Genomic DNA, 134,012 nt, shown 5'->3' on the forward strand with positions numbered 1-134,012 from the left:
ACGTTACCGCCAAGGTCTAGTTTGCATCTCGTTTCGTTTTCTTCGTTTTTGACAAGGTCCTCTGTAGTGTTTCTGTTATATCTCGATGCCATTTTATATATAATATTATATATCGTAAGTATCATTCATCAACGGTATGCGTCTTCTCTCTAGCAGTGTCGCTGAGCGAATGGCAAGCGTCCTGAATCTGTGTTTTTTTTTTATAGGCCCCACGGTAGCGTCCCCACGCTATCTCGAGGTCAAGACGTGTCTGAACACGTTCTAGGATGACTCATGGTGTTCCCACGCCATGACCATATATGGACACGTTTCAAACGCCGTAGAATTTTCCACTCCCCGTTGACTCACATCTGGTTGACACACACACACACACGTCATCCGGTAGTCATTAACGACTTCCGCCCCATCTGTTTCCTGTACATCAAAGGAACAGCTGTCACAGTCAGATACCACCCCCCCCCCCCCCCCCCCCGTCATTCGACACCACTCTGTGGGTCATTAACGACTTCCGCATCATCTGTTTCCTGTACATCAAAGGACCCCCGACGGTTAACACACCCCTAAATCTGGTCGATATCTGGTGTTTCCTGACACAAAGGTCATGTTCCCACTCCCACAGCTGTCCAAGCCATTAACCCAGAGGTACTCTAAGTAGGTCAAGGTTAGCGTCCCCGTGACATCACACCCTACGCTTAGAGGTCAGCCAATTAGAAGAGGCCACGCCCAGGTCACGTGACCTCAGGGTCAACGAGTACACATGGGGCTCAAGTGACCCATGTACTACTGATAGATAGATAGATAGGTAGGTAGGTAGGTAGGTAGGTAGGTAGGTAGAGAGAGAGATAACGATAGACAGACAGATAGAAACATAAAACTCCTATAAATGTGAAATGCGATGGACATTAATAGATATATTTAATCACCAAAATATAAAAAAATTTACACACATACCCCACACACAGATATATAATACAGTGTAAATTAACCTGTACTAAGCAGCCCCTGCCTTAATATGCCGTATTTAACTGATAATTCGTTAATTTTACAGTTTGACACTACAAATGTACGTTACTTGGTGTTGACAAATTTGTCCTGTTTACTATTATTATTTCTATTTGCAGTTGGTTGAAACCAAGCAACAATCATTTATAATCGTGGCGCTAACTGTGATACAGACATTGAGGAACCTTTCACGGACTACGTTACCCTGTATTTGACTTGGAGAGGGTTGCAGATTCTCCGTGTTCAAACATTTATAAAACTATCCGTCCACTCGCACCGACAATGTAAAGAAATATCTCGCTTGTATTATTGCTGTATATTACTATCAGTATTTCTGTGTATGTATAGACTGTCAAACTTTGCCATCACTGCCCTGAATAACTCGAATAATATTGCTTGACCCGTTCCCTTTGAAATAAAATATTTTATACTCCGCTCCGCTCTCACTCTCTCTCTCTCTAGATAATAGATCTGTCACAAGCCAACATACTCCTTGACCTGATGACCTTTCATTCACCCAGTCATAGCATCGCAGACATATAAATTTAGCTCTCAAAATGACGTCACACGTCGCCATTCATGGCCGCCTAAATGTGGCGCATGTTGTAGACCTACAAAACTGCGGATCAGTCATAAAACCGCTGGCATAAACCTACCAACATTCGAAACAAGTTTGTACAGAAAACAAATGTCACTCAAATATAAAAAAGTTGCCTAATATTAAATGTTTTTAAAATGCAATAGGAAGTGTTAGCTCTAACTATAGGCCTATTCAAATTGCTGCACAGCCGACATTTGTGTTTGTTGGTACTCTTCTGTATTAATCAACTGTTACCTCCAATTTTATATTGTGGAATCTCTTACATAAATATCTGAGTAAGCGAAATTGTCATGGAATAAAATGCTGATTTCTCCAATACAAATTTATTTACAATTGTACATAGGCTATATAATTAGTGAAAACAATACATTTTCACATAATTAGTGAAAACAATAATCCATTTTTTTTATAACATTATTTAATATACACTGTTAATTTCGTTTGACTGGTTTAGATTAAGAATAACTGTTGTAATATAACATTATGTTTAATCAGTTGGTTGTTCTGCTCCAAAATAAAGTAAAATAATACATTTTTCATAATTTAAAACTCGTCAGAACCAAAATAGAAGAAAATAGGTAAAACAACATGTCAGTGACTGCGATTCCTTTAACCACAAGATAACCCTGTTTGACTGAGTGTTTTTACATTTACTATGTGTCATGTAAAAATAAATGTCCTTACACAGAATTCTCTTTTGTTGTTTAAATATACATGTGGGTGTCATATGCTTATATATTTGTAACCTTCAAGAGAAACTGAAAAGTGTTGCATATATTTGTGGTATAGTTAAAGAAAGTTGGTAATCGTACACTCTCACCATTGTTTTCTGCCTAATATATTTTGTTCGCTAGTGCTAAAACAGATAAGCTACGGGTGATACTGTCGAATAACGTTAAAAAAAAATAAAAAACCCAACTTGCGTATAAGCTCAAAATTAAAATATGGACACCATTCCGACACTTCCCACAGACAGGACATTACATACCAAGACCTGTGATACCAACCGAGTTCAACGATGAATAAAAAAATAACTACACGGCAAAAATTATAGACTGGTTTTGAAAAAAAAAAAATGTTTTATTTAACGACGCACTCAACACATTTTATTTACGGTTATATGGCGTCAGACATATGGTTAATAACCACACAGATTTTGAGAGGAAACCCGCTGTCGCCACTACATGGGCTACTCTTTCCGATTAGCAGCAAGGGATCTTTTATTTGCGCTTCCCACAGGCAGGATAGCACAAACCATGGCCTTTATTGAACCAGTTATGGATCACTTTGTCGGTGCAAGTGGTTTACACCTACCCATTGAGCCTTGCGGAGCACTCACTCAGGGTTTGGAAGACAAATCAACATCCTGCTGGCAATAGCTAAGAGAATGCGAAGAGTGCTCTTTACGAAAAGTTGCAAACTCTCTCTAAATCAAGTATCACAATGACCGTGTGTCAGACACCATGTAGTCAGCCGTTGTTCATATCTTTTATATTTATTTCCGTGCTTATTTCCAAGTAAAGTTCAAGCACGCTGTTATGGGCACATAGCTCAGCTATCTGGACTGTCTGTCCAGGACCGTTGGTTAGTGGTTAGTGAGAGAGAAGTCGGTGTAGTGGCTTTACCCTACCCATTGAGTCGTTAAACTCGCTCTGGGCGGCAGCCAGTACCGGGAGGCGAACTCAGTACCTACTGACTTAACCACTACACCACCGAAGCTGTTATTAAACATCCGTTTCTTTTATCTATTTACTCCGACCCTTTTACACGAAAGAAAATATGCACATTAAACATTCATACCTTTTAGCTATTTGTTTGAGACTTTTTACATATTCAAAGTTCTATCTTTACACAAGACAAGGTCGCGACAGCTAGTATGCTTTCATGGATCACTGTAAGTGTTTCGTGTATAGAACAGCCGGTCTGCAAGACGATACATCCTTCTCAGTTACTTTGTCTTTTAGTGGGGCAGCTAACACCCAGTACTTGACTGAATTGTGAACTTTTTGTTAAAAACATGAAACTTTGCACATAGAAGGAAATGTTTTATTTAACGACGCACTCAACACATTTTATTTACGGTTATATGGCGTCTGACCACACAGATATTCAGACAGGAAACCCGCTGTCGCTACTCTTTTCGAATAGCAGCAAGGGATCTTTTATATGCACCATCTCACAGACAGAATAACACATACTACAGCCTTTGATATACCAGTCGTGGTGCACTGGCTGCAGCGAGAAATAGTCCAATGGGCCCACCGACGGGGATCGATCCCAAAATTGGTTTGACAAAACTCAACCGCATAGTATTTCTGCACAAGGTGTTTAATGGCATTTTTTTTTACAATTATGATAACATGCACATGATGGGGCCAGAACGTGCTTGTTCCGGTATCCGCCCCCCACCCCCGTCTTGGACATATCCACCGGGAAAATCGGAAAATGTACCCACGGCAGACGTGCTTGAACCTTCAGCGGAATGTAAGCACGTGTCAAATGGTTGATTGATTGACTGAACATCTCACTATAATACGTACAGCACTAGCCAAAGCTTATGTTAGGGCTAGTTAGTGACTTTCTCAAACATTTGTCGAACACTGATGCCTATAACTATATATTGTTGATATATCTGCCAAGTAAATTGTTAATAAAGGTTCAAGCACACATCTCAGCCAACTGGGTTATCTGTCCGGAACGGTGGGTTAATGGTTAGTCGTTAGCTGTTGGTTAGAGAGAGATGTCAATATAGTGGTCTTACACCTCACTAACGAGCTGTTAAAACTGGTACCGGGATGTGAACACAGTGTCTTCATAGGCGTTAGGGATGACAGATACGAGAGGCCTTAAGACTCATATAGACTGGATGCGGCGCGTGCGTGCGGTCCGGCTAAAAACAAAAATCGAAATACATTAGTTTCAATGAAAGCGTCTAGACTGGATGCGTGCCTCTGCAAAACGCATGCGATCAGCCGCAATAAAATCATCTTATATGGTGTATATTCCCTAAACGCAAGCCGCGAACGAATCAGACGCAGCAGTCTATATGAGCCTTTATGGGGTAGCAGAAGGATTGTGCCTACAATATTTAAGGGTGGCCTGACTTTAGCATAAGAACTGTGTAGATGTATATATGACACAAAATAACAAAGAAGTTAGTGAAGCCAGTTATCACGTATTGCCTACGCTCGATACTTGGTCGGGGACACCTCGGACACCAGCTCACTGCCGGGAGGCATTCTTGAGGGCAACTTTAAGAAGTTTCCTGACGGAGTTGAGTGTGCCATCCACGCCATGGAACTACGAGACGGGAAGTTTGGACTTGTGGTGACGTCGCGCCGAGATGATCTCTACAGACAGGGAATACTCTTCGAAGACATGGACAACTACACCATCCACAGTACTGAAGATCATCGCCGGCGCCCATTACGTCGAACTAGCTAAGACCTTGCTAGCTCACCGTTGGAGGAAACTGGTGCCACAGTTCAACGCCAAGCACTTCATCTCGTCCCCGTAGTCGCCAACCGTTCCAAGGGCTTAGTTGGACTTTATTTTATTTTTTTTAATTATTATTATTATTTTTTTTGTAAACAGTCCGACGCACTTTATTTTGGCAGCCCGTCTAAATTGCTCAAATCACCTTAAAACCCTTTCGGTCGAGCAGTCTAATTTTGTTCTTTGGTCTTAAATTTTTGTCCAGACATGAGTTGTATGAATGAGCTCATTTTGGCTTTAGATCTTTGACCTAACTACTAAATTCGTATTCCAAATTCCGCCCACCTTAAACTCACACGCCCCCCCCCCCCCCCCCCCCCCGCCCGGACCATTTAGATTGGACTTTAAACTTTTAGACCTCCGTTCAAAATTATATGTCGAAATTATTCTCTTTTTTAAAATATTATTAAATAGTCCGATCCTCTCTTCTTTCTCTTATTTATTTTTGGACAGTCCATCTAAAATGCTCCAAATTATATAAATATTCGGCCGAGCAGTCAGTTCTTTTTATTTTTGGCTTGTAACTTTCTTTTTTTTCTTTTTTTTTAATTCTATTAACTTTTTTACTAATAGCTATCTTCAAAATTCTGCCTATTTTCAACTCTATCCTCCTCTCATCCCGAGTCAGGCCACCGATCTTATCGGAGGTCGGACTCTGGATGGGCGTGTTCGAAACCCTAGTGGTATATGGACACGTTAAATTGTTATCTATCTCTATCTATCCTACGCCTATCCCAGTTATCAGATTATAAATAAATAATTAACGTGATGTGGTATCGTTAAATAATAAAGCTCTCTCCCTTTTTTCAGTTCATGTTCCAATTGCTGTGGTCATACCATCCTAACTTCCCTCAGTAAATATATTTATGCATATACATTTCGGTAATCTTATTTATCAATAGACATAATCACGAAAACTGATAAAACATCACCTGTGTTTATTCGTTACTCCGGTAACACCAACCAAAACATACAGCAAGAACATGTTCCGAGTTATTGGTTTTCGGTTATCTCATTAATATTACGCATGCATAGAAACGACATAGTTGGATTGACATGAGTAAATAATGACATAGAGAGGGGGGGGGGGGGGGGGGGGGGGGGATATCGAAGAGATCGCCCAAAAAAAATCGTAATGTTAAAAAGGGGTTTGTTTTGCATCACCCTTTCCTCTTATATAAGCTTTTGTAAATCTGAAGAAAAAACAACCGTTACCATAATCAATATTTGTATATTTACACAAAACGGAGTCAAAGAAACGTTTTATAAAACGCGTGACATGATAATTACGTATGCATCCTCTAAAAGTACTTAAGGGTCACGTAACCCTTAATGTCATTACAATCAAATCTTACTGTTAATTTTGCCTTGGAAGTAGTCTGCATTGGTAGATCTCACTCAATAAGTGAAAATATCGTTGATAGGCGCTGTTTATTTTCCTGAAGTTAAACAATTTTAATGCTTTTAGAATTACTGTCTCATTGGCGTAGGAAGCGGGGGACGGGGGGGGGGGTATGCAACCCCCCCCCCCCCCCCCCCCCCCCCCCCGTACACACTTTTCTTCAACCAGTAGCACGCAGCACATAAACCAGTCTAGTGAACGTTTTTCTGCTCGACCTGTTGAATACTGGCTTTTATACTGGAAGGACAATCACATTGCGGGTAGGACAAATATGCATGAAGTTTTTTTTATAAAACCCCATTTTTTTTGTAACCATTACATAATACAGAACGACCCCTTAGTAAAAACAATATACCAGGAAGGGAATACCTCAATGTTGGCCCTCATATTGAGACTGATCCTTAATTTAAAATAAGCCAAAACTGATTTCATTCAGTATTTTATAACACTCAGTCAATTAATAAAGTTAGTTTGTTTTGTTTAACGACACCGCTAAAGCACATTGATTTATTAATCATCGACTGTTGGATGTCAAACATTTGGTAATTTTGACATGTAGTCTTAGAGAGAGGAAACCCGTTACATTTCCCCATTAGTAGCAAGGCATCTTTTATATGCACCACCCACAGACAGGATAGCACATACCACGGCCTTTGATATACCAGGCGTGGTGCACTGGCTGGCACGAGAAATAGCCCAATGGGCCCACCGACGGGGGTCGATCCCAAACCGACAGCGCATCAAGTGAGCGCTTTACCACTGGGCCACGTCGGTATATTAATAAAGACTTGAAGATGGAAAGGTGTATTCTCAGGCTGAAATTACACTTATGGTTTATTTTACAAGATTATCCTTCTCTGTTATTCATTTTACAAATAGCACGTCAACACAGTAACGCCGGTCAGCAAACACAGCCTACATAATGTATAATGATAAATCAAGACATTATACATGATTCCTTTCTAGTAGAGAATACCCCGATCTTTTCAAATGCTATAAACAAAAAGTGCCGTCAGTTTCAGTTTTCTACAAATGATCAGGTAAAAAAAAAACCGGATGGGTCACTGCGTATGTTTATTTATTCTGTCAACACCGTAACGGGCACAATTAATAAATTGATGTATTTAAAGAATACGATTCATTCAGAGATCACCATAAATGGATTATTCGAAGATAGCTTGGCAATTCACCATAGCTAACAAACAATGAGATGAAAATTTGTTTTTATTAAAAAAAATTAAAACTGTAACAGTCAACACCGTAACATTATGACGTTACGATTTTAATCAAGTGTCTAAATAACCACATGTTCATAGCTTTAAAATGTATTGAGGTGTCTCTAAACATATATTCCTTTGCACTCATAATGTTTTAGCCATTTAATTGTGTGAACATGCAATTGGGTCCAACATTATATTTTCGTGGCAACTGGAAGCTTTCTCAGTGTTCCTTGTTAAAACAAATGAAATATGTTCATGCTATTTCGCTCTTTGGTGGACTACTCAAAACTATGAATCAGCAAATGTTCATCATATATAAAATATTTCGATTTTTTATTAAGAAAAACAAAGCATGTCAACACCGTAACATGTTGCCATTGCGGAGTTGATAAAATATCTAAATAACCATATGCTAGATGTGAAGTAGCTTTAAATGATATGAAATAATTTTAAAATGTGCAAAGTTATCGTTAAACAAGCATTCATTTCTTATCTCAATGCCTTTGCCGTTTTAATTAGATGAACGTGTAATTATATTCAACTTCAAAGATCGCTGCTTGAATTTGAAATACATTCACCTGACCCCAGAGATAAGACATGACTATAAAACATCATATTTCAAAAACATTATTTTTACAAGGTACTACTATGCAAACTGACACGGGAGAATGACCCGTATTTACTAGTATATATATCAGGATACAAAAAAAAGTAAAAAGACTTACTTAATAAAACACAGTAGGGAACAAAAATGTTTTTTACAAGTCTACAGTATCAACTGTAGGCCTAATGTTTAAGGGGCCACTTATTTCAATATTTTATAATTTGATTCTGATCCTTGCTTAACAGACAGTTACCTATTTGATGGACTATGTGTTGATATATATATATCAAATATAGACAACTGTGAAGGCTTACATTCAGAAATCATTGTAAAAACAATAATCATACGAGGTGTTCACGAAAGGTGAAAAAATTTCTGCACCATCGGTGACACCTTGCATGAACTTTCTAAACGATGAAAAATAAAAACAAGATTTCTTTTCTTTTAAAAACCCGAAAAGATCATGTACAAGTTCAAACAGGGTACCTATAATATCAGACATCATTTTATTCAGTATTGCGTCACATCGGGAAAATATGAAACTTTTTCATTTCTGGATTAGTAAATGATGCTATTATATGCCAAGGCGAGATTGAAGTTAATACTGGAACTAAGAACGGCCATGTACCTATCGCGTTGTCATAGCTTGGACGCTGTGTGCAAGAAACTACATCTACACAGTTTAAAAAAGTAATGAGTAGCTAATGAAAACAAATGACAAACAAGTTTAAAAAGCAATGAATAGCTAATGAAAACAAATGACAAACAAGTTTAAAAAGCAATGAATAGCTAATGAAAACAAATGACAAACAAGTTTAAAAAGCAATGAATAGCTAATGAAAACAAATGGCAAACAAGTTTAAAAAGCAATGAATAGCTAATGAAAACAAATGACAAACAAGTTTAAAAAGCAATGATTAGCTAATGAAAACAAATGACAAACAAGTTTAAAAAGCAATGAGTAGCTAATGAAAACAAATGGCAAACAAGTTTAAAAAGCAATGAGTAGCTAATGAAAACAAATGACAAACAAGTTTAAAAAGCAATGAATAGCTAATGAAAACAAATGACAAACAGAAGAGTGAATCTGCGTCACCAACCAGTATGTGAAAGGCATGAAGACCTAAATACCGGAACGCAATCAATGGATCGTATCTCGTTGTCATAACATGGGATATTGTGGATAAATCAAAACAAGATCTACAAACCCAGTTTAAAAAACACATCAACACACAATAAACACATTGTGTCACTTATCACTATGACCTATGGACCAAGTTGCCGTGACGAACATTATTTTCGAAGGATTCCGGATGCAATGGTTGTTATGTCGCCCGGGACGATCCAATAGGCATTGGAAGCGAGTGCGTGTGTGTGTGTGTGTGGGGGGGGGGGGGGGGCGGCACTGTCTCCCCCACCCGATCCTCAATCCAGCAGCTGAAGTGCAAATTAATATGTACCCGTCAGGTCTGTAGAAACGATATCTGGAGTGAGAGGGAGAGGCACACAGCCTCTATAGTGGCGGGCAGCACAAACCATATTTTCACTTTTATTTATATAGTGTAGAACAAAAAAGACGTACATTTTTTGTCATCTAGTGGACTGGCTGCCCTCTCCCCTCACCTCCCCACGTTGCTTGCAGTTTCAAATGACTGAATATTGAAACTGGAGCCGGGGTCCTGTGCCTTCCCACACTAGACCCAAAACTTTAGTTTAAGTCTTTACTTTATGTATATAAACCAAAACCAAAATGTGCTTCTGCTCACCCACCACCCACCCTACAGATCACTTCACATTGCGTTCCTACATTTTTGTTTGGAACGACTTTAGAAGTTTTTACACATGATCGTCGTATAGTCCAGTCATTCTACCGTTTAGGGTTAAACAAATTGCAATAAAAGCAATTTTAAATTTAATGTGTGTAGTTCATGTTCCTATATAACATATATAATAGTAGTCATGACTCACAAACAGACTATTTATAAAGGAAGATATATTTTGTTACTATATAACGGCATCGGTGGTGTAGCGTTTAAGTCATCAGGCATAAGGCTGGTAAGTACTGGGTTCGCCTCCCAGTACCAGCCCCCGCCCTGGGCGAGTTTAACGACTCAACGGGTAGGTGTATAGCCACTTCACCGACTTTTATTTTCAAAAACCAATAACAACTAACATACCGCCGGTAGTAGGGATGTATAGTAGATGGGTTGCATGTGCCTCTTAACAATGCCAGCAGTAACTACCGAACACTCCCCGAAGTGGTTAAACTAAGCCCACAGCTAAAAGCTGATGGGGAATGGCAGGTGTGTGGCACAAGAGACAAGCACATGTCGCGGTTGGAGAGACAAGGACTGGGATGTGGAGGTGGACAGCGAAAGAAGTTGAAAGGTAAGAGGAGTTGCCAGATCGGAAGAAATGAGACGGAATTCAAAGGAGAGAAAGGAAAGGGGGCAGTGGGATAAAAAAAGAAAAAAAAAAGAAAAACCACACAACAAAACAATACCAACCAACCAACCAACTAGGGTCTCCACGAGTACTCGAGTACTCGGGCACGGGCCGAGTCTAGCAAGACTCGAGTCCGTCCACATGACTCGAGTACCCGTGCAAGAAAGAGCAATTTCATTTTAAAATTATATATATATATTTTTTTAATGTAATTTTATCATTATGTTTGCCGCCTGTTACATTATAGGGCTATGAGACATGAAGGGAAACAAAGCTGAATGTGTGGAATACAGTATTATCAATGGCATGATTTGGCATCCATGTTTAGCGCTGGAATTAAGATGCATAATGCTATTTTACTTTATTCCTTAGTCACATTATCATCTCGTGGCGGGTACTCGGGTCCGGGTCGAGTTTGACCCTCGAGTACTCGAGTTCAATATGTTGAACTCGTGGAGGCCTTACAATACTAACCCACTGTCCTGAACAGTCCAGATAGCTGAGGTATGTGTGCCCAGGACAGCGTGCTTGAACCTTAATTGGATATAGGGCCTAAGCACGAAAATAACTATACATCAACATGAACATATTACCATCCCAAAGTTCAACCAGCGAACGTTTCGCGAACTATTTGATTGGTACCAGACGTGGCCATATGGTTCAGTGCATAAACCAGTCTAGCGGACGTTAGCGACAAGCGGTTGACTAAACTTACCCCATATGATATAGGGCCTACTAAAGTTAAAAGTTATCTTTTTATTTAACGGCACCACTAGACTACATTGATTTATTAATTGGATGTTAAACATTTAGTAAATTTTACATATAGTCGTAGAGAGGAAACCCGCTACATTTTCCCATTAGTAGCAAGGGATCTTTTATATGCACCATCCCACAGACAGGATAACACATACCACGGCCTTTGATATACCAGTCGTGGTACACTGGCTGGAACGAGAAATATCCCAATGGGCCCACCAATGAGGATCGATCCCAAACCGACTGTGCCCAGATGTCCATCAGTCAGCTTCACTGGTATTTCACCATAGTAGAGCTGATATAATCACTATACTGTAAACCGGTGTAGCATTTAATTTGCACTCCCAAACAATATGTACTCGGGAAGGGGTGAGGAGTGCGTAAAAAATTTGCCTTGTGCAGATACCGCAAAATGTACTCATCGCGGACACGTTATACTTATATAGGCTTACAATATTAATCCGGCTTACAGTATAGGCACTATAATATGTACATAGAGAATAATACATGAGTGGCCGTTAGATACCGTTTATCTCACAACGGGTTGTTTTAACATGTATCTTACGAGCGAAAGCGAGTTTGATACGTTTGTAAACAACGAGTTGTGAGATAAATGGTATCTAACGGACACGAATGTATTATTCTATTTCTTACATGTCCTAAAAAAATCTCAAGGTTTTAAGCTTTTAAGATCTTAATTGACTAAAATATATTTACAACCCTTTGCACTCGTAGCTGCCTTACGCGTCACAGACACATGATTACCAGGTTAACTGTGCGTCACAGTGTAATCGATTTCCACCGTGCTGGGTTTTTTCATTGGACATATGGCATTGGTGACCTGGTCATACCTAGGAGCAGTCAGTCGTCTTGAAGTTGTTAACAGACGTACGTGTGAAAACAACTATGTATTATCAAACACAACGCACGGTGTTCTCACCAACGGGTGTGTAAGAAAAGAAAATAACACAAGTTAGTGAAGCCAGTCACACACATTAGGCCTACAGTAATTATAAGCAGGTAATTAGGCTATAAGCACTCAAATCACATCAGTGGCGGGATTTAGCTCAGTCGGCAGAGCACCCGCCTGAGGTGCTTAGGTCAACGGATCGAATCCCATAGGTGGACCTATTCTTTGATTGGGTTTTCCTCCCTCCAAACCAGTGCACCATGACTGATATATCAAATATGGTGGTATATGCTATTATGTCTGTGGGGAAGTGTATATATAAAAGATCCCTTGCTGATAATGGGGAAAACAATGTAGCGGGTTACCTCCAAGTGCCACAACTGGCATCCAGTAGCCGATGATTAATTAATAAATGTGCTCTAGTGGTGTCGTTGAACAAAACAAACTTTAACCCACTTCAAGCAATATTAATAATTTAAAAAGAAAATAAAAAAATTTAAAATATAAAAATAATTATATATAGTACATATGATTTCTTTTATATTTTAAAAATATCTACTCCCACATTCAACTCCATTTGACCTCTAATGATCTTATTAAAATTACGTAGCGATCACTTCATTGCACAGAGGACTCTAATATAAACAATTGCAGAAGTATGTTCTGTTTTATGTCTGTTTGTTCTCACAAATTTAGACGGGATGTCTTTCAACGTCATTTTCTCCGTTATTACAGAAAGTCTACCAAAACTTTGTGGTCATTTTTTAAACATTTTGATACCAATTAAACTATCCAAATCACAGTAATAGGCGTCTTTGAGGCAGCCTTCTAAATTTCATATAATACTAAAAGTAGTCTAGCTAGGTCAAGCGTTCACTGTGACCTACGTGGCACACTGGATTTTTATTCGGGGTGGTCCGTTCAGTATTGAAAACAATCACAGAAAGTGATCTGGTCGACTCCTCCTGTGCTTCCCAACAATATAACAAAAATGTTTTGCTTTACTATTTTCCATTTGTCGTATCATTCATGATTATCGGTGTCAGAACTTTTCTTCTTGGAACAGGGAACAGGGACCAGCATTCAGGGCAGAAGCTAGCGAGGGGGTTGGGGCCCCCAAAACAAAATTACTGGTTATTGATATTGACGTTTTAAGTAGGCTATGTAACTTCCCTGAAAGGGCTGCAAAATGGTATTTCATAGACTCTATATTTCAAAGTTTCCCGGGGGGGGGGGGGGGGAGACATATCCCCAGACCCCCAGTATCTTGCGCCTTCCATGCTCGCTCGTAGGTACTGGGTTCGGATCCCAGCCGAGGCATGGAATTTTTTATCCAGATACCGACTCCAAACCCTGAGTGAGTTCTCCGCAAGGCTCAATGGGTAGGTGTAAACCACTTGCACCGACCAGTGATCCATAACTGGTTCAACAAAAGCCATGGTTTGTGCTATCCTACCTGTGGGAAGCGCACATAAAAGATCCCTTGCTGCTAATCGGAAAGAGTAGCCCATGTAGTGGCGACAGCGAGGTTCCTCTCAAAATCTGTGTGGTCCTTAACCATATGTCTGACGCCATATAACCGTAAATAAAATGTGTTGATTAAATAAAACATTTCTTTCTTTCTTTCATTTGCCCTCCCCCCCCAAAAAAAAAAAAATCAAAAATTCAATAAAAAAAATCAAATAAATAAAAAATCATACCTACGGCCCTGACATTTGTAATATTATTTAAGTTTTTAATAATTGGGTTTATGATTATTTACTAATTACTCGTAATTAGGGCAGTGTTACAGATTACGCTGTGTGCGGGGCTATTTTTTAATTAACTTTTTTTTTAGCATCGCCATTCTTTGATGTGATAGCGTTTGTTCAGCAACTAATTAATAACATTTCAATAGAGGTCTGTAAAACGAAAGAAGGAAATTACAATAAAGAAGAAGGAAAAAAAATGGCGACGCGAAAAAACACGTTGGCTTCTCCTGTTCAATATGTTCAAATTGATGGCTTGGTTTGTGTCTATTTGCAAATATTTGTTTTGGTTTATACATAACTCTGACAGTATTATTGATATACCTCTAATATGCTTACAATTATTATGTTAAAACTTAAATAGAGAAATCTGAAATGAGGCACACGTATACTATCGACGTCCCAAACTGCGTTCACCTAACGACAAAAACACAAATACGATATTTACGGAAATATTATTCTACATTTTTCAGCTACGATATGTGAAACAAAACAGATTGCAATCAAATAACGTAAAAAAATCAACAATGTGGATGTAAAATAAATCCATTCTAGTAAACAAAAGTGAAACGCCCTCCAGTAAACAGGAAAGAGTGCGACGTTTCTAACTGCGTTCAGGCGCATGCATTTGCAAAAAGTATCATAACACACATTCGTCATTTTTAATTTTTAAGGCCACTACCTGAAAAAATATATGTTTCTTAACTATGTACAGTTGACAAACTCTTAGTTTAATATTTTTTTAAAAGGAAAAATTATATTTGTCAAGTGTTCTGGTCCGGTCTGTGTATTATCAACACACATCGCTAAAACTTGATGTCGATACTGATAGGCATTACGTTTATACCAGTGAATAGTTTGTAAAATATAATTTTTTAAATGAATTGATTCATAATTAACACAATTTATACACTAGAAATTATTTACAATTATTATGAATGGATTATGAATACTATTCACTACAATAGAGGCACAAAAATGTAGCATACCATTTGCAGATCGAATGTAATAATTGAAAACAAATTCTAACAACCTGGGTCTTAAAAATCGTAAAAATTAAATGCTTTGGCCGTGTTGATCTGGCACATGTGAGGTCATGTGACATGCACCGAATATTAATTCATCGTTCTCCATTTTAAGTCAATTTCTACGAGTCATGTGGACCTGATATCGGTAATTTTAAGGAATAAACAAAAACGACTTAGTAAAATTAATGGTTTTAGGGGTTTGTAAAGTTTTGTATTTAGATACTTACTTTTCGGAACTTTATTGTTTATGAAAATGTTCCTGAACTGTGAAGAAAAACCTCATAAATGAACGACATGCCGATGACAACAAATCAGATGTTGATTGCGTGAGCCGTGCACAAGAAAACAAAGTGAACGGAATTTGAAGCATAACGCAGTTAGGGACGTTGACGATACATCTTCATTATGTCAATTTATATCACAAATTTGCATGCTGATTAAGTCATTTTGAAGTGAACTACATTTACAAGTGGGTAGTTTAAATGTGAAAAATTTGGATCAGTATGCCTGCCATGAAAAACATATTTGTTTTCTTAAAAATGAAATCTGCTGGGTTACTACTATTCGCTTTAAAGGGAGGGTAAACTCAAATAAGGGCGTATATTCACTGGGATGGTACAGCAGAAATCTACATTAAACATTTTAAAGCTTATCATAGGCAGGCCAGTAGGAACCATTGGGGTGGGGGGGGGGGGGCAGGATGTAGCTCAGTGATTCAGCAATCGATCTAGGATCGATTCCCGTCAGTGGGCCCTTTGGGCTATTTCTTGTTCCAGCCAGTGCTCCACAACTGGTGTACCAAAGGCTGTGGTATGTACTATCATGTCTGTTGTATGGTGCATATAAAAGATCCTTTGCTGCTCATTAAAAAGAGTAGTCCATGAAGTGGCAACAGCAGGGTTTTTCTCTCTATATCTGTGTGTTCCGACGCCATATAACCATAAATAAAATGTGTTGATTGCGTCGTTAAATAAAACATTTCATTCCTTCCGGCCATTAAGGGGCTGGACTTGAGGACAAAAACAAATGTTTCTTTTTGTCCAAAGTGCTCCATAATGGATTGGAAGGATACTGCACCTTAACAGTAGCTTGAACTTTCCACTCATCCCTTCTTTAGTATCATGTAATGGCCAACTCTTACATGGTCAGGGCAAATAAATGTACTGAAAACAACTCAGCTGTTTGCAATGTAATCTTTTAAAGTTGCATTTACTTTTAGTGTTTATTTGTCTCACATCAATAATATGACTTATTAGTTTTCTGATTTACTGTATTGTTTTAGATGGATGGAGTACAGGTTGATCTCTTGCTGTTTTAATAAACCCATTAAAAAAAATTGTAGATCACTGATGATCTTGAGATTTCACTGTTTTTCATTGTGGGATGGTTAGCCTCTAGCGGTACTATTTTGTTATTTTTCATTCTAATGAGTCAATGGTTACTACTACTACTACTAGTTTTTAAAAAAGATGTAAGATTAAAAAATATATTTACAGTTTAAAATTTTTAATTCACATTAGTTCCATAAACATTAACACTTTACTGATTAAAAAAAAGACCTATTAATTTATTTTATGTAGGTGGTGTTGAAAATGATCAAACACTGTCAAGAAGAAGGTGCCGGAGGCACGGATCTCGTCCAGGGTGTTCTACTTGGTCTTGTTGTAGACAACAGGTTGGAGATCACAAACTGTTTTCCATTCCCTAAGCATACAGAAGAGGAAGAATTTGATGAACGTAAGTATTCGTACATAAACATTTATACATATTTTTATTTTGAAATGCAGGGCACACCCGGTCCATTGCCAAATTAGCCAATTGCTAATTTCTATAAATTAATAAATTTTTATTTAAATTGGCCACGTTTGAATAATTTTCAAGGAAATACTATACATACCTGGAATGTGGCTTAGAAAACAAAACATTTTCCAGAGTGAGCCTTGTACAGCAAGTGAAATGGAAAAACGGACAAGATTTTACCAATAATTTTCAGAGCTATTTTGTACTGGCAATTTTTTTAAAATGCGCTCTCTCTCTCTCTTTCTCTCTCTCTATTTCTTTTTCTTTTTTGAGAAATCAAATTTCTTATTATAAAAGAAAATCCTGTTTTTACACTGCTATAAACTATGAAAACCTCTGTTCTAGATTTGTTATCCATCTACATGTATATGTAAGATCTAATAAAACTATAATTTTATAAATACAACATGTAATCAAAATTTAGTATTTAATATTAGGAGTCTAAAATAAATATGGATTAATGAATTTCTCTTTGTAATGGAAAAGTTATGTATTTGACCATTTGTGAACATTTGTTATTACTGGTCTTACTATATTGAATATCAATTTCACCATCACTGCTTTATTAAAAAATGAATTTGCAATAAAATTAGCATGGATATCCACAGATGATCTAATACAATATAGAACTTTATCCACTAAGTAATTCACTGAGAATTTGGCTTCAGTTTCTCCCAATTTCAATAGTTGAGTCCTCACAACATCAGTGCAATTTTCTAAGTTTTTGTTGATGCGTCGAGGCATTTGATTTGCATTATTGTTAAGTTTATTAGTTTGAGACGAAGTGTGACTATCATCATATTTATCTTGTTTGCAGTTCAGTACCAGATGGAAATGATGCGTAATCTGCGACACATGAACATTGACCACCTTCACGTGGGTTGGTATCAGAGCACCTACTTTGGCTCGTTCATCAACAGGCCACTGCTAGACTCGCAGTTCAACTACCAGCACTCCATAGAAGAATCGGTCGTGCTCATATATGGTACGTCACAACAGAAGATCATGATAGTTGGGCAGTGGCTTTGATTTACGATTTCCCTTTGGGAATTTCTCTCATCATCAAAGTTTACCCAAGTGTCACAATTATCACATGATGGATACTGACTAGCTTCTGATAAAAACAATATCTTGGGTGTCACAAATACAAATATATTGTTATTATTTTTGGTTACTTTTATTTCTATTGACTTATCAGTAATGGTCAGACCAGGATTTCTTTAATGGGAGTTGGTGGAGGTGCAAAAATGCCGACATGAAGGGATTTCTGTGATGAAAAAAGTGGTCAAACTAAGCCCGCTTCAGATGCTTGTGAGAGGTGGTACTGGTAAGTGTGTGTCATGGATGGCCACACGAGACTGGCATCTGTCACAGTAGGAGAAACTAGGACTGGGATATGGTGGACAGCAAATTAAGTTGAAAGATAAGTAGCTGCCTGATGGAAGACAGGAGATGGCATTCAATAGCGGGAAAGGATCACTAGCATTCCTTTCTTTGTTGTTACATATATTTTTTTACTATATTGATATTGGTTAGACTAGTGTTTCATAAACTGGGGTAGGTGGAAGTATGCAAAATGCTTCCTTGAAGGAAATTCTACATATTGAAAAAGGACAATGGGCCAGATTAAAAATCACCATCTTAGACTTATATGTTATTAGTTCCCTACTGATTCGTCTGTCCCATATATTGTTATATGGACTTATTTTGTAATGCATATATATATATATATTGAGCAGGGATTTTGTATGTAGTTTTACAGATCCATTTCGATTTTCATTGTGATGTACCCATTTTTGAAAGAGTTATGGCCCTTGAATTTAGGAGCAAAGAAAATTTCAGGACATTTCTTTCACAATGCCTCAAGATATTTAGATGAAATTTTGTATATAGCTTTACCATGTACTGTTACAGATCAATTTTAATGGTGAATTACCCATTTTTTTCAGAATTATGGCCCTTGAATTTAGGAGATATGACAAATTGTTGGTTCCGGTAGAGGACATGATATTGTTTTAGCAGTACTCTCAGAATGCTTGTTAATACTGTTTTGCTTTTGTTATTAGATCCCCTGAAATCAACTCAAGGTTTCCTCTGTCTGAAAGCATACCGCCTGACCCCGGAGATGATGGAGTTCTATGCCCAGGGTGACTTTTCCCCAGAGAGCATCAGCAAGAATGGCATCAGCTTTGAGAAAATGTTTGATGAAATTCCGGTGGTTTTGAAAAATTCACATCTCGTCAACGCACTTTTGTGTGAAGTCGAAGAAAAGATGTCGTCTGTTCCACAGTTCAATTTTTTTGACTTGGCTACCAGGTAAAAGTTAAACGAATGCTAGACTGTTCTTAATTCTGTGTTTAATGGAGCAAGCTGCAAATGACAATCATGTCTTCTGCCCGTCTTAATACGACCCCTGCAATTGTTCGCGGCAATCGGTAATACTGTGGAGATTGCCGTGAAGTGTTTAATTCTCCACAGCACTTTTTTGCCTGGGACTATATTCAGGGTTTTTTCAGTGGCAAGTTTTTTTTGTCGTAGACATTTTCTTAATTACAGGGGTTGTTAATATTAATATGAAGTTCTAAACTTGACTCGTTGTTTTACCTTCATGGAGTCCACTATTATAGGCTTATGTTCTCTGCATTTGTTTACACATATCACAAGTGATAATACTTCGGGATTTTTTGTCAGATTTTAATATTTTTATTTTGCCATGTTTAATTAGAAATGCTGAAAATTAGTTTTATTGATATCTAGTGTAAGAGTACGTTTTCAGATTAAAAATTATTTTTAAGATCATTGTAAATTTTATGTTAAAAGAGTATTACACCCTGAATGTTTTAAGTCACTAAACTTATGTTATTGTCTTTCACTGTCATCTGTGCCAAATGCAGTGTAACTAGCCATAATAATTTTAACTTTGTCCAGTTTGATATGGGAAAGGGGAAATAACTCCAATCCACTAGTTTGTTTTATTTATTTCAAAATGTACATTAATTTTATTATATTATTTTCAGTGCCATGCTTGAAAAGTATCTCCGTCAGTTGATGGAATCTGTAGATGATGTCGCCATGGATACAAATAAATACCTCAATTTCCAGAGACAACACTACAGACAGCAACAAGCCAAGCAACAGCACATTATGAAGAGGGTGTGTGGTGTCACTTGTCTTAGTTTTATACTCTAGTTACTGGACAAAATTAAATTCAAATTACCCTGAACTCGTCCATTAATGCCAGATGGGGTAGGGAATTAAATTGGTATCAAAACAAAAAAGAGAAGAGTTTTCAGCCTTTCATTCATGTTCAACCTTTCAGGCTTAAAAATTATTTTCACAAAATTGATTTGATCTGAAATACTAAAAATTACATTAATATAAGTATGGTATAGATATTTCAGCTTTTAATTTAAATTGATCCGAGGACAGGTGTAATTGATATATGTTTTTTGTTTTTTTCATCCGATCCATCTTAATTACCATGTGTTTGATAGTAATCCCTGTACTTGTAACTGATTACAACACATGTGGCCATGGTGCCATGACACTGACGTTGTAGCTTATGATGACTACAATATCGTAGCTCTAAGATAGCTTCAGAAATATAAGCCCTAGCCACCAACCAAATTTAAAAAAAATTTGTTTATCAAGATAATAAATAAAATAATAAAGAAAGAACATCCAACTGACCTGCTATAAGGGTTGGCGATGTTATATCATCATGACCGTATTACCAATAATTGCCCTAAAATAATTTGTCTTCCTTTTTATTTTCTCCAGCAACAAGAGAATCAGCAGCGTCAAGCTAGAGGTGATCCACCACTACCAGAAGAAGATCTGAATAAACTATTCAAACCACTGCAGCCCCCACCGAGACTTGATGCCCTGCTGGTGTCTGGACAGATTGACAATTACGCCGACCAGATCTCAGAGTTCGCAGCTCAGAGTCTTGGAAAACTCTTTATAGCAGAGAGTTTACAAGATTCAAATAAAACAACATAGAGACACTCTGAAAAACTTAGAACATCGTAAATTAAAAATTTAAATTAAAAAGTGTAAAATTTAGTGGATTTTTATATAAAGACTTCGTCTGCAGACATTGTATGGATTTAATTGCAGTTGGTGAACTATTGTAATACTAAAGATTTTGTTTAAGTGGTTATATCCATGGAAATCTTAACAGATTTTTTAGCATATCTCCATCATCTTCATATTTGCGATGACATTGAAAAGAATATTTTAAAGCTTATTTTAATGGCAAACTAACTGATAATGGATTTACAACCACAAGTCAATTTATAGTCAAAGTTGACGGTATCAAAATGGACAAAACATCAAAACTTTGCAGGGTCATGAAAAGTAGGGCAGGATATAGTCCTGTATAATTTTTTGGGTTGGCGCTAAAATCTGAAATTAAAAAAAAATCCAAATCACTGTATAATTATGTGGTAACAAAAACCTGATTAGAACACTTTTGGATTGTGTTTATTGGTGTCCAACGTAAAATAAAATTAATAAGAAGATAACCATTCACATTTGATAAAATACTCGTGTTTGCTAATTCTAAGTTATAACAATTTCCTATTGATTTATCCACTTTTTTTTCTTTCTTTTTTATAAGCTGGCAGTATTTTTTTTTGTAATGCTTCAAAAGTATTTAGGAAAATCAGAAGGTTGAACTAGTTTTACGGGGGTTTACTCCCAATATTTAAAACATTTTTTTTACTACATAATTGTGTTCTTTGGTCTGAGAAAAAAAAGATGGCTGAACCAAATATCTTTCCTTCTGTAAATAATAAAGTGCCAACAAATACACTTGCCTTGTTTTGTTTTATTTTCAGCATTACCTTTCTAGACAATAAATTACTGTTACACCTGGGTAATATTTAAATTTGTTGAGTTCCAGTGTACAACTGCATGCAGTCGTCTGAATACAACTGGATAAGTATAGGAAATAAATAAATCCACTAACATTTTGATAAGCACACATACTACCGGTACATCATTTTTATTTTAATAAAACTATTTGCTTTTTACAACATTGTTTTACTTCCAAATATTCTTTGAGGTAAATGCCTCCAAAGTGGAGTTGTTTGGTTTATAGCTTAGTCCAAACAATACTCCACATCGGGTGGGCATTTTATATTCTACCGAGTGAACATACAAAGTATATATATTGCTCAAATTGGAACTTAATGTACCATTTCACACACCATTAAAGGCATTAATTCATAGTTGCAAGTGCCACATTTTGCCAATTTTACAAATTTATTGATATCGCACACAATTTTTGCTGCATGTAACTGGAATATTGAAGTAGAATGGTAATATGCTTGCACACTATGAGAACAGTAGATTCCTGCCTCGTTACGTCATGAAATCCACGAATACCCCACAATCTGACAATTGACTTTTGGCAACTAGAAAGGGCTGTCCGAGAGCTATGTTGCAAAAAGACTGCAAACTTGTACATTTGAGTATGCTCTAGTCCTATTCTCTAAGACACTATGTAACAGGTCGTCTAGTTTCGACAATGGAATGAATGCCAAGTAATGTCTTAAATGCCCAAATTTTCTGATAACCAAAGTTACTAGTAGTTTGATATTAGATATCAAACATTTGGAAATATTGACATATATTATAAGTAAGAGGCAAACCTTTTCCCATTAGCAGCAAGGGATCTTTTATATGCACTTTCCTATGGACAGACAGCACAGCACATACAGCCTTTGATATACCAGTCATGGGGTAGCTCTATGTTCCTTTAGAGAGAAGGTTCCTCAGAGCTATGTTCCGTTAGGGTTAGCTGAGAGAACACAAGACATGATTCCGTGTTGAAACAATAACAAAAAAGCACTCCAACATACACATTTATTTAGCAAGATGTCCATACTAATTTTACACTTAACCACAGTCATATTTTAAAGGTTTATTAGAAAACAACATATGGAACTCTTTGAAAATAAATATAGCCAGTACTGAGAAACAATTATGTACAGCAAAAGTTTACATACAAAACTAATATCATGACTGGACAAAATTTCATGGATGTAGCAAAGTTATTTCGGAGGGTGGGGTGATGGTGGTCTAAACTAAGAAACAACAGCGTACTTGATTCCTTTTAAATGAAAAGATTGGTCATTCATATTAAATGGTACGGCAATTTGATTTATACAGTACAAAAAACATGGACAAAATAATTGTACAAAATGTTCGGTAGCGGTATTATCTTCTTTTTGCTATAACCATACTGGCTGGTATTTTTTAATTGGAAAATGAGAGAGGTATAAAAACGGAGCTGGGGTGAAATTGTTTTACCAGTGAACCGTATTATTTTAAAGGTTAGCTCAAGGTAGGATTAAGCCGGATACAGGATCATCACAATTTTGTTATTACTAGAGACAGCAAAATAACTAGAAAACAGTATAAAATGTTACGTACAGTAACTAGCTAACAACTTATCATAGTTTACTGTACTGTACAATTTATGACTACAACAAATTGTTACCTGAACGACAACAATGAACGGTTTCAAAATTTATAATACAAAATGACAACATTCTTGCTATAGTTTTAGCTTTCAATGCATAAAAACTGGATGTATTCCTACTTTTTCTACATATACTCCAATGAATCTTTTAAATTAAAGCTGATGAAAATACTTTATTCATCTACCAATGACTTGCTACAAAAAGCTCAGGTCTTATATAATAATTACTTATGCATACTTTAGGTATCGGTCTTCTAATGAATCGATTAAATTTTGATCTCTTAATAATCCTCAAATGCTCATAATACCACATCTTTGAAGCCCCTTGATAACCTTAATACAGGTTTTTCTAGCTCCATGTGACTTATGTTTATCTTTGTTTACCGTACATTTATGTTGATTAATGATAGTTCTCTCTATGATGTGGTGATATAGGTTTGGAGTTGTAATGTCCTATATAATTAATGGAATCAACAAAATTCGCCTGTGATGGCAAAGGAATAGTACAATATGGTTACAGAATGGACTTGTCTAATACAATCACATACTAGTATACGTGATTCTCCACATCTAACCACATACATCTATTAAATCTGACTTAGCAAAATGACTGGAATTCAGAATAGCCAGTCATATTTTAAACCATTTTCAAATGTTTTGTAGTGTAAAAATTGATTCATGAGTTTCTTTTTTTCAAATTTACAGAATAAAAATGGGTAAAAACAATGCTTAAATTGAGGACCATGGTAAATTTGTTTATTATAAGAACTCCAATAAAAAGCCCATAAAATCAACTTTTCACATATCATGTATACATTTTCATACATGTATATAACAATAAGTACAAGGAATATTTCGAAGAATTGAAACTTGCTACTTGATACCCAGTTTGCTGTGTCTACACATATAAGCTTTAATATGTTAAAAATGTTAAATGTTGGAATAAATCTCACGAAAATGTTGCTACACCAGTGATTCTTCAGTGGTAATATGGCTAAAGGATAACAATCATATTATTTGACAAAGCTATGAAATACAGAACCAAGTTACAAGTATGTGAAAATCACTTTCTCTAAATAAATTATTAACTGAAGGAATCATTAACAAAGTTGAATTTTTTTTTTTTCAAGTTTGTTATAGCCACATCACTATTTTAGCAGTGTGTTACCAGTATGTCCTTTTTCAGCCAGTTTTTTTTAAAACCACTCACACTTGCCCACAAAAAGGTTCAGCTGTCATTACAGCTAGTAATTTACTTGTGACCTGAATTAACAAGCCATATGGGTACCACTTAAGATAAAGCAAGCTGGATATTTTGAATTCCATTGTTTTCAAATTCCTTTAACTAGATCTAAATCTGCAATTTATGACAGGATACATGTATATTAATTTAAAAAGAAGATAAGCCAGGAATCTTTGACAGTGGTTTGTTCTTGTATGGAATTTATAAATTATATGGCTAATATTTAATTTATTCAAAGTTAAGAACAGCGAAAATAGAAAGAAAAAAACAATTACCAAAAAGTGATTTGTTTGCACCCCTCTAAGACACCTGTTTTGATTATGTTTTGATTAGTTGCAGGAGTACACATGACCATTTCAATTTCTGTCAATACACTCTCATATACCTGGAAATGTTTTATACATTCCAGGCAATGCTCCACATATTTAGTATTAAAGACCATGCTGTGCCCACTTAAAACAAGGATAAAAGATTCATGTTTTTTTTTCTTCTAAACTTTAGCTTTAAAATAATAATAATAATGATTGTTCTTCTGGATACATTACTTGTTATAAAAATAATACTTATAGTTTGAGATTGGAAGGCCAGGGGTTCCAGAATATGGTCGCCCAAGGCCAGCGATTTTTAGATTTGAGCCACCAGATAATTACTTTGTGCTAGCCCGATGACAAGTAATAAAAATTAATTTAAAAAAGAAAAACAAATCCTTAGGTCTTATCATGTACTACTGTCTGCCTCGTGGAAGCCAATGATACAATACTGAACTAAAAAATTTAAATGTCGGACTAAATCTCATGAAAATGTTGCTAGACCAGTGATTCTTCAGTGGTAAATGCTGCCATGAAGGGCTTACTATGCAAAAAAAAAAAGAGGCTATAGGCAAGGGTTATAAAGTAACCTTTTAGAGAGGATGATGGGTAAAAAGAATTAAAAAAAAACTTTGGTCTAAAATTAACACCATACAGCAGTGTCGGAATCCAGACTTAATTCAAATTTTTAATCTCACCTCACAATACACATCACTGGCTACTGAAAAATACAAGCACCATCAGTTTTCATAAACTTGTATGTTAATAGTTATCAGTGTTTATTGCCATCTGCAACATACCATTTGCAAGCTATTACCATGTTTCTAATACTATGAAACCAAAAAACTGGTATAGTAGCCTGCTGCCAAGTTAAAATGGAGATAATACATTTACACAGGACACAATCTTCATGCAAATTATTGTTCTGTTAAACTGCCTGTTAGTTACATAGTGAACCATTACATTCTAAAATTAAAAGTTAAAAACTTCAGGAGTATGTGAACTTTATTTGCTACAGAAGTATAATCTGTCTAACAAAACAATTGGTTACTTATAGTCAGTCCCATCCTTCAACAAGTGTTTTTTGTGTGAATAATTTCAATTTAGTTTGACGTAAGAGGAAAAGTAAAAGTGTTTGTGAAATAACCAAAAAAATTACTACTTGTGTGTGCAAGTTACAAAACAATTGGCTTAGAAATAAATAATTTGGAGCAAATTCCATAGTACATGTATCAAAAAAGGCGTTCCCTGTGGGACTGACAATAGATAAAAACTTTATGTACAGAGTTCCAGTTACTTTAGAATTTGAAATATTGACCCATTTTATGTGACCTAAATTAGTGAGTAATAGCTAACGGGTTCCGAAAATTGACATGTGACTGTAAGAAAATTAATATGGATGGCCTGTTCTAATTGTTAAATAATAAAAAATATACCAGAGACTATAGTTTTAAGTTTTCTCAGCACAGCACCTTGGTAAGTTAACAAGTCTTACCTCAGTATGACTAGTACATGGTATAAAAGGTAAAAAAAAATGATGGACACATAGTAAATGGGTTTGTCAATTATTAAAGGCAGACAACATAAATAACAAAAAACATTATTTTTGATGAGTTACTAAAAAAATAACTGAAATTCCGTGACAAAATAGTCAAACCTGTGTTACGGAATTTCTTATAGGAAAATTAACGTTGGGGTACATTGTACGTGATGATGTCATGTTATATTGGTAATTTGTCTTATTGAGCATTATTGTTTAAATAATTAAAAATAAAACATTAATTTTTAGTGTTATTACCTGTAGATTTGTTTTAAATTTAATTATAAGGATTGTTTATTTCTGTTCAGTTCATCTGGGTATGAATTTTTTTTAAAATAATCTGCAAACTTATGTGTGAACTGCTTTGCCGATTCACAGTTTGCAAATGATTTTGTTTTGTTCATACCCTGATGAATGTAAAAGAAATAACAGACAATCCTTAATTGTTAACTTTAAGGGTACAAAGTTTATCAACTTTTATGATGCAGCAAATAGCACTAAATAACCTATAAAATGGAATATTCCACAAAGTAAGCAACTGCATCAAGTGTGATGACATAATATCATATGTATAAACACCACTGAATAAATTTGATCAAATGTCGAGATACAACAAACTTCTTCCATTTACAACAGGTCATTTTACTGGTCTTGAGTTTAAGCAATATGTAATAATAACAGCAGAAGACAAAATCCATTATTTTAACAAAATCTTATGCATTATACATCCAGTAAGGGAAATAAATATGTCAGCCTTTGTACTGATTCCAACACCTGATAAAACAATTTAATAAATTATTCGCCAGTGCAAGCAGTTAATACCGCTGACAACAGAAATAATATTCCTGAAATGTCAGTTCACTGATACAGCAAAAAATAAAGACGCACAACATAGTAAAACATTTTTATTCCACTAGCGGAAAACACCCTTCACCCTCGTACTGTCACCCAAGGGTTTCGGATTTAATGACTACTGTTGGTAACAAACAAGGTGTCATAATAACAATTAAGTCAATGAAACAAAGTCACTGAATGTAATAAAACATTTCTGCTTCCACTTATGGCAAATACCCATCCTCTTTATCCGTCAACAATTTAGAAAACAACCCAGTCTTGGTGAGTGAAAACACTTGCTAGAACAGTCTGAGAGCATTCTATATAAAGGCCTTTACCTATCTTGATAAGCTTAGATCTCAAATAGAGATAAGATGGTGACAAAATATAATGAATACATTAGTTTTACCATCACCAATCCATTGGTTTGGTCAAATTGAGAAAAACATCTGGAGCCTCTACACTACACCTAAATAAAAGTCAGTTTTCAGCATTTTAAATCTAATCAAATTTACTTTGTGAAAATCAGTTTACACACAAAAAAAAGGGAGCTGAAATCTGATAAAAAAATCCGAAAGATCACATGCCTGCCAATGAGATCAGTTACCAGTGTTTCTGGTTTTGAAACTTTTAAGTAGAGTGCTCTTGACTCATTCTGTAAAGTGCAAGCTGACCAAGACTAACAACAACACACATGTGAAATGATGTGATGGAGATGATACATGCAATGAGGTCTGTCCGATGACGACTTGAGATGACAACTTGATTTCATCCCGGGATGGTGTGATAGCGAAAGACGTCTGGGATTACAGCACAACATCATTGATTGCTTTCAGAATCTGAAAAAACAAAGAAACATCCAGGAAATAATGTCAGTATTCTAGTTCTCATCAGTGATGGTAACAGGAATAAAGTTTGTTTTGTTTAAAGCACATTGATTTATTAATCATCGGTTATTGGACGTCAAACATTTGCTAATTCTGATATACAGTCTAAGAAAGGAAACCTGCTACATTTTTCCATTAGTAGCAAGGGATCTTTTATATGCACCATAGCATAAACAGGACAGCACACACCTCGGCCGTTGACATACCAGTCATGGTGCACTGGTTGGAGTGAAAATAGCTCAATGGGCCCACCGTCGGGAATTGATCCCAGACCAACTGCACCTCAAGTGAGCAAGTTTACCACTGGGCTACGTTCTGTCCCAGTGACCGAAGTTACTAAATTAAAAAGTGGCCCCATTGACATATTTCTCGTTCCAGCAGGTACTCAACAATAAGTATAACTAAGGCTGTGGTATGTGTTATGCTGTCTGTGGGATGGTGAATATAAAAAAATCCCTTGATACTAATGAAAAAAATGTAGCGTAGACTATATATCTAAATTACAAAATGTTTAGACATCCAATAGCCGATGATAAATGAGCTCTAGTGGTGTCGTAAAAACAAAACAAACTTTAACGTTAGATTAAAAAGTTTAGGAAGACATAATAATTAAGCTATACTTGGCTATTAACTGTACGGTTCAAAATAAAATGGGTTCTAAATAGGAGAGCTCAAAGAATAAGACAAAGGGTGAATGTGAAAATGTGCACACGTTTTTGCTGTTTAATACGTAAAAGTTTATGAGAATCTTAATTAAACAACATACACCTTAGAGTTTATTGTAGAAAGATTATTTTGTTTAGTGACACCACTAGAGCACATTGATTTATTAATCATCGGCTACTGGATGCCAAACATTTGGTCATTTTGACACAGTCATAGAGATGAAACCTGCTACATTTTTCCATTAGTAGCAAGGGATCTTTTATATGTACCATCCCACAGACAGGATAGCACATACCACGACCTTTGATATACCAGTCGTAGTGTACTGGCTAGAGCGAGAAATAGCCCAATAGGCCCACCAGTGGGGATCAACCCTATACTGACCGCGCATCAAGCGAATGTTTTTCCACTGGGCTACGTCCCGCCCTGCCTTTATTGCTTTGTGACTCACCTTTTGGTGGTTCTTGTGGTTCCTGTCCAGTGGGTTGGCCCTGGAACTGACTCCTGATCTGGGCTACAAGGTCTGGGTTCTGCTGCTGCATCTGTGATGCCAACTGCTGTCCTCTGAAAACAAGTGGCACAGTTTACTACCACATTCAGTGGTTCGGTTGCATTGAACTTTTCACATCCAATGGCTTAGTTTCACTTATATGATATTTTCACACCCAATGGCTAAACAGCAGACCAGTGCAAATTAGGAAGTGAAATATTCAGCTGGTTTGCATTTATTTGGGATATAATCTATTCTGGGATTATAGCAGCACATTAATGATACATAAAAGTGAATACAATCAACAGTGACATGACCTTGCAGACAATACAAGATAATAACTGTAATCCTTAATAACAGTTCAGGAATAATTTTGTTCAGTATCGTGTCAGTACACAATTTTACAACATTAAACAATAGTTGCTAATCAATTTTCAACTCACTAGAAATATCGCTGATCATGATTTTGAAAACAAAATGTTCCCTGCAGTAATCTGAGGGTTAACACCCTATAGTTAATGAAATACAAGATGTTTTTGTAAAATTCAAAATACAATTAGTGTTAATACATTCTACAAGCCTACATGCAACTAACACTAATTAAAAAGATTTTAAGCACCATTAAATCTTCAGTGCTAACTTGTCATCCAGCCAATTTTGACCGGACACAAATATGTAGAAATGTTCGTGCTACAGGTATCTGCAATGAAGATTACTTACGCTTGTAGTAGTGATGTTAAACCCTGTTCACTGGGCACACCTTCTCCCTGCCCTTGTGTCGTCCCAGACAAAATATTTGCCATCCTACGAGATAAATTACACCTATTTTATGTGAAGAATATTTCCGACAGTGAAATATTCATTATTATATCATAAATTTAATAAAAGGACATCAAACCCTCAAATTCATAACTTCTGCATGTTTTGAAATCAAGGGAAAGCACCGAATATTTCAAAATGTCCATAATGGAGAAATATGTTTTATAAATAATGTTAAATATGTCAGAGGTAATTATGTTTAACATATTCATCAACAGCTGTCACAGCAAACTCAATAGTAAAATACATCAATGCTCTACTGTCTATAAACAAACTTGAGAAAAGACAAGCTTCATTGGCCCACTGGTTAGGCTACTTAACTTTAAGGCTGGCATGTACAGAGTTATTTAACACTGGCACCAACTTGGAGCAAGCACACAGCTCAATCACGATGTGCAATGCCGCTGTACCACCTCATCTCTCACTTTAAACCTACATCCATTTCATATCTCACATGGCTGTGTTGATAAAAGGAAATCTGCTGCTGCTACACAGGCCAATCCTTCCAAAAACCAACAAGGAGTGAACAAAAAGGAAAAGTGCAATGGAAGATAAAAGACAACACATTTCTGTAATTTTTGTAATGTCTGGTCTTCTCGATGGATGGGCAGATGATATTAATTTCAATGTTTACTTACATCCGCTGCATTTCTGGATTTGCCATCATGGTTGATGCCTGAAATTATATCCACCATCATCAGCAATTCATAACATTTGAAATAAACACTAATATATAGTACTTCAAATTAAATAAAACAAAGGTGGTGATATCACTGTTTATTACTTTAATAATTTGTTTCATTTTAAAGCAAAACAAAAAATAATAATATTACAACATATTTGTCAATACATTTGCTTGAATAAATCTATAAGTAACAGTCATTAGCAAAAACACAAATTTAATATGATTTATAATTGGCACATTTCAACCATGTTTAATAGTATTTATAAAATGTAAAATAAAACAATACTGTAAATGATAAAATTTTAGCAACCTTAAAATTTGGTGAAATCCAAATAAGTGACATATTAGTGACCTAAAACTTTAGCGAGGTCGGCATGTCAGAAACTAAATAGTAGGATAGCTGAAATAATACTACTGATCAATTGTAACCGTATGCAGCTCAGAGTAAACTTAAAGTTAGTAAAACATTTAAGTAATGTGCATGCTAACTATTGTTTGCTATCCTTTGGTTTAATCATCAGCATGTAGCCATTGTTTTGTGTTCAGTTATTCACCGACAAACCATCACAATTCTGGAACAAATCTGTTGTAAGTCTCTTTAAATTTAGCGTCAAAAACATTAGCGTCTTGTATTATATAGCCTCGCCAAATTCAGAAACGTTTTATGCTCTCCAACATTTACAACATTACAGTTACAGTAATTATTGAATTATCTAAAAGAATCGGTGCTGTCAATCAGTAATAAAAATAACACTTGAAAGTTGTATTTTCCACACTATTATTTCACTTTAAGTAATGTCCCTTATGAAAATGACAAACTTTGTCAATTAAATGGGTTACAGCAGATTTATGGAAAAAATTATTACTTTACATAATAAATAGGCTCATCCTATGAAATATGCAAGCATGACTCTTGTATCATGATTGCAAACTCCAATCATTGAAATATAAATCACATGTATTAAAAAACCCCACATGAAATATCCTCTATAATTTCTATTTTTCAGAACTGTGCAATCATTTCCTGCATCAATGTACATTATCTACCATTTACCTACCATGTTCATCATTGCAGGGTTACTCAACAATCCTCCCATGTCAAAACCACCTGCCGGTCCTCCCGCGAACCCAGCCTGAAGACAAAAATCAATGCAACGTTTAATTATTATACATAAAAAATTAGCAGACTTATCAAAATAAGCTAGCAACCTCCATATTTCATCAGCTTTTGTGGAAACAGAAGATTTTTATAAAAATAAAACAGATTTACAATGAAAGAGTGTTAGGACTGGATGCCGTATTACAATATTTTCATAACATAAAAAAAAAAAAATTCACAAGCATTTCATAATATTCTGAGTATCATCAGAGATTGCATCACTTACCCCAAATGCAAATTCTCTAGCTTTCTGCTCAGCGATTTCTAAATTGTTCTGGTAACTCTGATTGTCAGGATCTAGTTCCAATGCTTTCCGATAGCACTCTCGTGCCGATTCATGGTCATTTATGGCTGTGTAGGCAATTCTGTAATTTAAACATTGGCTAATCGGTTAAACACTCATAGTCATTGGCTAATCTGTTAAACACTCATTTGTGGAGTGAGATAAATTGACTTTTTCTAGTTATGACATTTGACATTAAAAACCAGCTTCTGAGGCACAGTACCAACTTCGAAACTGTGGTTCAGACCACTGCACACATTTCTCTAATGAACAAGTAATCTCTGTCTTAGGCAGAATAGGACCAGCTAGCTGCTGTGTATTGCTGGCACAATATGTCTGTCCCTTAATTAGATATAAAAATTAAGATAAATCCAAATACAAAGAAACCTCTCAAAACCAGACCGTCTGTAAACCGGAATTCCCTCAAAACTGGATGTTTTTCAGGGTCCCTTTTTAAAGGGAGGGTAAACTCAAATAAAAGCCTTATATGTTGGAAAGATGCATACCCGAACCACCAACACATACTGACACTTTAATAAACGAAAAACGTGTAATTTTAGAATTAATAAAAACCATGATTATTCCTTCTAACTGGGGGCAGCCATTTTGTTTCGTTTTTGTGACGTCCGGTGGTATAGCTTGGGGCGAAGTCACGTCTGCTCCGTCCAACCCCTCTTAAGCACAGTGTAAACAAACGCTCTAATTTATGACAAGGCGCTTCGCTTTCATCAACCTGACTTGTAAAACAACATAAATGACTTGATAGTATAACATTATTTAACTAAATATATTTCAATTTGCATCAATAGAATAAAATGGAGTTATGGTATTTTTCTCTTTAAAAAAAAATCCAAAGAAAAAATGCTTATTATTAGGCCTATTGGTAGGGTATGTTCAAGCAAAAACGATCACTCACGATACCCAAGTGATAATTTTCTTTTCTTTGGGACTATGTAATTGGTCAGTTTTGTGATTTTAGATGGGAAAGTCTACTTAATCAAGGGTTTTACAGAATTACTTACAGTAATAAAGTGATAATGTCCATTACGATTTGAGGGGCATCCGCGCGGCTAACAGACAATACCTTGTGATCTTAATAATAGAGGCACGTCTTTTTAGTGTGTCTAGACACAGGAACCACAGGTACAGGCCACCGAAAGAAAAGACCAATTAACCAAGAACACACTCCGATTATTATTTCAGTATGTGGGTTAATTTATGTACAAAACAAGTATATATTATTTTTCAATACAAAATAAGCCACCATTGTCAAAGTGTTGAAATAATTGTATTATGTTGCCTGCTTACTGGGATGGATATTATTACAGAACATTGCGATGCATCTGCAAAAAATCAGGTATGTTTTGTTTCTTCAGTTCGAAGACTAATTCCTAATTATGTAACCACCAGCTCGCCAGAGGGCGTATTCACTGGGATGGTACAATATGGCTGCGCCCGTTATATATAATAGCTGTCACATTTAAGCGTTTTATTAATTAACTATACAATTATACTTGTTGATATTAAACAATAATGTGCGTTATATATTGTTGAATATGCATACCAGGCCAAATGCCTTAATTGTCCCTTCCTTTAATTACTAGTATCTAACTAAACCTCTCTACTCTGAATACTGTTGATTTGAGAGGTTTTTCTGTATTAAGGAGTATTATCCAACCATAACAATAACTGATTCACAAATGTATGTTTCCCTAGTTTCACAGTAACTCAGATCAATGTTGAGAGCTAGGTGACAATCGTTTCTGGGGCTTGTTTAACTTGCTGTAAGATCTACTACAACATATGCTGAATTTATAACATCTACTAAAATGTATCTTACCCTAGTCGTCCATACGCTTTACTGTAACTCGGATCAATGGTGAGAGCTAGGTTACAGTCGTCTATAGCTAACTGGGGCTTGTTTAACTTACTGTAACATCTATTATAACATATGCTGAATTCATAACATCTATTAAAACGTATCTTACCCTAGTCGTCCATAAGCTTTACTGTAACTCGGATCAATGGTGAGAGCTAGGTTACAGTCGTCTATAGCTAACTGGGGCTTGTTTAACTTACTGTAACATCTATTATAACATATGCTGAATTCATAACATCTACTAAAATGTATCTTACCCTAGTCGTCCATGCACTTTACTGTAACTCGGATCAATGGTGAGAGCTAGGTTACAGTCGTCTATAGCTAACTGGGGCTTGTTTAACTTACTGTAACATCTATTATAACATATGCTGAATTCATAACATCTACTAAAACGTATCTTACCCTAGTCGTCCATAAGCTTTACTGTAACTCGGATCAATGGTGAGAGCTAGGTTACAGTCGTCTATAGCTAACTGGGGCTTGTTTAACTTACTGTAACATCTATTATAACATATGCTGAATTCATAACATCTACTAAAATGTATCTTACCCTAGTCGTCCATGCGCTTTACTGTAACTCGGATCAATGGTGAGAGTTAGGTTACAGTCGTCTATAGCTAACTGGGGCTTGTTTAACTTACTGTAACATCTATTATAACATATGCTGAATTCATAACATCTACTAAAACGTATCTTACCCTAGTCGTCCATAAGCTTTACTGTAACTCGGATCAATGGTGAGAGCTAGGTTACAGTCGTCTATAGCTAACTGGGGCTTGTTTAACTTACTGTAACATCTATTATAACATATGCTGAATTCATAACATCTACTAAAATGTATCTTACCCTAGTCGTCCATGCACTTTACTGTAACTCGGATCAATGGTGAGAGCTAGGTTACAGTCGTCTATAGCTAACTGGGGCTTGTTTAACTTACTGTAACATCTATTATAACATATGCTGAATTCATAACATCTACTAAAATGTATCTTACCCTAGTCGTCCATGCACTTTACTGTAACTCGGATCAATGGTGAGAGTTAGGTTACAGTCGTCTATAGCTAACTGGGGCTTGTTTAACTTACTGTAACATCTATTATAACATATACTGAATTCATAACATCTACTAAAATGTATCTTACCCTAGTCGTCCATGCGCTTTACTGTAACTCGGATCAATGGTGAGAGCTAGGTTACAGTCGTCTATAGCTAACTGGGGCTTGTTTAACTTACTGTAACATCTATTATAACATATACTGAATTCATAACATCTACTAAAATGTATCTTACCCTAGTCGTCCATGCGCTTTACTGTAACTCGGATCAATGGTGAGAGCTTAGGTTACAGTCGTCTATAGCATAACTGGGGCTTGTTTAACTTACTGTAACATCTATTATAACATATACTGAATTCATAACATCTACTAAAACGTATCTTACTCTAGTCGTCCATAAGCTTTACTGTAACTCGGATCAATGGTGAGAGCTAGGTTACAGTCGTCTAGAGCTAACTGGGGCTTGTTTAACTTACTGTAACATCTATTATAACATATGCTGAATTCATAACATCTACTAAAATGTATCTTACCCTAGTCGTCCATACGCTTTACTGTAACTCGGATCAATGGTGAGAGCTAGGTTACAGTCGTCTATAGCTAACTGGGGCTTGTTTAACTTACTGTAACATCTATTATAACATATACTGAATTCATAACATCTACTAAAACGTATCTTACTCTAGTCGTCCATAAGCTTTACTGTAACTCGGATCAATGGTGAGAGCTAGGTTACAGTCGTCTAGAGCTAACTGGGGCTTGTTTAACTTACTGTAACATCTATTATAACATATGCTGAATTCATAACATCTACTAAAATGTATCTTACCCTAGTCGTCCATACGCTTTACTGTAACTCGGATCAATGGTGAGAGTTAGGTTACAGTCGTCTATAGATAACTGGGGCTTGTTTAACTTACTGTAACATCTATTATAACATATACTGAATTCATAACATCTACTAAAACGTATCTTACTCTAGTCGTCCATGCGCTTTACTGTAACTCGGATCAATGGTGAGAGCTAGGTTACAGTCGTCTATAGCTAACTGGGGCTTGTTTAACTTACTGTAACATCTATTATAACATATGCTGAATTCATAACATCTACTAAAATGTATCTTACCCTAGTCGTCCATACGCTTTACTGTAACTCGGATCAATGGTGAGAGCTAGGTTACAGTCGTCTATAGCTAACTGGGGCTTGTTTAACTTACTGTAACATCTATTATAACATATACTGAATTCATAACATGTACTAAAACGTATCTTACTCTAGTCGTCCATAAGCTTTACTGTAATTCGGATCAATGGTGAGAGCTAGGTTACAGTCGTCTATAGCTAACTGGGGCTTGTTTAACTTACTGTAACATCTATTATAACATATGCTGAATTCATAACATCTACGAAAACATATCTTACCCTAGTCGTCCATACGCTTTACTGTAACTCGGATCAATGGTGAGAGCTAGGTTACAGTCGTCTATAGCGAACTGGGGCTTGTTTAACTTACTGTAACATCTATTATAACATATACTGAATTCATAACATCTACTAAAATGTATCTTACCCTAGTCGTCCATACGCTTTACTGTAACTCGGATCAATGGTGAGAGCTAGGTTACAGTCGTCTATAGCTAACTGGGGCTTGTTTAACTTACACTAACATCTATTATAACATATGCTGAATTCATAACATCTACTAAAATGTATCTTACCCTAGTCATCCATACGCTTTACTGTAACTCGGATCAATGGTGAGAGCTAGGTTACAGTCGTCTATAGCTAACTGGGGCTTGTTTAACTTACTGTAACATCTATTATAACATATGCTGAATTCATAACATCTACTAAAATGTATCTTACCCTAGTCGTCCATACGCTTTACTGTAACTCGGATCAATGGTGAGAGCTAGGTTACAGTCGTCTATAGCTAACTGGGGCTTGTTTAACTTGCTGTAAGCAGCAGCTCTGAAATGTCAAAATATGTGTATCACATAAATGTTTTATACCATTTCATCATGCTCTGAGAATAGTCAGGTGGCAGGATATGGCCCAGTGGTAAAGCACTCGCGTGATGAGCTGTCCATCTAAGACTGATTCCTGCCAGTGGGCCTATAACTTGTTCCAGCCAGTGCTCCACAAATGGTACAACAGAGGCTGTGGTATGTACTATCCTGTTTGTGGGATATAAAAGATCCCTTGCTGCTAATCGGAAAGAGTAGCCCCCTGTATGGCAGCAGCGGGTTTCCTCTTTCATTATCTGTGTGGTCCTTAACCATATGTCAGATGCCATATAACTGTAATTATAATGTGTTGGGTGTGTCATTAAATAAAACATTCCTTTATTTCTTCTGAGAATATTCATGGAATTTGATTTAAAGAACACTTTGACAGTTAAAAATATTTATTTGCTACTTGATCTATCCTGCAATGTGATAAGGAATACATGCAGTAATTTGTGATTTTCACAATTATTACAATTCTTAAAATCCTCACACCAAAAACATTTGCAAAACAATAATAAATTCCAATAAGTAATTTAAAACGAAACTTGTGGCAAAATTCACATGAAACACCCTAAATATAAAACATTTGATATTCAAAACCATCAAAAAATTTACTTGAAATTAAAAAAAAAACCAATGCCTTTTTAATGTCATACAATATCGGTGCAAATATATTGTTTATATATTGGTTCAACTAAAAATTTGCTGATGACAAACACTTTTTCAATCTGGCTAAAACCACACATGTACCTATTACAGTAGTAGACTGCTGTTTTCCCATCCAGATTGATAGCTTTAGCGTAACACTCCAATGCATCAGAAAATTTATTATTCTTCATGAAATCATTCCCTGCAAAATAAAAAAAATAAAAAATAATAATAATAATGTACTGTAAACCAGGAATTAATATATTTGTTATATTATTGCATTGAAATAGGTACATACAAAAACAAACAAACAAAAAGTTTGTTTTATTTAACACATTGATTTTTTATCTTATCATCGGCTATTGGACGTCAAACATATGGTCATTCTGACACTGTTTTTTAGAGGAAACCCGCTGTCGCCACATAGGCTACTTAATTACGACAGGCAGCAAGGGATCTTTTATTTGCGCTTCCCACAGGCAGGATAGCACAAACCATGACCTTTGTTGAACCAGTTATGGATCACTGGTCAGTGCAAGTGGTTTACACCTACCCATTGAGCCTTGCGGAGCACTCACTCAGGGTTTGGAGTCGGTATCTCGATTAAAAATCCCATGCTTCGACTGGGATCCGAACCCAGTACCTACCAGCCTGTAGACCGATGGCCTAACCACGACGCCGGTTATATACAAAAACAAATGCATATTTTTATAAAATTATCTGATAACTGCTACTGTTAAAGATTACAGGTATAAATAAATTTAAAAAAAATAAAATTTAAAAAAGTTCTAATTAATTCTGGTTAAAACATTTGCATTAAGATTCATAAAAAAAATATAAGAAGGCTTAGTTTAAGGGCTATAGCTATTTTTGATCCTGTATAACCTAAATGTTAAACTTTATATTACTACAACACCATAATAATAATAATTGACAAACCTTTATTCTTCCAATCTTCTGCCTCCTGTTTTTCCTCCAGTGAGGCTTCGTGCAAAGATAAACTTGCAAAATCTGTACTGGGCTACAAATGTAAAAGTAGTCCAACAGAAGATATAAAATAATTATCTACAACTGCAGTATTTGTGTCAATACTCATTGACCTAAAATAGGTAAAAATAAACAGCTGATTTCGTTGACCTCAACAGACTTTCAAGTATTAATAAAATTTATATTTTTCTTAAGTCCTGTTTCATGCAAAAATACTTTTTAAATATATTTACATATTATATATACGAAAATATGTTACTCAAAGCTTACCAGCATGGACTTGTAAACAAATTAATTCTCACCATTTGTGAATTGAAGATATCGAGCAAATTTCTCTGAACCTGGTACTTGGCTTGCATGTCAGGATCATGGACATTTATTTTATAGGCAGACTCCAAACACTGATAAGCAACTGAAAAGAAAAATGTTTCTTACACACCTGTTCAGATTTTGCTATTAAAAAAAAATGTGGAGAGTCAATAATTGCTTCCTTAACTTAGATTACTAGAAGTCATTTAAGATATAACCATATTGATATCACATAAATACAAGTGCTAAGGGGAGATGAAAATTACTCTCCTTGAACTAATCTCTGGGGAATGATAGCTCCTGTGAAACGCCGATGTCTACCGGTTGGTAAAAAAAAGCATTCATTATTGATGATAATACACACCAATAATACACATGTGATATCAATATAAAGACATATAATTGGGCGCTCGTAGGTGGTGACCTCGTCACCACACCTATACCATCCAATAAAAAAATAAAAAAATAAAAAATAACTGCTCTGTGTTGACTTGAAACTAACTGCTCTGTGTCACGTAAGTTAACAGCAAGCTCAAGGGCCGTAAAAAAAAGTTTTAGTTGCAAATAATTTATTTCAAAACTGGTTTTTAATATGTGAAAAATAAAATATTACATTTGTGTCTGTTTAATACCATTTATCTTACAACTCGTTTAAAAATGCATCCAACTCTCTTTCATATATTGAAACAATTCGTGACAAACTGTATTTAGCATCACTCGTCGACATAAAAATCATATTCAAAAACAAAACAAAAACAATGAAATAGCCTCTACCAGGTATATCTTATGTCCATAATCTGAGTTAGGGAGAAAATTCATGTAAAGGTGGCGAGTGATTTTAACTACATTTGATGTAACAGATGTCCACTGAAATTTGTTTTGGAAGGATTCATATTTAAAATGCAGTTTGTTTAAAGTTTTCACAAAAAATACTATATATCACAAACTCAATTGCTTATAATTTTTAAAATCAATATTAAGGTGGTGCAACTGGAAAAATATGTGGGTCAACTACATTTGTGACTGGTACTTTCTCAGTGGCAAGTAAAAATTCCGAACTCAATATAGGTATTGTAATTGCAACAACTGGTTTAGATATTACAGAAAATTCATCCTGCGATTTATAACAACCAATATTGGTGTAACAACATGTGTGACATTTAACAAAGAAACACTTTTCTAGTTTAAACATATTTTCACATACCTTCAATACTCTCTACTTGGTCATCTGAAAGATTTCCATGCTTTTTCTGATCATCCAGAAATGACAAAATTGAAAAAACCAGCTTGTTTACATCAGCCATGATGATAAAACCTGCAACTGAACAGGCACACAAAGTGTAAAAATAAAAGTAAATGTAAACAAGAAAAATCAAAATCACAATGACTACATACAATATTGTAGTAATAGTAGTAATAGTAATATTGACCTACAGCTTATTTTAATTTTTAAAACCCTTATTTGAACTACAGTATAGAACAATTACTGACGTGTGACCTCACACTTTTACTGACACAATTCAGTAGTATGTAAATATATACATGTATAAACATGCATATACATACAGACAACACTTTACCATATATTTTGGGTTGATCACCATAAATTAAGAAAACTACAAATTTGTGTTTTAATAAAGTACCTAAAGGTCATGTGTTTTTGCCCTATTTTGGTTCATGTGTCAACAAATTAAAAGGAAAACTAACACAAAATTGTATCGTCCATTGCTCTGTTTCGGTGGTTGCATTGTTTGTGCACACTGGAAGATTTTTGACATTGGTGACTTTTGCATCCATGGGAAAGTAAACAAACCTGTCACATTCACAGAAATGTTCGTAAAAAATAAGGTTAAAATGATCAAAGAAAGGAAGATTAAACTTAATACACTCATAAACACTGCACACTTTAAAAAAAAAAAAAATTGTCTTTTATCAGCTGTACTTCTATTTAGTTGTTTAAGTCACATGATTGTCATGTTGTCTGCTGTGAAAACTTGCTTTATAAATACTTGCCAAAACTATGGTCCGTATATATTTTAACATAAATGTCTTTATGAATGTCTGTTTATATATTTATTAAAACTCAGAATGCACCTAATTTTGTAACCAAACACTTTTACCAAATGTTATAACCATTAATTTGCTCAACTTATAACACGATTCAGGCCATAGGATTTAAAATTTCATGGGAAACACTTTTTTGGTTCCGTGCCTTGTGATCATGAGAACCCATCGGAAACTGTTTTATTATATATATATATATATATATATATATATATATATCTAAATAAATAATTTCGTTGAATAGTAATACTCTATATAATAATTATGGGAAAAGAAATTTTGCTTCTGTGATTTTACCGACACAGTACCACTGCCAGTAACAATTGTTTTCATGAAATATGAAATCCTGACGACTGCAAGACATTACAATTGTTATATTTGTCTTCCAAAAATATATTCTGTTGACACTGATTTAGCGAAGACTCCATTTTGTAATTTGCCTTAAAATATCTAAAATAATTTTTATAAATTATAAGTACATGTTTTGTTGAACAACATACGTTTTAATAAAACACAGAAATATATATATATATATATATATATTTTTTTTTTTTTTTAATAGTTTATTGCCCCAGAAATATACTACTCAAAAGAATTTAAGGGTCAAAAATTTATAACCAAATAAGTTTCAGTGTATTAGATTGATGATGTAAACTACACCAAATTTTTTATTTATTGTTCCATATTTACAAAAAAACACAAATAAACGTCACTGTATACAAGAAAGTCACATGACATGCTGTCAAAGTTGAAGGTTGTCAAACATGGATTTTACACATTAGAACATTCGTTGCCTCATGCTGTTGATCAGACGTCTGAAGAACTCTTGGGGAATGGCCTGCTACTCTGCCATAAGAAGTTGACCCAGATCATGAAGGTTGGCCGGAGGGGCATGGTTATTCCGAACTCTCCTGCCTAATTCGTCCCAGGCGTCTCTATTGGGGCCAAGTCAGGCGAATATGCTGGCCAATCCATCCTGGCGATACCTTGTTGTCTGAGAAAGTCCGTTACCACCCTGGCGCGGTGGCGTCTGGCATTGTCATCCTGCAGAACTGCCCCGCCGCCAATCTGCTGAAGGCCTGGGAGAACCAACGGTCGGATAATCTCATTCAGATTGCCATCCACCACATAAAGGGGGGTCATGTGGTGGATAGAGATGCCGCCCCACACCATGACGCTGCCACCACCGAACCGGTGACGTTGTCTAACGTTAACGTCAGCGAAGCGCTCCCCAGGACGTCTGTAGACACGAACCCGACCGTCGTTGAACTGGAGACTAAACCTGGACTCATCAGTGAACATCACTCGACCCCACTGAACACATTGCCACCGCAGATGAAGTGTGCACCAGTGACGTCTGGCCGTTCTGTGACGTGGTATGAGTGGTGGTCGAACAGCCTCGCGACGGCAGCGTAGATTATTGGCTCTCAGACGATTGCGTATGGTTTGATCAGACACTTGAGTTCCAGTCGCAGTCCGCAGATTGTCACGTAATTGGCGTGCAGTGGTTGTGCGTTGACGTAGAGCCATATTGGTGATGTAGCGGTCCTCTCTATTTGTAGTGCTTCGGGGTCTTCCCGAACGTGGACGATTTCGAACAGAATTCGTTGCTTGGTACCGTTGCCACAGTCGGCCAACGACACTCTGACTGACACCAAGTCTCAGAGCAACATTTCTTTGCGTATTGCCATCCTGAAGCCAAGCAATAGCCCTTCTCGATCTTCGATAGTCAGTTGACGTCGTACCATTGTCGAATTTGGAGTGTGCAATGTACACGAACGCAAGCTCCAATTATACGGAAATTCAGCATTGGGAACATGGAATACACGTGCAAAGCGTGCAAATGAAGCGCTTTGTGACAAAGCAAGTTATGGGCACTTAGCAGACCTTTTGCTTTCGCCCTAATTTACGTGCAAATGTAAGCATGTTTTCGCCATTAGAACTAGTCGACAGTGTCAATGACAGTGGATTTTAATTCATTTATGGGTTGCTTAGACCCACTTTCGTCAAAATGGAACAATACCATGCGTGACATTATGGTCTAGCTAATATAATTGACATTCAGAAAATAATGTCGAAAATATCGTCTGACCCTTAAATTCTTTTGAGTAGTATATGTTATGATAGTGTCAGGGTTGGGGCCCTAAATTCACTACCTAACAAAGTACATAGCAAATAACATACTAATATATAAAAAAGGAACAGTGACAAAAGTGGAAATAAAAAGAAGATTTAAAAGAGAAAACTTAAAATGAAGTTATAGATATACTTCCAAACTGGCGTCATACTTAAAATGATAGACATAACAAAAGTACTAAGTGTCTCGGTTGTGGCCTTCTAGAACTTTTAACCATGGTTCCCAATTGTTGTCGAATTCTGTATGTCAACAGTTTTTGTAATATATGCATTTATCTATTTGTATCTTATCTTAATAAAATTGTTAATACCAGTTTCATTTAGTGTACTCTTTTGTAATTTTGATTTATATATAATATTTTACATGAACAATTAACCAGTTTACAAATATATGTTTACTATTTATAATTCCAAATAAGACTGTGTTCCTATTCAACTGGGTTTAATCACCTTTTTGTAATAACAATTTTTCTATAATACCTTAGAACAGTCAAAAATAGATGTTGCAGTGTGTCTGGTTCATGTGAACAAAAGTTACATATACTAGAATCAATCAGTTTTATTTTATGTAAAAAGGTATTTGTTGGTATAATTCTATGTAAAATCTGGTACTGAAACCATAACAGCATTGGGTCTTTTATTAAAGAACAAAATGGTAAACTATAATATTTCGCCCATAATGAAGAGGTAAAATCACACCCTTCCGCTGAATATTTCATTTGTGATGTAGGAACTATAGATGATTTATTTAGCAGTTTGTAAAAGGTTTTACTTCCCCAACTGGTCTTTTAGAAAGAATTTAATTTTCAATGGAAATATTGGATTTTTGCCTAAATAGAATGTTTGGTTATTTGTATTTATTATATCACGCATAAAGGATTTGACAGCCGTTAATAACGAGGTATATTCTAAAAAAACCTGACCGTATGTTATATTTTGCTTTTAAGGTATCAAAGTTCATGTATCGTCCTTCATCATCTAATAAATCTTGTATAAATAATATACCTTTTTCAATATAGTGTTTATAAAATATAGTTTTTTTTTGTCTATTAATATGTTATTATTATACCAAATATTAGAAATTAACAAATCATCATTATTAAAGCCAGGTTTTTGTTGAAGTATTAGCCAGCTATTTAATACATCTTTCCAAAACAAATTAAGTATGTTCCTTTTCTTAATTTGAATAAAATTATCCCCATATATTATTAATTGTTTAGTTGTTAAGCCTGTTACAGATTGAAAGAGAATTGTCCAATTGGATCGTGATAGAAATAATCTCCTTATCCAAGTCAATTTCAGTGCTGTTGTACAATTTACAACGTCTAACATTTTAATACCTCCAAACTGGTAATCTTGCATTAAAAATTCACGTTTAGTTTTATCTGGTTTATTTTGCCATATAAAATAAACATGATTTTGTTTATATCTTTTAACAATTTTATTGATGGATTTGGTAATGAAATTAATAAATGTGTTATTTTGGAAATAATTAAAAGTTTTTACAACAACAATTCTGCCCATAACTGTAAGTTTTCTCGTGAACCACTGTTTTATCATGTTTTTCATTTTAAGTATTTTTGGTTCAATATTTTGCAAAATAGTTTCGTCCAAGTTAAGCGAACATTTTACACCTAATAAACTGAAGTGTTCTTCTCCCCACTGTAGCTTCCACTTTGCTGTCTTCCAAAAATATATTCTGTTAACACCGATTTAGCGAAGACTCCATTTTGTAATTTGCCTTAAAATATCTGTTAACTTTGCCTTAAAATTCTATTAACTTTTTTACTAATTGCTATTTTCAAAATTCTGCCCATTTTCAACTCTAACCCCCCCCCAAATCCAGAGTCAGGCCACCGAACTTATCTAATTTATTTTTGACCACCCGATCTAATCTAGCGACCAAATTTAATGAGTAGAATTGTCTTTATTAATTATATTAATTAGAGATGCGCATCAAAATTTTAAAGGCCCACTTTTTCATTTTTGGATGTAAATTTCAAAATTGTCCGCTTAATTTTTTTTTCTGTCCTGGGACAAGCCACTGGCTATCCAGAGACAGGCCCTGGGACGGACATGCTCGAAACTCTAGTGGTATATGAGCATGTAAACATTATTCGCACTTGCACTTAAAATATCTAAAATAATTTTCATAAATTATAAGTACATGTTTTGTTGAACAACATACATGTTTTAATAAAACACAGAAATATTTTGCGTTGAAAAGTTTGGACTGTAAGCTATACACTAAACATTTGACTAACCAAAACAGGTAGGTCTAACATAGTTAACAATATTTACAGCTGATGTATGCTAGTTTTTGATGCACGTGCAGTAAACTTTGCTACATAGCAGCCAGTTTAGTGCTTATTTGAAGCATAGAAATACTAATAAAAAGGTAGCTATTTGGATATTTATAAATATTGATATATGCTCAGTGTTCGAGATTAATGGTATCCCGATATCCCAGGGATACCAGACTTCAATAACCCAGTATCCCACCGGGATACCATAAAATGTTGTTCAGTTTTTTAATCCTGCGTTGTTAGTTTTCACTGAAACAATGAAAGTCGTTATTTACTGGTGAAGTTAAGTAACAGTATTTTCGAGCACGTATCCAGTCTAATGCTATGCCGTAACAATATCTCACCCAACTCGTACCCAGTCTAATGCTACACTGGAGCAATAGCAGCATAGCAAGGAACCGCTAAGTCGCTATTGTTTTTGTTGGATGTTTCCTCCCTTCAAACTTTATTTGAGATATTGATTCCCCATCTGCAGAAAATTGATACAGGTAGATTTATCATTAGTAATGTCAGAAACACTTAAAGATTACTGCTAAATATTAATTTATGTCAGTATTACTCAAAAATAGATGCAGCGATTTCGATTATGGCGTAGCAATAGACTGGGAACGAGAACAGTGTCATCCAAGTTTGTCACGATGTTATTTATGAATTTCATTTATGTTGGATACTAAATTCTCAGGTGGGATACCAGATTTTGAAATGTTAGTATCCAACTGGGATACTGCCCAAAATGTTTAATCTCGAATACTGATGCTTTAGAACTGAATGCTTATGTTCACCAAAAATGTTCTCTCTATGATATAGGTTTAAAATTTCTCGGCTGCACATCTAAATGTTACACTAAAAAAATAAACGAACAGTAGGTGGTCTAAATCTTTGATAATGTGGTAATCCTAAATTAGTACACGGGTCACATTAAGGCACAGGTGTGCACAAATGTAAAATTGTGATGGGTTGCCTGGTGGGCAACCAGTAGCTGAAGTTTGGTTGCCCAACATCATCTCTTGGTTGCCCATATGTTTCATAAAAGTTTTATGAATATAAATTTGAACTATTAATCATTAAAATGAAACTGAAATTTAAAATATTTTTATTATTATCATTACTTATCAGTTTTATTCCTTTTTTAACATTATTTATCTACAACTCATCTTCACTTGGGCTGTCACATTCATAATACTTTGATGAACTGGATAGTTGTTGGTGTAGTTTGTGGCCTTTCACATGTCTTGTGTTAGCCAACATTATTCTAGTGTTTTCCCTAGCTTGTTTCAGCATGATGCAGCACCATGCCTCAATAGTCTAGTGCCATCTTGCCTTAATCGGCTCCAAGTTGTCCTGAGATTAAACAAGCCCTTTTCAATAATTAATTCTAAAATTGCCTTTATAAAACACTAGAAATATATATGATTAATTAATAAAATGTTCCTGTTATATATTTTGCAATTCCTTTATTAAAGCAAGCACATTAATTACATTTATTTGTATTTCGATTATTATTATTTTTTATTAATAAAAAATATGCCCTGAAAATAGTAAAAATGCCTCAAAAGTGTGTAGTCTACCATACCTTGCCAAATTTCTAGGGAAAACACTATATTCAGCGCAAATTTTTAACGACTGCTTAACCTCTGTGTAGGAGATCAAACAAATTAAACACAAGTAATATTACAATTTTTTTTTTAAACGGATACATACTTCTTAACAAACAACCCCCACCATTCAATAACGCGTACAATTCCAATGATGCAAAATGCTGCAGGAATTGCTTAATTGTTGAATTGCTTAGAGTGAGAAAGTGCAGGAATACTCTTTAAAACAATGTACACATGACGATCACGAGTAGCAGGCCTGAACTGCATTTTCAGTGATACCAAACATTTTTTCTCATGTCAAATCGACCCTACTTAGTACTACTAGTTTGTCCCTATCTGGATTATTTCACCACATATTTTATATTGATGATATTACTAAACCATTTAACAAAAATACAATTTAATTCATGAAAATACAAAGAACTTAAAACATGAAAAACATGTTTTACAAAATGCAGAACTCGTTTTGAAGTAAAGTTAATAATGACAACATTTAAGAAATATTTCATTATTAATTAGACTAAAGCTTGCCAGATGGTGTCTAAAAAATTCACACTCGGTAAGCACAAGTGGTCAGTATTGGGATGCATCAACAAGGGCAACTGTTTGACAACTTTAGAATAGTTGCAACATAATTTGGTTGTCCTGGACACGCGGACAACCGATTTGCAATACTGATGCAATACTTTCGTGGAAGGGATACTTTTTAAGGTTGTAGTTGAAGATTTATTTTGTTAATAATGATGCAAGTACTTCAATCGGGATTTTGTGAGTATGGTAGGTTATACATTTTTGGTTTGTGTGTCCATTTGTTGCACCATTTTGGTTGAGAAATGGTTGAAACATGGTGCCACAAGTTTTGAATACCAGCTATATTAAGGGTATTTAAGGAAATTTGGACACAGTTATTGTAAAAACCACACTTACTACGTCCCTCCGGACTAATCCCACATAGCCCGACTTTAAAAAAAAAGAGGCTGTGACTTAACACGGTGCAAGTATATGTGTGGAATGAATTTAGCAACCCAAAATAATTGTCTTGAGTAATCAAAGGCATGAGTTCAACCCAAGGGAAAAAGTTGGCAAACAACAAACAAAAATTGTGCCTGGGATCTTACTCCCCCACCCTCTTTTGCTCTATGATGATCATTACATACAAGTTATGGTCTTTGATCGTAAATAATCTGTAGTCAACTAATTAAAATATTTTTCTAATTATTATTAATATGTTATCATAAATATACCTGTTATTGTAGGCAAAATATAATAACTGTTCGTCACGTTTTAAAACTTATCATAAATGAATCTGTCGTGTGCTGTAGTCTCGATTTAAAAAAATACACGAATGCTGCTTCCACGGTCTCGATAATTTGCTAAGCAAACGCCACTTGGGGCTTTTGACCGATGTAGTTTGTCCACTACAAAATTCATCCACTAAATATATAAATGCCGCTAACCGAAAATCACTTTTAAGAACTAGTTGGCTTATTTTAAAGTAACTACCCTTTATACAAATATATAATTATTATTATATTATTATATATTTACCAATTTAACGAGTTGTTAATATCTAGCAAGACTTGTTGGCAGCAAATAATGTTATTTACATAAATAATTCATACACACAGAAAACAAGATATATAAATTACTACAAGTTGAACTGTTTTGTCTCTAAAAAACAAACGTAGTTTAGTTTTATGGTAGATTATGAAAACGTTAACTTTCTTTTGGGTTAGACCATCTAAATGCGGAAATATTTGGGGCGAAAAAAGAAACTTTTAAAACTGGTGTCGTATCAACTAAAAAACCCCAAAATGTTTAAAATACAATAGTATGTTTGTACACAAGCTGCTATATTAATTTAATAAAGTAAAACAAGCACCAAAAGGCACATAACATATTATATAATAGCTAATTATTTTTTGCAATGTTTACGACATCAATCCCAAGTTCAGCAAGCAAACGTTTTGCTGACGTTCGCGAACTATTTGATTGATTCCGACGTGACCTGAACTCGACCATTTGATTTATCTTGAAGCACATAAACCAGTATAGCCGACGTTGTTTGTTTGTTGTTGTTTTTTGTGTTTTTTCTCTCTCTGCTCGGCCTGGCTGAACTCAGGGCATGTTCATCTCCAATCGGTTATAAACATGACCGAACATTTTCAAATACTGTTGCAAATATTAGGAGCCGTTCAGCAGCACTCTAGGTTACAAACCCCCTTTTGCACACGCACCTGAACAAATACGAATGGCAAAAAGTAGGGAAGATTCCTCCAAATTACCAACTGTAACATTGAAATAATTTTAATATTATTTTGACATTAACATATACAGTCAAACCTGTTTTAAGCGGTCACACAGGGAGAACGAAAATCAACCACTTAAGACAGATGGCCGCTGATTACAGGTTGCCACATATACAATATTTAAAACATTTGTTGTTTAATTCTTTCTTCTTCTTTTTTTTGCCATCTGTACTTCTAATTAATGGTTGTGTGCTTCACAGTTGACTATAAATCAAGTTTCGATATGTCGCCTCCTTCAGAAATAAGGTGATTGGAATGTATTAAATTTAACTGTTCTCAATAAGTTTGTTTTCTTTTTCCATTTAATTATTTAAGTCCTACTTCATGCAGTGTATTGTGATAGTAAGTGAATCTACAAATGCCAAGCTTAGCCTACCCAGAGGTTGCAAGGCAATTAGATGCATTCAGTCATACTTTCTTAATTGAGATGTCAGGACTGAATTGGTGCTTTTATATATTTCTGAAGGAGTGAAAATCGATTGTTTGCTGCACATTGTCGCAGTTGTTAAAATATTCCTTTTATATAATAGTAAACATTTACTGTGGCCGTCATTATTATCATCATCGTCATCGTCTTCGTTGTCATCGATGTCAGTTGTCGTTTTTATTCGTTTTGAAATGGAAAATAAATAATTAAACTCAAAACGTTATACGTCATGACATATTTGCTGTGTTTCCTACATTATACCAATATTTTTCGAATATGTTTTACTCCAAATAATCTATATTTATTTTACTAGCAACTAAAAAAAAAACTACGATAGGATTGACCGAAAAACTAGTGATAACACTACTTTTGCATAGCAGTATAGCCCTGAGTTGTGTTTGACATTTGATTCATCCATATTAGACATTTCACATCCAATAGACCGATATCCAGTTTAGACTTTTAGTTTTAATTTTTAATACTGACCAAAACACGACCGTCAAACTGTCTATTGTGACAAAAATGTCGTCGAAGGAGCGTGCCTTCTTTATTTAAAATTGATTTTTTTTTTTCATAGATCTTTGATTTAATTGCTTTGAAAATAAATAAAATGTCAGATAAATTGGATACGAAAGTGATCCAGGTGACCAATGTGGCTCCTGGAGCCACTTGGGAACAGATGAAAACATTATTTTCTTTTCTGGGCAGAATTCGGGATCTGAAAATGTATCCCCCAGAGTAAGTTTTGTTTTCAGAAGCACTTCCAACGGTTTCAGCCTTAAAAACAGAAATATATTAATATTAATTTGGTGAAACATAAAGGCGGGTTCAACTATTTAGCCCCAAGACCAAGCCTTGAAATATAAAAAATTGGTGTACCTGACACAATGTCCTGCACTAGGTACCGCAGACCAAAAAAATATTTTAATTTTTTTTTTTCTTTATGGTCATAGTTTCATTAAATATGTTGCTCTTATTGAAAAAACATCACTATATTATCCAAATGAAGCAAAATAAAGTCGTAGTAGCCTTGTACTTCTGTGACCAAACATGGCCGACATGACGATTTTAATTGTCATTTACGTCCACTTTTGTAAACCAAAAAATAACAGAGAAATTTCTGTTGTAAGCTTATAGATGTTACAAGCAGTTATCAATGTTGCATCTCTGAAAATTTCAAGTGAAAATATAAAGGGTTACTATTATTTCTGATAACATATGTATTCTTGGGGTAGGTTCGAAACCGCTCCAAAATGACAAAAACACACAGAAATCTTGGAATACGTAATTTAATGACGTAATAATTGATGCAAATGTTACATCAGAATAACATTTTCAGTTCACATTTATTTACGCTGATACAATAATGTACATCTAGACCAATAATAAAAAGGAAAACATAAAGGTTAAGATCGCAGATGGAAAGTGGATACACGTTACATAAAAAAATAAGCTTCTTGTTTCAAAATATTTTTTTAAAAATATATATATCTATATATATCTATATATATATATATATATTTACCTAGACTCATAATAATATTGAATACTTGAAGATTTCAATAAAAGATGCAATAAAACTTATCATATATGTACCAGTCTTTTAACTCAAACCAGTAAAAACTTATCACACGACGAATGACAATGATTGGCCAATATGTTTAATCAATTTCTTACATAAATATTTACATACTTTACACCTTCAATATCATTATTAGAAACAAAGCAATGTAAGTAGCCATATTTCACCTTTGAAAGGAATGTCCAAACACTCGTACAATATCAGAAAGGTAAATTTCTATCCAGAAAAAATATCCCCAAAACATATTTTAGCAGCTGAAACACTTAAGGCATGAGACAGCAGTCACACATGTGTGCTAAATAATTTACTAAATGCAGCTATGATTATTTTGGTTCAATAAAGTGCTTTATAAAAACAAATTCAAACAATGAATTATTATAAATATAACTATATACCACTTTGAATTATAATTAAAAAGATTATGGCTAGATCTACCAAATTTAGCATCCATGAAAGAGTATTAGTCTAAATTTGTTGATGAATTATTGTCACACACTTCATTTCTGTTCCAGGTTCTGTCACAGTTGGAAACAGAAAACATAACAGCATCAAGCTTGAAGTATAATTGAATCTACTGAATTTTGTCTCATAACCACGTGTACTCTCCCACTCCGTTTCCATTTCAGGTTTCTCCATAGACGCACAGAGACTACAAATTTCCTGGAATAAAGAAAAATACCCATTATGACCATGGCTATTTATCTTTTTGTTTCAAATATTGCAATTAGTTTGACATAATATTTGCAAATAGAAATATTCATTACATCAGATGAAACACACCTTCAAATGTTTTTTCTGTATGTAGTTATTTTCACCTGTACAAATGGTTACCAATAGTACCACCTCACATATGCCAATTTTAAGCAGAAACTTAATGTTCAGCAGAGTTCTTCATTAAATAAAAATATGATTACCAGTATTAATAGAATTAAATCGTGAGACGTTATCTTTTTTCTTATTTATAAATAGACTGAGACTTCAATTGAGGATTTTATTGGAATGTGTACAACTATTTTGCACATAAATGTAGAGGTGCATATCTTAGATACGGTAACTGTGAGAGTAACATACACTGTCATAATCTAATATTAAGTGTACTTCTTAGATCAGAACGTGTCATTGTGGGATCATCTGTTAGTCCTTAGCTGATGTGGAAGTATTCGCAACTGTAATATTGATTAGACAAAAACACAATTATTACAGAGAACATTTTGTTTTTAAACTGTTTATTAGTGACAGTGCTATCAATTTAAGAATTGATTAGCAACTACTATTTAATGTTTTAGCATTGTATAGCTATATATCTGAAACTTGCAGTCGATCGTGATGCTATACAAATGTTCCCTGTATTAAATATGCAAATCTCATCTACTTTACACTTTAGTATCTTTTACAAATAATTAATTCTTTACCATTTTTAACAGTACTTAATATTCATTGATGAAGTGATGAAAAAGTATAATTATACTTAGAATTTAATGTTACTTGGTTACCAAAAAATTGAAGTTTGTGTCACAATGTGAGAAGTTATGTTACCTGAAACATTTTCTTTAAAAAATGTATTTACAAATATAACAGACTTAAAAAGTACAAATTCTCTGTATTATACTTAATAATTTATTTCCATTGCATTAATACTATTCTTTTATATAAAACTGATCCAGTCATATGCTAAACTCATTCAAATTATTTACATGAAAATAGATTTACATGTCTATATTTGAATAGTTATGCATTATCAAAATGTTTTTTAAAATCAACTTCAGCTATCAGAAACTGCTGAGTCATCGTGATAAGCAAAACATTATTTTAAGTTATTTTTAATTCAATATGCATTGTCTTCTAAAAATAACGCTTCAGTATGATATATATTCTACCCAAAAAGTTAATAATGGGTGGATAAATAATGACAAAGCATCAAATACGTTTAATTTTATCAAAATGTGTCCCTGCTGTGAAGTTCTGTATTTTCGCTTTTGCGGGTCAGCGGTTCAGAGTTACCTCCCTTGAAATATTTTCGATGTCGAATTAAACTAAATTGCTTTTTTTTTTAAATTACCAAAAAAATATTTTTATGCTGTTTTATTATATTACTATATATATCTATCAATATCTCAGTGAAATCGCCCTTTTTGGGGCAAAATAAGACGTATTCAAAGTTTCACTTGCCTCAAAAAAAGTCTTTTTGTAGTCGTTCAACTTCGGAAACAGGATATACATCAATCGGAAGGTGTGTACTTGTCATAACAACAACAAAAACGTGTAAAATCGTCATCAAAATAAGCGTATTCTGGCCTTGAACAACACTACCAATTGTGAACCAAACTCGTGACATTTCGGAATATGGGCGCAGCTGCGCCCCTAGCGGCGGCTGCGGTCGCTACCTGCACCAATCAATTTGTGCCTGACATAAAAGAAACTGTACCGGTCACAAAATAATTGTAAATAAAAATGAAATAAATTATGTTTTATGTTGTTTAATCATTGATGTATTTAATTACTAAATAACCAATGCAGCAATTAAGGCAATAGTCACCAAATGATGACATTTATTATTATGTACTTACTAGTCTATGATGCATTAATATATATCCTCTGGTAAAGCTGTATCCTAACTGGCCGCGAGCGACGTGAGCTATAATTTTAGAAATCGTGGATTTCAATTGTCGTATCCTAACCGCACGCGTGTCATCAGTGTCTTGTTTGTGGTAATATTCTAAGTTTTTGGTTGCCGAGTGATCTTTAGCATTTGATACACGCAGATTTGTGGACTCTTTGATCCACGCGTCCGAAAAATTGTGATTATACTGCATTTCTTTTTGAAATTTTTTGCAGAGCGAGCACGTCATAAGTATAACCTCGCCTTCAAACTGTAGCCACAAAGAGGCATTTGTTTTAACTAAATCCTCCTTTTGCCATTTTAATTCAGTGCTAGATTTTGAGATACTACTCTGCGGGATATTCGTTTTGGAATTTTTGGGGCAGAATTTAATCGGCGGCTTCCCCTCCGCGGATACCGGGAACAGGGACAATTGATTTGTCATTATCGGTACCTGTCTGTTCTTTTACAGCAAAGACTGGAATTATTTTGTTCAACATCCTTTAATTGTTAACCACGAGGCAATTTGAATAGCAAACTTTAAACGAAAACGCCACAGGAAGTATACGCTAAGTACGAAAGGTCAATTACTAATATGTGTGACATCACTTTTTACAATGTAAGTTCCCGCAAAATCGAGACTATGAAAAATCCAACTAAACAGGTACGCGGACTGTAGATGAACTTCGTGTTGGACTGTCAAGTTCCCCGCGAACTGGTTCGAATCCCACTGGTACACATTTGTGTTTTTTCATTCGTAATCAATATTTTTTTTAATCGGTGCATTACCGTATTTGACCGGAAATTAGCCCATGTCTTTGAATAAGCCCCCCTCCATTTTGATAGCATTTAAGAAATTAGGCCCTCATTCGTAAATAAGCCCACCCCCAACTTCGTCACCTTATAAATAACACAAAACTGCAAGTTTGCTCAAAGTTCATTTAAAAGGTCATACCTCCTGCAAATAATTAAACACACAAATGTAACACAATATTTTACCACCAGTGAGATTTAGTAGTCTAACAGTAACAGTGTGTAACATTGTTTTCAATTTCATGCCTGCAGTATTTCTTTTGAAGTACCCAAACCCAAGTCTGAACTAAAACCAATGTCTATTTTTACCACCACACTGTGTCCGCAGTTAATGCTTATTAGGCAAATACCGTATTCTGATTGGCTAAGAACAATGGCCTAGATTGACAATTCTTTGTAGTGTAAGCTGGCTGCCTGTCAGAAACGTGTGTATACACTATTGAGTTTGTTGTTTTAAGTCTTCTCAGAATTAAATTTTGAATGTAAATAAACAGCACTGGTAACATAGAAGGTGCGTTTCTGATAATTCGATACTAGTAAAAAAAATTTTTTAATTAATAAACTATTATTTATTAATAACAAATGGAACACTAATTAATAGATGTGCTACTGGACATTTTTCATTTTCTTCCTAGTTCATTTAATTATTATTTATTTTAATTATTAGTTTTTTTGTGTTTTTTTCAACAAAACTGGCCCCTTGTCTGGGAATAAGCCCATCCCATGCTAAGCTTACAATGAGTTGTCTTGGCCCCCTGGGCTAATTTCCGGTCAAATACGGTAAGTGTATTCGACTCCAAAACAGCCGGCTTTTACTACAACGCGAGCTTCGGACATGATGACCGGCGCAATCGACATTGTTACTGACAAGTTACAAATTTGTACCCGACAATGACCGTGACCGGCTGCTTATTTCAAGGCTTGCAAGACCCACCCAATATGCCCAAAACGCCCAAGACCCTGGCCTAAGAAAAGTAGGTACGGTTATAGAATATGTCCGCCACCTAAATACAACCATTTACTATACACTAAATAACGAATATGTAATTTTCGATAATTTTAACTACTCTGACGATTACTAAAATAAAGCCAATAACTCTAGTTAAATTCCATTTTATTTTATTTTATTTTAGGAAGTTTGCGTTATTTTGTGTTCTATTTCAGGAAAGAAAGAAAGAAAAAGAAAGAAAGAAGTGTTTTATTTAACGACGCACTCAACACATTTTATTTACGGTTATATGGCGTCAGACATATGGTTAAGGACCACACAGATTTTTTTTAGAGGAAACCCGCTGTTGCCACATAGGCTACTCTTTTACGACAGGCAGCAAGGGATCTTTTATTTGCACTTCCCACAGGTAGGATAGCACAAACCATGGCCTTTGTTGAACCAGTTATGGATCACTGGTCGGTGCAAGTGGTTTACACCTACCCATTGAGCCTTGCGGAGCACTCACTCGGGGTTTGGAGTCGGTATCTGGATTACAAATTCCATGCCTCGACTGGGATCCGAACCCAGTACCTACCAGCCTGTAGACCGATGGCCTGCCACGACACCACCGAGGCCGGTTCTATTTCAGGAACGGTTAGGGTTTAGTTTGTTTTAGGAACATAGGGTCGAGTGATTTTCATGTTTTACTTTATTTTAATTAAGGAACTTTGTCGGTCGATTGTTACAGAGGAGTGTTGATAGCCTACATGGCTACAGATTGATTAGGGTTGGCTGGGGGGGGGGGGGGCTGGCCCCCCCAATAAGTCTTAATGTCCATATTTTTTATTTTATTTTTCTAAATAAATTCTTTTCTTTTCTTTCTTTTTCCTCCGCAAAAAACCATGCCCCACTTTTTTTAAGAATCCCCACCAAAAAATCCCTCTTTTTACAAAAGGTTTAGTGGCGGACAGATTCTATAACCACTCCGAAAAGTAAAAGTGTTTTGGAAATGCCAAAAAATAGGCAGTGAAATAAGCATTATGTCTCATAACCCATTTACAGGTAACCATAAAATATAGGTTACCACAACTATATGAAAGTTTAAGTTAGAATTGAATTCCTGTTACTACTACTTTTAACGCAGACGTTCTGGAATTGTATCGGTGGGCACAAACATCGGTACGAGAAACAAAATCCTGAAGTAAATTTATCTGTGCAATTTCATAAGAGAAAACGAAATGGGGAAGTAAATTCATCTAGTGGACCCTGCTTAAATGCGGAATAACTATAATTGCACAAGTGCGTGCAACCATCGATGCAATTCCTTACGAGAAAATGAAATGCGGAAATCCAGAATGCATTGCCTCGTTTATGTTTGGAAACGAAACTACCGTTAACGTTGAAATGTTTGTCGAGAATTAAACATCGTTCTCGACTTTTCTTAATGTGGTAACCTGAACAACCATTCTTGAGTTATTTCGATGCCTGAAAAAAAGCAATTTTTTTGGTGCATGCAATTTAGAAAACAATCGGCTCAAAAATATATAACTTGAAGTAAAACAATAACACTGGGAAGGACTATAGATGATTTTCTGTCTATAGTCCGTCCCACAGGGATCATGATTCCGGGTTGTTTCACCCTAAAACCTGCGTCGTTTCACCCTTGGTCCTATTCACCCAGGGTTCGTACCGCGTCGTTTTGCCCCCAAAATAATATATTTATTATAGTTTTGAAGTTTTTTTCTGTTTATTCATTACCAAATATTAGGTAATTTTCTGTCTTCGGATATTAATGCTGTATCAGCTATTTATTTTCTGTCAGATGAAGCTAGGCGAAATCAACATACCGTACTCAGCTTTTGAACCTCAGCTGGGTATGTAGTATATTTAATAAGAAACCACAGCACATCAGTAGTATGCAGTGTGAGTCTAATGCCTGTACATATTTCGTGCATATGGTTTGAGTAAATGATATTGGAAGTAAACAAAATTATAAATTATTTTTATCTGTAAATTTTATATAAACACGCAATATAGATTGCAATGTGTGACATCTCAGATATGATTATATAGATCATTAAATGTTAATTCATTCCAATGTTAACATTTATTATGTATATTTTTCAGGCACTCGGAGTTGCAGGTCTCGGCCCGTGTTTGCTATGTTGAGTTCGATGATCCGACAAGTGTTGGCATTGCCCTTCATCTCACCAACACAGTCTTCATTGATCGGGCTCTTATTATTGTGCCAGTATTGGATGGTACTTTTGTTAATTGCTGTTTTCTTGATATGTTATCTTCAAGATGATAAACACACACCCCATATCGGGAACGAGGGAACATTTAGCTTTTAATATGTTGATTAGCAATATTTCTAGTCAATCAGCCCTCTACGTGAACTTTTTCATCTAGGAGCCAGATGGCACCTACTTTTATTTTTATATAGATAGTATGAAATGTTTTTATTCACCAAATGAAAAAAAGTATCACATATAATGTAGAGGGCTGTCAATTGTTAATTGATTAGCAACTACTGTTTAATGTTTTAAATTTATTTAATGATCTCTGAAACTTACATGGTGAATCGCGATGTGATACTGAACAAAATGTTTCCTGGGAACATTTTATTCAGTATTATATTGTGATTTGCCCATCTTGTTTCAAAGGTCAGTACATAATTCTACCACATAAAATAGTATTTAAAGTTATTATACAGTATTGTTTGTACAATGACGAATTTTATTGTTTGACTTCACATTGTGGTGAAAATCTGTGTTGGACGCTCCAGCATCAAAGAAATGTTTTTTTGTGTATAAGATTGGAAATTACTGTTAGGTCAAAATTTAAATTTAAGTAATTTGATTGGAACACATCTATAAATGTATAATACAGGCATGTGATTCTTCCGCTAATTGACAGAATTCTGCTTTTTAAATTTGTTTCCTTTCATTCATTTTCCTTGCATTCTGCACACGATTACGTGCCTTCGGCACACATGTATCATTTTCAGCTTTTTTAGAAATGTTTCAATCACATGCCTGATAATAATACATGTAGTTGCAAATACTTTTTTCAAATTTATCAGCAAGTTGCTTTAATAAATTATTTTTTGAAAGCATTCCCTGTTGTCTCCACCAATACTAATACTATATGCAGGGTTTGAAACTCGCCAAAAAATATGGTGGCCCAAAAAATAATAATGCATGTTGGCAAATTATGGTAAATGAAGATCGAGCAAGATTTTAATGTGGAATACAATATTAATAGTGGCTCATGTGTTCCAGCTCTAGAAGAAGATAATATTATTTGGGCGACTAACGCCATTATTTTTTTAATATTTAAGTCTCCCAAAACAGGACATTGGTAGCATTTGACAACCTGGCCACAGGCCGTTTCGAGCCCTGTATATGGCCAGCCATTCTGAAACGGTTATCACTTAACTTTAATAGTTTAGTGGCATGAATGGGGGTGGTGCTGTTGGTATTGAGGAATGTTCTAAACCTATGTTTATTATCGTTTTTGGTATTGGTATGGATTACACATAATAAAATTTCAACAAATCTTAAAGTTAAATTTATTTTGTGTTTAATCATATTCTGTATTTTCTTAAGAACCATGTGACTCAAATATAGTAAACCTGTTAATTTATAGAGCAGTTTCATATTCTTGTATAATCACACCTATAACACTCCCTCTTAAATTATAACTTTAAGATTAAGATCATTAAGGAGTTATTGAGACTACCTAGAATTACTACAGTAACGTCAAAGAGAGCATTTTGCACTGAATTGCTATGATGTTCACACTATCACACTATATGTTCACACTATATTATTTGTGTTATTGTTTATACAGGGCTAGTTCTGCCACTCGCCAAATTCAACACTTGTGAATTTTGACAACAATTGGCAAATTTTATTTTAATTTGCCGAAAAAATATTGTTTTATGATTTATATTTTTGTGGAAAATAGCTATAGGTTTTGCATTTTTTAGATAATTTGGCATAATTTTTTGATCACCCAGAGTTAGCTATAATGTAAGAATTTGATAGTTTTGCTGTTGTTTAGTAAAGTACTGACATTTGACAATTTTTTATTTTTTTTTAAAACAGTTATACAGTATTGTACATGTATATGACTTAATAATTTCAGGGAAAATTCCTGATGAGAATACAGCCCTTCAGCTGACTCCTCAAGTTGTGTCTGGAATGATGCCCGGTCTGCCAACATGGCCTAGTAATGTCGTCAGTCAGGTAATTAATGTCAAAAGACGTTCAGCAATATTTATACAAAAAAATAAAACTTAAAGATAACCCAGGGCATTTGATTGGCTTAATTTTCTAAAATGCTACAGTGAATATTTAAGACATCTTATATAGGTGTTAATAATTGATACTAAGCATTTTAGGACCCTTAATTTTGATATATTAACTAAATACCATGTCTGATATTTGTTGCTTAGCTTTTGTGTAATGTAACACAGGTAATTTAGTTATAATGTTGTAGACATTTCTTCTTAATTTTTTTAAATACTGTAAATCAGGAGATGTTGGTGAGCATTGAATGTTAGCGAATTTAGTGAAAGAAAGAAATGTTTTATTTAACAATGCACTCAACACATTTTATTTACGGTTATATGGCGTCAGACATATGGTTACGGTTCACACAGATTTTGAGAAGAATCCCGCTGTCACCACTAATGGGCTACTCTTTCCGATTAGCAACAAAGAATCTTTTATTTGTGCTTCCCACAGGCAGGATAGCAGAAACCATGGCCTTTGTTAAACCAGTTATTGTTCCATGTTCTATTATGAAAAGCTCACAATAATTCTTGCTTTCAAGACTTTGCAAACATGTCCCAGAGTATGACAAATATTTTGAAAAGTCACTAGCCACAGGGCTAGTGGGTTTGTGAAAACCACTAGCCCACCAAGATAAAGCACTAGCCCAAATTTCTGATCAATTATAACTGGATTTTTATATAATTTTTGTAACATTACACATTTACGAGTATAACAGTAAAATAAAACAAATACTTAAATCATGTTGTAACTTTCAGTTTGTTGTGTCGTACGTTTGGTCTTTTGTCAAGTGTGATCCATTGTCATTGTCCCGTTTTCGCTTTTGCCCTCCCCCCGGGGAAAAATAATTGAGCAAACTCTTAGTTGGTATCTAAAGACACTATCAAAATAATTAAATTTAAATGAGGGTACGACAGTGTGACACACGGTAATAGATGGTTCAGTGTATTTGGTAGTTGGTTATATATTTAGTGCCTTCTATTTATGTCGCCAAGAACGGTGATGCCAATTGCTCAAATACAGGGCATTATCCAGTGTCAGACCGATATCAAAAGAATATAACGGCGACATCTAATTCGTTGTTAATTGATGAACAAAAAAGGTATTATCTTGTATCGGCAGCTGTGACGTATTATCCAAACTGCTACACATAATAGGCCAAGCCGAGTCATTGCATATGCGGTTACCATTAAAGTAAATTGTTTTCCTGATTGGCGATAACCACATGTCAGCGAAGTGTTAAATTAGAAAACAAAAGGTAAATAAAACAAACACTGAAATTCAAAGCATGGCTGGGGTTTGCTTGATTGAGATTAACCTGTCGTCGCGATTGGTGATTTCCAAGTTCTTAGCCTAAAACATATGTGCGAGATTAACTACCACGTGACGTGTCTAACCAGTCAAAACACGCATGTCATTAGACTTATTTCCTGTGCTAGAAACTTGAAAGGGAAAGGTGAACAATGCATGCTGTAACACTGACGATGTAGAGATAGCATGTTACTGCAGTTTGCAGACCTAGCTCAAGTGGATTATTATTATATACTGATTGTGTTGTTGATATTATTCGATGACAAACGTCACAATCAAATTTATTAAACGAAATTTCAGCCGAGAGAAAAAGAAAAAAGAAAGAAAGAAAACCCCCCACGATCGAGCGTTTCTAAATTGATTTTTGTCAATTATTTCTTTCATATTAAACTGACAAGTAAATATTTTATAAATACCTATTTAATGATACTCTACCTACTTTAGCATTTACTTGTTTTGGCTTTCATTGAAATTGAAATAAAGATGTCAGTATACAGGAGATTTGTGACCTTTATTGGAACAGACTAACACATTTTGATGATACTTGTCGATTTCATTTACCCTTAAACAAACTTTTAATTTAAAACTGTAAGTTAACTGAGTATTTTTAATTGCAGCATAAATTATTAATTATGACCAATATATTTAGTGAATATAAATTCAATATAAGTACATTAGAAATTTACACAAACTTGCAACCACTTAAAGGTGCTATATCATAGTTATATGTGAGCATCTGTTTGTTATAAAGATTCTCCAATAAAAATGTATTTTCTACTAGTAGATAAAATGATTTCCTATAATCATTTAAGGGCATATAGTTAAAGGTGTTGTTTTTAAATGTTAAAGCAAAATTTAATAAAAACATGATTTGCAATAGCTGTCATTATGCAACTTTGAGATAGCACCTTTAATACCGGTATAATAGATCACAAACTCAGAATGGTTCTTGACAGTTTTGCTCAAAAGTTACTTAGGCCGGAAAAAAAAAATTACTTGTTTCCTATTACATGCTGGAAAAATATAGGGTAGGTAGGTAGGAAAAACATTTTATTTTGGTAAATAATTTTATTTATGGATATTAAATAAAGGTGTTGACTACCGGTATCCAAAATAACCTCTGCATGTATAGAAATGCATTATGCAAACCAACAATACCATTCTTCACAGTGTTTTCCCTAGAAATGAAGTAAGGCATGGTAAAGTGATGTTTTGGGGGCATATTTTATGTGCAGTTTTAAATATAAGGGCTTTTTTTTTCCATTATACAATTTTCAAAAGGACAAAAACCGTATGGCCATTTTATTTTCTATATCTATTTCATAACTTAATTAAAAAAAGGAAATATGTAGTACTATCCACATAGGTGTGTGTCTAAAGGCTTCTTTTTACATGGGCAACTTATAAATTTATAAAAGGCAAGGCATTTTGATTTTGAGCGCAACATGGTGCTAACCTATCTGTGGGAGAGTACATACAAAAGACCCCTTGCTGTTTAATAATAGGCAGAAGGTTTACTCTCACACTAACACTTAACTTCTGTACTGGTCCAGGACAGACTTGGTTGAACCTTAATTGGATAGAAACCAGTAAATAAGTTACAACAATTTCTTTTAATGAAAACTGAAAAGAAGGGTTCTATATTTATCTGTCCAACAATAACATTTAAAAAAATGTTATGAATATTATCTTTCCTAGAGTATCTAAGAAATGGTAGACTTACCAATTTTATAATTTGCAATGTTAGTTTTATTCTGTATGCATCCAGTATTAAAGTACACACTTGGTTTGAAGTAATCAATTGGTCCAATGAATAGAAATGCAGTACAAATGCTCAGGATGCTCAAACGAATGTTGAAAAGTAAAGTTTGTTTTATTTAACGACGCCACTAGAGCACATTGATTTTTATCTTTAATATCATCAGCTATTGGACGTCAAACACATGGTTATTCTGACACTCATTCCCAGTCTGAAGCTCCACGTGGTAAGACGTGTTTGTTTCGCTAGTGCACACTGCACATGCTTTCGTGTGCTCAACTTGGGGGTCCTTCATTTCGTTGTTTTTGTCAGCGAAATGAAGTTTTCTACTGGGATGTATGCGGCCATTGGAACTGATTGAACGCTGGAACGCTTCTCGTTTCGACAGCCTGCACCACCAGATTGGATTCTTTTTTAGCGACATCGGACTCGGGATGGGCGTGTTCGAAACCCTAGTGGTATATGGGCACGTTAAACTAGTTATCATCATCATCATCATCAAACACATGGACATTCTGACACTGTTTTTAGCGGAAACCCGCAAAGTTCCCAGTGACCACTTACAAAAAATAACGAAACGCATCGAGATCTTACTGACATATTTAATCATTTGATTTGGCAGTAAACTCCATCAGTATTGGTAAACATTCCCTCCCCTAGTTTATCAGAAGGTCACTAAATTTCTACAAGGCCAGTTTGTCGCTGGAGTAAATCATTAAATATAGTTATTATTATTATTATTATTATTATTATTATTATTATTAATTGGAACACCTTACTACGCTAGATGTAGAGTAAATCGGAAAATATCGCATATATTCGTGAAAACAATTTTCCGACTCTGCCCGATATCTCACGAAAGTTACCGAACTTCAATTTGAAGGGAAGTAACTCCATCAATAAATTGTTAGAAGAAACCATTTCTTGGCTAAAGGGTCGCCAATAAAACTAAATTTGCGACAGTAAAACCACCGATATACGTCCGCAAATTGGAAAACACAGTAGGGTTATCCCCTAAATGACACAAAATTAGTGCTTGTGATAGTTTTGGAATATTTTCGTGGAAATTGTTGTTATATTTAAAAAAAACTTTTTTGGATATACAAAAAAAGTTTTATGGTCGGCAGGTTCAAATTAGGGTCGGTCGGGTAACCGGAAACAAACAATATTTTATGATACGCCTTATAAATGTCTACAAACTTTTTGTTTTGGAGAGGAATAGGGGTAAACTGTGATCAGAAACAGTCCCTCACATATTGCAACAGCAATGAAATTGACACATTGACCAACATTTGTTATAGTCTGTTCCAATAAAGTGCACAAATCACCTGTTTACTGACATATTTCTTTTAATTTAAAGAGTAAACACCACCTTGTACATCAATGAGAGCCCAAACAAGTAAATGCTAAATTAGGTAGACTATCATTAAATAGATATTTACATAATATTTACTTGTCTGTTTAATATGAAAGAAATAATCGACGAAAATAATTTTTATTCTATTTCCGACAGTAGTATAGTACTCTGGAGAGATGTAAAGTTATTAAATAAAACAGTTCTTTTTATTAGTTTTTTGTTTTATGTGTCTTAAGATATCAGGGTGGGCCCATTGGGCTATTTCTTGTTCCAGCCAGTGCACTGCAACTGGTATATCAAAGGCCGTGGTATATGTTATCGTGTCTGTGGAATGGTAAAAGATCCCTTGCTACTAATTGAAAAATGTAGCTGGGTTTCCTCTATATGACTGTCAAAATGACCATATGTTTAATATCCAATAGCCGTTGATTAATAAATCAATGTGCTCTAGTGGTGTCATTAAACAATTTTTAATTTTTTTAAAGATATCAGCTCATCCTGCTCAGGTTGTATGGTCAGTGTCGATCGGTAGAACCTCGCAGTATTTGTCATTCTAACCTTCACAGAAAAAAGCTGATATCTTAAGACAGTAACCAGTTATTCTTTGTTCAACCATAACCCTATGCTAGACCCCAAAAAGCCGTAGATTAATATGTACTAAGGTGTCATTCAACATTCCTTTACTTTTTATTATGGAGTGACAAATATTGTAATTTCAGATCAGTCGCACACCTCAAGGTCCAGTGATAACAACGGTTGACCCACAGCTGACTAATCTAGGACTTCCTCAGTATCCTCCACTTCCTGGCAATGTGGAACCAGGGAAAGTTGAAGAAATTCGAAGAACTGTATATGTGTCTAATTTGGATTCATCAGTAAGTGTTTGGTGAAGGTCATTGAACAAAATACTATAGCTGCATATTTAGTATGAGATTTCACTGAGTGAATCTTTCATTCGCATCCCTCTCCCTTCACCCTGTGATTATAGTCTTTAATCCAAGGTCAAGTGGGAATTGATTAAAATGTTTGAATTACCTCTAAGTCTTAATAATTTTAATGGACAATTCATATTTAGTAGGTTTGTACAGTCTTTCAGTAGCACACCTTCAGTACCATGACGGTGACATCAAATCTAGGTCATGGTTATTTACAATTTTGTTAACCATAGTTTAAAAAGTGTTACATGGTGTTTGCTAAATGGAGTTTCCTTTCCTTTACATTTTTCAGGTGATACCAGAACAACTCTTGAGTTTTTTCAGCCAAGTTGGTGAAGTTAAATATGTTCGAATGGCAGGAGATGATTTTCAGCCGACACGCTTTGCTCTAATTGAGTTCACCGATCAGCGATCAGTGGCCACTTCACTAACATACAATGGAGTAATGTTTCAAGGACACCCCATTAAGTAAGCAGTGCAAACTTCTTATTTCTTTTCTACTTCATACTTGGCCTCAACACAAATGCATATTCCCCTAGTCTGATCCGAAAATCCTAACAGCCAATGGAATGGCCTAAAAAAAAATCTAATGCAGTGTTCGAGATTAACGGTATCCCGATATCCCGGGGATACCAGAATTTAATTTTGGATACCAGACTTCAATAACCCAGTATCCCACTGAGATACCATATACGTTTTTTTTTTTTTTTTTTTAATCCTGCAGGGTTTTTTTCCGCTGAAACAATGAAAGTCGTCATTTACTGTTGAAGTTAAGTAACAGTGTCGTCCAAGTTCATTACGATGTTATTTATAAATTTCATTTAAGTGGAATACTAAATTCTCAGGTAGGATACCAGATTTTGAAATGTTAGTATCCAACTGGGATACTGCACAAATTTTTAAAATCTCGAATACTGTACTGTATCCTCCTTCCTGTTCCTTACTGTAACTTCCTTCTTTTTTCTTCGTTCTTGTGGTTCGGGCATCTTTCCGTTTTGCTCTGTCTTAATCTAAGCCATCTGTCCTTTCCTCTTGGTTCAATTTCCACAAAAGTAACATTATTTTCAATGTATCAGAACATTTGTGAATTGCATGGCAAATAATTATGGCCATTTGGTAGCTAGTCCGTTATTAGTCCATTAATTTTGGCTATAATGATTATGGCCATTTAGTAGCTAGATTTATTAATCCTATTAATTTTGGCGCTAACGATTGTGGCCAATTAGTAGCTTAATTTATTAATCATATTAATATTGGCTTTATTTTTGCATCAGCTGTAAATTAATTATTTGCTGTAGGCTAAATTGTGAAAATTGTTCAGGTTTTTTTTCAGACGTAATTGTTGATGCTTTCGTTTTGCTTTTTGCTTTTTTTCAAAACCATTAAAAAGAAAAGAACAATTTTATACTGCAGTAATACACTGTATTGCTTCAATGAGCCGTGGGATGTATCCCAGTGGTAAAGCGATCACTTTATGTGCCGTCAGCATTGGATCGATCCCCGTTGATTGGGATATTTTTTGTTGCAACCAGTGTCTGGTATATCAAAAGCCCTGGTATGTGCTCTTCTGTCTGGGATGGTGCATATAAAAGCTCTCTTATTACTAATGAAAAAAAAATGTAGCAGGTTTCTTCTCTAAAATTAGCAAATGTCTGACATCCAATAGCCAATGATTAATAAATATACTTGCTCTAGTGGTGTTGTTAAACAAAACAAACTAACTTTTGCTGTAATGATATATGGAGTTTTGGCAATAAGATTTTTAAAAGTCTGGTTGATTGTTTTAGATTAAAACTTATTTTAGTGGTTAGTAATTTGTCTTGCTGCTAACTGGATTGCCTGTATTTAATTAGTGTATCAATCTTTCACTAATCTAGCCATCGAAATCTAAAGTTTGTTTTCTTTAATGACACCACCAGAGCACATTGATTTATTATTCATCAGCTCCTGGATGTCAAACATTTGGTAATTTTGACATGGAGTCTTAGAGAGGGGGAACATTTTGAAATCTGAAGTTGCCGAGTCATTAATAGTACCCGTAGTGCCAAATGGAAATTGCCATGTTTTGGACCTAATTCAATTTCCAAAACAAAACCACACAGCATGTGTCAAAACACCAACTTGTTCAGTGTCAGAACTCACTTAGCACCTTGTTGACCCCTGGTTTTACTTTCATGTGAGGCTGGAAATCATGTTATGTCGCGTCATTTGCAGTTGGTCAGCTGGATTCATTTTAGAAATGACATGAAAAAGTAGGATTTAGTCCAAATATATTATTTAAAACATTGTGAGTGAACGCAGAAGATGATAAATGTTTGACCTAGGTTATTAGGCAATGTAAGAATCGGACTTGTTGAATTTTAGGGACAGTTATGTAAATTGTTATTAGTTTAGTTGAGTTTAGGCAATCAGCAAATAGCACTGTCTGGTTTTCAGCAGGGTTTACGGCAGACAAAAGACATGTTTTTAACAATTTGGCCCAAATAAATAAATAAATAATAATATTTAACCATTTGAAGCAGATTAAATAAACTATCATGATAAGTTCTAATTCATAAATATGCATTTTTAAAGGGTAAATTTATTATGAAATTTATGTATTTGCGAAATTTGATTTAAGTTTGTATTTGCTGACGTGATGTCTTAAACCTTGCTCTGCGGACAGTTTACCTTTTTGAACTTCTCCTCAAGGATCACTGGACCAGTGCTAACGAAAACTGATAATGACATTCCGACCTCGAGTTACTCGGATGGAATCAGGTTTCAAGATGGCCAAATAGCATCTAGCTGGCAGACATTTATAGAACTTCTCCGGAAAAGGTGAACACATCTTGACAAAGCACGGCAGTGTTCCTTGAAAGGTCTTGTTCAAATGTTACTGTTTGAATTCACTAACAACGCTGAACACCAAGGCCTGTTGGTTTCTTATTAACAGTTTTTGTTACGTTAACAGAGGTGCAGAAATGAAAATTAGCGAGGTTTCGATCGCACACAGTTAGTGTGGTGACTGATTAGTTAACACTATCTGTAACAGTTCATACAGAAAAAGCATAATATTACATTAATATATATAATATATAATATAAGGGTTGAAATAATTTATATTCCGTATACAAGCTTTCTGATAAAAACTTTAATTTGAGGATACATGTTCATGTACGTAATAAAAATAAAACTGACCATAAATGGTTCTGGCTTTGAAATATTTGTTTTGTGTCGTATTTACTGTTTCTAAAGTATGATCAGTATACTTTCTTGTTAGGCTATGTAATTTTACACTCAGTACACTCTGGCAAAAACCCTGCTATGTAATAGAACATGTTACAGTGAAACTCCTCTAAACCTGCTCAGGAACAAGTAAAAAGTCCTATCTTAAGAGGTATCCGGTTTACAGAGGTTATGGTTTTGAGAGGTTTCACTGTACTTACTTTACATATATAACACTACATTCAGCTAGTGAAAACTGTCCAAACAAAGCATGTTAAATTTGTTTTCATTTATTGAATTTTACAATGGAATGGTATATTTAAATATGGCAGTCATGGCCAGTCTTCTCATTATAGATTGAATTTTATCAAAATACCAAACATAAAAATTACAAACAGAAAAGCTAACAGTGTTTTTTTTTAAAGTTTGTTTTGTTTAACGACACCGCTAGAACACATTGATTTATTAATCATCAGCTATTGAATGTCAAACACTTAGTAATTGTTACGTCAAACACTTAGTAATTGTTACGTATCTTAGATAGGAAACCCGCTTAATTTTTTCATTAGTAGCAAGGGATTTTTTATATGCACTGTCCCACAGAACTACAAAATGTTCTACTTTTCCCGAATATTCACTATGCTATCAGCCTACAGTACCACTATCAGGCCTCAATCTAGCTGGCAAAATGAAGGGTTTTTGTCGAAAGTCTGCTCAAGTCACTGAGTGACATCCATTAGCGGTAGTAAGAAGTCGAGTTGCCATAATTATATTTTGGATCTAAATAAAATCAAACAATAGACGACAAGACACTGACTTGTTTAGGAAATGAAGGAAATGTTTTATTTTAACGACGCACTCAGCCTATTTTATTTACAGTTATATGGCGTTAGATGTATGCTTAAGGACCATACAGATACTGAGAGAGGAAACTAGTTGTTGCCACTTCATGGGCTACTCTTTTTGATTAGCAGCAAAAGATCTTTTATATGCACCATCCCACAGACAGGGTAGTACATACCACAGCTTTTGATATGCTAGTCGTGGTGCACTGGCTGGAACAAGAAATAACCCAATGGGCCCACTGACAGGGATCGAGTGAGTGCTTTACCACTGGGCTACATCCCACCCCTGACTTGTTTAATGTCATAGCTTACATAACATCGTGTATGTCTGTTTTACTTTGGCCCAAAACGATACATTAACACATGTCAAGACATTTGCGGTGATCAGTCAGATGTTTATTTCTTGGCCAGATTCATTTCAGTAACAGCCAAGAAATACTGATTATTACTTTCATTTTAACATAACAGATTATCAGCTACTTAATACTAATGCATTTCTAATGAAAAAATTCCATTGTCTTGTTTGAATTTTATTACTGGAGGTAGTTGTATTTAAAAAGTAAATATTATGATTTGAATCAAGTGTATATTTCAGAACCTTTCTGAATGAACATGAAACATGACGAAACATTACAAAATGTACCAATAAATATTCATTTAGCCTATTTTCATTAATCTTTTCTCCTTTCATCTATAAAGGAAGATCTGACTTCACCTACTTTTTCAATTCTAGGTTAGGGCCTGCAGTACAGTATTTTTAAATTACCTTGAACATGTAACCTGGACAGTTGTTCGGGTCTTATGCTGAGCCCTGAACATTCGGTAACAGTTATGTAAACCTGTCATAACCATTCAATTCAGAAGTGGCTGACCCACAGCATAGCGACTGGAGCAGTTAGTCTGTGTCCTGCATTTATTTATAATTTATTCTTCTGGGGAGTGTATGAGCGTGCCAGTGAATGTAGTTTATATTTCGGAGTACAGCTGTCAATAGTCTTGAGGACTGCAATTGTTTAGCAACTCAAGATGGCTCGAAATTATAACACATGGAATTGTAGATTCAACAGAAAATAATGCACAACTTGACAAAAAGACTGGTCACTGTTCAAATAGTAATTATATTTCTTAACCGTGTCAAAACTTGCACGTGTTTGGTGAGCGGACTAGTACTTTTTGCACACCTCTGTTAAGCAGTACTTTTTAGTTTACTGCAAAAACGTTCCTGCTTGCTTGGTGTATGATTTGTACATGCTTCATTTATTGTTATTATTTTGGGGGTGTAACCTCAGAAACATTGTTGGACTTCTTTGCTTTGTCACTTATATATTTTCAAATGTCACAGGTTTCCATGCTAATTATTGACACATTGAATTCATTGACACTCAATATGTAATTGTCACTTGGAGCAAAGAAGAAGATAACTCAAGATTCTTTTTTATATAAAACAATTTTTTTTTTTAATGCTACTACAGGCCTCTGATAATTTAAAAGTGGTGTAAACCATTTATGGATTACACAAAAACAAATTCAGGTAACCCATTTTGTTATTGCATAACCTGTTATAATCATGTAAATGATGTCCTAAATTTAATGCATGAATAAAAAAAATTGTTATGTAAACTTGACTTCTGCGATTAATAGAGATTATTATACGAGCTTGTGTATCGTACTGGTTCTACGAAATGAGTGTCAGGATTTTTATGTTGCCCGAGCGAGAGTGAGGTTAATACATGAATCCTGACACGAGTTTCGTAAAATCAGTACGACTCACACGTGAGAGTAATAATTTCTTCATTTTCCATATTATTATTGTGGTTTCCTTTATGAATAACAAGACCCAACTCAAAATGTTTCAGTCACAACTAGAAGGAGACGATGAAATGATGTCATATTTCAAATGCACCATCTGAGTTAGGACTGGAGAAGCAACGTCATGTTGTGATGTCGCTTCCCAAAATTATGTCATTGCACTTGTTATTACATGTGTGCTTCATATGATTATTATTAACTCGGTTATGTTGATATGTTATGTCCATATGGGATAATAAATGAACATATGAAACTACCGTTCTCGCAATTTTTAGAGGTGAGTATTACAAACACCAGGATGACTGGACACAGTGGAGTTCCCAAAAATTTATAATTGAGGCAACAAGTTGTTAAAGGAGGAGACAATTAAGGCATTTGGCCTGGTATGCATAGTTAATGATATATAATGCACATTATTGCTTAATATCAACAAGTATAATCGTATAGTTAAATAATAAAATGCTTAAATGTAACGGCTAATATATATAATGGGCGCAGCCATTTTGTACCATCCCAGTGAATGGCGAGCTGGTGGTTACGTAATACCTAACGTGTCACGTCAGGAATTAGTCTTCGAACTGAAGAAACAAAACATACCTTATTTTTGCAGATGCATCACAATGTTCTGTAATAATATCCATCCCAGTAAGCCAGCACCAAGTATATATTATTTTTCAATACAAAATAAACCACTATTGTGTGTTAAAATGACTGTCTTATGTTTTGTACATAAATTAACCCACATACTGAAATAATAATCGGAGTGTTTTCTTGGTTAACTGGTCTTTTCTTTCCGTGGCCTGTACCTGTGGTTCCTGATTGGCAGGTGTATATTAAGACGGTCCCTAGTCACACTAAAATCACAAAACTGACCAATTATGTAGTCGCAAAGAAAAGAAAAGTATCATTTGGGTCGTGAGTGGTCGTTTTTGCTCGAACGTACCCTACCAATAGGCCTAATAATATGCATTTTTTTCTTTGGATTTTTTAATAGAGTAAAATACTGTAACTCCGTGTTTTTCATTTCTTAAAGTGTCAGTATGTGTTGGTCATCCGGGTATGCATCTTTCCAACACATCAGGCTCATTTTTGAGTTGATCCTCCCTTTACTACCGTATAATTTAATAGTAAAAAGGCTGTAGTATTTGAATATATTTTACACTAGTAGCAAATATCAAAGGCCAGTGGCTTTAATATGTACATGCTGCACATTTGTTTTAATGCAACTAATAATTTAATTAACTAATTTGAAAAAGTTACTTACATCCCCCACCCCACACAGCCTCCTATTTATGATTTTATTGTGAGTCATAAATGCCAGGGTAATGCTTGCTTGTAAGATTTTTTAAAGCCAACTTTTAGATACAGCTTGAAAATTATTCAAAAGTGGCTAGTTTAAAGAAAGTTTATTAGTCAAATGCTAAATGTAATAGCCATTTTGTATAAAAGTTAACAGTTGACTAATTTGGCAGTAAACAGGGTGAGCCTGGCTTGTGCATTGGTCAGAGTTGTGGTACTGAAAAAAAAGGTATGAGTTTACTGCAATTTTTGATTGAAATACATTTTTTGTTTTAGAGTGAACCATTCTAACATGGCCATTCAGAAGCCCCTGTCAAAAGATGAAGCTGCATCACAGCGTGAGATGGAGGATGCCATGAAGAAGGTCAAGGAAGCCCAGTCACTGATCACTGCAGCAGCTGAAGGTGAAGGTCACATGTATAGTATTTTTATTTTTTCCTCCTCCCACCACCATCAGAAGTCTGATATATCTACTTACTTGGTAGAAATATCGGGGGGCTCATTTCACAAAACATCGTAAGTTTATATCTGCGACTAGCGGTTATACCAGTCATACGTTTACACGTGTTTGGAATCTATTTAACGCAGAAACTTTCACCATTATGGAAAATGGAGCATTTTTAGAAGAAAAGAAAATGAAATATGTGAACTGCAAACTATATTAGGGTACTATTAGTATAATAAGGATTGTGGTTTAGTCGTAGATTTACGTTTACATGCGAAACTAGTCTGACGATGTTTTGTGAAATGGGCCCAGTCTTCTTACCTCCATCCCCATCCTTTTAGATATTGTAGATACAGCTCTGACTGGTCATGGTATAAAGTTGTTGATATTTTTTGTGGGAAAAACTTGTTGATAATTGGAAGGAGGAACATAAATATTGCTAATTGGTGACTTAATTTGAACATATGGGACGAGACGTAGCTCAGTTGTAAAGGGCTTGCCTGATGTGTGGTCGGTCTAGGATCGATCCCCGTCGATGGTCCTATTAGGCTATTTCTCAAATTTAATTACAAATTTAACATTCAAAATTTAAAAGTCTTTATAAATTATCATCTATTAGTGTCAGAATTGAAAATTAAATAGCTGAGTAGCTAATAAGCCTCTTGTTTATTTATTAGACCAGATGTTGAAATAGAAAAATACATAAACAGAATGCTTAATTTTCTTTTCAACTTCACCTGTCCTCAACAAATGCATATTCCTTTCAGGATAGTAGTCTAGTTTGAACATCCCAACAGCCAATGAGATGGCCAGAAATTCTTCTACTGCGCACCCCTTCCTGTTTCAATTACATAACTGTAACTTCCTTCTTTTTCCTTTGCTTTTTATTGTTCGGACATCTTTCCTTTTCGCTGTGTCTTAATCAGAGCCATCTGTCTTTATCACTTGATTTATTTGAAAGTTTTTTGAAAATTATTGGTGCAGATAACAGTGTTTTTCATTGATGGTTGTTGTAGATGGTGAATTCAGTTTTTTTATAATTTAAATTCTCATATTTAGGTAAAAAATCGAAAAGAAGCAGTTTGGACCGGCGAAGCCGATCCGTGTCCAAATCGAGAAGATCAAGAAGTAAATCCAAGGGACGAAGCCGTTCACGATCAAGAAGACGATCAAGATCTCGTCGAAGGTCACGATCAAGAGGCCGGAGGTCAAGATCAAAATCAAGAAAAAGATCTAGGTCACGACGAAGGAAATCGAGGTCAAGAAGCAGACACCGCAGACGTCGATCCAGGTCGAAGTATGTACTACTTTAATCTTTCCCATCAGATCACAACTACATTTTACTGGATTAATGAAGATACAGTTCCTAATACTTTATAAAAAACATGTACTTGTTATACAACTAAATTTTAGTTGGTAGTTGCAGGGCTCAAACTTTTTTTTAATATATACTCTTAAAAAGAAGAAACGCAAAACCACATTGTCGTAACATTTGGAGAATTGATTTAATTATTGAATGGTGAGTCCGATAATTACCAAATGTTGCAGGATTGTTCACAATTCACTCTAGTCCATTGTGAGTAAGTGATAGGACACACCACCAAGGTCAAGGTCATCTGGAGTCAATACCGGGTGTGGCCTCCGCGTGTGTTGACAACTGCCTGGCACCGCGTGCCCATTGAAGCAACCAGAGTACGGATGACGTCCCGGGGGATGGTGGCCCACTCGGCCTGCAAGGCTGCTGCCAGCTCGGGCAGGGTCTGGGGCTGTGGTTGTCGCTGTCGGAGGCGTCGGTCCAACTCGTCCCATAGATGCTCAATTGGGTTCAAATCCGGTGATGTCGATGGCCAAGGAAGGACATTAATGTTGTTGTTCTGTAGGAAAGCCGTTGTGAGACGTGCTGTTTGAGGCCTGGCGTTGTCATGTTGGAACACTGCGTTGGCGTTGGCCATAACTGGAACGATGTGTGGCCGGAGGATCTGGTCAATGTAGTCCTGTGCATTCAGGTTGCCCTGCACGTGGACCAGGTCAGTTCTGCCAGTGTGTGAGATGGCTGCCCACACCATGACACTACCCCCGCCGAATCTGTCCACTTCCTGCACGCAGTTTGCCGCATAACGTTCACCACGACGACATCTTCCATCATGACGTCGGAGCAGAAATCGGGACTCGTCACGGAACCACACCTGTCTCCATCGCAGTTGAGGCCATTGTCGATGAATCTGGCACCACTGCAGTCGGAGTCGACGGTGTTGTGGTGTTAAGATGACACCTCGAACTGGACGTCTGGCACGAATTCCTACCTCACGTAGGCGGTTCCGTACGGTCTGGTCGGATATCCTGCGCAAACCTGGTATTGCTGCGGCTGTGGAGGTGGCAGTAGTCAATCGTTCCCGAAGGTGGCGTACCCGGATGTAGCGGTCCTGCCCGGGGGTAGTGACCCGTGGTCGACCGGATCTAGGGAGGTCACGTGTTGATCCATGTTGCTGGTAACGGTCCCACAGTCTGGAGATGGTGCTTGGGGACACATGGAATGCCCTGGCAACGGCCGTTCTGGATTCGCCTGCGTCTAGTCGGCCGATGGCATTGTTTCTCTGCGGTTCACTGAGACGTGGCATGTCCTGGATTGTCAACTGTCGGCCAGATACAGAGGCCAGGCAAGCGAACACCCTGCACTTTTATACTGTCGGTGTTCATGTTGCACGTGCAGAAAACGCACGTGCAGTGGTGACATGGTTTGCACGTGGCTGCGTTTTTGCGAATATTCACATTTTGGAACTTTATTGTACAGTAGCTGCGTTTTATCGAATGTAACCGTGGGAATGTGTTTGGGACATGCAATGACCTTATATTCACAAAGCATGAACCGGTAGGAAACATAAAATCGGAGTTATAACCCATTTGTACCCTTTTGCGTTTCTTTTTTTGAAGAGTATATATATATTTTTTTTAAATGCATTTACCCCAGAAATAAATTTGGTAGTGTCAGGTTGGAACTTAACAATGTCACCATCAATGATTTCCGTAGCTGTGGTATCAATTGCCATATGTCTGGAATTTTACAGATGGCAGTTTCTTGCCACAGGATAAAAGTTACTGTCATCTGTAGAGGGAATAATCTTTTACTTTTAATTGTGACATATTTCATTTTTGATTTATGAAAATTACAGGTTTTCCATTTATAAAATGTTTTCGGATTAGTATCTTACTATAAAATGAACTGAAATTTTCGAACACATTTATAGATATGCCCGAAGTTTAATGGATGTAAAACCCCCACAAGAATACAGTTACATACAGAAAACTAATCATTCAATTATTTGTTGCAAATGGTAAAGGTTCAAAATTACTGTCAGCAGACTCAAAATTGCCATAGGCCAGCATTTTGCCTGCGACAAAAAATTTCAGAATTGCTATAGGTAACAAATTCTTATGTTCGAGCTCTGTGTAAGATCTTATAAGGGGAACTGACTCTGTTGGTCAGAATGAGTAATTCTGAGCATTCATACATTTCTTTACTCATCGAGTTACCAGTTATTATCAAAGTTATGTCCCGAGTGAAATAATTTTCAGTTGTCACGAGCGTTAGCTATTTATTTTTCTAAAAACCTTTATTTTCCACGCACATGCACGAAGGCCAACCTGTACAGAAATGATGTAAACCACTAAATATGCACTGTTCTGAGAATTACTATAACGTAATTTAATCACGTTCAAAGATAATTTAAAAAACACACAAATTCTATTTATTCTGCTTCAAAATCTATAATGAATTGCATTAAAATGACATTTTGTTATTAATTTAACACCAAAAACAGACCTGTAAAGGCAAACTCTTTAAACTACATGACGTCATTTTGGGTTTGTCAAATCGTAATGACGTCATATTTAGTACCGACAAAGTCATTGGTTTGTAAGCGTCAAATTGTCCAATAGTATTGTTCGTTAAACCAATACAGAATATTTCTCACTGAGAAAATATGAAAAACTGTGATATATTTATTGTATACAAAGCCAAAGTGCTTGTGTGGCCTGTGTTTTTGTCGACCATAACTAAAACATGTTGTCACAAACATCATGTACCTTAAAATGTTATATACAGTTAAATGTAAACATTCCAGAAATGAGCAGATGTTTAGCTGATAATCGGAAGAGTTTTATACTGAATCTTTTTCTCAATATTTTTTTTTTTTATCATCGAAGATGAATCATTTATAATGAATGTTATGATGGTATGTTTGGTTTTCTCGAAAGAAAGAAAATACTTTCTACTCTTAGGTTGACCATTGAACCGCCTTTGGGCATGTGAGTATTGAATTGTTATAGGGGCAAGGGGTTAAAATGTGTTTTTAAACACCCTGTTCTATGACAGTGTAGTATTAGATGATAATTTGCAGCTCTGAACATTATTTTTTTTTTTAATGTTTAAAAAAAAAAAAATGGCTTTCATTGTTGAGATATGTGACTGAATTTGTCATAAAATATTGTATCATGTGGCCTGTAATTCGTGTAATTTAATTTAAACTAGTATTGGTGTACCGGCTACTATTGCGCTTTAAATGTATGGGATCCCAACTAAAATTGGCATGACAATTATTGTACAGTTCTAACTAAGCTTGTCAAAGACCCTTTCCCATTTTTTTCCTAAAATTAGCAAGTTATTCCCCTCCTCTTAAAAAAAAAAACTTCATGAAGGTGAGGGGTTGTAATATTTATATAAAACATTCATATATGTATATATGTTGATTGAAATGTATGTAGCATTTTTAGCCACATGTTACTATTGTCATTTAGCCAATGTATTTTTGTGCTAGGGTGTCATTAAACATTTATTTATTCATTCTATGGGATTTGATTTGATGGTAAACACCTTTAAGGTAGTTGTGGGTCAATTACAATTGAAGTTAAGTTTCATTAGAAGTAAATCATGCCATCTAGTTAACCCCTGTATGATTCAGGATCTTCACTACAGGTATTATAACTGTATATATTATTAACATATTGTACATTTGTTCATAGCCACAACACCTCTGGCTGTATGCCTGAGGTGATGCATTCTAAAACGAATAAACGAATAAAAATTAATTATGGTTTCCCTAGCTGGGTAGGATGGGGGTTATTTAAAACAACATGATTGTAGAATGTGTGCTTCTGTGACTCTAGTGACTTACGGAGATGGAATCTACTATGCATTTGTATACCACTTTGAAACAACTGAATTAGAAGTGGTTGGAAATAAATAAATTTGAAGAATTTTAATTTTTGTTTTAGTTACAGTCTGTGCACAGAACATTGTAGTCTTTTAGCTATTCATGGATTGTCATAAACATTTTTAATATTATGTAACATGCAGTCCTCAGTGGTGTGTGTGGGTTTTTTCAATCACATTAACACTGGTCATTTGTCATTTTCACCTGTCCACTTATGTTGAAACCCATAAATTCATAGAAAAATGTACTATTTCTTCTTCCTCATCATAATAGTAAGTGTCATATTTCGTCAGTCTGAACAATGTTTTATAGTGAATTTTAATGTTTGTATTCTACTATTTAAAGAGACTGTCCCCAATTTGCTACCGTAGTAACAGATTTTCAACTACTAGACTTTCGAACTAAAAAAATTAAATATATTTTCTTGTTTAGTATCGGGGCTCACCCTGCCCATTACTAAATTAGCTAATTGATAATATTTATATGAAGATGCTGCAACATTTAGTATTTGGCTAATAATTTTTTTTTTTTTTAAATTAGCCATTTTGTAATATTTAAAAAAATAATAAAAATCTACATTTATCTGAAAATTGGCTAAAACTAAATTATTCCCAGTGTAAACCCTGAGAGTATCGGTGTCTGTATGCTTAATGTGTTTCTTGTTGTCTTAATTTCTCAAACTGGATTTTACCTCAAAATAATTTATTATGTACAAAAAATATAAATTATTATTATTATTATGAAATAAAATGTTCTCAACTACAAACATCAGGACAACCAGGAAACTTGTTTCAGACGCTGGATTTCTGAACAACAAAATATATTTAATATGTAATTTTAGACATTAACAAGGCTTTGTTAGGCCTGTTTTCCATGCACATGATTCTGTGTGCATAAATGTGTTTTTCCATATCTGTGTTTTTCCATAAGCTGATTCAGGGCTAACTCTGGGTCAGCAAACATTTCACCAAATTATTTATATAGCTTCAAAACTGCACAAACCCAGTTATTTTCTAACAAAATATCAATTATTTTATGAAATTATTTATATAGCTTCAAAACTGCACAAACCCAGTTATTTTCTAACAAAATATCAATTATTTTATGAAATTATTTATATAGCTTCAAAACAACACAAACCCAGTTATTTTCTAACAAAATATCAATTATTTTATGAAATTATTTATATAGCTTCAAAACAACACAAACCCAGTTATTTTCTAACAAAATATCAATTATTTTATGAAATTATTTATATAGCTTCAAAACTGCACAAACCCAGTTATTTTCTAACAAAATATCAATTATTTTATGAAATTATTTATATAGCTTCAAAACTGGCACAAACCCAGTTATTTTCTAACAAAATATCAATTATTTTATGAAATTATTTTGCCAAATGAAACTAAAATTTGCCAGTTTTTGAAATTCGCAATTGGCGAATTTGGCGAGTGCCAGAGCTAACCCTGTGATTACTATACAAAATTTAGCGTCGTCAAAGCATACTTTTAAGCTGAAAGGTAAAATTTTATGTTATGACGTCACTGCGCTGAAAAACTTGCACGTGAAAAAATTGCTCATTGATTAACTCTTTTTTTTTTAACGCACTGAATGCCCGCGCATTGAATGGCATATATGAAAACGTTACTGTGTGTATGTACTATTTCGATAAACTCACATACTAATATGCGTGCAAAATTGTGTTAATGGAAAACGGGCCTTAGCCAGAAACATTTTTAACAATGGCAGCAAACTGACGACAGTCTCTTTAACATGGTGTATATACAGTCATGTACCTAAATTTTCAAATTTTTATCACTGTAACTCATTTTACTGTTTCAATAGGTTTGTGTGTGCGGGTGTGTGTGTGTGTGCACGCCTGCGCGCACGCGGGTGTGTGTATTATGTGTTTATGTGATTATTTTTCTTGCAGTAGCATCCACATTTGTCATCTAACTTGCAAGTTGTACCGTATTTCTTTTATAGTAAATACAGCCATATTTCAATTCAGTTATTTTTTAAACATTGACAGTGATTGTAATTTTTTCTTAACCGAAAGAATAATTGTCAGGGGGTTTAGTTTTAGAATTTTACCCAAATTGGGAAGATTGAAGGCAATCAAATGATGCTGGGAGGCAGGACATAGCCCAGTGGTAAAGTGTGTTCAGTCTAGAATCGATCCATCTTCCTGGGCCCATTAGGCAATTTCTCATCCAACTAGTGCACCATGGCTGGTATATCAAAGGCAGTGGTTTGTGCTATCCTGTCTGTGGGAAGGTGCATTTAAAAGATCCCTTGCTACTAATGGAAAAAATGTAGTAGGTTTTCTCTCTAAGACAATATGTCGGAATGAACAAATGTTTGACATCCAGCAGCCAGTGATTAATTCAATGTGCTCTAGTGGTGTCATAAAACTTTTAACTAGTAAATTATGCCAGTATTTACAAACAGTTCACTGCTTACAAGTAACATCACTTAATGTTCATTTAGAACTGTTTTATTTACATTTTTAAATGATATATTAGTTTTATATTTTTGGAAAGAATTGCTTTACTGCTATTAAAATAAACAGCCCCAATCCCACTTTTTACTTATTCTTAATACAGAACAGTTGAAAGTAGCAAACTAACATATCTTTTTACTTTCTTCAATATTTCATAATTAACTACTGAATCAATGTTACAGTATATGAACATACCTGTAAACATCTGAAATACATCAAAGTTAGCATTTATATACAATTAGGAATAAAAAATGCCAAACACCAGCTGAAATTCTTTTGGTATTTTAGGAATTACATGCATGTTGTACATGCAAACTATCGAGTCCACAGTGGCACAGATTTGATCTTCTAGCTGCCATCTTATTCAAACTGTTTTCTGTTGTGTTTTTGATTCTACAAGTCTATTCAATCTTGATATCTTGTTGCAATCACTGCAGATTTTTGTTTGGCTTTCTTTACTTAGTATATTAATAGTAATATTTTCAGTAGGTCACACCTGCTAAATACATTGATTGATCTATTTTACTTCGAGAAACTTGTGTGCCTGAGTGACTGTATGTTTCTGTACGGATGCAGCGAAATCAGAGACAGGCATACATTCATGTCTGTTGAACTTAAGAAATTACATTACTTTTGTTTTTGTCATGATAAAGTATACCCCACTTGTGCAATTTGAAAAAGACACTTTTTGGTTTTGTTTAGAAGATCAAAGTAGAAAAACCAACATGAAGGAAAACAGTGTTTTACTTTGTTTTGCTATGCTTTCAGGGACCATGGTCAATTGAAATGGTGATGATTTCAAATTACTACGTAACATTGGTTTAATACTAATAATTTTGTTATTGTTTCTGTTTCCTTGTTTTCATTAATATTATTATAACCTTTTTGGCATTTTGGCCCCGTTCAACCCCCACATACCACATACACCACCAGGATGGCCACATTATTTGGTGGTCTGACTGTAAAAAGCACTAGCCATGGGTATCGGGCCACCATATTCTTGAAATCATGCCTGCCTTAATCACCGTCATAGATACATATTGATAACACTAAAGTTAAAGTTTGTTTTCTTTAACGACATCGCTGGAGCACATTGATTTATTAATAATCAGCTATTGGATGTCAAACAATTGTTAGTTCTAACATATAATCTTAGAGAAAAAACAGTTTGCCATTAGTAACAAGGGATCTTTTATACATGCACCATCCCACAGACAGAATAGCACATACCACAGCCTTTGATACGCCAGTCATGGTGCACTGACTGGAATAAGAAATAGCCCAATGGACCCATCGAGGGGGATCAATCCTAAAATAACTGTGCATCAGGCAAGCGCTTTATCACTGGTCTAATACTAGGGCCTTCATGTAATAACGGGTGTCAAAACTTTTATTCACAGATTTAATATACATTTATTCGCCCATGGTCATATTTTAAATTTTTATTCACATATGTAATATACATGTATTTGCCCATTTGTCATATTTTAAATTTATAAGTGATGACATATTCTTGAGAAATTAAAGGTAGAAATTTTAGTGAAGTTGTAATTATAAAAGAAATATGGTATACAGTTGTTGTTTTTATGCATGAATTATATTTAATTTATTTTTTAATGTTTCAGCTCAAACTTAACTCTGTAATGCACCTTTTAACCATTGCCATTCATAATAAGCTTGGTTTCTTTTAAGTGGTATATAGCATGTGCAATTTTGTTCTAAGTATCTTGGTATTTTGAACATGTAGTCAAAAATGTCTACTTTGGAAATTACTGTTCAAATGGTACAGACGTTTTTGCTGTGTACAGTTTCTTGATTTTACATAGCTTAGTGATAGCCTTTCTGCCTTTGTAAATTAAAATGAATATTTTATGTAAATACTTCTTTGGTAAATAAATGTTGTTGTTCTTTACCTTTGTGATGATACAATGTCAGTGCTTGTGCTTTTTCATTAGTTTAAAACTTTAACCTGTTCACGCGGTCCTTGGGTGACATGGCTAACTTAAACACAATCCGTACTTCTTTTTCAGCCATTGTTTATTTTCTTTTACCATCTGTATTTAATGCAGTGAATTTTCTTTCTTTCTTTTTTTCTTTCTTTTTTTTCTCTATTTTAAAAATAATTATTGTTTGGATTTTTGTTTTTTTTACAGATATATCAAGTCTTACAAAATGAATGTAAATAAATAGTCATTAGATTTCTTGAATACTGTTTGTAGATATTTCATTGAAATAAAGCCATAGTGTCATCATTTGCTTCATTAAGGCCTAAAAAAAATATGTGTTTCAGGTTTCATCCTTGAAAAAAATAGGGTAGGTACTAGGTACATGTAGCTATAGTCCGTCCCATCATTTTATAAAAATGTTTTTTTTTGTAAAACATTTCAGTTTGGTTTGACGTAAGAAGAAAAGTAAAAGTGTTTGGAAATAACAAAACATACTATTTGTGCGTGCAATTTACAAATCAGTTGGCTCAGAAATAAATAACTTGTAATAAATTCCATAGTATGAAAAAAGGCATTTCCTGTGGTTTTGATTTTTAAATCAAATAAACCCGTAATTGGACGAGGTGTTCCGAATCTACTTTGCTGATTGCAAAAAATCTGGGATCTTGATTTAAAAAAAAAATTTTTTTTATATATAATATAATATATTTTTTCATTTTTTTCTTCAAAAAATTTAAAGGTCGCTACATAAAATAAGAACAGGTCGGGAAACCGGAAACACACACATTTGTTTTTTTAGGCCAAAATAGTATTACTTAGAATCTGTGTTATGTAGATGTAGCTGCAATTATCTACCTTTGTCTGCTATGTATTATCAATTAGTATTAGTCTCCAAATTACAGTAATATGTATTATTCTTACATTAAATTAAAGAGAATCAAGCAGAGTTTTAGTAAAAATTTAAAGGCTCTGGTGATGCATCTGCCATTATGAAAAAAACACTGACTAAACATGTAGGTTTTCAATATGCTTCTCAATAAAAAATACAAAAGATGTTTTGTATTGTAAAATCACTCATAATGTTTACAAATAATGTGTTGCAAGAATATGCACTGAACAACAACAAAAAAACATGGATATTATAGGTTTTTAAAATTTGTGTTGTGAAACATTTTGGTCTATTTTGACTATTTACCGAAAATTTATTTTATGGGGGAAAAATAAATCTAGTATTTTATATAATTTCTTTTGTTGTTCACTCTATTTTGTAGATTATCTGAACAATATTTGACAAGGCATAATGTGCAGCAGAGCCTCTAAATTTGCTAAATTAATTTGATAGAAATTGTTCTCAGTATGTTTCATACAGTCATTAAGTATTGTATTGTAATACATTGGCAGGTCACGCAGATCAAGATCTAGAGATCGGCGAAGGTCAAGGTCACGATCTAAGCACCGGAGCAAGTCCAAAAGATCAAGATCGAAGTCTAGGTTTGTTCACAATTTATTTATTTGTAAATGCTTGTTTTTAATTCTCATAATTTTCATTTGATAATGCTAATTTTCTTACATTTTTTAAAAGTAGTACAATTTAGTATGTCATATGTTAATGGGAATGCAAATACTCGTATATATTTAATCAAATACAGTGTTTAACAATAAATAATTGCATGTACATTGATAGACAGAAAAAGATGTGTTATATTTTCCCTATCTCTTTTAGGAAACGATCCAAGACCCCTCCTAGAGCATTTATTCATCGTAGATCCAGATCGAGGTAGGTTTGAACTTTTTCAAACAGCCATAAATATTGTCCAGGACACAAACTGAGCTATCTAGGCTGTCTGTCCAAGACGAGTGGATCTAGTACAAACGCAGAACCTACTAACCTTAAGCCTGATAGCATTAACCACTACACCACTGAGGTTCTTAACGTAGTTAGTATACTGGACAAAAGGAGAAACACAAATATTAATTTTGTTTTCTTTAATTTAGGTTAAATTATTCAGTTTGAATCCCTTTAGTTTTTGTCTATAAAAATTATCAGTGTCTGGTGAACATTGTAGACCGTTTTGACAGTCTATTTACTTAATTAACTGTTAACCCCTACCCCCCAAAAACCCAACATATCTTAAAACATAATTTATTTTATAGTTCCAATATATTTGAAAAGTTACATGTTAAAAACTGACTCACATGCAATGCATAATCATCATGCGATTCATTAATCTGACCAAGTGACCATTTAGTTTTGAAAGTTTGGTTAAAGTTTTGTTCAGTTCATATTTGATCACCTTTTTCCTTTCATCTTGGCCTAAATGTTTTAAGCCACTGATGTTCCCTACCCACCTGTAAAAAAGTTCTCCAGCACTTAATGAATTAAATGGATTGATTCATCTTTTGACTTGCAGTAGCTGACATGTAAACCATACTGGTTTTTACAGTTTAGTTATGATGTCAAGGAAATGGACTGATTCATCTTTTGACTTGCAGTAGCTGACATGTAAACCATACTGGTTTTTACAGTTTAGTTATGATGTCAAGGAAATGGATTGATTCATCTTTTGATAGCAGTAGTTGACATGTAAACCATACTGGTTTTTACAGTTTAGTTATGATGTCAAGGAAATGGATTGATTCATCTTTTGATGGCAGTAGTTGACATGTAAACCATACTGGTTTTTACAGTTTAGTTATGATGTCAAGGAAATGGATTGATTCATCTTTTGATGGCAGTAGTTGACATGTAAACCATACTGTTTTTTACAGTTTAGTTATGATGTCAAGGAAATGGATTGATTCATCTTTTGATAGCAGTAGTTGACATATAAACCATACTGGTTTTTACAGTTTCGTTATGATGTCAAGGAAATGGATTGATTCATCTTTTGACTTGCAGTAGCTGACATGTAAACCATACTGGTTTTTACAGTTTAGTTACGATGTCAAGGAAATGGATTGATTCATCTTTTGATAGCAGTAGTTGACATGTAAACCATACTGGTTTTTACAGTTTAGTTACGATGTCAAGGAAATGGATTGATTCATCTTTTGATAGCAGTAGTTGACATGTAAACCATACTGGTTTTTACAGTTTAGTTATGATGTCAAGGAAATGGATTGATTCATCTTTTGACTTGCAGTAGCTGACATGTAAACCATACTGGTTTTTACAGTTTAGTTACGATGTCAAGGAAATGGATTGATTCATCTTTTGATAGCAGTAGTTGACATGTAAACCATACTGGTTTTTACAGTTTAGTTATGATGTCAAGGAAATGGATTGATTCATCTTTTGGTAGCAGTAGTTGACATGTAAACCATACTGGTTTTTACAGTTTAGTTATGATGTCAAGGAAATGTTAATTATAATTATTTATTAACATGAAGGGGCGGGACGTAGCCCAATGGTAAAGCATCCGCTCAATGTGCGGTCAGTGTGGGATCGATCCCCGTCGGTGGGCCCATTGGGCTATTTCTCGTTCCATCCAGTGCACCACAACTGGTATATCAAAGGCCATGGTATGTATTACCCTGTCTGTGGGATGCTGCATATAAAAGATCCCTTGCTGCTAATTGAAAAGAGTAGCCCATGAAGTGGTGACAGCGGGTTTCCTCTCTCAATATCTGTGTGGTCCTTAACCATATGTCTGATGCCGTATTACCGTAAATAAAATGTGTTGAATGCGTTGTTAAATAAAACATTTCCTTTCCTTATTAACATGAATGTATCAGATTGTACATGATTGTGTACTTTAAAATACATTTTCAGGAGTCGCAAGAAGAGTAGGTCAAAGAGTCGACATCGTTCTAAATCCCGGGAGAAGAGGAAGCGAACCAAATCACCGTCACCGCCTAAACTAGAGCGGGAATGTTCGTTGCCTCGGCAAGCGGACTCTGCCGAAAGGTTGGTAAAATATATCTGATGAAAACACGCATGTTTGTTGTGTTGGCTTTATGCATTAACTTGAATGCTTCTCTGTTGTGTTTTTTAATTATGTTTTTTATTTATAAACTAGACTGAAATGTTGTTGCTCGTCATAGAAACATAACTTATCATTAACTTTAAATGTTATTTTATTCTTATAAAAAAACCTTATTATATAAATTTAAAATAATAAAAATAAGATAACATCTTATTAAATGTTTTATGACAATATTATATAAGTCAATAGAATGATGTTTTCTTCTGGCTGTTTGACCACATCAACTATTTGTTTAGGTTTTGTAAAGTTTATAATATTATATGTTCACATTTTGACTTGTATCCTGGTCCCATTGTTTAAAGATATTCTGTTACATGCTGGATAAATTTATTAATGATTTATAGGTTTTCAAAAAGTCTGGTTTAAATTTCTCAAATTTCTTTTAACTCTTATTCTTAATCCCCAGCCCCAGAATGTGGCAACAATAAAAGTTAGGAAAGAGTAGCAAACTTTAACACATTTACTAAAGGTTTTTCTTTCTTTCTTTTAATAAATTATCCCCAACTCTATAGCATCACCAAATGTTAGTCTGGTGGAATTAAATTTGAATCTCAGGTTAAATACATTATTAACATACATGTATTTGGTATTATCAGAAGCATCATTTTATCCAGATGAATATATATTAAGGGCCTCATGTATAATTATTTTGAAACCCACCCACCCCACCCAAAAAAGAAGAAGATAAAGATACATTAAAGTAAGTTGAGGGAATTAATATGCATATTTAACTTCTAAAAATAAAATGCCAATCTTTCAAAACAATTAGTGTAGAGTATTCTTGGGTGTGACTTAGCAAAGACTAAGAAGTTTTTTTTTTATTTAAATGACAGATTATGAACTTTTCGTTTACCATGTTTGGGCACAAATATAAACTGGGATTTTGATTTCCATTATTTATTGAGACCAGCCCAATGATTCTCTGGATATGATTATTTTTTTTTTTTTATAGTTTGCTTTGTAATTTGCAAAGTCTACATTTTTTGTCTTACCCATGTCTATTTGTATACATTTACAATGCTTAAATACCTGCATTTAAGAAAAATAGACTATAAATTTGGCCCTATATTTTTAGTGATAATAAAACAACAGCCCTATATCAATGAATGGCTTTTCTGTTTTATCAACTACATGACTGAACTTCATAACAGCGCCATATATTCAAAACTTGAGAATGTTTGGGGGTTTTTAGTTGAGGAAGTAAAAATATGTGCATGTTTGCACTGACTTTAGACTCATATCATGGCTTTGCATTAATAGCTCCTTTTCCTGCTTTATACAGAGATTCAACTGTGAATATGATTGGTTTTATTGCTTCAAGATTTAACTGGATTCATGTTTTAATAATTTTAAAAAAAATGCATTCAGAGATCTGTGTGATATTTCTAATTAATAAAATATATGTTTTGTGTCACGTTTGCTGATGGTTTTCGTTTGGTTTTGATTTGTTCTTAGTCTGATTCCACCTGCAGCTGATGTTGATGTGAAGCCCAACAGGTAATTTATTTGTAACACGGCTGTTTGGCATGACTTTATGCTCTGCTATTTTTAAGAATCGGACAAAGTGGCAGTCACATTATTTTTCTCTTTTTATATGTTAAGTGGGATTTTGATTTTATTTCTTATGGTCTGTATTTAAAACTGAAGTTGCACCCAACAAACTTGGATTTGTTTTATTATCTTCCACCAACAAGAAAGAAAATGAGCAAAAGACAAACCGAGTCTGTGAAATTCTTTTTCAGTTGATCTGTTTGCATTATGTGTGTGCTTGTGCTTCGAAAAATTATGATTAAAAAAAAATATATCTAGTACCCTTGTCATCAGAAATTCATCTAGAGTAGTTTAATTTTTATTGTTAAATCTGGTGTTTCAGTAAATCTGTTTCTTTTCTTAAATTTGTGTGGTATAAATGTTGTTTTGTTTAGAATAGCTATAGTTTGTCTCATATTGGTTTTTCATCTAGTGCTTGCTTTTGTTGAAGGAAATGTCCAAAGGACAAATTTATTACTGCACAGGCTATCATACTCTTCCTTATTGCTGTATCTTTCTTCGACTTTCTGGGTGGTCAGTGCATGGTGTAATTGCATTTTCTCTAACACATTTTTCTAACATTGTAGGCTATTATATACATGTCCATTGTAATTTATTTGACGAGGTTTGGAGAAGAATATGGTTGCATTTTGACTGCTTTAGTAGGACTGGCTGTAATGTTTTCTAATTATGCATGCACATGACGTCATCTTAATGTCTTTGATTCAGGTTATTCTGCTGTCAGCAAACTTTAGCAATTGGGTTTAATATAACATATTGGTTTGATGTTGTATGTGCGATAAAGTTGGATGGAAGGGCCAAAGTTTGGGCTCACGATTAGCAAACCCCTAAAAGTTTTCAATTTTTGTTCTTTGTTTTGTTCAGTGACCCAAAGACTGAAGCACCACCCACAAAACCAAGGTAACTTTGTTGATATTAAGTAAAACAAATTATTATCAGTAATCTTAATAAAATATTTTTAGTGCAGTTTTTTTTTTTAGCATACATGAATTTAAAAATAAGTATGCTGTTTAGAAGCCAAATGTTACTTTACTGTACTGTGTGCTTATGTGGCAGTAACTGTTAATTGTTAATAATTTTTTATGATGTTCAGTCACCAGACAATTAAAATATTTCCACTTTGTTTTTTGTTTTGTTCAGTGACCCAAAGCCTGAGGCATCGCCCACAAAATCAAGGTAACTTTGTTTACAGTATGAAAAATAAATAAACATTATAGGATTCAGGGATTTTTCAGGTGCTTTTCAACAATGAACATAAAGGGTTATTTTTTTTTTTAAATCGCTTCCTTTAAATACACATGTTCCAGCTATGTTTTGTTAATGTATAATGCTATTTAAGAAAACACTTCTATTACACATAGAAACAGTGTAAATGTGCACACGTATGTGTGTGTGGTGCATTAAAAGTATATTAATTTTGAAATTTGATATATTGTTATATTTTTATTGTGTAGACTTGTTTTTGACTCATATCAGGTGGAAACATGAAATATGTACTGATAGAAAGAAATACGGGATCACACCAACACTAATAGGAAAGAGTGGCTGCAACCAAAACCATAGTGTCTGAAAGTTAATCATGTTACTGACATTCTGTCTCACATTTTTAATAGTCCAGGCAGTTATGTAAATTTGCATATTTGTTTTGCTCAAGTCAGTAAAATGTATTTCTTTTTATTCTTAAGACTATCCAAAATTAGAAATCCATTGGTAGCATTTTTTTCAGTCATTTGATCATGGCGGCCATCTTGAAATTCAAAATTGCCATCATTTTGGGATATTTTACATATATTTTGACTCCCAATTAACAGAAACACAATTCTTGTGTCTATTTATATTTTTGAGGGCAATGAACTCGTTGATAACATTTTATTTAGTCATTTGGCATGACAATTATCTTGAAATTCAAAATGGCCACTAAGTAAATATTCTTATATATATATATTTACTCACAGTTGACCCACACCAACAACTCAGTGAATGAAGTTATGAAAACAAAAATTGTTGTGTGACCTAAGCATCCATCTTGAAATTCAAAATGTTCACCATTTTAATATATTTTTCCATATATCTTAACTCTCAGTTAACATAGAAACACAATATTTTTTGTCTATATGTACATTTATGTAGCCATGAATTTATTGATGACATTTTTATAGTCATCCAACCGTGGCAACCATCTTGAAATTCAAAATAGTCACCATTTTAATGTATTTTTCATATATCGCAACTTCCGGTTAAGGCAGAAGCACAATTATTTTTGTCTGTACATTTTTAGGATCAATGAATTAAAGGGTGATGTTTTTATAACCATCCTCCAATCATGGAACCATGTTAAAATTCAAAATGGCAGCCATATGGAGATTTAAAAATGGCATGTGCCCGTTGCGGGGTAACTCGAGGACGCAAACCGTGAACTCAAGCGAGATCTCGCAAAAATAGACCTGTGGACAAGTTGGAGGGCATAGACAGTGGGAGGCCACGCAGTAGGAATGCGAATATCTCCATGATTAATTATTCTATCAGTAGGGAACCCGAAAATTCTGTCAACATCCAACAAGACTTATTGGAGACATTTGTGAATTATTGCTTGTCACGAAATAAAAAATATTTTGTTGTTAATGCCCGACAAACCATCGGTTCAGATTTGTACGCAATAAATACCGGATATGGGCTGAAGTAATATTAACGTGTGCGTGCGTGTATATATGCAGATATTTATTGTATTTAACATAATTTAAATATTTATAAAGCATTATACAGATAACTACATTCAGGATTCTTGTCGGGATTTCTTTTCACCAAGTTAATTAAAATTTTGTTTGGTATTTGGAATAAAATTAAATGATATATATGAAAGTTGAACATTAGAATCAGGCCCGTAGGAATGATATCTAGAGTTGGGGAAGGAGAGGGGGCACAATCTGTAGTGGAGGGACACAGTCTAGTTGGTGGGGTGTGTGTCAAAAACCATATTTTAAACCGGGTTTATAAAAGTGGGGCTATAGTCCCTCCTCCTCCTCCTCCTCCTCCTCCTCCTCCTCCCCCTCCTCCTCCTCCTCCTCCCCCTCCTCCTCCTCCTCCGGGATAACATAACAAGAACGTCTGTCTGAGGTTCCATTTGCTGAAAGTTCAATCCTCTTCAGTTTGATTATTTCCCGTCCCAAGCAATGATCCATCAAAGGACGTTGTGTATGCTATCCTGTTTGTGGGATGTGAGAAGTATGCCATGTATCATTTATTATAAATACATTGGTACGACTGAAAACAAACGGTTTCTTGTTGTGGCTCTGTGACCAGGCCATTTTACATGCATACCACAACTTAATGCAACTTGTTAATGTATATTTCGCAACAAAAGTTTGTGTTCGTGTAACCGGCATCATCTCATTGTTTGGCAAAGGGTTATATATATGTATATATATATCTGAGGCAAACCCCCCCCCCCCCCCCCATCTACGGCTCCGCACCTTCGACGCTCGCATCTGATGAGTTCAGTTTACATGAAATTTCGATTCCCTCCCCCCCCCCCCAGCTAATCTTGCTGGCTACAAACCTGAAATTATATACACTATTCATAAGTTAGACCAAACATCAAATTAGGATTCGGGTTGCATGTGTCTACCACTCTGGAAAGGTTGCTGTACTTTATGTTATGTATAATCATGTACGTTATAAAAACGTTTGATACTTGCATACCATATCAATATATAGGACTTCTCCCTGTACTTGTAAATGTGTATCAAAGTGCTGATGGTATTGCTAACGATCTCGACCAATGTTCAAAATACAAAATAGTAACCAAACACTATTGTACATACAGATATATGTTTACTTCAAACTGATCTTCATGTAAAGAAGAAGATGTCATCTTCTAAATTCTTCAAAACAAACAACGCAAACAGCATGTCAACTTTTACTTCCACGTTCACATGTGATGTCAAACTTTGAGCCGCGTTTACTCGGTTTCCGACGTCTGCTAAGTTGTAGGTTTTCGCCTCACATTGGATATTTCAGATGGTTTCCTCCTGCAGTTTTCTTTTTAGATATCGATTCTAAATGTTGAAATACCATGAAATTTAAAATATTATTGTTTACATTTAAAAAAAAATTTGCATTTGAAGTTATTTAATTAATTTATCTCTTTCCCTGATTAATCTACCAACAAATATCACTGATTTTTAGCAAAAAAAATTCAAAACATTTATTTAAGGTATAACATTTCATACAATATATACTGTAAAAGAAAGGTTAATGAATGAAAACAAATTTATTGTTGATCGTAGGAACAATTTGTTTCATCAGTTGGAAGTCATTTCACTTATTTCTGAATCCAAACATGAGCTGCAGTCATCATCTTCAAGACGGCTGGTACTTGGAATAAGTAACAGTACCATTCGACGTCGACACTCAGCTCCACACGAAAGAACATTTTGGGCATTTTATCCAACAACGTTTACAAGACGAAGTTTTCGTGCTCTTTCAACATTCCCAACCAATTTGACATCTTTAAACTGCTTTGTAGCAGATTCACTGTAAGCTTCATCTTTCTGATGCTTTCTCTTTTTGGCTTGGATGACTTGACTGTTGTGCCAGATGATGATTGAAGCAACTCTTCTTGGAATGCTGATCTTGAACTTTTATTGTCTACCCAGTTTGGAGCAGAACTTGTCCGTCATTTGCTGACAGTGACTTTTTCTCCAGTTTTGGAAACCGTGTAAGCTTTTTGGAAGTCCCAAGTCATAATCTTTTGCTGCTAAAATCTGAAGTGTATCTGGAAAAACATATATCTCACAAGGTTCCAATGAATTGTTTGTAGCTTGTTTTAAAAGGAAAAAGATGCCCAGGTAATTTATAACGTCAATGCATCGGTAAAAATAGCACACTCATTGCAAATAAAAACAAATAAAATAAAAAACTCTTGCCGGAAGAATAAAGGTTAAAATTTTAAATTTCACAGTCTTTTCATATATAAAATCGATTTCTAAAACAAAAATTGCAGGGGGAGACCGTGCAAAATATCCAATGTGGCCTGTGACGGCTCATATATGTTTTAAAACTTCGTAAATATCAGATATTATTGCAAGTGAAGTTGTATGTATCTGGTATAAATGATAGTGAAAATAAAATAAAATAAAATAATAAATAAAGTAAGATAAATAAATAAGTAAAAAATAAATACATAAATAAATTGTGGATAGACATTGATTAGTAGTTGTACGACTGTCTTTTTTTAATGAAACGATAAGGGGGAAAATAGAGCTGCGATAAAGGTCTATTTGAGTTGGGGGTTTGTTGGGGGATTTAGGGGGAAGGGGAGACATTTTATTAAATTTTAAATACTGATACATGTGGAGAATTAAACATCACTGGGGTATTTAACTATAATTCTAATTATTAAAAGTAAAAAAACACATTACGCTAAAGTTAATTTTATTGTATGAATCTTTTTTAATTTTGCGTTGTTAAAATACCCTTGACAGGCGGCTCCAGAGACTTCGGTCTAAGTTAATGTTTCACTGCTTTTGGTCTCAAACCATTCCGATGTAAACTTTAGTAGACCGTTTTTCGCAGCCATTTTAACATCTGATACGAAATATGTACATTAGTTGCTAGAGATTCAAGCTCCTACGAAGCTACTCACGACGCTCATGACAACTGTCGATCATGCCCCCCAATTTGTATATAACCTCGATACCGTCCAATTCGGCAAGGGACAGTACTCTTCTCGCACATGCGCAATGGGAATGTGAAAGAGGTCTATTTTATCATTTGGCAAATATTTTTCCTCCTAGTCCACATACATTTTATGTGAAATAATTAAAATATTGCATTACTAATGACTTTCATGTTCTAGATTTTAAACTAATGAAACAGAGGAACAGACCAATTGTAAACTGTAATTCACAATGACACATTAGCAGGGCTCACACATTTAGTATCTGGCTAATTGAATGTTGTTTAAATTAGCCACTTTTTAATAATTTCTAAAGAAATATCCTACATACATGTATCTGAAAATTGACTAAAATTAATTATTTTCCATTGTGACCCCTGATTAGGCATCTACTTCGTCTGTAATGGCATGTGTATTGCAGCAACCATCACCACTTGTAGAGTTCTGTACATTGCGGTTTGTATTCCTTACAGGTCCATCTACTTAAACACTTACTGATACCACAGTTGCATCTGATCAGTTCTATCACAGCCTCTGGTGCAGCTTGCACCTTCAACCACATTTACAAATATATCTTCCTTGATCCAACCATGGGTCTAGATCACTGGGTGTAGCATGGAATCCTAAGCTAGAAAATTTACTTGGAGATATGCTCTTTGGGTATGCTTTTATTAGATATTTGGCAGTGTTTCCACACTTTGATTTGGTGATGGTGTCTTGAACCTCTCAGAATAGCTGCATCAATTATACAAATGACCCTTGGGCTTAGTACCATGGAGTACTGACCTCTTTATACGATTCATCAGTAATTCCAAGCTGGCTAAGAGCTCCAGATATAGCCAGTGGAGCTTTCCCGAATACATTCAATAACATTTGTTTGCATATACCATCAATTTTTCCTGTGGTGTCACATCCAGTTACTACATGCAACCCTGGTAATGTCGATTTTCTTTCTGAACCCAGTTCATCATCAATTAGTTGCATGTTGATCTGGTTGCGACTTATGTCTGTAGCGATAATTAGTGGGATCAGTATGTGTGTGATCTTCTCAGGATAAGAACTAAGTCTGTGTCTGGTGCATAAATTCACTTCTAACAGAAGCATTTCCTGCATGCTTTGATTCACTATTAGATGGTTACATGGGTGTAAGATTTACTTTTTAACACAATAATATTTATGAAAGATGACATCAGATATTTCTACTAGCCAGGCTACAGATTTTCGAAGCTATCCGAGCACTACGATATCGAAAACTAGTGCAGGCCATGATGTGACAATGACACATGATTCCTCATACTCGTGAAGTAATAGAGCCAGGCAATGAGGTGGATTTTTACATCAAAGACAGACTGTTGGGTTTTTATCACCATTAGGATACACAAATAATTATATGCAAATCACAACCAGATCAACATGCAAACATTGTATAATGAACTGTATCCAGAGATAGACTCGGATTACCAGATGTTCATGCTGTAACTGAATATGACACAACAGGACAATTGGTGATGGTGGACATCGATAAAGAGAATTCAGTGTATTCACGAAAGCTCCATATATAAGTAACACCAAAGTCAGGTTGGAATCGGTGATGAACCATACAAAGAGGTCAGTGAAAATGCGCAGATTTCACTGCATGGAACCAAGCACACGGGTCATTTCTACAACTGATGCAGCTATTCTAAGATGAAAAGTTAAAAAAAACCCATCACCAAACCAAAGTGTGGAAACACTGCCACCTACCTCTGGGGTATGAAAACAGCATACCCAAAGAACACATCTCCAGGCACATTTCTGAGCTCAAGATGCCAAACTTGGTATATTTGTGACTGCTGTTAGAGGTGCAAGCTGCACCAGAATCTGTGGTGGAACTGATCAGATGCAATTGTGGTGTCAGTAAGTGTTCAAATAGATGTACTGTAATTTAGATTAAGTGACACAACCTTCAATGTACAGTGTGTTGCAAACGTGAAACTGATGAGGACTGCTGCAATGTGCATACTATTACAGATGAAGCAGATGCCTAGAATATGCCATTATGCATTACAATTTACAGTTGCTATGTTCCTTTATTTCATTAGTTTGTACTGATGAACACAAAAGTCGCATTTGTATGTAGACTATGAGAAAAGGTATTTGCCAAATGATTACATTGGTGGCCATTTTGAATTTCCATATGGCTGCCATTTTGAAGTTTAAGATGTTTGCCATAATTGGATGACTATAAATCTAAAGAATTAGATTCATTGACCACTGAAATATACATTTAGACAACACAATTGTGCTTCTCCATTAAGCATGAATTGAGATATAAGACAAATGTATTAAAATGGCAGCCATATTGAATTTCAAGATTGTTTTCATGATTCAATGACTATATAAATGAAAACGATCCAATGCATGGAATGCAGAAATGTACATGGACAAAAAATTATGCTTCCACGTTAACCGGGAGTTGAGATATTTGAAAAAAATATATTAAAGTGGTAGCCATTTTAAATTTCAAGATGGCTGCCAAGATCAGACAACAGTTTTCCTTTTTACAAAATAATCATCTGAGCTCATAGATGTAAACTGACACCAAAATTATTTTTCTGTAATTAATGGGAGTAAAAATAACATGGAATGATGTCCATTTTGAATTTCAAGATGGTTGCCATGTGAGATGAATTAAATAGACCCAAAAATATGTTTCTATGTTAAATGGGAGTGGAGATATATAAAGAAATTATATGAAAATGACGGCCATTTTGAATTTCAAGATGGCTGACATGATAGTGGTCAGAAAAAAATGTTACCAATGGATTTCTGGTTCAGGTAGGTCATGGGAACATATGACCAAAATTGTATTAACTTGAGCAAAAAAAAATGCAACCTCCAAAAAATGAACATAACTCCCTAGACTATAAGCAGGGTTTCTGCTAGAGGGTAAAATGGGTATGGTGCCATACCCAAAAATTAAACTGTTTGCAGATTTTTTTTTTTTAAGCTAACCTTTTGACAAAATTAATAACTCTTATCATTACAGTGTGATTTACTTAACCCTAACCCTAAACTTAACCCATTTTCTTTCTGACCGAAATAATAAGGAAACCCGCTATAAACTATAAAAATAAATAACAAACAATACGCTTTACAGTGATATATTTATTACTAACAGATATTATTGAATTGATCCAAGCTGTTTTATCTACTAAAATAAAACCGTTCCCAACGTTATCACAATAACTTGAATTACCCTCCCATTTATTATAACACTTATATAGTGATTTCCTTAGAAATTAGGCAAGGCATGGTAGACCAAACACTTTTGGGGAATTTTCACCATTTTTGGGGCACTTGTTTTTCATTAAAAGTACAAATTGTTTTTTAATTAAATTAAACATTAATGTAGTTTATGTGTTTGTTTTAATAAATGAATGGCAAAAGATATAAAAGGCATATTTTATTAATTAATAATACCTTTTTGGCTGTTTTATAAAGGCAATTTTAGAATTAATTACTGAAAAAGGCTTGTTTAATCTCAGGGCAGCATGGCGCTGATTAAGGCAAGATGGTGCTAGACTATTGAGGCATGGCATTTAAAAAGCCTTATGTTAGTTGTCTTATATTTTGTTTGGTTAACTGAAATTTGAATTTGGCTACAGCATTTCTGGGTTGTTTTTTTGACAAATTGCTAAAATATGAGTCCATTTTAAAGCCTGATTATGTGGAAGATGTTTGGAAGAAGTTGGTCGAGAACTTTTGCTTTTAGGCAATGAGGAATTATGTAGTGTTTATTGGTGTGGTTAATGAAGTTTTTATTCACCAGGGCTATTTTGGTGTTTGTCCTAAACTTATTGTTGATTTGTATTAATATAAATATATTGTTACAAAGGATAATATACAGATGTTATAGCAGTGAAATGATAAAAGATGAGTGTAGCGTTGGACTACTGACATAATTTGTTTAACATTATATATTTGGCAATGATTTGAACGATATAGGTAAAGAATTATCAATTTTTGTTTCATTCAGTGAACCAAAGGATGAAACAACTGCTTCAAAGAAAAGGTAAATTTATATGAAATGAGATAATAAAAAAAGAAGGGCTTTACAAGTTGTATGCGACTAGTGCATATGTTACAGCTTGTGAATCATAAATAAATTATCACCTCACATTAGTGCCATGCAGAATCTATGGAACTTGTTTGGGAATTGATTTATACCCCCCTCTCTTCCTGGAGGAATAAAACAATTTCCAAACTCATTCCATAAATTTCATATGACACTCCCAGTCATGCAATAATTTATATAATTTTACTTATAATGTTCTTTTCTATTTAAATATTTTTGTTTTATTTTGCTGTATTTTTTATAATTTGTAATGTAATTCCTAATATCAAATAATTATCCATGTTTTTAGTTGGAGATTGTGATATATATATATTATTTTTTTTACAAGTGAAATTTGTTCTTCAGAAGTTGTCATTTTTTTTACATTATAGCAAAACTGCAAGCACAATTGTTAAACTTCTATTATAGTCACATACCCATACTCCCAGTATCAACTGTATATTTGGTCCAAGATGCCAGTGATAAAAGGGTATACATATTTTTCATTGTGATTCCATTTTAAACAGTGTGAAATGTAAATGTTTTACTAAATTACTGCTTGTCAGACAAATATTGTCAAAGATGTTTCAGTTGAGTTCATTGAGCTTGGTTTGCTTAAACTGTGATCAGTTACTTCCATTCTAGGTCTGTAGTTCTTGTGCCCTAATTTAAAGAATACGTTTTCTGCTACATTTGGTGTATTTTATGTTATATATTCAGTGGCTGGAAATAATATTGTATAATTATTTATCCTATAACTTACCCATGATATTCATGTCATAAACCCACGTGATAATTTAGTGTATTAACCCGGTTAATAATGGTATACAAATTTGCAAGGTCTCTAGGTAATGTGTTGCTGTGGATGGGGTCATTTGCTTACAAGCCAACAAGACCTGTTTACCTGAGCGTAACGTTTTCACTTATTTAGTTAAAATGTGTGACGTCAAATTAATTTATGCTAATCATGATGATGTCTGCGACTTTAGTACTGTGATTTACTAAAAAATTTAATTAAAATGTAATTTTAGAAGTGTTATAGGATAAATAGAATTCGCTACTTGTGTTTTTTAATTTGTAAAATATCAGCCTTGTCTAGTTTATCGGTATTTGTCTCGGCAGAGCCTCGACAAATACTGATTAACATAGACTCGTTGATATTTTCCACATTAAAAAATACTTGTGACGAATCCTCTATTTATTTAATGACATTTTATTTCATTAATATTTACATCAGGAAATGAAACGGTTGAAAATCATAAACATTTTAACCCAGTTGACTGTGGTTGCAGTCAATTCCGTAGTGCCATACCCAGTAATCTCTTTCTGGCAGAAACACTGCTGAGTTGGAGTGACATTCATTCCCACATTACGTCTTTGCAGTTAATACAGACATTATGATGCAGTGACTGAAATTTTATCTACAGTACCAAGTGTTCCTGTATTTTTTTCTCTCTCAGTATAAGCAGGGTTTGAGCTTTATGTACCAAATGTGAATAGAAGTTAAATTTGATTTATTTTTTTCATTACTAAATTGTCTCACAGCTAATTCCAGCAAGCGCAACTCTTTAAAAAGCCTTATGTTAGTTGTCTTATATTTTGTTTGGTTAACTGAAATTTGAATTTGGCTACAGCATTTCTGGGTTGTTTTTTTGACAAATTGCTAAAATATGAGTCCATTTTAAAGCCTGATTATGTGGAAGATGTTTGGAAGAAGTTGGTCGAGAACTTTTGCTTTTAGGCAATGAGGAATTATGTAGTGTTTATTGGTGTGGTTAATGAAGTTTTTATTCACCAGGGCTATTTTGGTGTTTGTCCTAAACTTATTGTTGATTTGTATTAATATAAATATATTGTTACAAAGGATAATATACAGATGTTATAGCAGTGAAATGATAAAAGATGAGTGTAGCGTTGGACTACTGACATAATTTGTTTAACATTATATATTTGGCAATGATTTGAACGATATAGGTAAAGAATTATCAATTTTTGTTTCATTCAGTGAACCAAAGGATGAAACAACTGCTTCAAAGAAAAGGTAAATTTATATGAAATGAGGTAATAAAAAAAGAAGGGCTTTACAAGTTGTATGCGACTAGTGCATATGTTACAGCTTGTGAATCATAAATAAATTATCACCTCACATTAGTGCCATGCAGAATCTATGGAACTTGTTTGGGAATTGATTTATACCCCCCTCTCTTCCTGGAGGAATAAAACAATTTCCAAACTCATTCCATAAATTTCATATGACACTCCCAGTCATGCAATAATTTATATAATTTTACTTATAATGTTCTTTTCTATTTAAATATTTTTGTTTTATTTTGCTGTATTTTTTATAATTTGTAATGTAATTCCTAATATCAAATAATTATCCATGTTTTTAGTTGGAGATTGTGATATATATATATTATTTTTTTTACAAGTGAAATTTGTTCTTCAGAAGTTGTCATTTTTTTTACATTATAGCAAAACTGCAAGCACAATTGTTAAACTTCTATTATAGTCACATACCCATACTCCCAGTATCAACTGTATATTTGGTCCAAGATGCCAGTGATAAAAGGGTATACATATTTTTCATTGTGATTCCATTTTAAACAGTGTGAAATGTAAATGTTTTACTAAATTACTGCTTGTCAGACAAATATTGTCAAAGATGTTTCAGTTGAGTTCATTGAGCTTGGTTTGCTTAAACTGTGATCAGTTACTTCCATTCTAGGTCTGTAGTTCTTGTGCCCTAATTTAAAGAATACGTTTTCTGCTACATTTGGTGTATTTTATGTTATATATTCAGTGGCTGGAAATAATATTGTATAATTATTTATCCTATAACTTACCCATGATATTCATGTCATAAACCCACGTGATAATTTAGTGTATTAACCCGGTTAATAATGGTATACAAATTTGCAAGGTCTCTAGGTAATGTGTTGCTGTGGATGGGGTCATTTGCTTACAAGCCAACAAGACCTGTTTACCTGAGCGTAACGTTTTCACTTATTTAGTTAAAATGTGTGACGTCAAATTAATTTATGCTAATCATGATGATGTCTGCGACTTTAGTACTGTGATTTACTAAAAAAAAAAATTAAAATGTAATTTTAGAAGTGTTATAGGATAAATAGAATTCGCTACTTGTGTTTTTTAATATGTAAAATATCAGCCTTGTCTAGTTTATCGGTATTTGTCTCGGCAGAGCCTCGACAAATACTGATTAACATAGACTCGTTGATATTTTCCACATTAAAAAATACTTGTGACGAATCCTCTATTTATTTAATGACATTTTATTTCATTAATATTTACATCAGGAAATGAAACGGTTGAAAATCATAAACATTTTAACCCAGTTGACTGTGGTTGCAGTCAATTCCGTAGTGCCATACCCAGTAATCTCTTTCTGGCAGAAACACTGCTGAGTTGGAGTGACATTCATTCCCACATTACGTCTTTGCAGTTAATACAGACATTATGATGCAGTGACTGAAATTTTATCTACAGTACCAAGTGTTCCTGTATTTTTTCTCTCTCAGTATAAGCAGGGTTTGAGCTTTATGTACCAAATGTGAATAGAAGTTAAATTTGATTTATTTTTTTCATTACTAAATTGTCTCACAGCTAATTCCAGCAAGCGCAACTCTTTAAAAAGCCTTATGTTAGTTGTCTTATATTTTGTTTGGTTAACTGAAATTTGAATTTGGCTACAGCATTTCTGGGTTGTTTTTTTGACAAATTGCTAAAATATGAGTCCATTTTAAAGCCTGATTATGTGGAAGATGTTTGGAAGAAGTTGGTCGAGAACTTTTGCTTTTAGGCAATGAGGAATTATGTAGTGTTTATTGGTGTGGTTAATGAAGTTTTTATTCACCAGGGTTATTTTGGTGTTTGTCCTAAACTTATTGTTGATTTGTATTAATATAAATATATTGTTACAAAGGATAATATACAGATGTTATAGCAGTGAAATGATAAAAGATGAGTGTAGCGTTGGACTACTGACATAATTTGTTTAACATTATATATTTGGCAATGATTTGAACGATATAGGTAAAGAATTATCAATTTTTGTTTCATTCAGTGAACCAAAGGATGAAACAACTGCTTCAAAGAAAAGGTAAATTTATATGAAATGAGATAAAAAAAAAAAAGAAGGGCTTTACAAGTTGTATGCGACTAGTGCATATGTTACAGCTTGTGAATAATAAATAAATTACCACCCTCACATTAGTGCCATGCAGAATTTATGGAACTTGTTTGGGAATATATATATATATATATATTTTTTTTTTCTTCACAAGTTGAAATTTGTTCTTCATAATTTGTCATTTTTCACATTTTAACAAAACTGGAAGCTCAATTGTTAAACTTCTATTATGGTCACATACCCGTACTTCTTGTCAGTATCAACTGTATATTTGGTGACAAAAAGGGTATACATATTTTTCATTGTGATTCCATTGTAAACAGTGTGAAATCTAAATGTTTTACTAAATTACTGCTTGTCGGACAAATATTGTCAAAGATGTTTCAGTTGAGTGTATTGAGCTTGGCTTGCTTAAACTGTGATCAGTTACTTCCATTCTAGAATAACATTTTAATTAAATTTTTAGTAAATCACAGTACTAAAGTCACCCCCATCGGTAATATGACATCATCACGATTAGCACAAATTAATTTGACGTCACACATTTTAACTAAACTCGTGACGAATCCTCTATTTATTTAATGACATTTTATTTCATTAATATATACATCTGGAAATGAAACGGTTGAAAATCATAAACATTTTAATTATTTTGTCAAAATTTGAAGAAAAAGAATAAATTAAATTTTTCCAAAAAAATCTCAACTGCTTGTTACATTTGTTTTATGCATATGGAAATGCCCATTGAGTGAAATATCCAGGACAGTAGGTTAGTTGTTAGTTGTTAGTGGTTAGTGAGAGAGAAGTCTGTGTAGTGGTCTTACTGAGTTGTTCAACTTGCGCTGGGTGGGAGTCGGTACTGGAATGCGAACCCTGTACCTACCAGCCTTAAGTCTGAAGGCTTAGCTAATCAGTAATTTTAACCTATGTATCTTCTCTTGCAGAGAGCAATGACATTATAACTAAATACATGTATAACTTTGTGGTCAACAGAACATGGATATTCTTTTGTCAAGTTGTTCAGTGACAATTTTATTATAATTTTTTTGGTTTAATTTATTATATTACATTATAGTAGTTTGCATTGTACGAATTTCAGCATACTATAAGTACAGGGTTCTTGTTTTTAAGCCTCAAAACAGGACCAGACCTACATATAATCTAAAATAACAAGGGGCTGACATAGAAAAACATTTGGCATAATAATATAGCGTCTTTTTCCATCTAGACAGACAAGGGTACTAGATAAGACCATGTGAAGCGGAAAATCAGAAAATATAATTATAGTAGTCAGAAATTGAGCAAATAAATTCATGTCGACATCAGAAAGTAATTGTCTGTAACTGGCTGAAAATTAAAACCCTGTATTTAGGTTACTTGTCTGCTTTCTATGCTTAAAAGTGTCTGTGGCACAGTACAAGAATTAATTTGTTGTGAAATTAAATTATCGTTAAATTTGTCTTTAGAAAACATGAATATTGTAGTATTGCTTTTTCATATTGTAAATATTTGCTGTGTCTATTTTTGACATTTGCTTTGGATGAAAACTATTTGGGGGCATTAACATATAATGTTTTATATTTCCAATCTTTCCCACATTTTTAATTTCTAAGGTTTGTATAAGTGAAGAATATTTAATAAGAATATGAGTCATGTGGTTATAGACCATTGATATTTACTTGCTACTCATTCACTAGCTCCAGTTTGGCAGTGGGCATTACCTATTGGTTGGGTTTTTTGGTCAATGGAATTTGTTAGATACATGATTGAATTTTATTGCATGATGACTTTTGATATTACTACACATCTTTGAATAATATATAAGATTTAGAAAGAGAGATTTTATAATCCACCCTGATACCCCCCCCAAAAAAAAACAACAACAACAACAACAAAAAAAACAAAAAAAAAAAAAAAAACAAACAAACAACTTAAAATTACATGTGTAAAATTTGTGTGTTTTGCACTTCCTGTAAGAAAAATTTTGTAAACCATCTTGTAGTCTGGAAATAATTTCATAATGGGAAAGGAAACTTAATATTTATTAAACAATATTCCAATTCATTTGATATTCGCAGAACAGTGGTTATTGGATGCAAGTACAACAGGAAACAAACATACATGACCATATCAACTGCAAGGGTTACCGGATACTGCCTAATAGTAGTTATTTTGTCATTAATTTCTCGTAAGATTGGGATTTAGCTCAGTGGAATGCCATCTTGAAGTGTAATGGGGCATGGCAGGCAAAATACATGTATTGCATCAAAGGACCCATTTACCAAGGTTATGGTGCCTGTATGTCCTTATAAAAGAACTCTTACTACTCAACCAAATATCACAATTACCTTTTGTTTTGACAATGCACAAGTTCGTTTTATGAATTCCTTTTAATATATACTCTGTTGGGGGTTGGGGTAGCATGTGATATTTTATGTAGTACTAATGATTGCACTATTTTTTTCATAAATACTAATTGCTTTGGGGTTAATTTTGTTTATAATGATAATGTATGTGGAGATGCATCTGTTGTAATTTAAAAGTTGTCTACTTCTGAACTACATGTATGTGACATAATGGATTGATGACATGATTTGAAAATATTGTGTTATGGAAAGACTATCACATTAAGCTCTTCACCCTCAAGAATGTTTTTCTATTTGTTCTCTATTGGGCTGATAAAGAATATAACAATATTACCTTACCTCTCCTCAACCCATTGAAAAACACATTGTCCATTATGACCAAATTATTTAACCGCATGTTTGGTGGCCGATATCTATGGACATTGACAGTATACTAATTACTATAATTCCTGGCACAATATATGTTATAGTCCTTCAGGAAAAGGTTTTGAAAATAAATAAAACATCCAACAAAATATTTTAAATGTTATGTTATAAACCAAAGTTGAGGATGGGTTGATGCTGCCATTTTTTTTTTCTGTCACCATTTTAAGAAATGTTTTGAATGAATTTTTCTATAAAGAAATATTTGTACATGTTTCAACAATATTTTATTTTGCTTTTGACTCATGTTATTTAATTGAAAAACATTCCTTATGTGAAGGACTATAGTGTTACCTCAACCACCTACAATTGCTGCATTGGTGATCTGTTTTATGTTTTTTAATAAATGATTTATTGGAAACTTAAGATTCATGTACCAACCATTAAATTCAATTGTTTCTTTACAGAAAATGAACCCACATATTAAATGTATCCAATTATACCATCTGTTGTTATTATTGTAACGTTAAATTGTCTTCCAGTGGTATTGTGTTTTGTGTTTTATGAACAGTTAAGCTAACAAAAACATTCTGCCCTTTATTAATCATAAATTTGTTTCTTAATTGCAGAAATAAAAAGAAAACAAAACAAAAAACCCAACATACATCATGTCTGTAGGATTATCATTTTGTGGTTATTTCAGCTTTTTAATGGGACTGTTTTTTTTCTCTTTGATACCATCAACAGGTCATCCAAAAGTCGGAGTGCCAGTCCCAGCCCAAGGAAGCTGAGCCCTGTGAGACGTTCCCGCACCCCACTCCGCTCTCCGCGACGCGCAAGTCCTTACCGGAGTCCTCGACGCAGCCCGCGACGCAGCCCAAGACGAAGCCGTGCTCGCAGTCCCAGGAGAAGTCCTCGGAGGAGTCCCCGTAAAGTCTCAGTTAGTCCACGACGCAGGTCCATCAGTCCTCGGCGCAGGTCTATCAGTCCTCGACGCAGGCCCTCCGTCAGTCCAAAAAGAAAGTCCAGATCGCCAGTGTAAGTTTTTACCCCAAGTCATACTTGTGAACTGATAGTACAAATGCCAAAATACATAAAATTAGTTTTACCAAGACTGTATATTGTTATAAATAGCATAATATTTCAATTGTTTTATAAAATAACGGGAACACAGATATCCAGACACCCAGGCTAAAGAACTAAAAAAAAAATATTTGTACATCAAAATAGAACTATTTCCCCACCATAAATTAATCCAGTTTCTTTGTGTTCTTTTTAATGTGTCTCCCAAAGATGCCATACAGGCCATAAGTGCCCCATCTATAGTCCGTCCCATCATCCTACAAACATGTTTTTGTAAATAATTTCAGTTTGGTTTGACATAAGAAGAAAAGTGAAAGTGTTCAGGAAATAACCAAAAAACCCACTAATTTTATGTGCAGTTTAGAAAACAGTTGGCTCAGAAAAAAAAAAACCTTGTAGTAAATTCCATTGTATGAAAATATGCATTACCTGTGAGAAGGACCTAAATGCAGACAAAATATCACAGGTGTGCATGGTTAAACACCTGTGTTGTCCTAAATTATTTTATTATACCCAGCTATTCAGGATAGACTTGTTACATGTGAGTAAGAGCTAACAGCTTATATGAATTCTTCTTTTATATTTTAGAATGAAGTTTAAATACAGAATGGTTGGGGTCATGTTAACAGGATGTTGTTACCTTGTATTTCTAATAACATACCTGGTTGTTCTGTTTCAGGCGTAGAAAAAGGAGCAGAAGAAGTCGGTCCACATCGCGGCGTCGGTCTCGTTCTAGAAGTGGTTCCAGACACAGGTACAGTTCTTACCACTCTTAAAGTGACAGACCCTTGTTTTTAAACACAACAACATATTTTTCACTATTAAAACCGTTTTTTAAAATTTAAATGAGAAGTATTTACCTTTTATTATTTAGAATATTAATTTTCGTACACGTGATTGATTGATTCATGTCATCCAGGTTTTTGCTATATCCTAAAATGTTTTTTGTCATAATTCTACAAACACATGTTAGTCTCAGAAGTAATGTTACTGAGACAAGCTCTAGTTGTTTTTAGATGATATTTCCCTGTATAAACATCACAGACTTTAGCTTCTCTGTTATAACCGTGTCCAAATGTGTGTTGCAGGTTTGTAGATTAACTAATCTTAGTGTCCACTTTCACAGGTTGAAACTAGGAACTACGCCTTTAAACTTGGATCACATTATATAACACAATGTAATTCATCTGTGACTGATTTTTAATCGGCCTGACTGCATTTGACACGAGATAGCTGTCATATTGTGTGAATGGGTTGTAGCAGTTGACACAACATGACTGTCCTATTGAGTCGTGTCGTATAATATGATCTAGACTTTATTAATCCCCTACCAGTCCAATCGGAGGGGATTATTATGTTTCATTTCTGTCCGTCCATCTGTCTGTCCCACATATTGCTTTTCGGATGTTTTTTACACAATGCCTCAAGATACTGAGCTGAAATTTTATATATAGCTTTATCATGTTCCGTTAGAGATCAAATTTGACTTTCATGGCAATTTACCTATTTTTGACAGAGTTGTGGTCCTTGAAATTAGGAGATACTAACATTAATTTTTCGGACTTTGTTTTGCAATTCCTCAAGATAATGAGTTGAACTTTTGTATATGTAGCTTCATGTACAGGCACAGATGAAGTTTAAATTTTTATGGCTATTTACTAATTTTTGGCCCTTGAACTTTGGAGATACGAACATTAGTTTCCATTTTTTTTTTATCGCAATGCCTCAAAGTATTGACCTGAAATTTTGTATATTGCTCGGTTGTATAGTTACTGATCAAGTTTGACTTGGTGGTTTACCCATTTTTGACAGAGTTATGGCACTTGAACTTAGAAGATATGAAAATTATTTTTCCAAACTTTGTTTTGCAATTCCAATTTTTCCAGTTTTATATACAGCTTTATCATGTACTGTTACAGATCAAGTTTGGCTTTCATGGCGATTAAGTAAAAGATATTTGCAGATTTATGGCCCTTGAATTTAAGAGATACGAACATTTGTTCATTTAATCAGAGATGTGATTTTCATCTTTTGTTAGATTTCAGCTTTTTTACATAAAATCTTTTTTACACAATACACTGAATTTTATTAAGCTTAAAAATTAACTTTATTTTACAGTCTAAATTGGGTTTTTTAATTAATATTTTAGTTTTGGTATATTGTTGGTATGCATGATTGTATCTTTCATGAATGTGACTAGTTCATGTTGTTAATACGTTTTTTTGATAGATTATAACTTTTTAATCCATTTTGATGTTCATATACTTCGACACCCAACAGTCATGCATTTTTTTTTGCTGAGGTGTCATTAAATATTCATTCATTCATTACCAATTTTTCCATCTTACATAGGCTGTTTAAGTGTGAGTGACATCAGATTTATATTTTTATGTCCAATGGAACTGCAGGAATATTTGTTTCTAATATTTAAAAAAAAAAGTCATCTATTTTACTTTGTGCTTGATGGTTATGAAGAAATTTTACCTACTGTTTATGGCAGTGGTGTTGAAATATATTCTTTCATCCATTATTACAACTGTATTTTCCAGGAAGAAAGATAAGAAAAGGGACCGAGATCGAAGCAGGGACCGTAAACGAGACAAAGACCGAGAAAGCAAAAAGAAGAGTCGCGACAAAGACCGAGAGCGAGAGAAGGATAAGGATAAGGATAAGGATAAAGACAAGGACAAGGACAAGGATAAGTCTGACACTAAGGTCGTGAGGGATTACGACGAGGAGGAGAAAGGATTCGGAAGTGGAGCTGAAAACAAGAAGAGTGACAGCGCGGCAGATCTCGACAGTAATAGACAGATGGTCGACATGGAGATGAGCGACTGAACGCACTGTGCTCGGAACATCTCTTTGTAATAAGAAGCAAATTAATGAGCCATTAATTAATGGATTAAGTCTTCTGAATATGACTAAATTGCTGGTGTGATAATTCTCATATGAACTTTGAAGAAATTCATTGTTGTGAACATTCAGATATTAACTTGAATTTTACAAAATTTGGTATTATGGATGTTCAAAGTTGAATACTTAAGAATTACACTGTTCAAAGACACTAAGGGAACAGTTGGAAAGTAGAACAATTGATAGTCATGTACACTTCATTGTTTAAATTGGAGGACAGTTGGAATTTATTATTCAAACAAGGTATTATAAATCTTCAACTTAAAAGACTTTGAAAGACAATTTGAATAGTTTATGTATCATGGAGATGTAACATGTTGGTTTGTAGCAAGTTTAGACAACGTATTTGTCAGATTACTCTAGCATGTCCTAAACTAGACTAATAAATCTTCTCTTACTTTTTGTAGTGTTATTTATGCTTTTTTGCTGTTTTTAAAAGTATGAGATGTATTGGTTTTGGCGTCTGACTAATATTCGTACTGCATAAGGTGTATCATAACATGATTTGGTATCATGTCAGAAAGCTATGTGTTACATACCATATCGCTGGGGTGTCATTAAACATTCATTCATTCATACCATATCGAGATCACAGTGACCTACTTTTCCTGTAACAATAAACGTGAGGTATCCGATAGTACATGGTTGGAAGTTGACGTGGTTTGATGTTAAAGAGATACTCCTGTCAAATATGAGCATTAAATTTTGAAAAGATTCATATCCGACTGTTAACAAATGAAAGAAAGAAATGTTTTATTTAATGACGCACTCAACACATTTTATTTATGGTTATATGGCGTCGGACATATGGTTAAGGACCACACAGATTTTGAGAGGAAACCCGCTGTCGCCACTTCATGGGCTACACTTTCCGATTAGCAGCAAGGGATCTTTTATTTGTGCTTCCCACAAGCAGGATAGCACAAACCATGGCCTTTGTTGAACCAGTTATGGTCACTGATCGGTGCAAGTGGTTTACACCTACCCACTAAGCCTTGTGGAGCACTCGCTCAGGGTTTGGAGTCGGTATCTGGATTAAAAATCCGATGGGATCCAAACCCAGTACCTACCAGCTTGTTGACCGATGGCCTAACCATGACGCCACCGAGGCCGGTAAACAAATGAAAGATGCTCAAGTTTAGCATTGGTAAAAAAGCCTGATTATTCCTGCCAACTGGGGGCAGCCATCGTGTGTCCTTTTGGTCAACTTGGAATAGTCCAGCTTGGTAGGATGTGACGTCGCCTGTATCGTGTAAATTACTCCATTATGTGCAGCGTAAATTAAGGCAAGGCCTTTTTCTTTGACAAGTCTGACTTGTAAAATGGCATAAATAACCAATTTAATACTGTATTTAACCACACATATTTCAGTTTATATTAACGAAACAAATTGGGGTTTTAGTATTTTTTCTTCTGTAAAAATCCAAAGAGAACAAAATGGAAACTACAAATTCGTTCAAGCATAAATTACCAGTCATGAAACATTTTTCGGCCTGGTAGGGGACATGTATAGCTTTAGCAATACACTCAGAATGCTTGTTTGTTGAAGAATAATTTCCCCAGGCAGTAAGGTGATACAGGTCTTGATCCATTACATGCTAATAATGTAAGTGACTATATTTTTTACACACCATTAAAACATTCTTAACATTAGGACATGTCATGACACATGAGACTGGCAAAAAATCTCACCAAAAATATCACAATACTCTATGATGTCAATAATATGTATTCTTTTTATGTTCAAAGGGCAGCGCTCCTACCAAACACAGTGGTAATGTAATTGACCAAATACATACCCCCAAAACTCACTTGGAAGAACAGACAGATTAACCAAGTAAACAGTTTTTGAAGTAAATATACTGCTGCATTGATGACAAAACATGATACATTGTTGGACAGTACTTTCATTTTGTTTTGTCAATGGTGGGTTATTTTGTACAGGAAAATAATGTAAGCTTATTTCTGGCTTATTGGGATGGATGTTATTATAAAAATTGTCATTCCGAAGTTTGGTCCAGAATTTTACCACTGGCATCCAAGTAGGTGTACTTTGTGACACGTCTTATCTAATTATTCTGCAAAAATCAACTAAAGCAGTACATTCATTCAACGATTAAGACCTGAAGTGACACATTAAGCATTGCATATCTACGTACCTGCTCACTAGAGGGTGAATTCAGGAAAAAAAGCAAAATGACTGCAACTACTATAATATAGTGCATAAGGTAGCTGTGCACATACGGTAATCTTAGCACCAAGATTTGTTCATAAAACGGGGACACAGATCAAGTTTACCTTTCATGACGATTTACCCATTTTCAGAGTTATGGCCGTTGAACTTAGGAGATAAGAAAATTTGTTGGGCCTGGTAGGTAGTATGGTTGTTAATCATTGGCTATTGGATCTGAAACATTTGGTACTTCTGACAGTCTTAAGAGAGAAAAACCTGCTTCATTTTCCATTAGTAGCAAGGGATCTTTTATATACACCATCCCACAGACGGGATAACATATACCATGGCCTTTGAAATACCAGTTGTGGCTGGAATGACAAATAGCCCAATAGGCCCACCGACAGGGATCGATCCTAAACCAACTGCACATCAGGTGAGTGGATTACCACTAGGCTAAGTCCCATCATAACAAATAAACTATGAACTACTCAAACAAAAGACTAAAATATTTTATTAAAAATTACACCCTGATTGACAAATCAAAACTATATGCTTTGATTAAAACTTATTATAGTAACCATATTAACATAAAATATTACATTGTTTTAAGAGAGTTATCTTAATAAATATTTTCTATAAAAAATATTGCACAAATTTATATACGATACTGTATTATAGTGACATAAAATTAACTTGGACATCAGTTCATATTTTATCAAGACCAAAATATTAAAAGTCAATCTTAGATTTTCTCGGATGGCTGACTGTTTGGTACAGAATTTTGCCACTGGCATCCAAGTAGGTGTACGTCATATTGTTTGGTGTCGCCTCAATGTAGAGAAAACCTCCGAGACTACTTGTGTCAGCCCAGTGAAATTTTGAACTCCCTGTCGGTACAGATCTCTGATGTGCTAAACTTTTGTCAATGAAGTTAGCTGACCCAGATACAGTGTAATCAAGAGTGATTCCATTCTTGGATGTCTGCAAATGCTGGAAGTAGAAATTATACACAAGTAAATATTTTATAGTCTTTGCCAAGACTAATTTGGCAATAAACAATACACAAGCATTCTGTTCTCTGTTCAGAGTTTCTGTCCTTATTTGTGGGCAGGACGTAGCCCAGAGGTACAGCGCTCGCTCGATGCGCGGTTGGTGTGGGATCAATCCTTGTTGGTGGGCCCATTGGGCTATTTCTCATTCCAGTCGGTGCACCACGAATGGTATATCAAAGGCCGTGGTATGTGTTATCCTTGCTGTGGGATGGTGCATATAAAAGATCCCTTGCTGCTAATAGAAAAGAATAGCCCATGAAGTGGCGACAGTGGGTTTCCTCTATATCTGTGTGGTCCATAACCATATGTCCGACGCTATATAAAAGTAATTAAAATGTGTTGAGTGCGTCGTTAAATAAGTTCAAGGGCCATAATGCCGTCACAAATGGGTAAATCAGAATAAAACTTGATCTGTAACAGTACATGATATTGTTACACACAAAATTTCAGCTCAATATCTCGAGGCATTGTGAAAAAACATCTTGAAAACTATATTTGGGACAGATAAACAGACGGGCAGAAGGACGGATATGAAATCTAGTCCTCTCTGGTTGGACCGGTAAGGGACTAATACAAATTTGTTTACGGTTATTGTCTGCCAAAAGTAATCTGGTGTAGAAGTGCTTTAAATATAATTTTAAAAAAAATTGTTTGTTGTCAGAAACTAATCTTGCCACAAAGTCGGATATATGACAAAGAGCAATAAAGGCATTCCAGTTCGTGTTCTCCAGTTTGTTGGGCTTAATAATAGGGTGTGGGTAAAAAGAAAATGAAAGTACTTATGAGAATAATCCTACCCACTAGGGCCTCCACGAGTCCAAAATATTGGACTCGAGTACTCGAGGGTCAAACTCGACCGGACCAGAGTACTTGGGCCTACACTTGATGAGACTAAGCAATAAAGTAAAATAGTATTATGCATATTAATTCCAGCTCTGAACACTGATGCCAAATCAAGCCATTGTATTGCATTCCACATTCAACTTTTGTTTTCTTTCCATGTCTCATAGCCCAATAAAATAACCGGCGGCTAGCATATGGCAAAATGATGTAAACAATATAATTAAATTGCACGGGTACTCAAGTCCTGTGAATGGACTAAAGTCTTGCTGGACTAGGCCCATGGCCGAGTACTCGACTACTCATGGAGAGACCCTACTACCCACCATTCTCCTGTTTTGGAGCACCGGAGACAACACATTATTATTTTGTTTTAATTATTTTTTATTTACTGGTGTAAGGAATCAGTTAGAATTTCATTATTAGTTATAATCAGTTAAGCCCAACTGATGGACTTTCAATTACACAATGGGTCAGACCCGACATTTTCACATACAGAGAACTTTACCGAGCTACATTCCACTCACATGCATGCAGACTGGTATTTTAACGTTGTTGGTTTAGTAGTATGCTGTCTGTATAGTGGTGGAAATCACCTACGAGGAACAGCATAACAAGGTTCACATTTATTGTACGATTTCCCTTGTATGTCATAACATAATCGTATATCTTAAGCCATCGGACTACAGGCTGATAGGTACAGGGTTCGCAGCCCGGTACCGGCTCCAACCCAGAGCGAGTTCTTAAGGGCTCAATGGGTAGGTGTAAGGCCACTAAACCCTCTTCTTTCTCACTAACCAACTAACAACTAACCCACTGTCCTAACAGATAGCCTAGATAGCTGAGGTGTGTGCCCTGGACAGCGTGCTTGAACCTTAATTGGATATAAGCACGAAAATAAGTTAAAATGAAATGAACTTTTTTGTTTAAAATTTGTTTTGTTTAACAACATCACTAGAGCACATTGATTAATTAATCATCGGCTAATGGATGTCAGATATTTGGTAATTTTGACATGTAATCATCAGAGAAAACCCGCTACATTTTTCTAATGCAGAAAGGGATCTTTTATATGCACTTCCCACAGACAGGAAAACATATACCACAGCCTTTGACCAGTTGTGGTGCACTGGTTAGAACGAAAAAAAACCCAATCAGTTCAACAGAGGTGGTTCGATCCTGCGACGCAAACACCTCAAGTGAGCACTCAACTGACTGAGCTAAATCCTGCCCTGTGTCATTTAATCATTGGCTATAATAAAAGTACATCTCTTTCTGATTGGATGATACAACATTCCAAACAGAATACTTTCTTCACTGAGTCTATTATTATTTACATTTGACATCATTTCACATATTCATACATCATTTGAATATTGAGTAATGGGTGACTGAAATTATAGTTAAGTATAAAGTTTACCAAAAAGACCTATTTCGTACTTATATCCAATTAAGGTTCAAGCACACTATCCTGGACACACACACCTCAGCTATCTGGGCTGTCTGTTCAGGACAGTGGGTTAGTTGTTAATTGTTAGTGGTTAGCGAGAGAGAAGGTGTAGTGGCCATATACCTACCCATTGAGTCGTTAAACCTCACTCTGGGTGGGAGCCGGTACTGGGCTGCGAACCATGTACCTACCAGCCTTATGCCCGATGGCTTAACAACAATGCTACCAAGGCCGGTATTATATTATAAAGAGGTTACTATTAATATGACATCACTTTAGAATGGGTTGACTTGTGATCAGGTTTTCAAGACGTCTTACAATGAATACTAATTACTCTGCTGGCAAAGAAAGGTTGGTAGTTTGTAAACATTGACTGACAGTATATTTACTAATTTAGCAGAAGAATTCTACGGTAATAAAGAGAATAGTACTGTACATTTGTGTCCATGACAAACAATGTTTATGACATTCGCGCCTAAATTATCACATTTCCCTCCCTCTCGCTTGCATGGACACTTGTATAATATCCTGTATTAAAAGTCTGTTTTGTTTAACAACACCACTGGCTATTGGGTGTGAAACATTTGGTAATTCTGACTTGTAGTCATCAGAGGAAACCCGACTATATTTTTTCTAATGCAGCAAGGGATCTTTTATATGCACTTTCCCATAGACAGGAAAACACATACCACGACCTTTGACCAGTTGTGGTGCACTGGTTGAAACGAGAAAAACCCCAATCAATTGAATGGATCCACCGAGGTGGTTTGATCCTGTAACGCAAGCACCTCAAACGAGCACTCAACCGACTGAGCTAAATCCTGCCCCAATATCCTGTATTAATCCTGCCTGGAGGTTGTGGTCATGACCAGACATGTGACCATTCGCCCTGTATTAATCCTGTATTAATCATACCTGGAGGTTGTGGTCATGACCAGACATGTGACCATTCGCCCTGTATTAATCCTGTATTAATCATACCTGGAGGTTGTGGTCATGACCAGACATGTGACCATTCGCCCTGTATTTGTACAGCATGGGCAGCAGTGTGTCCACCAGACATTTCGTCGGACCGTGCTCGGCCACAGAGTAAACTGGGAAGTGACCAGTGGTCAGCAGGAAATCAGCCCTGAAATTAAAACAGTTGAAAACCCTGTTATATATATACTAAATGGCAAAAGTTATCGTGACACACAAAAGACAAAGATAACAGATGATAAGTTTTTAATGCTGTGTATGAAACGTTATAACATGGAAAGAGAAATGTCTGAAGGTATGGAAACGAGCAATAGTCCATGAAAAGGGTGCACCTAAAATATGCAAATGAGCCACATCACTAGAGGGGTTCCAGAGCGAAGTTCACACAGTCAGTAGCGAGTATGTCCACCTTGAGCATTGATACAGGCCTGGCACCGTCATCTCACTGAGGCCGCTAAATGCTGGAGAAAGGAATGGTACAGGCTATGAGGGTTGCTGGTTGGAACCTGTTTCACAGATGTGTGGTTCGGATCCATGTGTCTTGGCGAGGGGTAGTCACGGGTGGTCTGCCGCTACAGGGATGGTACCTGACCTGGTTGTTTTGTTGATATCGTTGCCATAAGTGCCATATGGTGTTTCTGTGGATGTTGAATTGACATGCTGCGAGGTCCCAGATTCAAGCATCCCTATGATTCACCATCTGTCATTTTCACTGAGGCGTGGCATGACGAAATTGCATCAAACAGTTCACTAAAGGTGTTTTTCCGACTTCTGGACTTCTGAAAGCTGCACAGAGTGGCAATGATTTGCGACTGAATGTCTGGCCTTTTATGGTGAACACTGGACAGGATATCTCCCGAATATTCCATGTTTCTTGCACAAAGCATGCAATCGCTGCAACAACTCCTTGGTTGCATTTCTTTGAGCTGTTTTGTGCACATTTTTTCTGGTTTACATCCATAAATCCATTCAAATTTATTACTCCAAACAATCCATGTCACAATAACTTTTGCCTTTGAGTATATGTACAAACTCCTATAGAGATCATTATAGTACACGTCTGGAGTGTGAAAGCTGTACAAAATGATGTGAAACAAGTTGAAATGTGAATGGATCATTCAAAAATTGGAACTGCTCAAAACATTTTTCTCGATAACTGGAGAACATGCAGACATGCTGATGTTGTCAATTTCATCAACCTATAGTAATGAACAATGAGTGTGTGATGTCGCACAGCTACTCATGAGATCATTATATTACTACCTAATAGTGATACAAATTGTTCTTTCGTTTGAATAATATTCCACTAGAATAAATTTGTAGTTACTAGTACTAATGAAAAAGGTATTAAAGATTTAAATTAGGTCGAGGTTAAAGCCTATGTCATTCTTTCACTCACACATTGGGGCCAACAAAGAGTGGAACTCACTGGGTAACTGCCTCATTTGCCCCAAATCACTTGGACCCACAGTGTAGAACATAATGTCCAGTTGCCTTTATTTGTCACTTAAGATTCTCAGAAACTGATAGAGCGAGAGAAAACAACCACTGGCATAGCCAAGTGGGTCAAGCTCCACCCTCCCCCAAATCATATCTGTATTGCCCCCACTACTGTTTATATCTGCCTGTCGACCAATGTAATATAAATATAAAATCCTGAGCTAAACCAATGGGTGGAACTCTGTTCCATTAATGGAAAGCACATTATGACCTCAAGAAAAAGAAAAGGTAAGCAAAGAAATTTAAAAAAACATGGTAACACATTTAAAACCAAAAAAGAGATAAAAGTTAGTTATTGTTTGCAAACATTATTGGGATGGATATCTATGTCATGTTCCCCATTTGTAGCTATAGCATTCAGTGTTCGAGATTAAATTTTTTGGCCAGTATCCCAGTTGGATACTAACATTTCAAAATCTGGTATAACCACCTGAGAATTTAGTATTATATGACATCCCGGTGTGATACTGGGTTCTTGAAGTCTGGTATCCAAAATTAAATTCTGGTATCCCCGGGATACCGCTAATCTCGAACACTGGCATTAGATACATGGTACACATACCAGTTGTTTTGCCATGTTATGTAATGCACGAGAGTTTATAGTGCGCAAGAATATTATACCACAAGACTGCTAAAAAGAGTGGTATAAATCTTGTGCACTATAAACAACAATCTATATTATGATTAACAAAAGTTTAATTAAATAACACAGCATACTTTGTCAGGAAAGTTAGTCAAATTTGATGGAATCGATGGAATGCTGAGTGTCCTGGCTAGGAACATAACGTCACTCGGGTGAACATGTACTATGTATACAAGATTTTGTATCACACATAATGTTGTTTAATAAAATATTTTTTTATTGCAGTCAGAATTGTCTTTATTACTATAGTAAGATTAAATGGGTATGAACTAAGTATTCTTGTCAGATACTTAAACCCTTTTTACCCACTTGCTTGTTGACAGCATTTTCTCCACCCACTGCCACTGTACATCGGCCAGCTTCTTATCAGCAGGTCCTTGTGGCTGAAACCCACCAAAGTCGTGGGCCACGTTGCCACACAGCATCACTGTGTCCATCATGATGAGGTCCACCGTGCTGTCGCTGTTGGGAATCTTGAAACTCAACGGATAAAAGAAGTATGGGAAATTCCTGAAACCAAAGTAAAAATAGTTTTAAAAAAAAGAGATAAATATCTGTTTCTTACTAGTTAGATGGATGGATATTTTGCATTGTATTGTATTGATACGTACTCATTCACATGTTCAAGTAAGGTTCAGGAATTGTCTGCCCTGAGCACATTGCAGCCCTCCAAGTTAACTTTTTCCATCTAGGAGCCAGATGGTGTCTACTTGTATTTTTTTTATATAGATAGTATGAAATGTTAATGGTCACATATGCGACCAAATCGGTTGCAATGTAGAGGGCTACAGTTTCTGACCCAGGCTAGAAATCCCGTCCAGGGCAGATCTTTTCCAGTTATAAGCAAGGAGTCTTTTTTATATGCACTCTTCCTCAGAGACAACAGCACATACTACAGCCTTTAATATACCAGTTGTAGAGTTTCAAATGAAAATACCCATATTTGGTTCTACCACTATACTCTTCTACTAAGACACTTTTACTCTCATAACAAAATACAAATGGTAATAAAACATTTTGACATTAATATATTAGTTGCCCAAACTAGGTTATCATGTGTGTATTAATGTACTTACCACCTTGTAGAGTGTTGTGAATATGCAATTTGTGCTGAGACGTTGCCTCGGTGGTCATGGTTACCAGCAATGAGGTACCAAGGAACCTGCAGAGATGGAGCAGTGTACACTCTTTCAAATGTCTCCTGTAACAAAAAAATAAAAATAAATAAACTGTAAAATATACGAAAAAACACAGTTATAGCACCACTAATATGGTTTTTATCATTTACTGCTTTTTGAAAGCTTCAAACCCTAATTTCTTCTCCCTTTTATCAAATTGTTTAAATGATAATAATAATTAACCAAGTTCTATTTAAAAATAAAAATTAAACCACTTGATCAAATTACTTTAATTTTTGTTAAATATGCACAAAGGTTAAGATCCACAGGTGTAGTAGCTGTGGTCCATATTTCACTGATGGAACTTAACAGAGAAACGTAGGTAAATGCAAACACATAATGTAGAGATAACTGCCATCTATGAAAGATTAACACCTGTGTCACCTGTGAGAAAACTACTGACTGATTCACCAAGAGACTATTATTACAAAACTGCAGCAAACAAAAACAATTTTAATAATCTTACAAAAAATCTTGCATTGTCAACGTTCGTTACACCGTCATAGTAAAAGTTGTCTCCGAGTTCCAGAATAAACTGTGGATTGTACCGGCTTGCGATCTTTCCCATCTCATGCGCGGTACCAACCTCGACTGGCGTGGTGTAGGGGAAGACTGGTTGACCTCCCATATCACCAATCACCAGAAAGCGAAGGCTGTCCATGGCAAAACACCCTACAAGAAAAACAAATCAGTAAATGTTTAACAAGGACAGGAATGCTTGTTTAACAACACCTCAGCAAATTTTAAACAACTATTTGGTGTTTAACATATGATTATTTCAACATTTGGTAGAGCAGGGGACAATATTTGGAAACTTAGGTAACCTCAACTTGATTCACATGATTTTTACCTAAACAGGTTTAGCAAACAAAATTTACATAACCCAATTAACTCAAACTTGTATTCAATTTAGATTCAAATGACACTATTTCAGGCTGATACTGTAAGCTGAAGCAAAACAAAATATATATATAATTATTTGCTATTGTAGGGCTTCTAGAAAAAAAAATAATCCACTAGCCACGGGATCAGTAATTTTAAAAATGTACTAGCCATGATTAAAAATTCACTAGCCCTACTTTACTTTAAGCTAATACAATTTGACTAAATAATAATAATAATTAGATAGGTCACCTAAAGAGGAAGACAGAGCTTAAAAACACTAACATTAGGGATTGGGGTGGGGTCAGGATATTTATATTTAAAAAATAAGACTTAACTGCAACATTTTACCCAAAAAATTTCACTAGCCATCGGGCATGACAATAGTAGTTATTTACTAGACCAACACTGAATATCACTAGCCATGTGAGTGGGGCTGCCATAATCTAGAAGCCCTGGCTATTGGATATATCAAACATTTTGTCATTCTAACATGTTACATAGTATTTGAGAGGAAACCTGCTACATTGTCCCATTAGTTGCGAGGTATCTTTTATATGCCCCACCCTACAGACAGAATAGCACATACAACAGCCTCTGTCGTACCCATGGTGGCAAGACTTCCGAACATTCCAGCATTCATTCAGGCTTATGTTTAGGGTTAATGATATTAGCATGCATGCATGATGCTGGAACATTCGGAAGTCTTTCACCAGTCGTAGTGCACTGGCTGGACAAGAAAGAACCCAATGGGACCACCGATGGGGATCGATCCTTGACTGATTGTACATCTGGCTAGTACTTTACCACTGGGCTACGTCCTGCCCCACATTATTTTGATGGCAAACCCCCCACCCCAAACCAACCCACCCTCCACCCCAAACAAACCCCAAAACAACAAAAGCCCATCATTAATAAATAAATATACGGTATAATATCCGCCCGGTCCCCTCCATTATTATTTTTAGTTAGGGTTGAGGGTTAGGGTTAGGGTTAAGGTTAGGGTTAGGGTTAGGGTTAGGGTTGGGGTTATGGCTGGGGTTAGGGCTAGTGTTGGGGTTCGGGTTAGGGTTAGGGTTAGGGTTAGGGGAAGGGGGGACCGGGTGGATATTTTTCCAAATATACTATGGATTTGGAAACGAAATCCAGACCCATGTTATTTACCTGTTGTGCACTGGAGTGCCAGTAGAGCAACCATACATAACACAGTGTTTTTAATAATCGCCATCTTCGACGTTCCCAACAAAAGTTTAGTACTTATCTAACGACTACGTATTATGATATAATCATTATGAGTCCAATTAATTAAGTACTTTGCTCTTTCACCCCTGAAATAAGTACAATCCATCGATATAGATATCTCCATCACGTACGATATCACATGAGTCCAATTAATTAAGTACTTTGCTCTTTCATCCCTGAAATAAGTACAATCCATTGATTTAAATATCTCCATTACGTACGATATCACATGACAAGTCAACATAGCAGTCGGAATATTCCGGTAATTTCCGATTATGGGATGCAATGACCGGGAAATATAAAACTTGCAGATTGATTAGAGAATAATTTCAATCTCTAAAAATCCCTTTATTATAAACCCTTGGATTTGTTAAATTCGTATCACGTGATGATAAAAACTGGCATTCATAGGACCATGAATCTCAGTTTAGCACTATTTTTGGCTATATAGCCGGAACTACTTTATAAATTATGTCAACAAAGGAATCCCCGAGGAATTTCCTTGAGGTTCTATTTTTAGACATCAAACAGTAATCGTCTGCCGTCAAACTTGTAAACATCTAAAAATCTTCACATATAAATTATACCATACAAAATAGGTCGCTTCAGACATTTTTTATTAAAGGTTAAAAGTTATTGAAATTACTTACGTTACATGTTTATAGTGAATTCAAAATCCCACAGCTAAAAATCTATTTTGTCGATCCAAAAAAAAGTGTATAATTCCAATGGAATTTGGTCTTTTACAAAAGCGATTTCAAAAACAAAATTCAGTCAGTTCATGCCAACCATTAGCAGTAACGCGCATTCAACGGCATTGTAGTATGACGTACACGGTACACAACGAATAGGGGTAACTTCGGACCCCTTCGGCTTAGTTAAGAGGAATTCCGTTGACATTTTTCTACTGGTCTCGACGGCACAGTGCCTAAGCAAACGTCGGTCTTACAAGGATGACAGGTACAGGGTTCGCATCCTGGTACCGACTCCAGCCCAGAGTGAGTTCTTAAGGGCACAACGGGTACATGTAAGGCCACTACACCCTCCTTTTTTCTCATTAATACTCTCAATAACATATATCTACTAACAATTAACCACTGAGGTGTGTGCCATAACAAGTGTGCTTGAACCTTAATTGAATATAAGCACGAAAATAGTTGAAATGAAATATGTTTTTTCATTTTATGGCATATGCAGTTCAAACGTTCATTTCAATACGCATATTTCTCCAAAAGTATGGGACATATACCCAGTTGCACATATATTTTATTTATAGTAAATAAAACAAGAAGTTTCAATTTCATATATATCTTTATTTTCTAAACATTTTTAAATATTTTGTTAAGACAGTTTTCACCAGTTGTTTAAAATCCAGTTTAATAGTACATACTCTAGATATATCTGATGGACAATTATCATCATTCTTTACGCGTCGTGAACACAAAATATATACTAACCAACTATATATATATATATATATATATATATATATATATATATATATATATATATATATATATATATATATATATATGTGTGTGTATGTATGTATGTGTGTATGTATGTATGTATGTATGTATATATGTATATATATATATTCCAAACGTAAAAGTAAAATCCTGAATAAATAAATGTTGTGGTTTTTTAAATCTATATGCTTACATCAATAAACTAAAACAATTTGTGATAACATCAAATATTATATAAACGATTAAGCACTATTTTTATTAATCAGTAATCTAGGCATACAGTTTCTAAAAGTAAACTGAAAGTTCACAGTTGTCAGAGAATTGTAGACCACATGTCTCATTCTACTGGACGGGTCCATTTAATTTGGAACATGAACGTAGAAGCTGCAGAGCACTACGTGAGCCTTCCACATATTCTCCCCAGTACTTAAAGATTTTTCTTTGAAGATCCCGGTATTTTTTTTCTTGGTGATGTTTCAGTTTTGACTCGCTCACCAGTCGAACTTGAAGGGTACCAAGCAGGGTAATCAGCATATAAAATGGCATATGTGGGCGACCACGTTTATTTAGTCTGTTGTGCCACCCTTCAACATCATTATTTGTACGAATACTGAGTCCGTAGACGCTCCAAGATGATGGTGGCCAAACAGCGCTCGTGATCCAGGTATTGCCGACATATTCAAACAGGGCTTTTAGATTACAGTTCACATACACTAAATGGCCTCTCAATGCATTTTCACCAATGGCTAAATTGGGATTGTTTGATAGGTATTAAAATGCTTATATGCCGAGGATTCAAACATGCTTAATGTGGGCATAACATCTGATTAAAATCAGGAACACCTACCAAATCAAACCATATTAAGAAGGGGACGGGGTATGAGCAGAATAAATGTTTAAAAGTTAATAAACAAAATATAGAAAACAAAATGTACAATGAATATATAATAATGTTTAATTAAATAAAAAAAACTCATCTTGAAATAATAATATCAGGTTGTTTCACAACAAACTTTCGTTTGCGTATAACCCAGATATAAGTTGCTTTCATGAATACAGAGGCCGAGATTACCGGTCCGAAATTACCTGGGACCGAGATTACTCGGGTCCGAAGTTACCAGGCCGAAGTTACCAAAGTCCGAAGTTATCACGTTCCTACACAACACATAGCCACTGCGATCCAATCTTTAAACGACTCGGGTTTTGAAACTAGGCATATCATGTACATGTCGGGACACAGGAACGAAGCTACAAGAGAGAATGTTCCACTTTCCAAAAACGAAACATCAGCATGGCACTGTCAAATGTCACGAATAGTTGTGTCGCACCACTTGAAGTCACACATGCCAAAACCATCCTGTGTTGCCACTTCCACAATTACAAGGCCAGTAAACACAGAAACTCGCGACACACCTGTTTCATCCATTTCCGGAAACATTGAAACCACTTTCTCCATGTCAAATCTATCAACACATGGAATTTTCACGCACTCAAATATTTTATAACTGTAATTTCAACGTCGTAATTGGTAAATCTGGACAGTAATCAAAAAATGGCGCCCATCCACAGTTCGTAGTTAAATATTCATACACCAACCGCTTCACATATAAATTATACCATACAAAATAGATCGCTTCAGACATTTTTATTACAGGTTAAAAGTTATTAAAATTACTTACGTTATATGTTTCTAGTGAATTCAAAATGTTTCTACTTGGTATTGATATTTAATGCAAAAAATTAATATGAATTGTATTAATGATTGTAACATTGTCATTCTCTCATTCGGCTATTGACGGAAAAAGCCGAAACTACCATAGGCATTCCGCTAATGTTGAGTATGAATTTCGTGTTAATAAAATAGTAAATAGTTGGAAAATAGAGTTCACTTTTTATTTTAAAGAGGTTTATATTAATGACATGGTTATGTGATTGGAATTATAAGAACTGAACGTGAATAGTTTTGAGTTTCATGCTAGTATGAAACGCAAAACCGCTTTACACACTGTATGAATGGCGTAGTGCGTTAGCGCTACGCCATTCATACTAAAGTGTGTAAAGCGGTTTTGCGTTTCATACTAGCATGAAACTAAAAAAAAATCACGTTCAATTCTTAAATAATCGGGCTGCTGGTGCTCCCTTGCACCTGCCAGTGCAGGCGGTCTTTCCTCTCTCCCCCCCCCCCCCCCTTTCCTGTCATGGACGGAGGAGCCGGCCAAGGCCGGTTCTTGCGCCCACGACAGGCGTGCGCTACAACAACTTGTTCTGAATGTACACGTAAAACCCTATGACATGACATAAGAGAATAATATACGAGTGGCCATTAGATACCATTTATCTTACAACGAGTTGTTTTAAAATGTATCTAACGAGCGAAAGCAGTGGTAAACAATATACAAAACGATTGGGCACATGTTATCCAACTTAGAGGACCCCGTCCTAATTACAAACATTAAATTGTACAATAATGGCGAGTGCAATTTTCAGTCAATAAAGTAATTGTTTAAGAAACGATTGATCTCGCAGATCATACCGTAATGATTATTTTTCTTTAAAATGGCCACTTTGGCTGCCATGTAATTCAGTGTAAGTGTCAGAATTGAGCATAATTATGGTTATTTACACACAAGTCACCGCCCCAGCATATTATGCTGTTACTTTCTTTTAATCTAACCACTTTCAATACTTTGCAAACCCATACATTTTGTTATATAAATGTGGTGACTTTTTCTCGTGTGCTTTAACTCTGTAACTTTTTTTCCTGTGATATTTCTTCCCAGCCACCACCTGAACATGTGGAGGTGTATGTGTGTGTAATGATCAAATGTACAAAAAGTGTACATGGGGAGAGTAATAAAACATTCCCTGATTTTGAAAAATAAACACATTATGGATAGCCCCCTATTAGTAGTCTGAAAGACCTACTACCCATGATACAGTGACAATATAGCGCACATCTCTCAGCAAACCGACATGCGCTTTAGTCATTGTCCACGTTGTACACTAGCACAGAGGTGTGCGCACCCCCTTCTTTTGAGAGACACTAAACACCCTCTTTTTAACAGAAACTGTGCAAACGTTGTGGTGAATTTGACCAATATGACATAATATCTAGTAGTTAGAATATTTCGCACCCCACCTTTCAAATTTCTATATCCGCCCCTAACAACAACAAATCAAACATTTATTCTTGTTTTTTTGTGTAGTTACATGGTGTCCTTTCTTTTAACATGCAACATGCCAGTATTTTAAAGACAGTATACACTGAACATATTTATAGTGATGAACTTTTGTGATCTCAAAATGACCGTAATATTTATCAGAAAAAACGGAACCAGATTTTGTCTGAATCTGTATACAATAGTGATTATAAATATCATTGGTTCCAAAAATTAACATGAAATTCCTACGGGACCTATTTTAGCTACATATATATTGTGTACAAAGCCAAACTAATGTTGTCACGATGGCCTGTTATCGAGGGGATATTTGTTTGTCTCCATCGTGATTTTCGCCAAGACTTAGATTTTGTATAGATTTTGTTAATGTTGATATAACTCAATCAGTTTAGCCATATCTTCGTCTAAAAAAACCCGGTGTACCGCCACACTCGGCGTTTACTGACCCTGAACGTATCATCGTGCAACAGCCAGCACTAAGCGTCACACGAAATAAAACATGTTGTATTCCGTCCAACGCACGTTGCCTGTGGCCGCACCACTGACAGCCGAGCGACGTTTTGTTGCTTAACTTTGATCTCGCACACGAAGACACATTATCTGTATACGTATGTACACTCTTTAGTGTAAATGTGGTTAATTATAAATGTGTGTGTATTCCCAATTTAAACCAGCCGTAGATCTATCTATCTATCTATCTATATCTATATCTATATCTATATCTATATTTATATATATATATATATATATATATATATATATATATATATATATATATATATATATCAGACATGGGGCGATTACATGACAAAAGTAATCGATTACGATTACTTAAGAATGTCATGATTACGATTACGATTACGATTACAAGGAAAATGAAAGTAATCGATTATGATTGCGATTACACTGCCCAGTAATCATGATTATAATCATGATTACATTTTCACAAATATGAACTATTTTTGAGGTGATGTTACCAACATAAAATTGTTTACTTGATTTCACTAATTAAGAACAAATAATGGATAATTATAGATTATTTATTACATCAATATTATTACATGTATCAAAATTATTACATGTAATTGTATTTTCAAAACAATCGGTGGACTAGATCAACTTATAGTTCTCTTACAACCAGTGCACCATGACTGGTATATCAAAGGCCGTGGTATGTGCTATCCTGCTACTAATGGAAAACATGTAGCGGGTTTCATCTGATGACTATGTGTCAAATTTACCAAATTATTGACATCCAATAGTCCATAATTAATTAATCAATGTACTATAGTAGTGTCGTTAAACAAAACAAACTTTACTTATTACATGAATATTTAAAAGATATTATTGTATTTAACGACAAAACGTAATTACATGTGTGTTAATCCTCAAGCTGCTAAAAGAAACAAAAGCATGCCCCTTTAATCGCCGAACTGCTCTAGTTCAGTGTCACATAAAACAAGACACATAGTTTACAGTTATCAAAGGTCCGAGTTGTCAAGTATGATCATTTGACAATACATCAAAAGTGTTGAATGTGATCGGTTGTACTGTGGCAGACTCTTTGCTTTTGTTAATCTTAATGACTGCATACGGACAGCGCACAATCTTAATCTCGTGTCTGTAAGCTTGACTGGGCAGCCAAATCCACACACAGCAATACGTTATTTAACATATATAACCCCTCCCTCCAAAGCATCACTACAATCGTTACAATTTTATGTAATCGATTGTAATCGATTACGATTACCCCATGTCTGATTACCCCATATATATATATATATATATATATATATATATATATATATATATATATATATATATATATATATATATATATATATATGTATATGCATGTGTGTGTGTGTGTGTGTGTATATATATATATATATATATATATATACTCACAAACGCATTTCATACCCCAAGTCCTAAAACAAATTAATACAAAAACAGCCGACCTACCCTACCTAATTTTTTACTGCACATTCAGTAAATGACAGACTGGACAACAAAAGTTTCACATAGTAATCACTAATACACATACTACATGAAGAAACCCGTCAGCTACGTATTTAACATTATTGAAAGGTTGTGCTGTCGGGTTTTTTCACGTAGTGTGTGTATTATTGATTAATATGTGAAATGCTTTTATCATGGAACTCGAAAATGATCGATGTAACGGTATTTAACGTCAAACAAACAAACAATTGTTGTTGTATTAGAGCTGGAATCTTTGACTACGAAATTATTGGGAGACTAAATCCAGTTTGGACTATTTATATCTGATATCATCACTGTTTTTTTGCTTTTGCAAGTTTGGGTTTTCTAAGCTAGATTTTGGGAGTGGCAGTCCTCCTACAGGAGGTATGAAACATCCTATTATAGATCTCCAAGGTGAGTGGCGGTCCTCAAAATAACGATAACTTAATAGTGGATCATTAAAGCAATCACGACTTTGCCGAAAACTTCCCTTTGAACCCGTCTTGTGCAGATATACGATTTCAATAAAACCCACGCCATGTACCTGACTATAATAATACATTAATTTTTTTTTTAATGGTTCCTATTGTGTAAATGTGTTACCCTGGTGCCAATGATTCCTGGAAGACGCATGGTACACAATGAGTCAGAAACAGCTTTTCAGTGCTATAGACAACGATTCTGTTGCCGAGCTCACAAAACTTGTCTCTAAAGGAGTGAATCTGGAAGCAACGGAGGTATTGTACATTAAAATCGTAAAACCTTCTAGTGTACTACATACAGTTATACACACTTGTCTAATATTGCCAGCACATGATTCATCCTCGTTTTTCTTTTCATATTTAAAACCAACCACCTTATCTAATTTATATACATTTCTTACACACCCGTTAAAAGAGAACATCATTCGTTATTTTTATTTTTTATAACAAATATAGTGTTAACACACATACGTGCGATAACATTTTAAAGACATACGACTGGCTGCTCCTAGGTGATAACTAGTTCACCAATGCCATACCACCCAATGACCCCCCCCCCCCCCCCCCCCGGTCGAATCGATCACTCTGTGACATATAAGTTAACCTGAAATTGACTTGTCTGTGACGCTAGGGCCGTACATAGGTTTTAGTTGGAAATTTATTTTGAAACTGTTTTCTGAAGATACATTACATATAGAATACTACACTCGTGTCCGTTGAATACTATTTATCTTACAACTCTTGTTTAAAAACGTATCCAACTCGCTTTCTCTCGTTGGATACGTTTTTAAACAACTCATTGTAAGATAAACCGTATCTAACGGCCGCTCATGTAGTATTCTCTATATAGCATTCACATATCACATTCGTTAACATAACAGGCTAAAAGTCGCATTAACATGGTACATTTCTTTAAATGAAATATTGAAAGTCCATGGATGTGCAGTGGAAGAGGGTTATTGATGTACTTACCTTGTTTGACACCCAATAACCGATCGTTATTGTTGTGCTGAGGTGTCGTTAAACATCCATTCATTCATTTATAAATATACAGACAGTGAGACCGACATATTTGAAGACAGGTAGGCAGAGAGAAAGACAGACAGACATACATACAGTTTACTTCTTACAAACCAAGATTATTGGGAAATATTTTATTAGAACATATAATAGTTTTACCATTATTAACCCTGACACTAGAGTGAGTGCAGTCACAAGTTCTATTTTCCGCATGTCTCTGAAAACCCAGTATTATCTAGTGTACCCCCGAGACCATCAGATGGAAATGCAGAATCCAGAAGAGATCCCAGCATGAGACTCACAACAGCTGTAGTACCTGCAGAAAATTAGTTTTAAAACAAGTAAGATATACAATAATGGTAGTATCTATTCCAGGATCTTCAATATCGACAATGCAAGATAAATTATTATTGATTAATTTATATTTTGCTGAATATGTCATTTATACGTTTTATTATATATGCATTTTAATAAACGTTTTGGTTTATTAATAAATTTGGAACATTTCAATCAAGACGAGAAAAAGTGTATAATTATAATGCTGGTTTTATATATCCAATTTGTTTTAGTTAGAAAATAGCCAACATTTTACTTTTAACGCCTTTCGTTTTGGCTTAAAGCTCCAAAATAACTTTTAAAATAAATAATCACAATTCTTAATTTTTAGTAGCTATTTTAAAAGAATAAGCGCTATATATTTAAATTGGCCGAAACAAAAATTGCATCATTGTTTTTGGCGTCTGGAACTAATAAATTCCAAAAAGAAGTTATTGTCTAAATTATTAGTTATTAAAATTTATAGTTTTATGGCATAGAATTACACAAATGTTCATTAAGCGTCGTACTGTCAAGAAATATAATTGAACGCACCCATTGACGCGTGTTTTGATGACCCCAGGAAGAAATAAATCAGGGGAGCAAAGAAACTCATGTAGAGGGTGCAGATCGGCAGGAGAGTCGCCAGATTAGCGTAACATAAATATTAATTGACATTCATATTTTATATTGAAGAAACAGATTTGTTCATTCACCTTTCCCTCATTTTGTACAATTTGTTTACTGAATACATAATGGTTATTTACCCTTAATGATGGCGCTTGGCCTGTATTGTCAGTACAATTTTTAAGAACTATGCAAACTTTGGACGTTAATCAAACGAATATTATTAATTCTTTGGATTCATTTTGATTAATATATAGCCAAAATGTATTTACCAAAAATATATAGTCTAAAAATCATCTAAACGTAAATTTTTTAGATGTCCTTGTAGCTTTTGGTCATTGAGGAAACATCTCATAAATGAAAGCAGAATACTGAATTAAATCTGGCTTTATTTGCTTTTTTCATATAATCCAAGCAACAACGTAACCAGACTAACCTTGTGGTATTTGCATAATTCCGACTGTGACACCAGCGATGACGTCATTGGGTAGATCTCGTAACAGCGAGTATCCTCGCATGATCGTCAGGAATGGAAAGGTTTTAAACAGAGTTGTCTTCAGGCACTGTTTGGAACAGTTGTCTTTCACCCAGGCTCTTCCAGTCGTCATTTCGTTCGTGTCCTTTCTATAGCGCTTTTCAAAATCATTTAGCTTTATCAGTGGGCTTTGGTTTACATAAGCTTCTTGATCCTTACGTTTCAGAGAAGTATCATCATCAGGACATATAAGTTAAGAGACCTCGGCAAATTGATTCAGTTAACCATCACCAAGTGACGGAACCAAGTTTTTAAACACTACGGCGCATTTTTCAATGTCAAAAACCGTTTTTGATCATTGCAGTCAGACATTACTTATATGTTATTATTTAGGCTATCCATTTCCGTACATGTTTATAGTCATCCTGGTGTTTATAATGTCACGAAATGCATTTTTCATCATTCTAAAAACTCACCTACCTCTGGGAAGCAACGGTTATGGAGACTAGGCCTAGTCTATTTTCAGAGGGAATTTCCTCAATGCAACGTCACAAACTCTTGTTTCACTCTATTGAAACTTTATCCAGATGTGTTACAGGTTTGCATATTTAGTATCAATTTTCACGCTTTCAAACTAGTGTCTGCGACTTTAAGACTGGCAGGCGCTTGGTTCGTATCCCAGTACTGACTCCTACCGAGAGCCGAGTTTTAATAGCTTACGAACGAGGCATAAGACCACTACACCAACTTCATTATCATTAACAACTAACTATTAACCCCTGATCTGGACAGACAACCCAGATAATTGTTTTGTCCCAAGAACAACGTCTTTGAACTTAAGTGGATACCAACATGAAAAAAAAGAAAGAAAGAAATGTTTTATTTAACGACGCACTCAACACATTTTATTTACGGTTATATGGCGTCAGAGATATGGTTAAGGACCACACAGATTTTGAGCGGAAACCCGCTGTCGCCACTACATGGGATACTCTTTCCGATTAGCAGCAAGGGATCTTTTATTTGCGCTTCCCACAGGCAGGATAGCACAAACCATGGCCTTTGTTGAACCAGTTATGGATCACTGGTCGGTGCAAGTGGTTTACACCTACCCATTGAGCCTTGCGGAGCACTCACTCAGGGTTTGGAGTCGGTATCTGGATTAAAAATCCCATGCCTCGACTGGGATCCGAGCCCTACCTACCAGCCTGTAGACCGATGGCCTAACCACGACGCCACCAAGGCCGGTACCAACATGAAATTAAAATGATATGAAATAATTGACTAACTTCCCTATTATATTAGTACGTTAGTTCTTTCAGAGTTACGGGCTCATAGACAAATTTAAGTTGTGCAAACTGTTTGACTAGTTATTACTAAGTGCATCGAGAAATGAAACAGAGACCGTCCCGTCCCCCTAACTTAACTTATATTGCTAATGAACAAATTCAATTATTGTAAGAAAATGTATATTTTAGCACAATGACGATTTGGGAAACATTTTTTTTAAAGATAAACAGAGAAAATCAATAATCCCGGCACTATCCCCCCAAAAGCACAAAACAAATCTTCATTATACTAAATTTAAACTTTTCTATACACTACAGTTAGCGAGTGACAAATATCTTAGAAATCCATATCAAACCATCGCAAACTAACAAAACCAAAAAGAAGTTTGTTTTGTTTAACGATACCAACAGAACACATTGATTTATTAATCATCGTCTACTGGATCTCAAACATTTCGTAATTTTGACATAGACTCACAGAGAGGAAACCCGCTACATTTTTCCATTAGTAGCAAGGGGTCTTTTTATATGCACCATCCCATAGACAGGATAGCATATACCACGACCTTTGATATACTAGTCGTGGTTTCACTGGTTGGAAAAAGAAATAGCCCAATAAGCCCATCTCAGACCGACCGCGCATCAGGCGAGCGCTTTACCACTAGACTACGTCCCGCCCCTCTAATATAACAAATTCAAATAGCAGCTTTTTCAATATTTTGTGTACGGTAGCGGTGTGTATTTTCTTTTTCTTTTCTTTTTTCTTTTTTTTTAAAGAAAGCTTATAAAGATACATATTTTCATCTGTAAAATAACTGACATTTTATACATAAGACATCACTTAAATACTTTTCTTTCTATGTTTTAATTAACTATTTGGTAGGCTTTTTTCCTGCTTTTATTTTTATGTATTATTCTTATAAATTGTAAACTGTTTATCGTTTCGTGGTCCACACATCAATAATTTAAAAACTGAACAGAGTATCACTTGTAGCGGCGTTCTAATTCTTTCAACTTTCATATTTAACTGAATAAATTTTGCAAATATCAAACTGACGATCTGAAATTATTATTTCTGCAATGGTTGCTATTTTATTTTATTTTATTTCATTTTATTTTTAATACCAATTTACAGTTAATCCATTTTCCAAGTACATGTATATAGAATATTTATTTTAAGTAGATGAAATACTTATAGGTGTACTGTCGTTTATACTCTCGTGGCCTTGTGACTGTGTACTTTCAATTTTACCCCTAAGTTCATTCTCCGGAATACGCGTAATTTCAACTTCACGATTATTCGTATTTTCACTCTCCATTGTATCCGTAATTTCACTGTTTACATTACCCGTAATGTCACTATCCTCGTTATCTGTTCTTTCCCCTTCTGGGGTATCCATATCATCACTTTCCGGGACACCCATAGTGACGCGCTTCTTTAAATCAAAATTAATTAACTAAAACGAAAACTAATTTATACTAGCTGGTCACTACAATATTGGGATTTTTAAAATGATCAATGAAGTTTAAATAGGTGCATGATGAAAGAAAACAACGAAAAGAGAAAAGGAGTGTTTCTAAAATTCCCGTTCAGTGTTTGTTTTGTTTTTGTTACCTCGAGGAAGATGGGTGCTCGTGTCACGTGCAGGAAACTGGATTTGACGAAGAAGTGTGAAAATAGAGGTTCGAAGAGTTAATGCACGTAGCGAAGAAAAACTCTGCCATTGTGCCACCTTCGCTGACCACTGTTACGAATTAGGCAGTTTGTTTTCTTTCTAAATGGGTGACCTACGTGAGGGAAATGGTTAGTTATTCCACTCCAGGAAATGTTTGTTTATATATATGCATACGTTAAATAGTAAATAATTACATTGCAAATTATATTATGTTGTAAATAAATGCATAAATAAATACAAGAATTAATGAATAAATTAATAAATTAATGAAAATATGAGCAAATGGATATTATTAAGTATATACATGCATGCATGGATGGATATATGCATTTATAAAATAGTAAATGAATGAATGAAGAAATTAATGAA

General features: G+C 34.8%; 4 protein-coding genes and 2 long non-coding RNA genes across 25 annotated transcripts; 2 read left to right on the plus strand and 4 right to left on the minus strand.

Annotated features, from left to right (window-relative positions):
• The first annotated feature begins 14,354 nt into the window (after window positions 1-14,354).
• Window positions 14,355-21,829, plus strand: LOC121375542 (eukaryotic translation initiation factor 3 subunit H-B-like). The gene is made up of 6 exons (XM_041503043.1): window positions 14,355-14,445; window positions 16,795-16,951; window positions 17,832-17,999; window positions 19,081-19,330; window positions 20,032-20,167; window positions 20,795-21,829. Exons 1-6 carry the CDS (start codon window positions 14,386-14,388, stop codon window positions 21,014-21,016), a joined length of 993 nt encoding a protein of 330 aa, XP_041358977.1. The 5' UTR covers window positions 14,355-14,385; the 3' UTR covers window positions 21,017-21,829.
• A 5,658-nt stretch (window positions 21,830-27,487) lies between these two features.
• On the minus strand, window positions 27,488-48,765 carry LOC121375543 (small glutamine-rich tetratricopeptide repeat-containing protein alpha-like). Its single transcript, XM_041503044.1, has 12 exons — window positions 48,656-48,765; window positions 40,512-40,628; window positions 39,301-39,410; window positions 38,951-39,032; window positions 38,114-38,213; window positions 37,221-37,325; window positions 32,362-32,500; window positions 32,035-32,109; window positions 30,930-30,967; window positions 30,193-30,276; window positions 29,434-29,546; window positions 27,488-28,268 (listed from the first exon to the last, which is right to left on the minus strand). The coding sequence occupies exons 2-12, from the start codon at window positions 40,609-40,611 to the stop codon at window positions 28,249-28,251; spliced, it is 966 nt and encodes a 321-aa protein (XP_041358978.1). The 5' UTR covers window positions 40,612-40,628; window positions 48,656-48,765; the 3' UTR covers window positions 27,488-28,248.
• A 1,889-nt stretch (window positions 48,766-50,654) lies between these two features.
• Window positions 50,655-109,587, plus strand: LOC121376093 (splicing regulatory glutamine/lysine-rich protein 1-like). 20 transcript variants are annotated; one of them, XM_041503873.1, is made up of 22 exons: window positions 50,655-50,885; window positions 58,200-58,333; window positions 60,225-60,325; window positions 65,520-65,675; window positions 66,028-66,203; window positions 68,427-68,555; window positions 73,172-73,305; window positions 74,400-74,637; window positions 77,619-77,645; window positions 81,822-81,842; window positions 84,401-84,490; window positions 84,723-84,776; window positions 86,772-86,906; window positions 88,441-88,482; window positions 89,401-89,436; window positions 89,677-89,712; window positions 98,232-98,267; window positions 100,315-100,350; window positions 102,397-102,432; window positions 105,939-106,229; window positions 106,954-107,028; window positions 108,824-109,587. In XM_041503873.1, exons 1-22 carry the CDS (start codon window positions 50,758-50,760, stop codon window positions 109,110-109,112), a joined length of 2,400 nt encoding a protein of 799 aa, XP_041359807.1. In that variant the 5' UTR covers window positions 50,655-50,757; the 3' UTR covers window positions 109,113-109,587. The 20 variants fall into 20 exon arrangements, with proteins under 20 accessions (XP_041359807.1, XP_041359811.1, XP_041359812.1 ...); XM_041503874.1 differs by having other exon boundaries at window positions 50,656-50,885; window positions 73,172-73,299; XM_041503877.1 differs by lacking the exon at window positions 102,397-102,432.
• On the minus strand, window positions 51,421-53,882 carry LOC121376096. The gene is made up of 2 exons (XR_005958403.1): window positions 53,655-53,882; window positions 51,421-52,389 (listed from the first exon to the last, which is right to left on the minus strand). It is a non-coding gene; the product is annotated as an uncharacterized LOC121376096 (long non-coding RNA).
• A 2,271-nt stretch (window positions 109,588-111,858) lies between the features above and the next one.
• LOC121375842 (tartrate-resistant acid phosphatase type 5-like) lies at window positions 111,859-121,336 on the minus strand. The gene is made up of 6 exons (XM_041503510.1): window positions 121,051-121,336; window positions 119,471-119,676; window positions 118,903-119,027; window positions 118,136-118,336; window positions 115,687-115,834; window positions 111,859-112,353 (listed from the first exon to the last, which is right to left on the minus strand). The coding sequence occupies exons 1-6, from the start codon at window positions 121,112-121,114 to the stop codon at window positions 112,093-112,095; spliced, it is 1,005 nt and encodes a 334-aa protein (XP_041359444.1). The 5' UTR covers window positions 121,115-121,336; the 3' UTR covers window positions 111,859-112,092.
• A 6,711-nt stretch (window positions 121,337-128,047) lies between these two features.
• LOC121373929 lies at window positions 128,048-131,629 on the minus strand. Its single transcript, XR_005958157.1, has 3 exons — window positions 130,640-131,629; window positions 129,421-129,577; window positions 128,048-128,481 (listed from the first exon to the last, which is right to left on the minus strand). It is a non-coding gene; the product is annotated as an uncharacterized LOC121373929 (long non-coding RNA).
• Window positions 131,630-134,012: the final 2,383 nt, after the last annotated feature.

This window comes from Gigantopelta aegis, chromosome 6 (assembly GCF_016097555.1).
Source record: "Gigantopelta aegis isolate Gae_Host chromosome 6, Gae_host_genome, whole genome shotgun sequence".
Lineage (NCBI taxonomy): Eukaryota > Metazoa > Mollusca > Gastropoda > Neomphalida > Peltospiridae > Gigantopelta > Gigantopelta aegis.

Excerpts from the sequence above, each read along its gene's own strand:
- LOC121375542 (XM_041503043.1), top strand. The coding sequence starts at position 14,386 with ATGGCGACGCGAAAAAACACGTTGGCTTCTCCTGTTCAATATGTTCAA. Across the intron at positions 16,952-17,831 it reads AGAGGAAGAATTTGATGAAC|TTCAGTACCAGATGGAAATG; the intron begins GTAAGTATTCGT and ends TCTTGTTTGCAG. Across the intron at positions 18,000-19,080 it reads ATCGGTCGTGCTCATATATG|ATCCCCTGAAATCAACTCAA; the intron begins GTACGTCACAAC and ends TTTTGTTATTAG.
- LOC121375543 (XM_041503044.1), bottom strand. The coding sequence starts at position 40,611 with ATGGCTGATGTAAACAAGCTGGTTTTTTCAATTTTGTCATTTCTGGAT. Across the intron at positions 37,326-38,113 it reads GCAGTCTACTACTGTAATAG|AGCTGCTGCTTACAGCAAGT; the intron begins GTACATGTGTGG and ends TTGACATTTCAG. Across the intron at positions 30,968-32,034 it reads ACCCTGCAATGATGAACATG|GCATCAACCATGATGGCAAA; the intron begins GTAGGTAAATGG and ends ATATAATTTCAG.
- LOC121376093 (XM_041503873.1), top strand. The coding sequence starts at position 50,758 with ATGTCAGATAAATTGGATACGAAAGTGATCCAGGTGACCAATGTGGCT. Across the intron at positions 60,326-65,519 it reads CTAGTAATGTCGTCAGTCAG|ATCAGTCGCACACCTCAAGG; the intron begins GTAATTAATGTC and ends TTGTAATTTCAG. Across the intron at positions 88,483-89,400 it reads GTTGATGTGAAGCCCAACAG|TGACCCAAAGACTGAAGCAC; the intron begins GTAATTTATTTG and ends TGTTTTGTTCAG.
- LOC121375842 (XM_041503510.1), bottom strand. The coding sequence starts at position 121,114 with ATGGCGATTATTAAAAACACTGTGTTATGTATGGTTGCTCTACTGGCA. Across the intron at positions 119,677-121,050 it reads GGCACTCCAGTGCACAACAG|GGTGTTTTGCCATGGACAGC; the intron begins GTAAATAACATG and ends TTTTTCTTGTAG. Across the intron at positions 119,028-119,470 it reads TTGACAATGCAAGATTTTTT|GAGACATTTGAAAGAGTGTA; the intron begins GTAAGATTATTA and ends TTTTTGTTACAG.